General features: G+C 45.7%; 1 protein-coding gene, 2 long non-coding RNA genes and 2 pseudogenes across 4 annotated transcripts in view; 4 read left to right on the plus strand and 1 right to left on the minus strand.

Annotated features, from left to right (window-relative positions):
- Nucleotides 1-19,113: 19,113 nt before the first annotated feature.
- On the plus strand, nucleotides 19,114-22,264 carry LOC146188965 (uncharacterized; annotated as a pseudogene).
- A 7,442-nt stretch (nucleotides 22,265-29,706) lies between these two features.
- On the minus strand, nucleotides 29,707-105,732 carry LOC146188966 (uncharacterized). 2 transcript variants are annotated; one of them, XM_084603935.1, is made up of 4 exons: nucleotides 105,519-105,732; nucleotides 101,512-101,687; nucleotides 34,952-40,352; nucleotides 29,707-33,926 (listed from the first exon to the last, which is right to left on the minus strand). In XM_084603935.1, the coding sequence occupies exons 3-4, from the start codon at nucleotides 35,145-35,147 to the stop codon at nucleotides 32,755-32,757; spliced, it is 1,368 nt and encodes a 455-aa protein (XP_084460061.1). In that variant the 5' UTR covers nucleotides 35,148-40,352; nucleotides 101,512-101,687; nucleotides 105,519-105,732; the 3' UTR covers nucleotides 29,707-32,754. The 2 variants fall into 2 exon arrangements, with proteins under 2 accessions (XP_084460061.1, XP_084460062.1); XM_084603936.1 differs by lacking the exon at nucleotides 34,952-40,352.
- Nucleotides 44,798-46,864, plus strand: LOC146188967 (uncharacterized). The gene is made up of 3 exons (XR_014707613.1): nucleotides 44,798-46,071; nucleotides 46,278-46,334; nucleotides 46,730-46,864. It is a non-coding gene; the product is annotated as an uncharacterized LOC146188967 (long non-coding RNA).
- On the plus strand, nucleotides 94,230-97,924 carry LOC146188968 (uncharacterized; annotated as a pseudogene).
- A 20,259-nt stretch (nucleotides 105,733-125,991) lies between the features above and the next one.
- LOC146188969 (uncharacterized) overlaps nucleotides 125,992-144,179 on the plus strand; it is a 22,181-nt gene continuing 3,993 nt past the window's right edge. The window contains exons 1-4 of the long non-coding RNA XR_014707614.1: nucleotides 125,992-126,166; nucleotides 126,460-126,634; nucleotides 141,409-141,568; nucleotides 141,957-142,056. This is a non-coding gene — a long non-coding RNA (uncharacterized LOC146188969). The remainder of the gene's footprint in view (nucleotides 126,167-126,459; nucleotides 126,635-141,408; nucleotides 141,569-141,956; nucleotides 142,057-144,179) is intronic.

Raw genomic sequence — 144,179 nt, forward strand, 5'->3', positions numbered from 1 at the left:
AAGCCAGCGGTGCGAGGTAACAGTGCTGCGGTGCGGTCCCACAGCTTTCAGCTGTAATCCATTTACTTTTCCGTACATTGTTTCACTAATAGGCTTTCTTATTTGGATCAGGTGCTGCTCTTCTGGACAGTCAAGCTACAACAAAAAAATATTTAGCAAAATAAATGAAGCTTTAAAGAGATATGCACGAAATTACTCTGTAGCCCTCCACTGCGACTCCCCTTTCTCTCTTTGACTTGCACTCCCACCTTCCTCTCTTCCCTTATGGGGGGGGGTGCAAGTGTCCACAGAGCAAGTGTGGCAGATACTGTGCCTTTCTCTTCCTGTGGACCAATTAAAAAATACATTTGTTATTAAGCATGGCTAGTTTTTATTGTGAAACTATTTCTTACATTGTATCATCCTTATTAGCATGACAGGCCGTGAATATTTTCTTTCAAGTTGGTACCAGCGATGTGAGCTGTTCTCTCACTGCCAAAATTCTCATTTTACTTTTGCAAAAAGAAAACGTTTTGTGTAGGAGTGCTGTGCTCTGTTCCACATTCGAAAATTATTTTTGTGGGTAAAATGTTTTGCCGCAACAGGCTAATTTTCATTTTATTCCATTACAGGTGACCGTGAGTGCCAGGCCCCTTTGGGTGACACCTCCATCCCACAACAGGGAGAACAGCGGTCAAAAGGTGCGTTTTTACTCCTCATACTGTGCTGAAAAAAAAAAAAGCTTGAAGAGGATTTCTAAATGCGCTTATAAGCTAATCTTGTATAGCTGTCAACACTTTTCGTCATCAGTACAGTCGAGCGCCTTTATAACAAAGTGCTAATTGGGACCTAAACCTTATCAATGCAGTGATCTTTCGCATTACACCGGTGATGACGCCAACATGGCCAACGGTGGCCTATCACCATAGTATGAGGTTTTCGGCACTGCGACGTCGACGAAACTGATCAGCAGACGGTCGTCGGAATTGTTTTGGTCGGATTGGAGGTCGAGCAAGAACTTAACACCCGATGAGTGAACGGCCTGAACAGCTGCGCTTGTCTGTAGCTTAACCATGCTAGAAAAAGGAAAACAAGAAGCTACTCTTTATATGTTCTCCCTTGCCATCAGCAATGACCTTGGCCAGAAATGTTAGTCGGCGCTGAACTGTCGGCTCGTTCAGTAACCAGTAGGCCTAGTGCCAGTATGCGGGGTTTGGGTTTAGAGTTTCGGCGATAACGGAGTGCACATTCACAAGCTTTAGCAGTTGAATGTGACCGCCGAGTGTAGTTCAGGCAGTAGCGACCCCAAATCGACGACTGCTTACATCACAAAGCAAGTGCACAGCGTCGATATGTGACCCTGTCTAGCGAGCGCAGCCGGCAGCTGTCGGTGCCGCTAATTGTGTGTATACCCGGCGCAGGCAGGGGACGTAGCATCCACGGCGCTTCATGCAGCGCAGTTGTAGTTTATGAACAACTAAAGGTGCAACCGGTGCGAAAAGAAGCGGGTAATTTTAGTATTGCTAGCTCAGCTTGCATTTTATGCCGTGCGAATGAGCAGCATACATCAGTCATTGCAAAAGCTGTGTAAACAAACACACTGGGGGCGCAGTCGTAATCCATGTAGAACTGCAATGTGCTGCCATGTTGAACTGCAAGAAATCTGTTTTGTAGTGGAAACAAATGCCTGCAGCCTGCAAAAGATGAAATAAGATAGCACTCTTAACATTGATGCCTTTCCAGCCCATCGTAAAACCATATTTCTTGGATGTTAATTTTGTGGCTGTTTTTGTGCAACCGGCTGCACAAGAAGTTGATGTCACGGTTGGGACCATCAATGACGCAGGAGAGGTCAGTAGTATTTTGCCAGTTTCATTGTATTTTATTTTGCAGTGAAGCAAAAGAATATTTCGTTGCGGCTTGGCAGATGCCATGCACAGATGTTTCCTGTCATAATCAGTGTTCAAGGCTTATGATCTAAAGAAATTGTTGTTTCTTTCTGGGTGCGCCCGCTCATTAGGCACCCTCAAATGACACTAGTGGGATGGGGCGTGATCGTGTTGTGCTGTTGAGAGGGAATAAAAGGAGCATCCTTTTCGATCACCGATATCCTTGATGTTAGTGAAGCTAGCTTAAAAAGTTTTGTAGAGATGTCTGATAGAATACTGACTGTTCCTGCATGTTTTCTAGTCTTAGTAAATAGCTTTTCATGGTCCCTTTAGGGGTATGCCGCAACAGTGTTAATGGCTCCCACCTGTTCGCTCCCTTTGCAGATAGCTGTTCATGTACATGCACTTTACTATTCGCCTAATCCACTAAGCCCTTTTGTGCCTCTGCTATCTCCACCACCATACACAGATATAAAGCCCATTTTAACCAATGCCCTATGTTGCGTAGGGTTAGCAGTTCTTATTCAAGATTCAAGGGTCAACATTGTAGGTTGATTCCCATATCTCACCTTCCCAAATGAACTACTCGCAGCTCCTGCTCAGTGTTGTGGTCAGGTGACGTCACACAACCCGCTGACGAACCAGTGCCAGGTCACCTGCAAACTACAGCTGTCGAAAGATATGCTTCTAATTTTTGCTCCCAAAGCCGACCAGGCTGAATGTTCCAGTGAAGAGGGCCTTTAATGCTCCCGTGTTCTAGTTTGCTGGTCTTACAAGGGACATTTAATGTCACATGGTTACTTTTAGCTAGACAAATAAGGCTTGAGGGTGTATTTTGCTTATCCTTTGTCTAATACCACTGCCACATGGGCATTTCGAAGGTCCTCGATCCAACTGTCTATCGACTCGAAGGCCTTCGAAAGCTGCCACACGGGTGTTTTCAATGGCTATCTAGAGTCAACGGAACAGCTCAGAACACTATCGAGATCTCAAAGGCCTTCGAACGTCGCGCAAGGTTGCTAGCGTTGACCCGAGAAGCGTCACGCACACATGCACAGCGCATTTACGATACAAAAACGTGAAACATTACATTTTATACCTTTAATTTACGAGGTAAAAATATTAATGTCCATGATGATTTTAAAATAGCATCGCTCTTCTTTAAGGCGCATGTATGTATTCTCTACCACTGTAACATGCGCCGCCGAGAAAAGCAAACAATCAAAAGCACAGCCATATGAGCCTCAACGCGTTAAGAAAAAAAAGTCCTTGAATAACAACTGAACACTGAAATTATTTTGCATTTATAGAGAGATTTTAGTTCTTTAAGCAAAACCGTAAGCAACGATAGTGGCGGCACAAAAGTTTGGCTCCAAACACCAGAACTATTTTAATAGCCTTCGAGTTTTGCCGTTGTTGTGCCGGTGGGGTTATCACACAGTAGCCCACCGTCAACAGGGTTGTGCCAAGGAGTTGGTAACGCAGCGCTCGTCACTCGTTTCGTGAACGAGGGCTGTCAGCTCCCTGGGCGGTAGCGATGAATCCGAGTCGGCGTTGGTGAGATGAAGAAAAGGCTTTATACACTATTTACAAGCATTTACACAACAAGATCGGCTCTGGGGCCGAAAGCTAACATCGCCATACGCGACTGTTCTCGCGCAGCGACGGCCGGGGAGATTCCGCCGCGTCCGCACTGTCAGGGGGCGAACTGCTCCCGATGGACGCTCGTGACGAACTCACACTCGAGTCTCGAACGAAAGCACTTGAGACTCCGTCGCCGAAAACCGTTGACGCTCAAAATGGTCCAATCCGACGGCAGCACTTCCGCAGGGCCAATGGGAGAGCTCGCTGCGCTCTCGCTTGAAATATGCCGCGGGGCGAGAAGGGGTTCACCGTCAGGGCCACGGCGCGCCGTGCTGTCTGGACGTTCAGCTCATGTTGAAACACGTCGCTTCTCTCCCTTTGGTACGGCTCGCCTCGAGTGCAATGGTGCTTTGCAGAGAAGTATCCAGAGTTTGTGAAGGAGGCGTTCGCCGAAGAAGTTTGGCGTCCGGCTGAATTTCTAGGCGGCTTTGGCCAGGCACAACAGCACCCCCGCCATCAGACAATGCGCCGGGAAGACGAGCTGCTCGCATGTGGCTCGGATGCCGGGCGCGCTCGTTCGCCAGGTTCCTCCAAGCTCACGTCCAGTGTCCGGGCGCCAGGTAACCTCACGTTCCTCGGGTTCCACTCGCCAGGTCAGGATCTCTGCCGACAGCCTTGTTGCCGGGGCACGCCGATCAACTTCACTCGGGTCGTTCCGATGCCCTTGCAACTCGCCACTGGTAACGGTAGACTGTTCTGCTGCTTGCAAAACCGACCGACAACAGGCAACACCCAACACAAGCAAGTACCCTCGGTCACCCGTCACACACCAGACAGAGGCAAATTTCAAATTCAATTAGCTAAATTGTTGTCCCCTTTTTGCTCCCACTACAACAAGAGACAAGTGTATAGGATGCAGTACACAAGGTTCAAACAACAATTTTGAGCCTTAAGGATACATTAAATAGCAAATATTAATAATCAGTAATAGAAATGAGTCTCCTTGAAATCACTTGGACCGTAGACCACAACTGAGGAAGTAAGGAGGTCCTTTAATTTTTCCCAGTCTGCCTACAACATTACCATTAGCGACGAAATGGTCGTCGAAGGTAGCTATGTCTCGAATGCACGACTGAAAGCATCAGAGTTCGCATTGTGCTGCTCTTTTCCGCAAGCGGCAGAATGCGTAGCAGTATTCGGGCGGTTTGGCTCTCCTCCCTCCGCAACAGCCTCGGCTGTCCATTTCTCTACGAGACCTTTCTTTCCACTTTGGGTGTGAAAGAACAGACGTGCACAATTTGCTCGCTTTGTTGAACGATCTGTCTCGTTCCTTACGCTTTGCGCACCAATCGCGCATTTTCTCAGCACGGGTGCATTTGTGCCACTGGGATCGCCGCTTCTTTTCCTTTCGCGATCGTTTGCGTTTTCTCACCTTTCGGTGACAGCATTCTTTCACGCACCTGCCTTTCCGCTCTTTTCGGCGGCAGCACTTGAATTTTTTCTTTCTTTCTTTTGGTGCCAGCTCTTTCAAGCTGCTGGTAACCGGAGCTAATATGACGCCGACATCGTCGAAGTGCGGCGCCGCGCCTGCATCGCGGCCAGCAGCGCATGACTCACTGCCAGTCGAGTCCGAACCAGGGCAAGGCTCTCTCACGCCAGCCCCCGAGCTAGGCATATCCTATGCAGGCTCGCCACTCAAGTTACTTTGATCCGCCGGTGTGCCGCATCGCTCAGCGCTAACCGGCGCACGATCAAGTTCGTCCGACAGCTGCGGCGCTTCGGATCGCGTGAGGTCCATGTTCGCACCAAGGTTGTTTTCGCCAATACAATTGAGCGCGTCAGGACAGGAAGATTCATGGCTCCTGTCTAGCCGCTCGCTGTGGACTTCACAAATGTGATTCTCGACAGCGTCCGCGTCATGGGCCTGCCTTAGCTCGCTGTGGACTTCACAAGTGTGATTCTCGACAGCGTCCGCGTCATGGGCCTGCCTTAGCTGTTCAACACTTGTGAGCTGCGCAATTTCCATGAGCGCAACTTCGTTTTCCTGTGTGTCATGATCTACGTCGACTCTGACTACATTTCCGTCACGCTTGACAAATGCTGCTTCTGATGAAATCGCCAATGTGTCGTCTACTAGCCTGACTACATCTCCGCCATGCTGTACAACTGCTGCTTCTGAGTTGTCAGGCGGTTGATTTACTGCCAGGTCGCCACTCTGAATTGGTGGAATCGGATTGCTTACAGCAACGTGGGGCGGCGTGCAGGACGGTGTCACTGCGGATTTCTCGCCTATGGAGTCGGCTCCAACCGTCTCAGCTGACAGTGGCTCGACCAAGGTAACCCCAGATACTTCTGTTCGAGGCTCGATCGGCTCACTGCTGCGGTCGCGTTGCTCGGCCGCTTCCCCAAGCTTTGTCTCATTCTCTGGTGCAAGTGCAATTTGCTCCGAGACTTCCTGACTGTCTAGCCATTCGGTTATATCGGCTTTCAACTGATACGCCAAATCAAAGTACGACTTGTAACAATGTTTCTCGCTCTCATATCTTTTCCGAAGATCATGAGGCGTTATCTGATATCGTATCAGCAATGACTCTTTTAGTTCATCGTAATTTTTCAAGCGGTCGCCAACCAATCGCTTGATTTCTTCCGACGCTTCAGCGGAGAGAAGAGCTACCAATTTTTGTGCCCAAGTATTTCGCTCGAAGCGCTTACTTTTGCAGACACGCTCAAAATCTTCCAAGTACTCTGCCATATCCTCGGCGATGAGGAACGGTTGCAGACCCTCCCGCGACTTCGAACTGTTACCTTGAATGGCAATTGAAGCTTTATGCCTTTTAACACTTTTTCCGTGTGCCGAAAGCTCGAGCTGCATAAGCTTCTTTAAGCGTGAAAACCGCTTTTCGCGTTCTAGCCTTTTGGCTTCCTCCTCCCCTTTTCTTTCTTGAATATCATCCCAGGCCTCTGCGGCCTCCTCAACCGTCACTTCTTCTGCCTGCATGATCTCAAGAATATCCTTTTTTCTTTTCGCTGAGCCCAAATCGATTCCCAACTCATCACAAATTTGGAGAAGTTCTTTGACCTTGTAACTCTCCATCTTTTACCGGCCTCTTGTTTGCCTTTTTAGAATAGTGTACTACACGTTCGCTATCTCGCTCCTAGCAAGAGATGCGCAAGCCTTTCTCACACTGATTCCCCTCTCAGCATCCCCTAGTTTTCAAAACACTTCCTGTGGGCTTGAAACACGCAAGGTTAACACAATGCTAGGCTCAGCCTTTCTCTAAGCTACCCTGTGTGTTAAAGAAGTCTGGCGTTTGAGGGAAACTTCAGGTACTCACCGCGCCGAGGTGCCTGACGCCGGTCGATCCCGCAGCTGCCATCCAATGTTGTGCCAGTGGATCCCACCGCTGCCACCAATGTTGTGCCGGTGGGGTTATCACACAGTAGCCCACCGTCAACAGGGTTGTGCCAGTGGATACCGCAACTGCCACCAATGTTGTGCCGGTGGGGTTATCACACAGTAGCCCACCGTCAACAGGGTTGTGCCAAGGAGTTGGTAACGCAGCGCTCGTCACCCGTTTCGTGAACGAGGGCTGTCAGCTCCCTGGGCGGTAGCGATGAATCCGAGTCGGCGTTGGTGAGATGAAGAAAAGGCTTTATACACTATTTACATGCATTTACACAACAAGATCGGCTCTGGGGCCAAAAGCTAACATAGCCATACGCGACTGTTCTCGCGCAGCGACGGCCGGGGAGATTCCGCCGCGTCCGCACTGTCAGGGGGCGAACTGCTCCCGATGGACGCTCGTGACGAACTCACACTCGAGTCTCGAACGAAAGCACTTGAGACTCTGTCGCCGAGAACCGTTGACGCTCAAAATGGTCCAATCCGACGGCAGCACTTTCGCAGGGCCAATGGGAGAGCTCGCTGCGCTCTCGCTTGAAATATGCCGCGGGGCGAGAAGGGGTTCACCGTCAGGGCCACGGCGCGCCGTGCTGTCTGGACGTTCAGCTCATGTTGAAACACGTCGCTTCTCTCCCTTTGGTACGGCTCGCCTCCAGTGCACTGGTGCTTTGCAGAGAAGTATCCAGAGTTTGTGAAGGAGGCGTTCGTTGAAGAAGTTTGGCGTCCGGCTGAATTTCTAGGCGGCTTTGGCCAGGCACAACACCGTGTAGCAGTGGCACAACTCCTTCGAGTTCGATTACGATTGAAAACCTTGAAGGCTATCGACTAAATCGCATTTGAATATGACGTGTGACGGGGGTATAAAATTGTGCTTTCTATCTTTATGATCTTTTTGTGTGCACTTTTGTGTGCAAAACAAATTCAGCAGGTGTGCTCATTTTTCAAATTTAAGCTCAATTGAGCTGTGCTTTTAAAACAGCATTATAAACCACTTTTAATTCTGCGCATATAATTTTTCTTCGGGTCCATGTTGGCCATGGCAATTACATAAGCAGCACTTCTTGGGAGCGGCTGCTGGCTACCAACATCGAATCAACATTTTGCAAGCAGCTGGCAGTGTGCCTGTGGGGCAATGAGGTCCTGGCACAGAGGAGCCTCACAGGCACCCTGTCCAACAACGCAATATCAAAAGGCCTGACAAAGACATACCCCCACTTTCCCCCGAGAAAGTGGCGTCGGTGTCAGGTACGCCAAAAACCATTCATCTAACCTGCGATGCATCTTGCATTTAGCTGCATGCATTTAGCCATCGGTTCTCACGAAGTTTCTTTGTTTTTTTTTTGTTTACAATGTAGCCTATTCCGCAGATTTCCGAACAGTTTTCGAACTATTTTGTACTGTGTCAACATTTTCACTACAGTGATCAAGACCAATCAATAAGATGAAGGGGAGCATCGGTAAAAAAGTTGTGTGATGGATGGTTCCCTGATAATCTGGTGGCAGCTAGCATACAGACAGGAGACCATGAATGCAGCAGTGACGTAGGAGGGCAGGTCTTACAACCACTGCCCTCTGTCTTAAAAGAAGTTGGTTTGTGAGTGGCCAAAACTAACTGTGAGGAAATTATGGCTCACTGCTGCGGTATTAGCATTGGTTTACAATGAGACGTGGTGATCTGGTAGGGCTAGTAGATGGGATCCAACATTCCAGAGAGACGTGCTATGAGAGAGACCATCGATGGCTCTGGAGCATTATTGTATGTGAGTGTCTTGCGTTTTGCCTCTACCAAAATGCTGCTGCCGTTACCAGGATCAAACCTGCATGTAACTATGGTAGCCCAACTACACCAACTGCAGGGCGTTTCTTATATGCATCGTCCACGTTGTAATGTGATGATGATGATGATGGATTTTAATGGCGCAAAGGCGACTCACGTTGTAATGTCATTCGCACAAAAGGATAACATGGAGTCACAATGTGCAGCCTGCTTCAGAAAGTGATTTTATCTGCCATGTGTATCTGCCTTAAAAATGAGCTAGAACTGAACAGAAGCCTCTTACTGACCTGCAATTACCCGCGTCCTTTGCCAGCTGATGTCACTCCGCAAATAATCTAATCTTACCTAACTACCATTCTGATATATTCATGTACTCTTGCAATCCACTCAGGTTTTGCAGTGGAGTATTGCACTTGCCTGCTCTGCTCTCTTGCGCCAGTTAAAGAGGTACAGTCGTAAAATTTTGAAGGCTAACAGTCTTGTTTATTTCATGCGCATAAGCAGATGCACTCTAGCAAGTTTCAGTTAGAGGTGTTAGGTGTATCATGGGTTTGCAGTAAACATGAGTGAATGTGTTGCCTGAAATCAAGAGAAATGGGCATGGCCACAACATGCCGTCGTAATACCCTAGTTACATGGCCGGCTTAACCGAGGTTACCGAACTTAACCTTGGTAGGGTGGCTATAATGGGGAGGTGTGAAGACCGCGGCGCTTTCCTTCGGTCACGCGTGACCCCCTTGCGAACTGATGCCGCCAGGGGAAATGTGGCCGCGGTAAGCTTCAGCCGCATCGACCCATGCGTCGGGCCTCAGCTGCGCCATAGTAGTTGTCAGTAGCCCCGTAGCTGCATTTCATTTCGTTGGTTTTCTTGCTTGTTTCGAGGTGTTTATCGCAGTGTTTTTTTTCTTGTGAGAACAATATGCACTCCTTGGATGCCTTCAGCAGGCATCCAGTGCGATTTTGGGGGCCTTTTATATCAGTCGGTATTGTTTTACATGGTCAAGGCCCTTGAAAACACTCATGCAGTCAGTCTGCTGCGCTTGCATGCAAAAGTTGTGGCAGAGATTCTGCAGTCAATTGGCGATGTGCCACAGATTAGTTTATCACCATAGCGCAAAGGGAAAAGAAGTTTTAGCTTACTAACCGTTCGTGCTTAGATAACTTGTATGTACTTCATTGTGCAGGATAAGACAAATTGCGGGTTGTTCACGACATTGTTGTAAAAATGTGAGCGTTTTATAAAGGAACATTTTTTTCTGTTGTCACTGCATGTCGCGTACTTAATTTTTAGAGGCGCTGGCAGCACATAACGATGGCAGCACATAATCGACCACCGTAAACACCGCCACGTTGGCCCCTCTTCCTGCAAACCCTATGCTGATGACACGGCGGCTCGCTAGCGCCGACGTCAGAAATAAAGCGTGCTAAATTTATTTGCGTCTGAAATATTGAGCCGAATATCGGGATCGAATTACTCTTGAGGATCGCTGACCAGCGGAAAATTGCTGGTAAGACCGACCGATAACTGCGATACAAGCAAGTTTCTGCTCAAGCCAGCTGCTGCGCTGGTGCATTGTGGCTCACCGCTCTGCTTATACTAGCTCTGCGATTTATGCGTCGCAAAGTTAATCATATCATTATTGTACGATGGCAGAATAGCATTCACAATAAGGAAGTTTCATGAGTACACCATTTACGACAGCGTTGATTAGTTCCAAAGCGCCGACCGCTGCGGCTTCGAAGAGATAATTTAGGCCTATCGACGACTAGGGGGTTACACACCCTGCTGTTGTTCACCGCGCTTGCGCGCTTCACTGCCGTGGTAAGTGTGACGTATCTCAGCCTGCTCGCAGTATCCTGTGCTGCAAGCGTTGCGAACTTGTGTACTTTCATGATAAAGCTAAGACTGCGCATTTTTTGACGTTCCGCTCAGCAACAAGCCACGCAAACGATGTTGCAGACACAGGACGGGGTTTCAGTATGCAGACGCTTGGCTGCAGGCCATAACCAAAGACGTCGGGCGGCACAGTAGACACCGCCTATTCAATACGGGCAAACGAGTACACTGTTGAAGCAGACACGCTCATACGCTTTTGCGCACTCGGATGCCGACAAGCAGCCTCCGTCAACAGATGCCGCCATAACCTCGGTTAAAGACACAAACCGAGGTCACCAACCTTGTAAGGAAATACAAAACTGCGCAAAAAAAGACGGGACAAGAACAGAGAGGCACACACGAAGCGCAGAACTTCCAACTGAATTTATTTTTAAGAATCAAGGCACTTATAAAGGCGCTAAACAAGATAATACAAGGATCAAGACACAAAAAACTACGTAGGTCAGGAACACCGCGTACACGAGTGGTTTAGGGCTGATGAGAAGGAATGATATGGCCATCTAAGAACTGTATCTCCTTGTTTGAAAGTGATAAAGAAGGTGAGCTGACGCAACTCCCGCCCTTTTTGGAAATTAAAAAGGCCTCGATAACTTCTCTTTCTGTTTTTGTTCTAGCTTTTGATAGGAATTTTGTCCGCTCGAGGTAAGGCACACAGCTTTTGCTGTCGCAGCTCTTGCAATGTATGGGTAGGTTACTGCCCGTGCCTGTACGCAGGGATCGTCTGTGCTCCAGGGCGCGCTCATTGAAACAACGTCCAGTTTGTCCTATGTAGGACCGCCCGCACGATAGTGGTATCTCATAGGTGACACCTGAGATGCATTTGGTGAACTTGTACTGGTGGTTGATCTTGCATGTGTTCGGATCCCTTTTTTCTTTTTGTTTTGTCAACAGTGGACAGACTTTTTTCAGTTTGCAGGGCGCCGAAAAAATAACACGGATCCCATACCTTTGTGCTATCTTCTTGATGTTATGAGAAAGGCAATGAATATATGGCATAACAAAAGGCGGTTTGTCAACGGAGCGTTGCTCTTTTTTCCCCGAAGTTTTTAGCCTTTGCAGCAGGCTTTCGCAAGTGCTGAGAATAAAATGATGAGGGTAGCCAGCAGACAAAAGTCGCTCAATCTGACATTGAAAACTAGATGACATGGAATGTTCACAAGACTTCTGCAGAGCAGCAAGACAACTAGACATAATGATGCCACGTTTCACTAGTTTTGAGTGTGCACTCTTGTAAGGCAATAAACTTTTGTTAGATCTTGGGTTATACGCCCAACAAACGTGGTTATCAGAGAACTGTAAGTTTAGGTCTAAAAACTGGATGTGGTTGTCCGTTTTCAATTCGTGAGTGAAATTCAAACCTTGCCCCTCAGAGGAAAAGGTGTTAAGAATATTAGTGACGACACTGTCAGGGTCATTATTTAAAGACTTATCTAAAATCAATAAAAAGTCGTCGACATAGCGGAACACATGTAAAACAGGTTGATTTGAAAGCTGTTTCTGCAAGCGTCTGTCTAAAAAAGCCATAAAAATGTCACACAACACAGGCGCAACAGAGGAGCCGATGCAAATCCCAGATTTCTGAACGCAAAAGCGCCCATCGTGAAAGGTGGCTGTTTATCCTAAATAAAACATCAAAAGTTCCAAAAAAATGCTCTGTGCTAATGCCAGCTGTATTAATAAAAGCAATTTCGCCGTGCTCCTCAACACTTTCTCTTACAGCCCTAAACAACCCTTCATGTGGAATCGAATAGAAAAGGTCCACTATGTCCACAGAAAAAGCCGTAGAAGCAGAGGGCATTCCTTTCTCCAGAGCCCGCACCAGGTCCTTAGAGCTGCGGATAAGGTACGGATCGTGTCCCAAAACATGGTTTAGGTGGTTCTTCAGGAAAGAACCTATGGCATGCTGCCAGGTGTTTCGCTCTGAAATAATGGCACGAAGCGGGCAATCCAGCTTGTGTGTTTTGCCAGTAAAGAAAATTTGCAAGGAATCTCTATCGGCTTTGGAGACCGAATTTGCAACCGCGTCTAGATTCATCTTCTTCAGCAGCTTGACAGCTTTTTTCCTTTGGACTTTGGCGCGGAAATCAACCGGTTTGAAGTTCTTGGCAACAGCTTCTCGGGCCTTTTCTTCAAACATGCCTTGCGGCATGACAACGAAGCCGCCCTCTTTGTCCGCCTCTATAATGGAGAGTCCGTTTTTCTTAAGATAGGAAGCTGTTTCCTTGACCGGGGCCTTCACAGAAGAAAGGTGACTTACATTCCGTAGAAGGCAGTCCACACTGTCACTCACGGCGCGTTCCCTGGACTGATCAGAGGCGAGCGACCCAACGCGTCGCACAGTAGCAAGAAGCTCCGAACGGCCAGTCGGGGGTTCGAAGCAGAACTTCGGCCCCTTTTGCAGCGTCTCTTTAACAGCCCGCGGGAGGTTCACATCTCCAAGGACTGTTACAGCACTCCCCGACGTGGACGTTCGTTGTGTGGCCGGAAGGGTGAGCAGCGTTCTTCGCCAAAGAAACTCCGTGGTTTGCGCTGAAAGCCGTTGGAAGTCTTGCAGACGCCTCGCCGCGAGCCATTCATCGGCGCCTTCAGAGACGACAACCTTCAGCCAGTCCGTGTAGTGTCTCACTCTCCTCCAAGCTTCCGATTTCATTATTTTACAAATTCTGCGAGCATGCCCCCAAGAGGGGCCCGGGACGCCAAAAAGCCTCTGGATGTCAGGAGGTACAAGCTTTCGCTTGAGGCAGTAGCTCAAGAATCTTGACTGGCACGTTGACAGGGCGATCTGGTTCACGTAGGCGATTGCAGCTTGTTCCTTGTTCTTGATACATAAAGTAGGGCCCAGGGTAGAAGAGATGTACTGAAGTAAAATGTGATGTTGGGCTAGTCGGTTCATGTCGAAAAGGGATCCGAACACATGCAAGATCAACCACCAGTACAAGTTCACCAAATGCATCTCAGGTGTCATCTATGAGATACCACTATCGTGCGGGCGGTCCTACATAGGACAAACTGGACGTTGTTTCAATGAGCGCGCCCTGGAGCACAGACGATCCCTGCGTACAGGCACGGGCAGTAACCTACCCATACATTGCAAGAGCTGCGACAGCAAAAGCTGTGTGCCTTACCTCGAGCGGACAAAATTCCTATCAAAAGCTAGAACAAAAACAGAAAGAGAAGTTATCGAGACCTTTTTAATTTCCAAAAAGGGCGGGAGTTGCGTCAGCTCACCTTCTTTATCACTTTCAAACAAGGAGATACAGTTCTTAGATGGCCATATCATTCCTTCTCATCAGCCCTAAACCTATCGTGTACGCGGTGTTCCTGACCTACGCAGTTTTTTGCGTCTTGATCCTTGTATTATCTTGTTTAGCGCCTTTATAAGTGCCTTGATTCTTAAAAATAAATTCAGTTGGAAGTTCTGCGCTTCGTGTGTGCCTCTCTGTTCTTCTTGTCCCGTCTTTTTTGCGCAGTTTTGTATTTCCTTACGACATGAACCGACTAGCCCAACATTACATTTTACTTCAGCACCAACCTTGGTTTGCGATAACGGCGTTTAGGTGTGTAACTATGATTTGGTCTGCCGTGTAATCTGGGCTAACCACAGTTTCACGTTACTGCAGTTACACTAACCGTGGTTAACTCTGCCCGTGTAAAGAGGGTATATACCTCTGTTACACGGGCATTGGATGCAAATCAAGCTTAGCGACCTCGGTTTGCATCGTTAACGGAGATTTTGATGTCGTCTGTTGACGGAGGCAGCTTGTCGCCGCCCAATTGCGTGAAGCGTACGAGCAGGTCTGCTTCAACAATGTACTCATTTGCCTACTATAGTTTAAAGACCGACGTATGGAGTAGCCGTTGCTTACTGTGCCACCCGACGTCTTCAGTTACGGCCGACAGCGTAACAAGTGCCTGCCGAAGCTCCGTCCTGTCTTCGCAGAAATGTTTGCGGGGCTTGTCGCTGAGTGGAACATAAAACAAAATGCGGGGTCTTAGCTGTATTCTATAAGTACAGAACTTCGCAACGCTTGCAGCGCTGGATGCTGCAAGCAGCCCGAGCTTCATATTACCGCGGCGATGGAGCGCGATAGCGCGGCGAACGACGACGCCATGCATATCCCCGTGGTCATCACTTGGCCTAAATTGTTTTGCTTTGAAGCCGCGGCAGTCGGTGCTTTGGAACTGAGCGACGCTTTCGTAATTGGTCTACTCTTGAAACTACCTTTGTGAACTCTAATCTGCCGTAGTAAAAGAATATGGTTAACTTTGGCGAAGCATTAATCGCAGAGCTAGTTCAAGCAGGGCGTTGAGCCCAATTTGCACCGGCGGCAGCTGGCTTCGCTTGAGCAGAAACTTGCTTGTGTCGCGGTTATCGCCCTTACCAGCAATTCGCCACTGGTCAGCGATTCTCAAGAGTAATTCATTTTTCTTAATCTGCTCAGTATTTTAGACACCAACAAATTTTGCTCGCTTTATTTCTGACATTGGCACTAGTGATATGCCGTGTTGTTCGCGTACGGTTTGCGGGAGGAGGGGCCACCGCGGTGATGTTTACGGCGATCGAGGTGCTGCCATTGTGCGGAGCTTGACCATGCTGTTGACGCCTCGTCGGACGACACTCCCATTTATAAATGAGATATTTGTAAATGCAGCTTCATTCCGCCGATCACTGCTTCGCTTCGGCTGTTGTACTTAATGGGCAATGGCCACCGTAACCGAGAACGGCGGTGAGCTGTGTAACAACAGCAAACCGCGATTGGCGGTTAACCATGGTTAAGTTCGGTAACCGTGGCTGAGTCGGCTGTGTAACTAGGGTATAAGAGAAGCTAATGGTCAGTTTAAGAAGCAGAGCAGTTTCAGAGAAGAGGACATTGCAAGCTGTGGATAGAAAAGAATTTGGTAGGGAGATATGGTTAGTGATGGCTGCAGGTAGAGCAAAACAGTGATAACTGAAAATCAGTGGGGCAGTACTTTGTCCTACAGTGGAAGTAACCAGCCTTATGATGTTGATAATTGATGCAAACTTACCTTGCAACCCATATTGTACTAGGCTCTGTAGTATATAGTGCAAACAGTGCCACAATTTCTAATTACATTAAATTTTTTGTTGTCCACATGGTTATATTTCCCATCCCCTTAAAGTAATTGTGCAAATAGTCGTATCGGTCATTGATGCTGCATGCATTGTTCTTGCTTTCGTTTTGTTCCTATATTGCTTTATCTGCACTGTAGTATTATGCATGAGTGTTTGTAGCTTTGTACCAAGTCAGTTTGTAATATTTATATTTAACTGCACTGATATTACCTACAATTAAACCTCTATGTAATGAACCTCCATGTAGTGATTTCCTCGATATTACGGAGTTTTTCAATTCCCCAACTCCACCCCCATTGAGGTGAATGTATTTGAAAACTCCATGTAGCAAACATGTCGCGGCGGTTGACCTTGACATAGCGAACTCGAGGCGCCGATCGTCTCTTAGCTAGTGCCAAATTAGGGGAAATTTGCCAGAACCCCGCAAGTTTCAGGATGATAGATACAATGCGCCGTGTTTCAGCGCCGATGCCGCATCTCCGCGGCAGACGCAGCAGTCTCTGCTGCTTTCGCTGTTGGAACATGGCACTACAATAGTTCATGCATAAAAGCTGCCAAAAATAACAGAAAAAAGACACAGGGTGAGCAGCGTGCGTCCATCGCTGACACGCGGCTGCTCGCGGGCTCCTGCGCATCGGCAGCGGGGGCACTGAAGCGCGCTTTCAAGGCGAGGCAAACGCGGGGAAGGGAGGGAGGGGGGCCAACGCACGCGTTCTCGCCCACACTGATTCCTCCTCCACTCTCTTTCCCTGCTCCCTCGTGGACACGTTGCGCGAGACTCGGAGGCGGAGGCTGCTGCCACAGTCGTGCCACGGTATCAGCGCAATCGCGAAACATCCTCTTCTATGACTTCAAATAATTCTAATTTACTGTAAACACTTTCAAGGTGCTTTCTCTTACATCAATTCTTCATCTGGTTTTCGTTCTACATTGTCCTGTTGGGCCTTCATGCGAAAACTGCATGTAGCGAAAACCTGTGTGTAACTAAAAATCGCTGACATTTTACAATTTCGTTATACCCAGGTTTAACTGTATTACCTAATTTTGCAGATTCCTTGTGGCATTATCTAAAGGTGAAAGGCTGCCCTGCCGATGAGCTGCCGAAGCGCCACAAAAAGGTGTCAAGGTACCTGGCGCGGAAGTGCTGTGACCTGCGGCGGTACATATCTTCACAGATTCACGTTTGATTATTTTGTTCAGTTTAGGCAGAATTAAGTGGTTGGCTGTTATAATTTGTTCAGTGTCATAGTAGCAGCTAATGATTGTCATCATGGGTGTGGTGTTTGTCGTCTCTGTCGAGCTCTTCTGATATGTTGCCAGTGAGAGGCGAGCAAAAAGAACATCGCCTGTTGCAATGCAGTCAGCAAACTGTAAGCCAGTAGGCAGGAAAAAACTAACACCTCTCATCCATCTCGTGCACCACTGATCTGCCAAGCATTGCATAGCTCAAAGCTAGGAGTTGCGAATGCCTCAGGTCTATTAATTGGTGCACAAATAAGTGCCTCCGACCAACAAGCATTGGAACTATGCATGCTTTTGCTAGGCCCGTACAGAGTCCAAGTTAACCAAATTGCCCAGTTAACAAGATCAAGATAGGTGCGAGTTCACTACCTGTTATCAAGGATGGATATTGTGCTAATAAATATAGTGGTTTTCTTCATAATTGGTCATTCGAGCTATGCAGTGCATGCGAAAAATGTTCTCACAGTCCAAAGATGTCTCCCAAATTCTGGAGTGGTCTGCACAGCTAGGTGACATTTTGGTTGACACATTGCATACTTATTAGTTCTTCCAAGTTAACGTGTATTTCTTATGGGCATGCAGTCTCACAGTCCTTTTTTTTTAGCTAGGGCATGCTGAACTCACAAGCAGAAAAGGAACGTCATCAGCCAGGAGTACTGTGTTAATTGTTTTGCCCCAAGTAAGGTGTTTTTGATGTGCATGGCCATACTTAAGAATGCATGGAATGCACAGAGCTGGATTGCTGCTCTGCAGCTGCATGTTAATTTAACAATAGCAAATACTTGACGAGGCAGACTACAGAAATGCGCCACACTACACAAATACTACAAGCCAGGAGACAGACTACAGAAGGACAACACTACAAAAGACAGACTGACTACAGAACTGCTACACAATGCAGACTACAGAAATACTACACAAGACAGACAACATAATTACTGCATGCCGAAAATATGACAAACTACAGACTACAGGTTGTTTTTTTTGTAGTATTTCTGTAGTACTTTTTGACTGGGCAATAATAACATCAATAAAGCCCAGACCATTTTGCCCATTGTCTCGTACGTCGTTTATGCGGGCCTTTCGTGGTCCCAGGTTGAGGGTCTTCTCAAGTTGATTAATAATCTTTGTGGAGCCTATGTTGTGCCAGACACGAAGTATCTTCATGAATTCTCAAGTCCGCTATTTCTGTGAAATTTGCTTTAAATATTTCGGTTCCAAGGACAGGAAGGAAATGTCACACACCTCCATGTGCGACAACTGCCAAGTTACACCAACCGTGCGATCTTTAATGACGAAAGGGTGCTTTTTCCTGATTTTCAATTTGAAGGATCAACTGCACAGCATCATTTCAGGCTGCTCGCAAGCATTGTATGCAAGGCTGAAGGAAGCTACTGCTGCTGTACATGGTGCATACTATATTGCCTATACCGAAGTATCAGACGTCGCACACTATAAACAACGACAGCTCACCGGTATTCAGATGTAGCAAATCGAGTGTGTGGCCAATTCAACTCCTTATTAATGAACTGCCCTTCAATGTCCGTTTTCAAAATGTGATCATAGGAGTTCTGTGGTTCGCAAAGAAGCATCCGCCTCAGCACTTGATGAAAACATTTGTGCATGCCTTCAACAACATCGTGTCGATAGCGTGGTGGCATGCCGAAGAAACTGTGCTTTCAAAGGTGTTTTTGATGTGCTGCTCAGTGGACTAACCAGCAAGAGCTGCATTCCTGAACATGAAACAGTTTAATGGCTATTTCGGTCGCTCCTGGTGCCTCGAGGAAGGAACTGTTGTCGAACGTAAGTTAGCTATATTATATCTTTGGAATGGAAAACAAATTTCAATGTTGAGCATTTTTCCAAAAAAAAGATTCAAATAATCCTATGGAAAACCAGATTTATTTGTGAGAAGCTTGGTAAATTTCTAACCATGCCACAATGAGCAGTTATTGTCTTATAAAGTACAGAGAGAGCAGCATATATTATTTTCTAGACACTTTGTCAATATTTCATGAAATTGCAGCTTTGTGTCGCTGCTGTAGGTGCCCCCTTGCAAGCAAACATTGCAATTATTGAAATTTTTCAACACTGTTTTAAACAGGCATATACTGCCTTAGCCTTTTGTGTTAAATATCTTTGGAATGCAGTATTAGTCATTGTTTTGCAGTGCCTGTTGATGCAGTAAGCTCACTTTGTGTATTAAAAATAGGGGGCATAATAACTATATTTAAATGCCCTCAGGTATATAAAAAGTTTATTTGTAATCCCTGAATTGGTTGTTGCACTAATTGCTCATATTCAGTATCTACACATTTTATTTGAACAGATCTCAGCTGCTGCAAGCATATAAAGCATGGTATTGCAGACTGCCAGCAGCCAATTTTACTCTTCCTAATGCCCCTCTGTATGCCTACACATCACTGTTTAACTGCTCTAAATGCATCTCTTGAATTTATTTGTGCACTGGTATTGTGAAATATAGAATAGGGCTTGGGCTAGCTAGAACGGGGTGTGGTTCTGGCTAGAAGTGAACTAGGGGCTTTCCTAAAATCTATAGCTCGCTTTTGATGTATCGCGTCTGCTGTAGTTTGAGCATCTTCTAGTGCTGAACGTTGGTATTTTTCATTTTTATCTCAGAAACCCTGCAGTACATTATTGGAGAAAGGCCAGCAGCTCTGCGCATACACAGCAGTATGCTGCAGAATATGCGGGCTGCCTACGAGCAAGACTTGCCAGTTTATGGGGTCAAAGGGCCTTCGTCACTGAATCAGTTGCAAGGCTTCAATCTTTTCTGGTGCTTGCCACCAGACCTTATGCATTGTGTGCTTGAGGGCGTTACGCAGCAGATAACTGAGTTATGGCTCAGTGCTGTAGGGAAGGCTTTCTACACAGGGTGGAATTTCCATGAACTGGAAAGGCACATTAGGTTATTGAGGCCACCAATATAATTTTGTCGCCTGCCACAGCCAGCCTCGGGGCGCAAGAACTGAAAAGCCACTAAATGGCTACTCTGGCTTCTGTACTATTCTCTACCATGTTTATTGGGTTTGATTCCTTCAAGATATGTCACCCATTTTTCTTTACTTTGTCAAGGCATTTTTTTTATTCTTCAGACATCTGTAAGCCTTGCTGACCTTCAGGAAGCGGACCAGCTTCTGTCATGATTTGTAAACAGAATTTGTTCACTGTATGGAGAAAGCAGTGCTACATTTAATGTGCACCAGCATTTACATCTGGCAAAGAGTGTGGAGATGGGCCCTTTGTGGGGCACATCTAAATTCTCATTTGAAAATGGAAATGATCAACCTATGAAACTTGTGTCAGCTGCGCCGGATGTCGTGCTACAAACTGCAGAACGCTGTGTAATGAAACCTTGGCTCAAACCTTCCACCAGGTTGGTTGAGCTTTCATCATCTTTAGCTCAAAGACAGAACCAAATTATCAACTTGCATGCCAGAGAAATAACTGATACGCATGTATCGGGAGCCCCTCTGAGACCTGCTCATTTGGAATAAGCTGTAGCAGGAATGTTTTTAAGAATATAGAGTGGTGCCAAGCATTACACATTATGGTCGAGCCGAAGATAAAGATTTTCATACTTACAGCACTCGGTATAGTCGGGCACTGAAAACTTGTTCGTACTGTTTGAAAATGGTTGATGGAGAGTACTGCATAGTAAATCTGTACATTCATTATGAATGTCCAAAAAGTTTCTCTGGTGTGCCACAAATTGGTAATTTCTGGGCCTCCATTCAGAAATATCACATACATAGCAGCAAACTTCCACCTCCATGTCGCAACATGTCCCTTTACTAGCTTGAAGATGTTGCTTTACAGTGCATTTCGCTTGACATTGGAGAGGCGTCATATGTCTGTGACATACCAAATAATTATATGATTGAAGGCTTGCAGAAACTTCATTCACATCTGATTGTCTGTTGTAAAAGGCTTGTTTGTTCTTGAAGTTTACATCCTGAAGTGACTCAGAGGTTCTCCTTGAGAGGTATGAAATAATTTTAATAGTTTACTTTTACGTCATCTTGAAAATGCTCGTGTCTCAGTGCCATATAGCAGCATATATTACTATCATATTCATTTATAGAAGCTGCAGAGCACTCGTTATGAAATTTGAACACTTCCTCAGAACTTCAGCTTGGAAAGTACTAGTGAGCTCTAGACACGTGGACAGCTGTTCCAGGCTTGAGGAAAAACTTGAAGTAAACTATTTTGCTGTCTTTTGTTATGACATACTAGGTGGGTGAAGTATTTGAGAAAATGATGCTCTCCACGTAAAGAAGTGCTCATCCTGTCCCTGTGTACATCCGAGTAGTTTTTTGCGCTTCTGTCTTCCTGGAAAGAACTATCCCAGGCAAAAATTTATGTATTTTCATCAAATTTTGGGAACTGCATCTGTTAATATTTATCTTAGGAGTTTTTCATTGAAATTGCTCTGTGTGTAAACAAATTTATTAGTCTCAAAAACTTGCATTATTGGATTAAGTTGTGTTTAGATATGTGGTTATTGATGCAGCAGTGCCAACCTTCAGTGAGGCGTTTGTTATGTGTCTGTTGGTATGTGTCAGTGACGCAGCATACATAGCAGCCCCACTGGTTTATATCTACAGAGCTAGGAAGCCAAATGTTCAGACTGACATGGGGCATACACAAGTAGCGAGTGTGCCGTGCACTGCTGGTAGACGCAGGCATCGTGGGTAGGAGCCGAACCTGGTTGAAAGACGAGTTCTTCCTTTCAACACACCCTATATAAAGGCTCCATGACTACAGTGCCAAGCACCTCGACATATACAGCCAAACTATTTCACAGTTCTTCAATAAAGCTAACATTATAACATATGACAGATATTTTATGTGCATCAAAGTAGGCACCTCACCAAGGCCTTTGTAATGCTACCTGTTCTTACTCTGGTTAGCTTTTTGGCCCAGGTTAAGCAACTTTTTTATCTAAAAAAGCATTTCATGCTCCTCTGGGTTCAACTTTTTTTTTATTACGCAAGCTTGCCATAAGGAACATTATAAAAACTCGTGCAAATTATTTTCCGTAAGGAACCGGAGAAGGCTCCTGCTCTTATTGTTGTTGGTGATCCATTGCTCAGTTAGGTCTTTTATCAAAGCACATGGTTTCATTGAGTGATAATGGAAATGAATCGCCCCTCTCATACCACATGAATATTACCTCAAGTCATACACTGCAAGCTGGCAGTTGACTCAGCAACATGGAAGTCCTTTACAATGACCCTCATTAGCTTTCCTCAGTTATAACCTTCGATGGCGTGCATTTGCCAAGAACGTCGAGAGTTCTCATGGTCAAAGTGACAGGTTGGATACGTTCTGACATCTGACTGTACTTTATTCTCTTATCCAGATTCCATGTCTCTTGCCACGGCCGGTTTCGAGGGAGAGAGCACTTCTCTTCTCTTACAGCCTCTCCAATGGGTTATTAATATAAACAGCGGGAACACGAAGACAAAGGACAAGATAAAAGAAAACCACAGTACAAGTGCTGACTCACAACTAAGCCTAAGCCCTTTACTCCAAGGCCCAGAAAAAACAAACATGAAGAAAACGAAAGTCACGTGAAACAACCCCTGGGTTCACCTGCTGCATAAAAAATTACTTTAAAAAATCACTTAAAAAAAAGACACCTCTTTGCTTGAAAGAGCAAGAGAAGTCTTGCTGACACACTTATTGTCCGTTGAAATAAAATATGATTCCACTATCTCTCTCGTTATCTTCTCTTTGTGGCAATATAAAATCCTAACACTGTCAAACTTAGGAGTGCACTTCTCCTTCTTCATTATTTCCCATGAATGGCAATGTGATACCAGAAAAGTTTTGTCCTTTCCACTTTCCAAGTTGTTCCGGTGTTCCTGTAGTCTCTTATTAATACATCGTCCTGTTTGTCCTATATAACTGGCTCCACAAGAGAGTGGAAGCCTATACACAACACCTGTCTTGCATCCAACATATGTGTTTCTATGTTTCATCCCACATTCTTGCTTCTTCGCTTCTCTTGCCCTTTGAATAGCCGGGCAGATCCTCTTCATCTTGAGCGGGGCGGTCAATGCGACGTTAACATTATACCCCTTGCCAACATTTTTGAGGCCATGCGAAATTCTGTGCACATACGGTACCACTGCAACCTTCCTCTTCCTCTCACCCATGCTGGGCAGGGATTTCAGTCTGTGCGTTCTTTTAAAGCTCTTCAGTACCCGGCAACTGGCCTCAATAATAACTGACTTCCGATAACCGGCCTTTGCAATTCTTGTCACTTGTCTTTCAAAACTCTTGCCCATGCCGTGGTAACAAGATTTCTTCAACGCATTTAATAAGCATGTGTTGATCATCCCATTCTTCACTAATTTGGAATGTCCCGAATTGGAGCTCAGCAACGGCTTCATCGATCTCGGGTTGTATTCCCAACAAACATGATCATCACCGAATTGAATCAATAGATCTAAATACTGTAACCGATCGTCCACTGGTTCTTCAACAGTAAATTCCAGCCTGGATCCACACTCAGTAAAAACATCCATAATGTCCTTCATACGTTGATTGAATCCTTCATGGTCTGCGAATACTAAAACGTCGTCCACGTACCTGAAGGTGGAATAATGTAAGCCCTCCAAGTTATCCTTCAGGTGTCTGTCCACGTACATTAAGAAAATGTCACTCAATACCGGTGCAACACTCGACCCAATGCATACTCCAGCCTTCTGCATATACAGCTTGTTCTTCCAGCCTATGAAGGTGGACTCCAGGTAGAACCTCAAAAGTTCAAGGAAACTTTCAACACTTACACCTGAGGCGTCAATGAAGTCACATTCATTATTGTCTTCTGTAATGCACATTTGTACACGCTTAAGGAGGCAGTCATGGGGGAGGCTATAATACAAATCCTTGACATCCATGCTGAAGCCAACACATTTTCTTGGGTTGTGTTCTTTGTGGAATGCAACAAGGGCTTCAGAGTTAGGTAGCCTTAGGGGGTCTGATAAAGTCAACGAGGAAAGATGTTTCTGCATATATTTGGACACCAGGTGCTGCCACGTGCTCTTCTCAGATACGATGGCTCTGAACGGAGTGGAGTGCCCTGAGTGAAAGACTGACGGAATTCCTTTGGAAGGTGGTTCTACCGCGGCTTCCACGGAAAAAGAAGATGAACAAAGATCAGCAAGGCAAGGTATTGTTTAGGCGATCAGTTTTTACAGTAGAAGAAGCCATGTAATATGTGTGTTGTTCGGCCAAGGTGCCAGCCGCCCACCATGGAGCCCAACAAGGGGGCAGGACAGGAACTTGCAACCAAGTCCAGTCCATGCCAGCTGTACACCCCAGCTATAACCAAATATGGCGGTACTCAGGGTGGTACGCCACACAAGGTTAACCCTAGCCGCCTGGAAAAAGAAAAACCAAGAAGAGAGGAGAGGACAGGACAGTCGTAGGAAAGGAGATAGGAAAGTGAAAGATGGAGGGGAGGACAGGAAAAGACGACTGCCGATTTCCCCCGGGTGGGTCAGCCCGGAGGTGCCGTCTACGTGAAGCTGGGGCCAAAGTGGTGTGTTGCCTCCGCCGAGGGGCCTTAAAAGTCCGAACACTCGGCGTCAGCTCAACCACCAGGATCCCCTTTTCCCCGGACACGGCGATGCCACGCACGGCTAAGCGTGGGTGCTGGGGTCCGCGGTGTCGCACAGTACACGCAAGCACCTGCTTTAACAGGTGCCCCCTGCGGGGCTCTTGTCAATTCCTTTCAGGCAACTCAGTGTTGAATTCTGAAATGCTGACTGAATCAGGATTTTAAGTACTTCAAGAACATTTGCGTGTAGTAGGTGCACGGCTGCTTTTTCTAAAAAAAAAAAGCTTGTCCAATAGGGCAACAAGCTCTGGTTTTGGAGCATGCAGCCCACTAGAATATTGTCCTCGTAGAAGAGCGTACTACATGGGGCTGATTCTTTCGCTAGTTTCAAGAAGAATAGCGCAAGCGTCACACCCGAAGTTGCTTAACTAAATGGTATATCCAGCGACGTAAGGTAAACCAGAATACGTATGTGACAGAAGGAAATGGGATGGTAGGAGATGCCATCAGTTCCTTCAGCGCCTTGATTTTGCTCTCGGATGAAACGTCCGTCTTGACAATGTAGTCCGCTAGCTGTTATGGCCCTCGCATCTAGCATGTCATTCCCTTCCACACATTAACCTTACTTTCCCGAAGGGAGCCTCAATGGGTCTCTATATAAGGCTTGAAATGAGCCTTCAGTGAGAGTGTCCTTTAACGCTTTAGAAGTTTCTTGCATACTTTCGATATAGCAGGTGAACTCATTTGTAAGTCACTGCATCAAGTATCACCTTCATCATTTATTGGCCTCTTTTTACCACTTCGAGCACAAGTGGTGTCATGAATATCAAACCATTTTTTATTGTTTTCATAAGCTTAATATCATGTAAAAATTTCATTAAAACAAGTTTTATTTTCAAACTTAAAATAATGTTTACAATACCACACATTGGCTAATATATGAATTGTAATAACATTTAAAACTCAACCCTAGAACATTTATTTTGACTGTTATATTAATACTTTATATCATGCAAGCAGTTTGCAATTTACATTACATTTTTATGAAATTATTTTCATCTTCAGTGCTACATGAATGGTTTCGCACTTAGCGCTGAAAGACGGTTTTACTGTTGCCGACGAGTTGCTGTCATGTTAGCCTTCAAGAAGCTTCGATGTGATCACTGGTCATTGTTTTTTTTTGTTCCTATTCTTGTACAGGCTTGGGGAAAATTCAGACTAAAATGGACAAAAGTGGCTACCATATGCTGCAATGCATGTCATATAATTGTCGAACGTTTGCTGAGCAACAGTGTAAATATAATAGACTCCGTTCACTTGTGTAGTAAATGACGACATGCCGCTGCAGCATCTACCTTCTGTGTCCTTTCATTTCGGGGCTGTACTCACCACGAAACCCGCGAGCGACAGCGCGAAACCAGGCAAAAGCCACCCGCCGCCGCTGAAGCAGACGCGGAGCGAACAGTGAGCAGGTCGCGCCCCTTGCGGCGGCGGAGAGCGCAACTCAAGGAGAAACTTTCCCATTGTTCCCGCGGCAATTGAGAAGGCCGTAAGAAAGGGCGCGCGCTCTCCCTCGAGACCGGCCGTGCTCTTGCATAGGGCATGCATTGTTACCCATCCTTCCTAACTCAGCTAGGGCTGTGCTATGCTCAGGAATGTGGCAATTTCAGTGCGTGACATTTTCCTTTTCTTGGGCCAAACTGTACACTGCCACCTCGAAAATGTACTAGGCCCGATCGAAACGCGATAGATTCATGATAGTTTTCTGTCGTTTTTGTGTCGCGCAAGACATTTGTTTGTCGTGCGACAAAAGTTGTAGTGCGTTGTGTCGCGCGACAGAAGGTTCTATCGCGAGCTCTGTCGCGCGACAATGACACTTCTGGAGGGTTGTGTCGCACAACAGATATATAAACTCTCCTTTGTCGTGTTGCTAAGGCGCCTGTCGCAGGCTTTGTCGCGCGACCGACTTTTGTCGGAAGTACTGTCGTGCGACAGAGAGCACATGCCTCGACAAGTTGTCTGTCGTGGGTTCAGTCACGCGACAGAGGTACCTGTCGTCGTTTTGTCGCGCGAGATTTCTGTCGAAGGTACTGTCCTGCGCCAGTCGTGCCGCTCAGCTGCCTGTCGCGAAGTTCAGTCATGCGCCTGCACAACAGAAGCTTTTCGTGGGTGCTGTCATGCGACAGATTTCTCGTGTGCGTTCTGTCGCGGTGCGGCAGATTCCTTTCACCTCAACACGACTGCGCGATATAGCTGAAATTCATCAATAAATTGTCGCAGTTTAAAAACTATATGAAAAAATGGTCCTAAAGTTTGTGCACAAAGCTAACAATCAACAATTAAGAGCCAATCGATGACATACTGTTTACAATTGGTAGTGAGATCAGTGAAAGTCATAAAGAAAGGCAGGGGAGGTAATGACTGAAGATCTGGGCCATAACTAGAATAAGAAGGCGGCATTTGACAGGTTTTCTGAGATCATATATGAATATCACAATATATACGTACCCCTCTATACCAGTGTTCCCCGGCGGCAGCTTTTCGATGGAGGCGAAAAGCAAGGCGCCCGTGTGCTGTGCGATGTCAGTGCACGTTAAAGAACCCCAGGTGGTCGAAATTTCCGGAGTCCTCCACTACGGCGTCTCTCATAGCCTGAGTTGCTTTGGGACGTTAAACCCCACAAACCAAACCAAACCAGAAACCCATGGAGGTGGTTAATGAAGAGAGTTACTGAGAAGTGCAAAATTATTCCACAGGAAGAGAGCAGGGAGTTTTTGAGAACAAATGGTAATTATTGACACAATATTTTGACACAATTAATAGTCAAACTGATGAATAATCAGGCCTGTGGTTTGTAATGCAAAAGCAAGATAACAGATGCCATAAGTATAATGGACAGTTGCAATAAGAGAAGGCAAGTGTTACAGGGTGCAGAAGAAATGTGTTGTGTTTAATGGCGCATAAGCAGGTCAGGCTATCATGTGCCAAGCACAAGGTTGTAAGTGGCATACACTATTTATTCTAGTTTCCGTAAAACATTTGCTTCCTTTAAAAAGCTAAAAACACGATAGATCGACAAGTCCGCTTTCACCTAAAATCAAAGCTGGATGGAATGTGTTCATCGTAAAATCAAGTAAAATACTTTTTCCTTAGCATTTCAAATCTTGTACATGAAAGTAAAACGTGGTTTATGGTGAGTTCCTGTCCGCATTCTTCACACAGAGGTTTTTCTTTTCTCAACAAAAAATTGTGTCATGTGTGTGGCCAATGCGGAGACGGCATAAAATCACTTCTATAAAACGTTCTTGATTGCGACATGATTTCCATTCCCCTAAAGTGGGCTTCACCAACTGCAGTTTATTTACCTCCCTACTCCATGATGACTGTCAGTCGTCCTACAGTTTGTTGTGCACCAGCATCATACAGTCTCTGTATGGCATGTCTAAGTTCTTTATTCGTTTTCCATGGGCCTGGGCAGTGCAAAAGTCTGCTCTCTCATTGCCTCCAACGCCGACATGACTCGGGACCCAACAAAACGTTATTTTATGTCCTCGAGCAGAGGTTGTTGATATGTTGTGTATGATTTCCCCGAGTAGTGGTACAACTGCATTTTTGTGGTGAAGGGCTGTGAGAACACTTAAGGAGTCTGTGTATATAATACTGTTTGTAATGTTCTCGTTGACTATTTTGCTCACAGCCACTGCCAGAGCATAACATTCAGCTGTAAAAATACTTGCACACTGAGGTAATCTCACAGTTTTTTCCCATTTTCCATGCACTATTGCACTTCCTACATGTTTTGTTGTCTTGGATCCATCCGTGTAAAATTGTGTGCAATTGTCATACTTTCCTTTAAGAGCTACAAATTCTTGCAAGATGTGTTCAGGTGGTGTTTTATGTTTAGAAAACTTAATTAGTGTGAAATCGCACACAACAGGAAGGCTGTACCATGGTGGCAGTGAATTTTGTCGATGCAATATTGGGGATAGCGTTTAGTATTCCTAATTCTTTGCATTTATCCTCAAATCGCAGTAACAAGGGTTTGATAGAATGCGGCCTATTTTTGGACAATATTCTGGAGGCACATTTAGTGACAATGGGGTAGCATATATGTTTTGGTAGGGAGCGTATTTTCAGGATATATGAAAATGTGAGCATGGTCCTTCTAAGTTCTAGGGATGGTTCATCGGTGTCTACATAAAGGATTGCGATAGGTGATGTCCTATAAGCGCCAGTAGAAAGATGCAAACTTGAATTATGTACAGGGTCCAAGTGCTTCAAATATGAAGGTCTTGCTGATCCGTATACAATGCAGCTAGTCTAGGCAAGAGCGAATGACTGTGCGGTAGATGTGCAAAAGGCACGTGCGGTCAGACCCCCAGTGTTTGCGTGAGAAGACTGAGTATATTCAGAGATTTGGAAGCTTTCTTTTTCAGGACGTTTATGTGAGGAAGAAAAGAGAGCTTCCTATCAAATGTTAAACCTAGAAATTTGTGTTCGTGTTTTACTGGTTGTGTGATTTCATTTAGGTAGATGGTGGGGTCAGTGTGCAGTCCTCGTCTAAGAGAAAAGAGAACAGCCACAGACTTTTGCGTGGAAAACGTGAAACCATTTTTATCTGCCCATAATGCCAGCTTATTTACAGTTAGCTGAATCTGCCTCTCACATGTTGCTACGTTGCAAGTCGTCTACATAAACTGAGTACATAATGGATTTCGGTATTACTTTAGCTATAGAGTTCATTTTTACTATGAAAAGCGTGGTACTTAAAATGCACCCTTGGGGCACACCAGTTTCTTGTGTGAAGCTTTTAGAAAGCACGGAACCAAGACGTACTTGAAAGGATCGATTATGTAGAAAGTCAGCTAGACATTTTAGCATCCTGCTGCGAATTCCAAGCTCTCCCGAGGGTGCAGAAGAAATATCGAGGGCCAGATGCAATAAGTGTGTAGGGACAAGGTGGCTGTGCCTAGCACCTGATGGCGTTACATTCAGGATAACATGCAATAACAAAGGTTGTACGTTGGCATATATATTTCTGTCAGATTTCTTTTTGCTTACTTAATTTGTGAGCTTCTAGATAGCTAGCTAAAGAAAATTAAAGCAGCCTACATGCTTTATGTGCAGTCTTGAGCAAAAGTGGTATACACTCAGCCGGTGGGGGAGCTCGATAAATCTATAAATCTACCTTGCAATGCCATATTACAATAGCCATCTGGGATAGAGACAATCGTGGCACTGCCCCATTTCATCGACATGCATGTGTCATTTTCTCTGTGCCTGTCGGTGTCGCTAGGTGGCTTTTCGATGGAGGTTTCCAGAGCTCCGCCACTGGAAGTCAAGAGAAAGCAGGTCAGTTTGCATGAACTAGCCTCCCCATTATCAGACCCATGTCACCATGGCATTCTATGCTTTTCAATGAGAAGCTTAACTGTGAAGTAATGAGAAGCATAGAAGTAGGCACAGAAATTATTTATTGGGGCTATTCAGTAAGACGCTAAAATGAAAGCATGCACTGCAGCCCAATTGAGTAGTACAAAATTGAGTAATACAGTAATACAAACTACAGCCCAAGTGCAAAAAAAAAAGGAATAGTGTTGAGCATGTAATAAAAGCGCTGGGTGATTATAATTCGAGGCAATTGAAGTAACATGTACAGTAAGGCAAGGTTACATGCCATGATCTAGCAGTGTATCCCTGTACTGGGATACACTGCTAGATCACAGCATTGTAGACATGTTGATCAGCAAATAACTCTAGTTAACAACAGATGACAAGCTCACATAATTAAAACTGCAAAACCAAAGTCATACATACTCAACAAAAGCACAAACAAAAGGCACAAGAGGTTAGCAATAAGTAAACATTGTAAAGCACTCATATTTCAAAATAAACTATAAAGAAGCAGTACAAAATGTCAGTTACATATGAAGATAAATGAGATAAGAATTTACTGCAGTCAACAATTTGCAAGTCTGGAGAAAAGCTAGGAAGTCAACCGACATACACAAGGAAACAAAAAAGAGGATAGGTCCTTTAACATGGACACTTGATGTGGTACTGCTGGGCATAAATGAACAGGTGAGCTGCTCATACCCCTCTGCATGCTTCCAAGTTCAGAGAAAAGTATGCATGATTTTGCATTTCAGAATCTTCAGCAACACCGAACATTGGACAGTCAATAATCCATTGCTAAACAGCAAACAGGACCAAACAACAGCACATTTGCATGAAGCAGTTTATCTGTAAACCGGAATATAGTTTGATGCAGCAGAAGTTATAAAGAGCTCTAAAAAAAGTTAATCATTCAGGTTAAAGTACTTGTTTACTGATGTATTAGCCTTTAACCTAAGGTAATGTTTAACAGCCTCGGGAAGGAACAGCAGTTTACGTTAGGTAGCGAAGCAACACTAATCCAGAGGAACTTTAAACTGCAACGATGTGCTCATGAAACGACCAAAGGCCAACACTGAATGCCAGCATTCTTTTGTAACTAAATACTTCAATGCCCTTCCAAACAAACAATATTCTGTGGAAATACCATCCCACATACTAATGTGTAATGAACGCCTGAAGAAAATATTTCCAGAGGCACCAATGGTAACATACAAACATAACGCAAACCTCAGAGATATTCTAGTACATTCCAAACTCGACAACAAGCATTCAACACAACCACACCCTTGCTCTCGACCTAGATGTAAGACGTGCAGTCACATACAAAAAGACACATGGTTAAAAGTAATGCAAGTGATTTCACTCCACATAAAATCAGGCTTTAACTGCGCATCTTCAAACGTTAGCTACCTTCTAGTATGCTCCTTCTGTCATAAACAGTACATCGGAGAGACAGGGCAACCAATGAACATAAGGCTTAATGAACATTGAGCAGACACAGGCAAAAACCTCCCGAAAGCAGTTTTCAAGCATTTCAATCAAAAAGACCATCAGTTCGAAGAAATTACATTTAATATTCTCCAGTCAGGCTTTAAATCTGCAAGGGACATAAAATATAGAGAGGCCTATCAAATTGATTAATTCAGAACACTGAAACCAGCAGGAATAAATATATCTAAGGGAACGTTAGATTCTCTTAGGTATATTCCCTCTGCATCCTAACTATTCGGGAAAACAATCACATATAGTGTTATTTGTAGTTCATTCACAAAACATGTACACTCTATCCCCTTCCACTATAGCATAAGCTGTACATGTTTCTCCTAACACATTTCCTCATCACTTGTTGCTTGAGTTTGTCCTCGAACTTTTTTTTTCATGTCAGGTGTATCTGCACCAAACCAACTTAAGTGATGACTAGTCATCTACCCGGTATTGTAGTTTTTCCTGGTACTACCGCTTTTAATTTGTTTGCAGGCCACAGGATCCCTGGTTCCAGGCTGAGAAATACATACTGAAGAATTTGTTTTTGTTCACTCCATGGCCTACTTTCTTCTTACCCATCATCCCCTCCCCACTCCTTCACCAACTTTCTTCTCACCCACTTTTTCCCCTCCCTAGCTTTTCTTCTTTGGAAGAAAAAGCATATTTAAACCCCTGCCAGTGATGATCGCTTTGTCCAGACGAAGACAAGTCCACTTGTCAAGACGTTGACTTGATCTGAGAACTGAGGCATACACCCTTTACCCTTGTTCAGTGCTCCTTCTTACCGTGTAAACCATCCTCTTCCTCTCGTTCTACCTGAATTGAAGTAGTAGGCGAACATGTCCACTTAGGATAGGTAGTAACAATTATGTGGATGCAGCTAGCACAGGACCGAGTGAATTGGAGGAGTGTGGGAGAGGCCTTCACCCTACAGTGGGTATAGTTTGGCTGATGATAACAGGAATTTAAGTAGTCAAGGGTTTGATGAAGGTTCGTCTGGTCAGGCATGGTAGTAGAGTAAAAGGAACTGCAGTCACTGACCAAGTCAGCATGAAAAAAGACGTTTTGGAGCCCCTACGGGTTCCTTAATCACAATGAGGCGGACAAGGCGAGGGAATGAAAAAAAAATTTCCATTCCCTCACCTTTCCGCCTCATTGAGATCAAAGAACCCGCACAGGTTTCCGAAACATCTTTTTTTTTCATGTTCGCTAGGTCAGTGACTGCAACTCCTTTTACTCTAGAAATTTTTAAGTTCTACTTTCCCCTTTAGGCTGTCATTAATTACCACGGCACTGAAATCCATCTGGCATCCAATCTATTTTATAATTATTTGCAATATCACAAACATGAAACATTCTCTATCTGAAGGAACACACTGGGTGATGACATCATCAGGTGAGAATAGATGATTTCAATTTGGAGGATGCTTACAAAGGTGAATGTACTTGACATTTTGGAACACTGGCTCACAGATCAATAATTCTTGGCAAACAAGTAAAACCTTTCGGACATCTACAGTGAAGGAACATATGTCTATTACAAGGCAATAAACACCATTCTGCATCTTCAGACAATGAGAGGAAGTTTTCTGTGCTCTACTGTATTGAGCGCTGTGAATTGTAATGCCATTAATTTCCACTTGTGCATAATGTATCATAGCAGGTACTTGTTCATATTCAGAGACAAACATCTTAGCCACAGTCTCTTCTAGAGGAACTGACCTCAATGGAGCTCCGAACACATGGGTACCAGTCCCTCTTATGGCACGGGTCTTTATCATTCTATTTTTTCTTTCTAAAAGATGTAATGAGAGCTCCACAAATCTGTTTGTATTCCTCAGCCAAGTCTTCATTATACAACGCTCTGCAACCTGCAGAGGCACACCTTGTGCAGCAGTCACATGCTTCAATAGCTGCCCATTTCCATTCTCAAATGAAAATGTGGAGATCCCCCATAAAGGCCCCAACGTTTCAACACTTTTTGAAAGATGTAACAGCTGATGCATATTGAATGTTGCACTGCTTTGTCCATACAGTACCACTACTCTATTAACAAACAATGAAAGAAGCTGGTCTGCTTCAATTAAATCTACATTGCTGACACATGTCTGAATCAGAAGGAAAATGCCTTGGCACAATAAACAAAAATGATGCAGATACTTGTCAGGAATCAAATCCTTTAAACAAGGAAGAGTATAATACAGCATCCAATAAAGCCATTCGGTCGCCTTCCAATCCTTGCGTTCACCAATTAGCCTAAGCAAGCGGCAGAACATAATTGGAGGCTTAAGTTCCTGAATTCGGCTCTCAAGCACCTGAATACGTCTACCAATGTAAAAAAGTTTGCCAACAGCAGTTAGCCACACCTCAGTCAGCTGCTGTACAACTCCCTCTAGCACACAATGCATATAGTCAGGTGGCAAACTCCACATAAGGTTAAATCCTTGGAAGCCCATGAGAGGAGAAGGCCCTTTAACCCCATGCACAGGCTGGCGCTCACTGTGGGCATCCTGCAGGTCTTGAACCATGTTGGTGTGGGTGCGTGGCGATGCCGACTGGCTGCCTGGAAGGTACCGAATAGTTCCTGCGAAAGATAAAGCATGAGTATTTTACAAGTTATATTATGCTGAAAAAATAGTGAAGATAACCACAAAGAAATAAAGGCAAATTAGCTTTCATTTTTATATGTCCATGTTCACTCCGTGCTACACTTAAATGCACAGCAACCAGTCCAACCTTAGCCAGGTTATATTTAGGTATAAAAGTTGCTAAAGTGAAATATGCACATTCAAACATCCAAATAAATGCACTAACAGCGATTAATAGATGATTTTCTATATGAAGCAACCTTAAAGTCCTGTAGTGCCCTACACGTGTTTTGTAAAGTACACACAGTGGGATATCAGAACACGAACTCCGAGCAGCCACTGTCTGTGAGGGTTTAATGTAATGAAGCTGTACCATATGTAGCACATGAGACTTCGGTAATCTTCGACATGAAAACAAAAACACTATGGGCAAAACTGATATTGCAGTAACAGCAATGTCGTACAGCACTGTATCGGGATTCAAAATGCTATACTTGTACAATTTCGATGTCAACTGTGAACATTAAGGTGCCAGGATGAGATAAATGTAGTTACTGTTGACAGAGGCTTAGCTACTTCATCCCACTCCTGGATTGCCATGCTGGTCAGTGCCAGCATTTTTTTGCATGACGAAATAAGGTAGGATATCCAAAAGCCATGACATGAATAATGGTGTGCTTCTTAGAGCAGCCATTCACACTTCCAGGCTACTAAGAAAGTTTATCAGATGACACATTCCATACAGCCAAATGCAGGCTCATGACACTACCAATATAGGTGGTGAAAATAACAGTACAAAATCAGGTGCCACGGTCTCAAACAGTGTATCCGTAGTAACAGAAATGGCTGCCAATGATATTATTGCAGATGTCCGACTTCCATGCATTATACCTGTCACATTTATACACTGTATTAATAAAAAATGTTATCCATATGTGCACCGAACAAAACAATTAGGTTGTGTAGAGGATTTTGCAAATAAATCACAATGCAAAGTGAACATCATGCAAAAATGGCTTACCATCAACAGCTCTTCCCTTGTGAATGCACCAGGAGCACCTGAAATATCCATTAAACTGCTTCATGTTCAGCAGTGTTGCTTTGGCAGGCGAGTCGACGCAGCAGCATGCCACAGCCACCCTAGACTGCACAGTTTTGTTGGCATGCCTCCACACTATGGTGCCAATTTCGTTGAATGCCTTCAAAAATGCCTTCATAAATAAATATTGAGGAGGATGAGTTTTGGCAACCACAGTGCTCCTACAATTACATTCTGAAAGCGAATGTTATATGGCAGTTCATTAATAAGCAGCTGAACTGGTCACATGTTTGCTTTACTTGATTTGAACACTGGTGATCCATCGGTATTTATGGTGACTGTCAAGTCACTCCACTTCGCTTTTAATCTGTTTCTTATGCTCCGGTAAAGCCGCCCATCTGTAATGTCTGCAAACATTCCAGGTACAGTTGAGGCCATCCCTTTCAAGCGTTCGAATAGTGACATGGAGCAGTTTGACACAGCATTGTAGATTTGCTCCTTCAGGTCGAAAATAAGAAACTGCCTTTCGCTATCAGCCACCGCACCGTTCTTGTGACACTGCAGCGCTTGCATGTGAATGTGTCAGTTCTTTCTTTTCTACTTTTTCTGCCAAAGTACTCGAAGCAACCCTGGCAAAAGAAGTGCACCTGAAGTGAGTCCAGTTCGGTCTCCCACAGCTTCCGAACATGTGCGTGGAGTCGGGCACATCACACCCACACAGTGTGTTGATCAGCTTCAATAGCCCTTCGACCTGTGCCCAGGAAATCTGCATGCAGGACGTAGTTCAAAACCAGAATGGCCTGTGCTTTATTGATGGTGAGGTTCAACAAGGATTCTCTTGAATATTTTTCGAAGTACTCTTTCAATTCCTTATCACGCTTGCTGAATAATGCTGACGCGTCTTCGCAGGGACGGTTGTCTTTGTTCCCGTGTCATGCTTAACGAATGACGATTCGTATCGGTTTGGATGCCCGTCTTCGTCTTCGCCTACCTCAGAAAACGACCTCGACTCATGTTTGTTCGTCTTGCCTTGGCAGTCGAAATAATCTTCGTCGTGCTCACTGAAAGGTGCTGACTTGCTGCCGTTCGGAGGGCCATCGTCGCCACACTCGTTGTGTGGCGCAGACTCGTCTCCGCTCGAAAGGCCGTCGTCGCCATCCTCGCCGTCTGGCGCAGACTCGTCTCCGCTCGAAGGGCCGTCGTCGCCATCCTTGCCGGGTGGAGCAGACTCGTCTCCGCTCGGAGGACCGTGTTCACCGCCCTCACTCAGCGAGGTTAACTTGTGAACATTTGCTGGGCTGTTCGAACTTCTGCTAGCATGAGCAACGTCCGGCTCGTCGTCTCCTGACACACTACCACTCAGATCGCTAGCTTCAGCTCGCTTTAGCGCTTGGTACCGCAGCGTCTGCCTGGGTACATCTTCCAGCTGCCCAGGCTCCAGGTAGCGGCGGCAACGTTTAGCTCGAGGACTCATCACTGCACTTCATCAATGAAGCCGATGACTTCAGAAAACACGTTAAAATATATTGTACACTAAATTCCCAGCACCTCAGGCTCCGCTCGGAACAAGGAAAAAAACTGGGAAGTTAGAAGTCAGTAGAGGCTCGAGCAGAGAAAGGAAGGTAAAAAAAGTGTTCGTTATGCATAGCGGATAGAAGGAGCCAAAAGCATTTTTGCAAATGGCCTCAACTTGCTAGGTTGGAACATATTTTGGACAAATTTGTTTTGCTGGAATAGAACATTTTCAGTGTTTAACTTTTTGCACTGTTTGGATATTTGGGGCATTTCGTGAACTGCTTGAGTGCACACTGCTGATTATCTGCAGCATGTTTTTTGTATTGTTTGCAAGGCAGCAAACTAAAATGCCAAACAAAAACATGTCAAATGTCCAACGCATTACTTGAGAGTGCTTGAGAAGCATGGAATAAGTTTGTCTCCATAGTGTTTTGTTTTCCCTCCAGGTAGGGAGGTTTTCCTTGTTTTGGCTTTCTGCCATAACCAAGCCGTAACTAGCCACAGATATATCCGTAGCTGAATCCGTCTTTGTGTTTTACATTTTTACCGCCTCGGGGTGCTTCTGGCACTGCCATAGTCTCGCTGCTGTTTCATTGTCGCGCTAGACCAGTTTTGCCAAGGAAATGCTAGTGTTAATCCAGTACGATGGAGAAGATAAAAAGTATGTCGTCTCAGACGACAATGTCAGAGGCTTTAAACCTCACGATATTGATGATTTCGAGCGTGGAAAGCTCTATGACGTATTTTGGGATGGCGATCAACACACTCGAGGAGGATTCTACAAAGTGCGGATCATTCACATGATGGGTAAGTGTACGATGCTTTGAAGTGTTCCTGAACATTGTCTTGGCATCCCTTAGTTGTTATCGTATGTTGAAAATCGCAGACACGGAGGAAGAAATGAAAACATGGCGCGCTAACCACCACATGGCAGCGCGGAAGAGTTCAGGAAGCGTGGGCCCACTACAAAAGGTCTGATATTTTTTTTGTGTGGAGCTTCATGCCTTTAGCTTGCAGGAGTCAATTAAATCAATTATCACCGAACCTGTGGAATTTTAAAGTTATAGTGGGGTCATATTTCACAGGTCATAATTAAATTTTGAGGTGTGCATCCTGTTGCAAGGAAATATGCCTGCGCGTAGTCCACGCCTTGTCCGTTGATACTTTACATGTAATATTGGCCGTAGTGAATAAAACTGTTCTACTAGCAAGCATATATCGAACCGGGCAAAAAGCACGGGTTAACCATCCTTTGAAAACACGGCTAACACCCTTCCTATGAAAATTTATGCGATAAGAAAATTCAAGCAGCGCAGTTCAATGCAGTGTGCAGCTGAGTAATTGTGAGACTCCTTTTGTTCTTAGCATTGAAGGCACAGTATTGTATTTCCAACTGTAGCACATGACAAAACAAATGCTAGGAGGAACATATTAAGCTTTTTAAGCACATGAAGTGAACCAGTACGAGCGTTGTACCTCACTAGCCAGTACAACATCATGCTGTTAAGTATGGAAGCAAGGGAAGGAAATTGTGGTCATATTTTGACTATGAATGATAGAAACATATAGAGCAGCAGTGGGACTGCCACATGAAGACGTGAGGTGGAAAAACTACTAATTTTGCTCCCATGCTGCCAAGCATTTTAAATTGCAGAAAGGTCGACCTATAGCAATTACTTGGTGTTATCGTCTTCCCATTATTTCACTTTTTCACCTCTGGGTACCTTCACTCACACTGGTTAAACTAAACAGGTGAGTTGATGATACATTTTAGAGGCAACAGCATGAGATGTGAACAGAAAAAGAGGAAACGCAGGATAAGGGCTCATCCTGTGTTTCTTCTTTCATCAATGTCTTTCACACTGTTGCCCTTAAAATTTCATAACAGCATCATGTGGATGCCGAGCAACTGGCGATACAGCACTCTGTGGCAAAGCAGAGTATGGAAAGAGGCAGCAATCACTTTGCATGCATATGCAGTCATGAACGAAAATTTACGGGATGCAGATTTACAGAAACAAAATTAATTCGCTTCTATGTTGCTTCACCAGCCGGTCAGATCGCATTACTCAAGAAGACGTAAAATGCATGTCTGTGCATCTCATTCATATGCTGTGCCTGACAGCACTGCTATAACTTTTTCTCCACACGTCATCTCACAAACTTCTGTCCATCACTGCGCAATGTCAAAAGCAGGTGAGATAGGTATCTTATTTAATGGCTAAAGAACATCATTGCTTAGCCAACAGACAGGCAGCCACCTACCCTTCTCATTTTGCATCGCCTTGAGAATAACTTTGTTTCGAGAAGCATACTACTGAAACAGCGGGACAAATCCAACAGACCCCATTTCAGGGGACCACTGACATCTGATTTGCAAGCTTCTTTCTATTTCAGCCGAAACTAAATTCCAAACATAAAGTTTCTGCAAAAAGAGCAGCCGAGGACGATGTGCTCCAAGGAGCAATGTCGGAGAGAAGTGTGGGTGGCGGCGAGGCCAGCACGGTCACCAGGCATCAAGTGGAGATGCAGAAACTTCAGACTGAAGTTGAATCACTTCAGCAGGAGAACAAGCGTCTCTCAAGCCTGAACGAAGACTTGCAAAGAAAATTTTTGACAAAGGTATAACAATAATTTAGGCTGCAAATGCTTGCATGTTGTAGCGTCCTATCAGTCTTTGATTACTTTTCCTCTAGTTCCTATGTCTGCTGCTTCACGTGTGCTATCATTAGGGTCACTAAGTGCTCTGTAGAAGCAAAAGAGGGGAAATTAAAAGGGAAATGGAATTGATTTTCTGCCTCAACTGCTTATCATTGCTAGGATCTGCACAATGCAAGAACTGCATTCAAAAGCTGCTTGCAAGGTGTATCTAGGTCACATGAAAATTTGCTGTGCTACATTAGATTGTGCTATCATAGCCATTTATTCTGTTCAGTACTGCAAAACTGAGAAAAGCAAGAATTGTTTCATAGTTTTGGAGGTCAACAGATAGCATCTCTTGCTTGATAGGCCTAGTATGTTCTGTAAACGTGCTTCCCTTTGAGTTACCCGTGTCTGTGATGTCAGTGCACTTTAATCTTCTTTTGCTAGCTCCCTCCTTCCTCCTCCATAGCATGATCAATGTATTGGCCAAAGAGTAAAACATTTGCTGCACCTTTCATTTTCTGAAAACCACTATTCTTTTTTCCTCCGTTTTAACTTCTTGTTGAGTGCCTTCATATCAGAACGTTGCCGAGAAAGTGTTCTCAGCACTCATCTGCAGTCTAAGGATGCACCACCATGTAGCATACATGGAGCCATCAGAGCAAGTGAGCAGATGCATCTGAGCAATTGTTGGTAATACAGATATGGCATAACTGTTACGTACAATGCATTGGCTTGTCCCTTGAGCTGAGCTTGGTTACACATTGCTGTCATTGGCCGGGTGAGGCCAAAGCTATACTGCCAAAACTGTGCAACAGTGGTGTCATATAGTGCATGTTTTGGATGAAAGTAGCCAGTTGTTGATCATGTTCACAGTAATTCGATCAGGCTTTTTTAATTTCAATGCAAGGCACCCACATTGACCAAAAGTGTTTAAAAAAATCCTGGCAGTAATGAAAATTTCTCATGCTGTAAAAAATAAACACTACAGTGTCAACAAAACAAACATTTATAATTTTAATTTGTTATAGAAAGCATAAAATAAACAGAGGTGCTATGTATTCATGAAGCCTTAGCATTATTGTATGAAGAAGTGAACAAGGGTAAATGGGGTATGCCTCAGTTCGCAGATGAACCAACGCTTCGACAAGTGGACTTGTCTTCATCCGGGCAAATCCATCATCATTGGCAGGGGTTTAAATATGGTTTTGCTTCCGAAGAAAAGCTGGGGAGGGGAAAGTAGGTGGGAAGAGGACGGGATGGGTGAGAAAAAAAGTGGGTCATGAAGTGAAAGAAAAAAGAAAAAAATCTTCAGTATGTATTTATCAGCCTGGAACCAGTGATTACGTGGCCTGCAAAAGTAAAAGCAGCAGTAACAGGAAACACTACAATACCAAGTAGATGATTAGTCACCACTTAAGCAGGTTTGGTGCAGATATACCTCACAAAGGGACAGGCTATGCAAAGGGCCCTGATAAGGCATATATATAGGGGGACAATTATTAAAGCGCGCATTTCACCAGAGTTACCAGCGCCGGGTGTAGATGACGCTTTCGTGGCCAGGACAGGACGTGGGCTCTGGCGGTGAGGGCGATGAAATACTTGGGCCTTTCAGTCGGTGTTGTCAGTAAGCCTATTGTCGGTGCGGTGGAGGCCAAGGATAATAGATACTTTTCCAGTTCTCAAACTCTGGCGCACCGCTTGACGCTTCTTCGCTGTGCTCCGCACGGGGGCACGCGCGACGCAGTTTGCCTAAAGTGCCTAAAGCCCCTCAATAAGTTTGCCCGGACACGGCTGGATGAATGCAGCGGCGCGCGCTTTTCAAAGCGTGCGTGTGTGCATCCAGACGGGCCTTGGCCCGGCGAATAGCAGCACAACGTTCTTTTTGACACTAACGTGTTACTAGGTGCAGCGAACATAGCGAACAGCAGGCTGTGGTGGGTGCCGGGCTTGTCCTGCGGCAGCGTGCACGTCTGGAAACGTTTGCTGTTGTATGCGTGGTTGTCACACAGTGTGACAGTGAATCTGCCACGCTGTTTCGTGCCAGGTTGTAAAAACGGCTACGGCTCTGTGCAATCTGTTGGAGAGAAGAGAAATTTTTTCAGGCTGCCCTGTAACGCTGAACGCCTGCAGCTATAGGAGCGTGCAGTACCAAGGCAGGACAAAAAGATTTTGAGCTCGTGTTCAATTTGCGACCTCCATTTCCACGATGAAGATATTTCGAAAGTTTTCGAGCACAAAATTTGTGGGAATTTGGTGACGATACCACGTGAAAAATGGACACTGAAAGACGATGCCATACCTAGCCTCTTCCCAAATTGTTCGAAGTACCTTTCGAAACCTTTCGAACACGACTGAGAAAAACTCAGTCGAAAAGGGCACGAAGCTGCTTGCCTCGCAAATGACAACGGAGTCCATACGTGTCACGTTGTCATCGACGCTAGACATTATCAGTTACCTATTCGACAAGGGTGCAATTTACATATTGACCGTCAAGCTTAATCACGACCCACTGGGGTAACAGAATGGCTTTGTTTCAGTTTGCCTTTAAACTTACAGATGCGCACGTTACTATATAATGCTTGTTTTCGTTTTTAGCAGCACTTTGGCCTGGCACGTTCACTTGAGGTGATGAATCCCATCTTACTGTCGTGATGAACACAGCTACTACTGAGGTTCTGTAGAGGACAGTGTTGTATACTGCTTAGCTCGATATGTAGTATATAAAGTCGGCAAGCGTGCAGACTGCCAGTTTTGGCAGCAGGACAGAAGTGCAGAAGCTCCAGTAGTAGGTACCGATGCATATATTTCCCCACATATCGGCGCTTCAAAAAAGGAAGCCTGAGGCAACCCAGCAGGAAGATGCTGCACTTTATAATAGTTGCAAATGAGTCAATTTCGCTTTCACTTGATGAGGAAGGTCTCTGTGGCGACCTATTTTGGAAGGTCCTGGATGACTGTCGTCTAACGCGGCTGGGTTGAGATCAGCACAAGTACACGTTCACGTGCTAACTCTTGTACTTTTGTTATCGTAACGCGCATTCACTTTTATGCTAGGGATAGAGCATCATGGCAAGGAAGGGCAAAGGCTCCGCCGGCAGCACTGCAGAGGGAGGTCCAAACATACACTGCGATGCCTGTGGAAGGTGAGTCTACTAGGATGAAACACCGTTCGATGACCTGGAATCTGCAGCTGAGGGAGAGGCCTTCACGTGCAGGCTCTGCAAGCGATTGGACACCCTTGAGGCTCGCCTGATGGATCATTCATGCCCGCTATGCACAGACCTAGATACCAGAGTGGTGTTGCTGGAGAAATTGGTGCAGGCTTGCAGAGCAAGTACGACTCCTCGACTAAAGATACGGACGAAGCGAACAGTCGAGGGATGAACCATATCTACCAATCGTCGGAGGGAGCTCCAGAACAGTGCCTCTAGGCATTAGAGTCGGTGACAGAAGCGATTCAAACTGTCGGGGAGGTACCACCGGAGGTTACAACTGAGGGTTCGCAAGTACAGCCCCTTCAAACGTCGGTGTAGGTGCCCACACACAGGCCTGAGGAGGTCTAATCAGAATAGAGCCTGCACCAAAAGGGAAATGCAGCCGATGCAGTCGATATGTCCCAAAGCTTCTTTGATGGCCCGGGAAATGCAGAGGAAAACAACCCCAGCGAAAGGCCCCCAGAACAGTTGGCCGCCGGAACGCAACAGAGCTCCCGCAAGAAGCGTCCCAAGAGGGATAAGCGGGTACTCAGTGGAGGGGCTCCTCAAGTACGGGCTTCTGAGTGCGGCGCCCAAACGCAGAATGCCAAGAAGACAGAAGGCAACGGTGGGCGGCGTGAGACCAGCAGCCCTCATTCGTATCGAAACGCACAAATCCCCCCCCCCCATGGGAACACAGTGGGAAGTAGTGGTAGTCAGCGACAGGAATGTGGGTCTTGTGGCGGATTCTGTGGTGGCCGAGCTGGCAGCTCTGGAATTGCTTGAATTCATACACGGAGCCCGAGTGACAATGGCCGACACAATCACCTACGTAATGAAGTACAAGCAGGGTGCTCGCCTGGTCCCGCGAAAATACATCCTGCATGCAGGGATTCGTGACGTACTGAATGCTAACCCGGAGGCAGCAGTCGATGCACATGAGTAGCGGTGGATGGGGCAGCCTGGGAGCCTAATCGTCTGCTCCATTCCGGAGATACAGAGGAGAGGCGGAGAAACAAGGGCTGCAGTTGTCCTCACGAATTCCAAGGTCAAGAAGTGGTGCCGTAAGACAAGCAACCGTTTTCTGGATTTGAACAAAGTGGATCTCCGACTGGAGATGGCTACTAGATCCAACAAAGACGGCCTACATTATAATGCAGCGGCGGCGCAGAGTCAGCCGCAGCATTGGCACGGCAGCAGCGGTTTTTTTAGGCTTGGGCAAACCACGAGCACACGCCCAGCGGGCGACATGGAAGTTCAGCACGAGACCAGTCCCATTTGGGCTCTACAGCACGCGAACCCAGGGCACATCTGAATGGCCAAGAAGTCCACCGACGGGAGACCCAGCCTACTCACACCCAGAGGGATCTGGTTCAGCTTATTCAGGAAGCTCTGGAGAACGTCCTGGCCAAGAAGTGGCCAGCATTGTGAAGAACGGGTGCAGCCCCAGCGGGGAATCGCGCCGGCACCGTAACATCAAGATGCGGGAGGCACATGCCACACACGACCCAGAGGCCCTCGTCGCAAATGGCAAAGCAGCGACTTGAGGATCGGTTTTTTTAATATGGAAGGGGCAAGAAGGTAGCAGAAGTGGGCAGAGTTGGCGAAGGAAATGCAGGACGAGTTCACGTTTTTCGCTGTGGGAGAAACCTACCTTAGGGATGCGGAAACACCTCCCACGGAGCCAGGTTTGCGATGGGAAGGCTGCAACCGAGAAGCAAACGAAAGGCGAGGGGTGCCTGTGGATGGATTCCCAAAAGTGGACTCAGGAAAGACCGTCGTGCCGAGAGCATACAGTAGAATCTCGATGATACGATTACGGTATCCGAATTTTGCGATGATACGAATTTCAAAAGTGTTTTGGATGGTCTATGTTATATAGAACACGCTATGATTTGGGATTATACGAAGTTTCTGAAGCCTTCGCGGATGATACGAACGCGCCAATAGCCGGCGCACGCGAGCGGGGCGACGCGGCTGGTCTCGGAGGGGGAGAGTAGCCACCATGGCTAATGCGCGGTAGCTGGCCCTTTTTACGCCCGCTTCCCTTGACCTCCAGTCTCCGCTTTATAAGCGGCCACTGGCCCTCCTCTCCACACCGGTCTCCCTTCGCCTCCACGTCTTTTCAAGCCCGCTTCCCTTCACCCTCTGCCGGCCGAGCAGCAGCGGCCACAGGCCCTCTTCTCCACATGCCTCCCTTCACCTCCACGTCGCTGCCGCCGCCCATGCCGCCGCGCTCGGCACATGGCTCGGCACGAAACCTGCCTAGCCAGGGCGAGCCACGTGCCTGACAGCTCTGCGTCGCGCATTTCCTGGCAGCCATCGGCGTACGCTAGTTTTTTTTTCTTTCTTTTTTCGCTACACCGCGCTTTCGCGCAAGGGCGACCCGATCTGAAAGGAAAAGCCGAATCGCCATCGCCATCACAGGAAGCTGCGCGCTGCTGCTAGCTCAGTCATACTGGTGCAAGCATGTCCAGCCACCACCACAAATGCTTCGTCCGTGGCTGCCCCAACACCGGCCGAAACAGCACCTTGAGGTTCTTCAGAGTGCCCAAAGACGACAGGTAAGCGTTATATTCATTTACTGGTTCTTATTCCATTTATCAAACAATTAGCGCACCGTATCGATATGCAGACAGCCAGGCATTCAATTTTAAACACTAGAAAGTAGCATATATCTGTTTTGAAAGGTGTAAGATTGCCGTGAAAGCTGCAAAGTTCGTCTGCACCTGTGCCTACGATGATTACATGTAATCTTGTGTCCTGCAGGCCCTCGTTTCATACGTGCAGTGACGCAAAGCCATAAATATAGTGCGGAGTTTTTTTTTTTACCTAAATAAAGAAGTATTCTTTTTTATAGGCGATTGTAGGAAAGTACTGTACGTATTTTTGTATCTGCAGTTCGTGATGAAGCAGCTTTTAAGCGGCAGAATAGGGAGCCGTTAATGCTAAAAACTCATCGCAAGTCGTTCTGTAGTCTTCAGTCAGTCGCGAAAAATCGTAGAAACTTCAAATGTAGTTATTTCATCGAAGCAAACTTGTATATAGCAAAGTATAGTATATAGGGTGCAGAGGGATTTTTTTTTTTAAATAATGTTATTGCCTCGAGGCGTAAAGGAATGTGCAAAAAGAAAATTAAAATGGGTAGAAAAAATGCATTGTTCTGCATAAAATTCATTTTCATGTCTGGCTTTATTCGGGAAGACAAAAATGGTATTGTAAGTAATGCCAGCATTAATCTTTGGAGTCGTTAATGCTAAAAGCTGTGTCGCAAGTTGTCCTGTTGTCTTCAGTCCGTCGCAAAAAATCGCAAATATTTAAAATGTAGTTATTTCACCAAAGTAAACTTGTATATACCAAAATATAGTATATAAGGTGCAGAGGGAATTTTTTTTTAATGATGCTTTTGCTGGGGTAAAGGAATGTGTAATAAGAAAATACAAAGGGGTGTAAAAAATGCATTCTGTTGTGTAAAATGAAGGATGTCTGGCTTCATTCAAGGAGATAAAAATGGTATTGTTAGTAATGCCAGTATTTTTCTTTCCACAGGTTCGAAGCATACATCGACTTTGCTGACTGGCATGAGTTGGCGGGCATGCCAAAGCAGAAGATCAACGAGTCTCGCCGCATTTGCGCGGCGCATTTTAGGGCGGCAGACTACGCAGACCCCGGTCAAACCAAGCTGACCATCTGCAGTGCCATCTGTGGGAGTTGAAGCTGCCCATGCAGAGAGCCCGGCAGAGCAAAGTAAGTGTGCGAATGTAGGATATGCATACGCAATTCAGGTTTTGAGAGCAGAAACCTAGAATATTTGGGATTTGTTTCATTGCTGCAAATTACATTGCACAACCTGTGAGGGAACTTGGTGCATCTTTGCCGCTTTATGTTGCCCATAGAATATGAGCAAAGGGCACCCCTGTTATGATTTATATCTTATGCAATGAATTTTGCAGGTGCTCCTGTCAGCCCTCAGCAGGCCTCAGGACAAGGATCACCTGGAGCACTTGCAAGTATGTTTGCCTTTCCTTTTCCCACTAGACATGTTTATGGAGCTCTAGTGTTACTACAGTTAGTATAGGCCTTTATTGTGCTCTGGAAAGGCAATTTTGTTTTCAGCAAACTGTGTCCATTAGTAATAACCTTGAGCAGATATTTGAATTCATCACTCAGTATTTTATGCAATGGCTATGTTTAGGTTGTTGAAACTTTTCATGGAAGTCTAATGCAGTGGTGGGAATTTTTGATTTCCTACCCTTAGTTTAGTTCCAGTTTAACAAACATTCTCTGGAGTGTGATAAACCAGTGGTCCACTCATACACACCCTTTACCTTCTGCTATGCCTAAGTGAACAGTACTAAGGCATATTTTAACATGATGGGAACTAATGTTACCCTCCCATGTCCAGGTACACCCCCACATCCAGAGGTGCCAGCTGATGGGGGCCCAACATCTCTTCCAGGACCCTCTGGACTGTGCCAAAGTAAGGAATGCCTAATAGCAATTGTGCCCTGATGCTTTCTGTTTGTGGAACTTGATATACTTAACAGTTACTCTGAGAAACTCAAAAACAATTTGTTGATTGTCTGTTGTTCACTTACAAGAATTGTTATCTGCTGGGACTTTCACAATAAACTATGAAGACCAATTTTCAGTTACGCTGATTGTTATCTCATTTTGCTGAGGCCCAAAAACATTCTCTGCTGCACTATGCTTAATTCCTAGAGGTTTTTATGTCTGTTAATTGCACTTGCTTGAATTGCTGCACTTGAACGTAGCAGTAACTTGGAATGCACAACATAGATGTAAGCGCAGTTTTCCAAAAGAAAAAGGGTTAATCTCACTTTTGCTGCCTAGGCTGGATTTGGCATGCATTATCGTATGATACACCTAAAATAAAAAGTGTTTTGAGACAGCTGTTCGAAGTGTACTTTTTTTTCTCACAGGGACGCCTACCTCGACCAAAATCGGTGGCCGACAGCTTCAGTGCAAGTTCACTTTCTTCCTCATTTCAATGACAACGAATAACTGCACATACACAGCACACGAACGGCATGGGTGCTCGTTTGTTGTTTTTTTTGTCTGGTGTATGGATGGGCTGTTATTGGCTGCCTTGTTTGACAACTTGCCTATATTACTACCTTTTAGAAAATGATCAGTGTAACAATTTTATATGACCTAGACACACAGGATTCAGTATAATTGACAACTTTTACAATGACGTGACCTGTATAGCAAAGAATTGTGGAGGTGCTAGGTGGTTCACTATAAAGGCACTAGACTGTCTAATATTTTGACTGCATGACCTCTGTGTTATACAATAGGAAAGATGTTATGATCAGTGATGCAGTTGCAAAATAATTGAAGCCTTTGGCATATAAATGCCATACTTTATCATCACACAGTGAATGGCAATTCGTGCAGTTCTAATTTCGCACTTACTCCACTTGTAACTGAGTGCAAATTGTTTCTTTTTCCAGCTACCACACCTCTTCGCCGCGGAAAGAAGCGAAAGGTGTTCACATCATCGACAGCGCGGGTCATGTCGAAGCTGCGGTCAGACACAGTCAGGTAGCGGAAGGCTTTGTTGAGATCGCGAATGCAAAAGAGTCTTCCAAAGAAGGTTAACAAGAGGGACGCCCTGGAAACATTAAGGTCATACCTGACTCCAGAGTTCTACCAGCTCTTGGACAGTCAGGTTCTGCTCCAAGGTCGCAAAAGGAAAGGGAGGAGGTGGCCACAGCTTATGAAAGAATTTGCTTTAAGCACTTTCTTTCATAGCCCAGCGGCCTATCGACGCTTTTCAAAAGTGCTTGCTTTGCCATCCTCGAAGTCCCTTCGCATTTGGTTGTCTGAGGTGCCAATGACACCCGGAATTATTCCAAAAGTTATTGAGGAACTCAAAGACGCAACTTCACATTGGCTTTTGAAGGATCGGGCTTGTGTAATCATGTTTGATGAAATGTGTGTTCGGCAAAATTTACTGACCAAAACAAGGACGCAGTCATTGACTTTTCAGACAACAGCACAGAGAGGGCACCGAGTGTTGCAAACACAGCATTTGTCGCCCTCCTTTCTGGAATTTCAAAACCATGGGTGCAGCCCTTGGCGTTTGCAGTGGCTAAAACAAAGCTGCATGCTGTCGAGATCAAACAGATGCTGTTTGCATTGATTGTAGCTCCATGATGCTGAGCTGTATGTCAAGGCAATAATCTGTGATCAGGGGACAAGTAATGTCACACTGTCAGAGTTATTAAATGTGTCTCCAGAAAGGCCATTATTTTTGTGCAGGGACGCAAGGTTTATTTCTTGTTTGACACACCGCATTTAATCAAGTGCACAAGAAATAACCTTCGTGCCCCTCATAATCTTCACATTGGAAGTGATGTTGTACAATGGAGACACATTGTGGACTTGTATCAAAGCTCTGACGCGATTGGAATGAGATTGGCACGGAAACTTACTGACAACCACATTTATAAGAGGCCTTTAACAGCATGAAGGTTAAGCTCGCTACACAAGTTCTGAGCGAATCTGTGGCAGTGGCACTGCTAACCATGATTGCTTTGGGTAAACTGCCTGGGACCGCCAAATCTACAGCAGAATTCATTGATCGCATTGACAAGCTATTTGACTGTCTCAACAGCAAGAGCACCACCGCCAGACCTGGCAAGATGGACTTTGCCATCAGTGCTGGCTCTGGGCATGTGGAGTTCTTGCGTGAGGCAATCCAATGGCTTCAGAGCTGGAGATTTGACAGCCCCAGACAGCCTCACACAATCCGTGGCTGGCTTCTCACAGTGCAGGCTGTCCTCATGCTGTGGGAAGACCTCTCTCAAAATTTTGACTTTACTTGCCTCCTGACTTGTCGCCTGCAGCAGGACCCACTTGAGAACCTTTTTGGCTCTGTGAGAAGGAGGCATGGCTGTAATGAACATCCTAATGAGTTTCAGTTCATTGCTGCTCTGAAACACATTGCCCTTGGGAAATTGATTAATCTGGCTTCTCGTGGGAACTGCGAGGTCCGGGGCACATACATGCTAGTACGCCTATCATGTGCTGGTACTGGCCCAGATTTGAGCCCTGCTGATGAAGCAGAGGTGCCCAGTTCCTGTGAGACGTCAAGTGGCGACCTCCTAGACGCTGCGGAGCAGAATGCTCTTTACTGCTTCGCAGCCCCTCTTCTGCAGCAATTCCTCAAGAACCGGCCTTCGGACTGCGTCTGTAACCGGTTCCTGAGGAGTTAGGATGAGGCGCTAACAGGTTCCCATAAGTAGCTAGCAATGCTCCAAGCTCATAGTGAGCAAGGAAGGCTCTTTGGTGACTTGCCAGTGCCTTCCGAGTCATTTTTTGAAGCCGTGAAGGGAATGGAGGAAGATTTCATAGAGAATATAGGTGTTTTAGCACATCTGCGTGGTGTGACACACACACTTGGTGAGGTGCTTGGCAACAGGCTTCCTGCACAAATGTTCTGTTCAGAATCCTGCCATAGTGCTCTACTGCAGCAGTTCTGTCGTTCGAGACTGCTGCTGCACATACGGCAGGTAAATCAAGTGCTGCGAAAGCAGCGTGACAGGAAGTCTGCAGCAAAAAAAATATATAGAAGGTGGCACCTTGAGGAATTTTCCTCACCATCTCATCTGACAGTAATGAAATGCATGTAATTTTGTCTCAAAATATTAGGCATAGAGGTCATAATAGGGATGGTCTGGAATGTGGCTTATGGGATGCAGTACCACAGAAATTCATCAAATAAATTTAGGTAACTTGTAGATGAAGTGCTGCGCACTCATGTCACAAAGGAAAAACTGTCATTTCTTCACTATTAAAATGTTGCAATCCTGACAAAATTTTGAGCAGGCATTTTTGTGCTCAGCCACTTGGTAACAAAGCCACTAAGCTGAAAGAAGGGCTCCAGATGATTTCAACCCCCTGAGGTTCTTTAACGCACACTGACATCGCATAACGCACGGGCCTCTAGCATTTTGCCAAAATGCAACAACCACTTCAGCAGGGCTGAAACTCTTTTTTCGAGCCAGCAGCTGACAACCATAGCTACTAAATCACCACAGCAGCTTGGGTGTATTGTGACATATTTGGTGCAACATACATATGAAATTTTTCTCTATGCCCTTCATGTCGTGCCGGCAGCATTTTGCCTACTCAGTCGTGAGCGCTGTTATTTGTCATCTTCTGACCCGTGCTGCCAGGTTTTTTATGCTTTGTGGTGTGCATTGCACCAGTTACTTTCAGTGCTGGCACAGCAAGCTTTGGTAGATGCTGAAGCATGTCCGTTCCTGCACTTTTGATCCAAGTGAGTCCTTCACAGTTCGTTTTCTTCATTGACGTTTCATTTTCTGTGATGTGATGGCTACTGAAGTTACAGGTGCCAGTAGCTTGATCTATGTAATCTTTCTTACTAGCCTTGTGAGAACCACCGAGCTGTTGTTCTGTACGTAACTCGTTTTATGTGAGGTGCCTTTTTTTAAGGTTCCTTATGTGAGGAAATATCATTTGGAGCATTTTTGTGCTTGGTCACTGCTAATACTTCCGCTGACGAGTATTATCTGTTGCCTTGAAATGCTGTTTATCACATTTTTGCCTTGCGCTGTTTATTAGAACATCCGATTTGTAGTGGTTGTGCTACAATGTGCTGCTTGGTCAGAGGTTGAGCTGTCTGTCTTGTAATGAGGCTTTGATGATTTCTGCAGCTGAAAAGGCAGTCTGCAGAAAATATTTTCTTGCATAACAGCTTCCACTTGGGGCTGGGGAGGGGAAACTAGGGGGAAACACTGGAAAATTCCAAACCTTTTGATCTCCCCTCCCCCTGAGTTGAATAAAATGGAGAAATCTTCCTCATTCTTCACTTTTCGTAAGCTGGCAAAAAATTACTTTCGAGAAAATGCATAAGTGTTCCTTTTTTTTTTCGTTCAAGCAATTGAATGTTCATTTTTTTTCCTCTTTATTTACTGTTAATTTCTGTACATATAGTTCATAAGCCTTTTCTATTGCACTCCATTGTTGTGTGATCACTTTCGGCCTGTTTACCGCGAAATTATTGCCCAAATTGGAAACTTTTGTACCAGAAACATTTGCATTGTTTTTTATATTGTTTCTGTTCTTTAGTGTAACGATTCCCTGCTGTTGTGTACGAGTGGTGCTTAGGGCCTATTCAGGCGGATTTTTTTTTCACCTTTTTCCCTCTGCACCAAGGCACTCGGTTGTCTTAATTTTCATGAATAAAAAAAAATGAAAGTGCATTGAATTTTATTTATTTTATGTGAACGAAACTGCTGTGACAATGTGACAGTCCTGCCTTATCCTGTAAGAGATTTCAAGTGCTTTCTGTGCCTTTAGAACACAAGGTCAAGGTTGCATTGTAAGCCAGGAAGGGTATTGTAAATCTTTATGCATGTATTTTGGTCATAAATATCACTGTCCTTACCTGCTTCAATTGCCAAGCGTCAGATAATGAGAACACATGCATTTACTCTGCTTTCCTGCATGTTTTGCAGACATGAAATGTTGGGGTATGCGTGTCATTCATTAAATTTCATGTCAACCGTGGAAATATGGACCCCACCAGAGCTGTACGATTTGCCGCAAAACAGTCAGCAAAGCTTGAATGCTGAATAGAGGGAATGAAAGTGGATATTTTTGCATATGAGGAACATAAAATTGTATCAAAAGTGTTTCAACCTAGGGCTCCAGAACTTCATTTCAATGCTCCAAACGTTTTACAGTATGGGTTTATTACTGCTCTCTGAGCTGTTCCAAAATGCAGCCTGCTTCTACCCTTTTTTTATTTACACCAGTGGTGTCTGTCATTTCTGCAGGCTGTGATTGCATTTTTGGTGCTGATTACGCTTTTTCAATATCAGTCTGCTTTAACGCCATGTATTTGGGTATATAGATGACTCTTGTAGGGCAGAAGTGTTTATCCTTAATTTATAGAAAATCGATAACTGCACAGGCATATTAAATCCTGCAAATATCGATGAAAAACATATACCCTGCTGCCTGAGAACTGATCAAACGAACCTGCACATAATTAAAACATTTTTCTGTTATAGTTTTGAATAGTCCTTCGTTAACAGGGGAAGTCTGCATGCACCTAATGGTACCTTGTTTTAACAAAGCAGAAGTACTTGTCCCATAAAAACAGATTTGCTTCACAAACATATGACAATTTTTCATAGCTAAACATGTGGAGGTCTGCATACACATTACGGTATCTATGTTCTAACAAAGCGGAGCCACCTGTCTCTGCAAAACAAGTTCACCTAATAAAAACAGTAGGATGTAAATTTTATTTCAATCACACTGCAAACTGATTACAGTATTTCAATTATAAATTATTTGTCCCCTAAAAACAAACTTATTTTAATAAATTATAAGACGGAACTTCTCATTACCAAGGAAACAAAGATTGTCATACGGAGTCTCCGATGGTTACATTTGGTCGTAATGTATGGCACGGAAAAGTCTTCGGCAACCCAGCGGGTTTTTATGTAAAGTAGAGCTTTTTTTTTACAGAGCACATCGGCGCTCGATACGTTTTTACAGCCAAGAAACACCTCGCATCATATTTCTCTACCACGGGAGAAATTTCAGAGTTGAGCTAGTATAGTTGAACGCCCTTTTTTCCTTCCTCCATGACGAGGCAAGAAGGGCGTGAATAATTCAGCGTGTCTGCTTTGTGGCGTGGAAACAGTCCAAAAATTTTTGTTGGGGCACTGGTCATCCTGCAGATTGTAGCTGGTACGGGAAACACTAACATGGCAAGCACTCAAAAGAAATGACCTTTTGCAGGCGTGAAAAGAAGGCCAATTTGCCAACAGCGCAAACTATGCAACAAGGTCAGAGCCCGCTGTGGCCCTCTACATTGCCTGGACCTTGTAGCGCTCCATCGGTTACGAACAGTTATGCCCCATCTGACTGCCTGACTCAGTAGGTGATGAAGAAGCACCTCTATTTTCGGACGGCGTAGCAGACAGCACCGCATATGAACAGCTTCAGCGAAGAATTGCTGGGAGCAGCGTTCGCTGCATTTAGCTCCGAAAAGGTGCCTACCCTCAGCACATTGAAGGCAGGGGCAATTGCAATGGCCATGTCATTTGCAGTGCATTGGGGACCTCTGCGTGCTTATTAACAATATCACAGGAACCGACGTTTTGCCCCGCAACAAATACGAATTCAGGAAGCTGTGGTCCGCGGAAAAAAAGGACCTTGTTCAGACGTGGTATCTTTGCAGTGTATGCAAAGTGGTTGTGACTACATGTGGTGGCGAAACAATATGTTCTCATTGTGGAATGAGAGAACTGGTGTCAAAAACACAGGCCCAAGGTTCGTACTTTGTTACATTGAACCCAGGAAAACAGTTAACTTCACTTATTGAAAGAACTAAACAAAGCCTTAAAGAAGGATTGCACATGAAGAGCAAAAGGTCAGATGCAGTAACTGACATCACAACTGGATTGTGTTTTGAAGAATTGTGCAATGACGATGTGCTACATGATGACTTGACACTGACAATGAACACAGATGGGAAGTCCAGTGTTCAAATCATCCATTGCAGTGGCCATTGCAGTTTGTGCTGAATGAACTGTCGCCGGCAGTTCATTTCAGAATCCTGTTTTAGCTGGACAGTGGTTCGGCAACGCACACCCTGACATGCAGAAGTTCTTGAACAAATTAGTCAGTGGGCTCAATTCAATGAAACCAATCATTTGGAAAAATGGAACTTCGGTGCACCGCTCCAAAGCTTTCGTGTTGTGATGCGCAGTTGATGTACCAGCCAGCGCGTGCTGCTGTTTTGAACATGGTGCTGTTCAATAGCATTTAAAGCTGTCCCTGGTGCCTTACCACAGCAACAAATCACGAAGATAGGCGTGAACTGTTTTGCTGCACTAATATGATGGAAATGCCAGCACGTATCTGTGATTGAATTTTTATAGAAACAATAATTATAAGCAAGTCACTTTTAGTTCGTGCTATGGAATAGCCCTGGAGGGCTGAAAAAATTTCACTGTGACCAATTTCAAGCACCTCAAAACAGTCTTTCTCATTGTGTAGTGCTGAGGTCTGGAAAAAAGACAAGTTCATCTTTTTTTTTTTTTTAATGTGAAGAGCGAGCACCTGCTGTGTTACTGGACGCATTGGGTGCCTTCTTTTTATGGAAGTTGGGCTTGACTTCAATCTCCTTAGTGCAGTGCTTGATCTGGAGCTCTCATGTTATCAGGCCAGGTAAAATGAGACCCTACAATTGCGATTCACAGGAGCCGACCCTGACATCTGCCAAAAAAAGTGCCCGCCATGTAACTCAATCCCAACTTTTGCATAAAGTAGGCACCCAATGAGCCAGTTGCCACAATCCTTCCATCCTGATAGAAATATACTGCTGTAAAATTAGCTGAACTTATCTTGTGCTTCCTTTTTGGTCACATCTGGCTTTTTTTACAAAGTATGAGAAGTTCATTCATATTTAACTTCTTTTTAGGTCACATCTGGCTGTTACTCTCTTCAATGAAAATTCTGCGAGGCTCCAGGCCCAGAAAAAAAGGAGAGGACCGCTGGCAAGTGAAAATGGCAAAATCAAGAAAAGGACATTTCAGTGCTGCTCCAGTGAAAATGGAGCCTACTTTTTGTAAGTTAAAACTTTGTTCTACTTATAATATTACACGAAAAACTAAGTGAACTGTTGTAATCTCGATGACTGTTTCACGCAGCATATGTCCACAGGCTCCTCCAAGATGCGGAGAAATGGTCTGAGGGCTCTTCACACGCAGAGCAAGCATAGCTTTAGAGCGCCACTTCATGACTGATGCCTATGAAAGACCGTCAAAAGAACTAATTACTGCACACAGGCACAGATTTGCGCTTCATCACGACTATTCAATTGCACAGTACAACTGTCAGTATACTTGACCCAAATGCTCAACAAACGTATTTGATGGAAGACTCAGTTGCCCAAAATTGCAGCTGGGTGGGCAATAAAGGGAAGTCAAAATTTCGAGACCTGAATGTGACAGCTGTCATAAAGGGTATGTTGTTCATCAAAGTTGTTTTGACAGTGCAGCCGAAAATTAGCATTAAACTTTGGTAGGCAAAGTGAGTGTATTCAACAATTGATAACTCACTGTAGCTTTGCATATAATCTTGAAATTAAAGGGAACAAATTAATTGTATACTGCAGAAGCAATGTGCAAGTTCACTCTACGTGCAAGTTTTCATTAACCATTTTTAATACAGGAGAAAGTTTTGTAGCAAGCAAGGTGCGTTCTTTCCTTGGTGTAAGTGGATATACTGTCCACCAGATTAAGTTGGCGTACAGCATGAGGACACAGGCGAGAAAAGAATGATATAGACTGGCACTGCTTTATTTATAAGATTTAGTAATTAGTTGGAGGGTGGGCTTTAAAAAGGCCTCTCCGCGCCCATCCCTTACCATCTGTGTTTCTTTACACTCCACCTGTCTATTACATCAACTGACGCAACAAGCTATAATGCAGTATCAATCGTTCTGTGCCCTTTTTTTACAAGTGTTCCATCATGCTAAATTTGTTCTTTCATTCTGCACAGATGCTGTTCGCTCAAACAAAATATTTTCAGCGACCCAAGATGAAATAGAGGATGTGATCAAAAAGTGGCTGCAACATGCGCCTTGCAGGCTGAAGCAGCTGCAGGAGAGGATTACGAAGAAAGCTGAGGCAAGCCGATTCTTTTATTTTTGTCAGAATGGGAGCATTTTTCGTGTATGGTTATGGTAGTAGAACTGATGTCAACTTTTTCTCACAATTTCTTGTTTAACAAGTATCTGAAATGTTTTTTCGCTCCCGCAGGCAGTCTGTGACCGAGAAGCTTGTTAGTATAAATAATGTATTGCGTCGTATTCACAAGCTGCTCGCCTGTCTGGCTTGCGTCTACCTTTCGACGAAGTACTTCCAACCCAGTTACAGGGTAAAAAAAAAAGAAAAAAAGGCGCCAAGAAAATAGATAAAAAGGCAGACAGGAAAGTAAATGGTATCTCACCCATTACTTTCTACCTGGCCAGGTTTCAAGGGAGCATGGCACCGCTGTTGTAGGATGGGTGGCAAGAGAGTTCTTTATATTTATTTTTCATTTTTTTGGCACCAGCTTCAGAGTTTGAAACTTTCTGGTTACATGATATATATCCTGTTCTCTAGAGACTGCAAAGTACCACTAGGAAGATATTTCAGATCAAGAAATCCTGTTAGAGAAAGAATATGCTTCTGCATATTTTCAGGGCTAATAACTCGAGCATGGTACAAGAAGAGGCACTTGCCCTTTCTTTAGGGTCGTTGACCTTCTTTACTAGACTGGAACAGCATGATTATTATTTTTATCGTGTTGTTTTAAACACGTTTTTTAAGATGTTACATCTTTGGTAACAGAACTGCATCATTTTGTTTCTTAAATTTCAGTTGCTAACTTCTTTTTGAATTATTCTATTTGTACGCTGTTTGCAGACTTTCTTCCCCATAATTTTATTTTTATACAATTTCTATGAACCACAGTACTCTTTTATTTACTGCTAGTATTTTTCATTCTTCTGATTGTGTTTTTTAACAATGCAGCTGAAAAGGCCTGAAGACCACATCAACTTACTTCACTGAAGTTTCCAAGGCTAAAGATCTTCAGCAGAAAGCTGTGAGAGGACCGGCGGAGGCGTGTGTGTGGAACATGCGGCACTCAGGCCGACAGGAAAAGTCGAGTATATGGCACTGAACATTCTCTTCAGTACTCAGATATAAAAAGGATTGCTTCACTGCAATTATTGCACATACCATCATTACCAGAAACAAGGCTTGCTTCTCAGCCTCCTAGTGTATCCAAATAACACCCCTAAAGACTAGAGCATCTTATAATTTGAGGAAAAAGGCGCTCTTTACTTTGTAGAAGTTTAGAGCTTGGAGCTAGCATGGTGCTGTATTGCACGACTATTTTACAAACTATGCACCTGCAGTCTGTGCAAACACAATTCATGCAAAATTCTCATCAGACATTCATTGCTTACTCGAATCTTAAAAGTAAACCTATCTGTAATCTAGCCAGGATTGCTTGAACACCAAGGGAAAATTTTGTATTATTTTCATGCAAAAATGGCTAGATAAGAACACTGCGTTGAAATCAGGTTACTCCAGTTTCCTATCTCTGGGTGCTGTGCCCATGAACTGGTAAATTGATTTCAATTATGGATCACTTGAATGGTAGGTAGGTGACACAACTCGCCTGAACGCCATTTAAAAGTCAGCTTTGTCTTTCGCAGTGATGATTATTGTATCTTGTGTCAATATATTCTATGACAGTGCTGCATTCTAGGCACCTAAAGATGCGTTTGTAAAAGTGTACTGAGCACAAATTATCAGAGTTCTTTACAAAAGCTGTCAGGCATTTATTCGGGCATCTAACTGTTAGACTGCCAAACTAGCTTCTCTAAAGCTCAGTATTGTGCTTATCTGTGTTTGTAAATACTTCATAATTTTGTACATTAAAGCCCCACTCCACATAAGGTTTAAATCTGTGGGTCATGCAGTGACAATTTTTCAGTTAAACACTTTCTAGTACCTCATGTACCCCACACATTGTAGCTGATGGTTTTAAGCTTGGTTTCTTGACTTAAAGATGATTTATGGTGACCAGCAGGCTTCATGCGTCTTCATACAAGCCCATCAGTTTTTGCCACCCTCTTCCACATTTCATATATCGTTCAGATAACTGGGCAACCAGACTTAAACACAGTAAAATTAGACCCACTGGAAAACAATTGCTCGGCATCTTCTCTCCCCCATTCCGATGCACGCCATTCATTTCTTTGCGAGACAACTCCAACACAGAAAAAAAGGCAGGCGGTAGCGAGGCTGAAAGAAAAAAGCAAGGTGTTGCCTCAATAGTGGGAAAAGTCCTGGTTCCAAGGCGGGCATGCATCTACGAAGTATGGTACCTAAAAAGGTACCAATGCGACAGCCGAAAGCAGTCGGGCGCATCGGGCGTGCTCTGCAGCTGAGCCGCGATGTCTGGACTCCGGCGTCGGCTTCTGCTACCTGCAATGGTAGGCTTTCAGCTCTGCGATATGAACGCGGCCGCCGGTGCACCCCGTTTTGAGGCTCCACCAGCTAGTACACAAGGGGAGAAAAACTGTTTCCCAACTCGGTAAAGCCACAGCCACTTGGGAGCCAAAGCAGCAGAAAATCCTTTGCTAGGATCACTGAGGGCATGGTTGCATTTGAGCACTAAGTCACCCGTCTGAAAGAGGACGCTTCAGTGGCTTTTATCATACTGAGCCTTCTGCTGGGCTCTCCATCCCCCAGGCTTTTCCATGCCCTACTCAGAGCTTGCATAAACCTGGTGCGAAGTTGCGCCGCATATAAAGACCACTCTCTCAACGTATCCTCAGCCCCTTCCTGGCGCCGCACAAGAATAGTCAGTGGGTTAGCCAACTCTCTCCCAAACGTGAGAAAAACGGAGGAGTAACAAGTAGAACGGTTCTCAGAAGTTCGAATCACGAACGCAAGCTCGTTCAGGTTAATCTACCCAGTCTTTCTGGCTCCTGCCGAAGGTCGTGAGCATCGTCTTTACGGTGCGATTGCAGTGTTCTGTCGGATTAGACTGAGGGTGGTAGGGTGAAGTGGGATGGTGCTCGATCTGAAGGGAGGAACATGTTTCTCGAAACATCCGGGCCAAGAAATATGATGTGTTATCCGCAATCAGGCACTCCGAGAAGCCAAAACGCATAAATTTCAATCAGCTTGTCTAACACAGCCCGAGCTGTCACCCTGCAAAGTGGAGAAAGCTCCACCTACTTGGTAAAGTGGTCAACCACTACCAAGAGGTGCTGAAACCCCTGCTTACTTCTCGGGAAAGATCCCATTAAGTCACGGGCAGCGTATTGCCATGGCCACTCAATGTCAATCGGTTCCATCTATTCCGGCGGTCGGCCACCGCGAGATTTCACCGTCTGACAAATATGGCAGGTTCTACAATAGTGGAAAATATTCCGCTTCATGCCGGGCCAGGTGACCGTGCAGCTAAGTTTTGCAAAGACCTTTGAGCTGCTCAAATGTCCGGCCTGTGGCTCGTTGTGAGTGTACCGCAAATGCCCACCTCACTCTTGGGTACAACCAACTTAAACGGATCAATGGACTCGTCATCAGTAGCAATATACCTCAGCATGAGCCCGTCGGCGTCCAGCAGGAATGAATCTTCAGGGCTACCGGCAATGCAAGCTGGCTCCGGCTCATCGGCGGCCGTTGCACTATCGGCAGTAGTACGACGATCTATCTCCTGCAAACGACTTACGATCGCCCTACAGAATGAATCGGCCTGCTGGGCCCTAAGGAGCTCTTCACGGCTGAATATGATTGCGGCATCTCCGACGGGGAGCCGCTTGACTCCTTCAGGCTGGCTGGAGACGCAGCAAAGGCATATTTCCCCTCCGTCGCGGTGCGGGGCTGGCCTGCAGTGGGAGACTCCTGTGGCACTCGCAAGACCCGGCACATGTTATTAAAAATCTTAGGGCTCAGCTTTTGTGGGTAAGCTGTTTCTACTTGAGCGATGAGACTGAACCGGCAGGGCAAGGTCAACACCAAAGACGTCGAGGCAGTACTTGAACATGACTCCGTAAATGACCTTAAGATAGCAAACGGCTTGTCCGCTGTCCACGTGAGCACTGGACATTTTAGAAAAATGAAAATCAGTGTTGCTGTCTAGCTTTTTCGTGAAGCCCCTGCTGAAATTCGCTACCTAATCCAGAAAGGAAAACATCCAGCAGAGGCTGAGGCAATGGCTTGGTTTTTCGAGCTGCTTTGGAGATGGTATAGTCTTATATCATCCCGTGCTTGCTCTGAGCAAGATAGACATTGCCAAGTAACAAAAGCTATGCTAGCATACGCTACGACATGTGAAGATTGGAACTACGCACTGGAAGCCATCACAGGCAGGCCTTGATTTCCACAGCTGTTGTGTTTAGGTTTCCTCCAGCAAGACGTGTGCTGAAGTAAACCTTCCTTAGCTCAAGCAAAACATCAATAAAATGCCTCCTTGTAGCCTGCTGTTCTTAGTTCTAAACGAAGTGGCTAAAAAAACAGTGGTGTATAGACCTTTTCAAAATTGGCCAAAGGGCGCTGCCATACTGGAGACTGGGCTGTGCTCATAGCACAGGAAAATGCTGCGGATTCTCCGCCCACGTCTGCTTCACAGCCCAGTCAAACCGGTTTCTCCCGGGATCGTGAAAAGGTCTATAGGAGCTAAAATTTAATTCACTCAGTAAAATCACTAAAAACAGTGGTGTATAGGGCCTATAATTCATTCGAGATGTATGATGAGCTGTGAAAAAAAAAAGGATATGTACAGTAGAATCTCGATAAACGGAAATCGGTTAAACGGAACTACCGCTTAAACGAAACAAACGCCTCGCGATTGGTTGGTTTTGTATTAAACCAATGTAAAAAAAAATCTCGTTAATTGGAACTCAAATTTTGCGACCACCGCGTTAACGGAACCGAAAAACTCGAAACCGCAACTAGTCGGACAAGCACAGTGCCATCGCGGTACGCATCAATGCTCCCCTCCTTCTCCTCCCCGCGTCACCACTCCGGTTTCCGTCTCCGGCGGTTTCCGGTTTGCTCGTACACTGCCCTCCGCATCGCTTGCTCGCGTTCACGGCGGTTGTGTTCAGTTAGGCCTAAGCCCTAGAGCCCTAGAGCTTTTGTTCGGTCCGATGGCAGCGCAAAAACGACCGCACAATGCACTTGCGTTGGAAAGGAAGATGGAGATCATCAACGACTTCGAGAGTGGTGGCTTCACGAAAACGGCGCTAGTGACGAAGTACGCCGTCCCCAAAAGCAGCCTAACAAGAATTCTTCAAGACAAGGACAAGCTTCGGGAGGCGTTTCTTCCAACGAGAAGAAGGTTCGGAAGTGTTTCTGCACAGCCTGTCAAGTATGGGTGATGCCATTAACAAAAAACAGCTGCGAGAGCTCAAACAAGCAAATATAAAATCCTTTTTCACTAGCCAATAAGTGATAATTCCCACTCTTGACATTTTTTTTTAAATTTCAGTACTGGTACTACTGGAACAAAAATTCGCTGCTTATTTTTCTCTAATAAAGTTTGTTCTCATAGTGTACCGTTCTTATTACCTAGATTTCGCAAATTGAGATCCGCTGAGACTGCCAACGGTTCACGTGGAAGCGGATTGCGCAATGCTGAACCTATTCTCTCTTTAAACGAAACTCCTGATAAACGGAACATATTTTCCTGGTCCCTTGAGGTTCCGTTTATCGAGATTCTACTGTAGATGCTTTAAAAGACGTCATCCGTCCTCTCAAGGAGGATCGGGCTGAGACCCGCGTCGATAAGAAATTTCATGTAAAAAGCCTACTTTCGATAAGAATATGAGCACATGGTTTAAAGGAAACATTGGGTTGTCAAAAATAAAAAAGGATGGGTGGGCAGGTATTTAATATGTATACAAGGAGGGAAAATGATGTCTCCTTTCTGGTTCCAGTTGTGCACATATAATTAAAACATGAATTACAGTAAGCCGATAAGCACATCTCAAACAGTGTGGTGAAGGAGAGTTTGTTAAAAGATTTGTATGTGTTGTGTATGTGTGAACAATTCTCAGCCTACTCAAAGCTACTTCTTTAAATCTGTCTCGTTTTTCCGTGGTATACCTGCCTATCGTTGGCTTTATTGTGTGCAGTTTATTTCTGTTAATGTATTCCATTCCTCTTACCAATGCTGCGTAATTATGTTTTTTATGTGCGGCTTGAGGTCGTGATAAGTTATCTTGTCAATGTCTGTGTCATTTTGAAAGGCAGCCGACGCAGCAAGCCTATCAGCAACCTCGTTGCCTGGTATACAACGGTGGTAGCGGCCGCTTTTAGCTGACGGCGGCTTTCCGCCAGATTTAGCTGCAGCCTGCGACACTATCGTCAGAGATGTCACCATCCTAAAAAAAAACGGTTATGTAGGCTCCCTACCGTGGACACTTGTACAGCGCCATAAAGCAACGGAGCAAGATAGGAGTGAAAAAAGAGATAGAGGTGCCGTTGTGGAGGGCCCCGATTCACCGCGCTACAATGGCTTTCGCCTCACTGCACTTTAGTGGTCCAAAGTGCCCTTTACATTTATTATTATACCAATTTATTAGATGGCACCCAGTAAGGACGCATGTGCGCTGTGCTGTCGCCCATTCTTTGGCAAGCAGCAGTTTTTACGCTGTGCTGTGAGAAACGTGTACACTCTAAGTGCGTCACTTGGGCGGATGATGAGCTGCAACTCTTGAAGTCCGGCTCACGGCCATTCATGTGCAATTTGTGTGCGTCGTCTGACGGTGCTAGGCTTAGCGACGGTGGTGCGCCGGCAGCTACGTTCCTTTCTCCCGTCACCCTGTTCCTGTACAACCACCCGACCGGTTTTCCTCTTTCAACCCTGACCGGCGAACATGGCAGTGAATTTGCCTCGTTACGGGCTCTCCTCCTCGACGCGCTTGAGGGAATCTTTTCTGAGCGATGAGATTGCCCAGCTGCGGGAGAACGAGCGCCTTCGTGGGGAGACCTCACGGGCCTTCGCACAACAAACCGAGGTCATTGCCTCTCTACGTGCCGAAGTTCGCGGCCTATGCCAGGAGCTTGTGCGACGCACTGCTTCAGTGTGAGCGTCCTCTCGTCGAGTCCGTTTTCTTGGGAAATCCTACCCATGATGAGTGGCAGCCTATGGACTACTCTGCCGCTCTTCATCGAGGGATGACTCCCGGAAATGTTGCCTGTCCATCTTCAGCCACTGCACCTCCCCATGCGGTTAACCCACCTAGTGTAATAAAGAAGCACCGAAGTCCAGCCATCACTGGTGCATCGAGCTCATCCGTACTGAATGTCGCTAACCAAAAGAAGCGTCCGAAGTCTATTTTCGCCTCTAAGCTCAGTCCCGAAACAACATCACCAGACCTTTTTAACCATCTGAAGTCAATGAATGTTGCCCCATTTCCTGCCGGCAGCTGAAAACAAGGTACGACTCCTACTAGTCCTTCCACATGGCAGTTAATGAAGAATCGTACAGTAAGCTTATCGAGCCTCCGATGTGGCAGATGGGCTGCATTTACAAGGGCTTTTGTGGGAAGCTCACGACATGCTGCACTCCTCAGAACTGACGCTAAATTGCAGTGGCCCCAAACATTTGTTATCAAAATGCCCAAAATGTTCGGACTAAGGGATTTGAATTTTTTTCTGGCCTGTTGTTACAATGCTGTCGTAGTTACTCGAAACCTGGTTGTCAATCGATATCCCTTCCAGTGATTTCTTTCCTAATAATTACTCTGTTCTTCGAGGTGAGCACCCTGAAACAGGACCCAAAAATGAGGGGGAGTGCTCATTGCTATTGACAGTTCTCTGTAGTATTCGATGCTCCGATCTGGAAACTGTTGAAGAATGCGTGTGGCTTGAGCTCTCTTTAAATCGACATGAAAATCTTAACAGCTTTCTACATTCCTCCTAACCTTACTCCTCCAGCCTATGATGATGTTTTGCTCTCAATCGAACGTTATAACTTCTCATAGCAAGCACAGACTAGTCATTTCAGGCGACTTTAATACTCCAGGTATTAAGAACACATAATGGACTCCAGGTATACACTGGAACCCAATTAATTCTCACAATCATTATATATTAAAGGGAAGCTGCACCGGTTTTAGAATTTGATGCGCTTCAGAGGGTCGAATCTGCAGGGTTTGTATGTTAAGTATACGAAATATTTTGGCTTTAGCTTTTGAAATAGTGACGTAATCATCGATTATAGTTGCTACCGCGTTCAGGCTTCTCCGCAGTGCACAGCGCTGGAGGGGGGGATGTCAGTAGCAGACGACAGGAGTACGAAAGGCGGTAGTGACGTCAAGGACGGCGTCTACCTCTCTTCCGCTTCTATTGCCCGAGCAGGCCGTGCACCACCTGTCGCTTGCAGGCTACGCAGTGCAACCTTTTTCTTGTCTCGCACTTGTTTTCTTCTTGCGAACGTTACCGCAAGCTTTTTCAGTGCATCTTGCACCGTTCTTCACGAAAAGAACATGCATGCCGTGGTTCTGCGCAGCCTATGGCTGCAACACTGGCGGCCGAGAGGATGTCGCGTTTCATAAATTCCCAAAGGAGCGCAAGCTATCGGCGTAATGGGTTGCCGCGGTCAAGAGGAAGGATTTCACGCCTACAAAATCGTCGGTGATCTGCTCAGATCATTTTCGCGACAGTGACTATCACCAAAACTTGTCGTTGATGCGATCTTTTGGGATACCGATCAAATCTGCGCGATTGAAAACCGGTGCTGTGCCTTCTGTCTTCGCACACAAGAGCACCTCTCCGCCGCCAAGAGCTGCTTTCGCAAAAAGAAGAAAACTCGAAGTAAGAGGTCCAATACATAATATTGCTCTTCTGTTCTGTTTACGTTTTTGTTCTGTGGGGCAGATGGGTGGCCGGGCAGATGAAGGCACAGGTGAAAGTAAAACTATTCAGCATTGGCACCCGCTGACGCGGCTGGAAAACTGTGAGAAGTAATGTCAGAGAGTAGGACTTCTTTTATTTTGGAGAGAGTGGGATGTGAAGAGCGCAATACCTTCTCCACACGCTCATGCATAGCCAGGAACCCCAACGCCGCACCCAGTGCACGAAGTGCGCGCCGTGGTTCGTAACTTGAACCAGGAGAACTCGAACGACCGCGCTGGACTGGGGCGCGTTATATATCTCTGTCAGTGGAACAAGGACACACGCTAGACTTTCAAATGAATTTTACTCCGAAGAGGATGCGTTTATGCATTTTTTTTTATCTTCCTTGGTTGCACCTGGATAAAGATAAAAAAATGCGTATAAACTCGTTCTTTCCGGAGTAAAATTCAGTCGCAAGTCTATAGTGTGTGTCTTGTCTGTGGTCATCTTTTGAACTACCCACTGTCAGGTGCATTTCAACAACTATCGCAATTAAGAAAAGAAATCGGGGCAGCTTGATGTCTGTGGTCGAAGTCGCGATGTTAGGCGCAGCTAAATGAAGTGCGCTAAACTCGCGACATGGCAGAGCGTGGCTGCCGATAGCTGTCCTAGCGTTTCGGTATTTTTACCGGTGTTCTAATTGGGATTACGCGCGCGCAGCAAGGCAGTGGCCTGGCTTCTCGTCGATACCGCACTCCCGCGTTAATTTGCTAAATCCCGCCAGAATAAAATGTATACGTACTCGAGGTTGCGGGAGCTGAGAGCATGACTTTTGCTGCTCTTGCTGACATATAAATGACTAAATTCACGCAACAAAACTGGGGCGACAGCTCGTCTGGATGAATTCATTTGTTTACAATCGGCACATCAATCGCATGACGTGACACTGCTTCGTTCGAGTCAGGCAGGAGATTTAGGGCACGAGTAACGCAGATATGTTCAATTGAGAGCGGATCACAGGCGCATACAGCAGTGCGGCGCAGCGGTACGTACCGGTGTGAATTTCCCATGCGGGAAAAGGTTAGCGCTGTCTCCTCGCTCGTCATGTCGCCGCTGCCCCCAGTGTCACCTTGTTCCGAAGCCACCGCTGGTTCTAACAAGTACGGCTCAATATCATATTGCCCTGAGCAGCGTGATCGTTGCATGTTCAGCGGCATACATCCACAGAAAAGCACGTGCGTGCATGTACAATCGCTTGGACCGCCGCTACCACTGAATGGCACGCCGTCATTGACGTCATGGCGCGCTTGACCAATCAGAGGCAAGAGTGCCACTTTCAAAACGCTCCACGGCGTTGGTGCACGTTTTTCTGATTAAAAAGTAGTTTGCGGTCACTTATGACTACATTTAACATTGTATTCGTGTTCAGGGGGTCGTAAACTATATATCTGTATTCCGAACTCTTTTTTTAAAAAAAGTGATGCAGCTGCCCTTTAAGTGTAACATGCTACTTGATTTTATAGCCTTTACCTCTACAGCAATACAATTTCATTGAAAACTGCTGTGGTAATATTCTTGATATCTATCGAATTTTGAGTGATCGAGTCTCTAGTTCCGACATACCACTGACTCGCTGTGACAAATTTCACCCTCCACTTCTAGCTACTATTTCTGTCTCTACCTCACCTTCTACTAATTCAGATCGGGCGAGGAATTCGCCCCGTTTCGCGTATGCACGTGGTGATTATGTTGGTCGCAGCAGTCCTTCAGGGGTCAGGTTGACACTGTGTACTGTGAGTTGAGCAAAGCTTTCGACGTTGTTACTCATTACTTCTTGAAAAGCTTCTACTCTCTGGCATCGAAGTCTCAATAGTAGCCCTCCTACGTAGCTATCTTCTTGATCGCTCCTGCTTTGTCAGTGTCAATAGACAGACCTTCGTTTGCCCTGCAACCAGTGGAGTTGCTCAAAGTTCTGTATTAGGCTCGCTTCTCTTCTCCGTTTTTATTATTGACGTCTCCGTGACCAAGAACTTGTTTCTTCTTTATGCTGATGGTATAAAATATTTAAGGCCATACATTCTTTTCAAGATTGCTTGTTGTTGCAATCGTACATATCTGCTTTCTCTGATTCGTTTGTGAAGAACTTACCCTCAATTCGTCTAAAACTAGGGTTGTCTCATTCGCAAAACGCACAGCTTTGTCTACCATTATTCTGTGAATTCTGTGCTGTTGGACAGGGTTGATGAAATTAATGACCTTTGTGTACTTTTTGACCGCACCTTCAGCCTCTCCTCTTACTAAACACATTGCTCAGCGGGCTATGCGCATGCTCGAATTTGCAGACTTCGAAGAGTTCTGTATTCCACTTCCATTCCTAAAGCTGTACCTGTATACGCTTGCTGCTTTTGGAGTACCCGTCGGTTGTTTGGAATGACAGAGTACAGCAAAATTTTCCGGATATTTCGATATTGCTTCCTTGCACAACTTCCTCCTCTCCCTCCGCCAAGAGTACCCCACTGAATCTTCCTTCTCTTAACTGCTGTCGTGTCAGGGTAGACATAATTTTTCTGTACAAACTCCTCCATGGCCACATTGTGTGCCCTCAGCTCTTAAGAGCTTCCAGCTTTTTAGAGTTCCTTCTCCACGTTCAGTAAAATAGCATGAAGGGAATTCAGACCATTTCAAGTTTCTCAGTTTCTTCATTCCCATTCCCCTCTGGACAGAATGCAGAGGTTGTTTAACTCTTTTCATCTGCACTTTGACATCTTCCGAAACTCGCTCTTATATATATTGGATGTCATTTATATTGGATTCGTTGGATGTTCTAGATACAACACACTTGTTGCGCCTCGAGTGGTTGTTTATTTTATGTATATTTCTATATTACTATAGTTAATGAGTTACTTTTTTTCTCTACCTTTTTTTCTGTGACGTGCTCTACAATTCTCTCACCGTGTATACAAGACATGCTACTACTCACCAATTTCTTTGTGTGTTGTGGCCCAAGGTTTCTTTTTTGAAGGCAAAGAAAGAGCTGTTGGTTCCACTGTTTGGAGATTTGTGATATCTGCATAATTTCTATGTAAACGAAGCGTTGGCATTGAAAACAGCATCTGAGGTTAGGGATTTAAGGATGGACTTTTCAATTCAGGTAGGCAGCGTGGATGGGTTTCAGGCAGAATTGTACTGTTGAAAGTTAGAACTATATGTTTGGTTTTGATTTCGGTATTGTTTCTTCAGATGGTTGTTCGGCGGGCTGCAATGATTCCTTGTTCGGCTAGCTCTTGTTCAAATTCTCCGTCAGTCCTCTGCAGCAGTTCATACTTGGATATCACTCCCTTTGTTTGGTTAAGAGTGTGAGTGACTTGGAGGCTCATCTCACCAAGCTTTTTCATGCCCAATAGCTTCTCACATTGCTCTTCAGTGTCAATTTCGACTAGGAGGTCACCATTTCTTTCTTTCTTGGACTTGTAAGTTGGCAACTAATTTATCTCAAAAAACTTGGGAAATGCTTCACTCTTCCGTGGCACAATCTTTTTCACTTCGGTGCAACCCCTTTTCAGGCAGCCGATCATGTACTTTTGAAGTATATTTACCCATATGGCATGTATGGAATAAGGGTTCCCAATATTCTGTCGCCTCTGGTTCACCCTCATAAACAGAGGAAGGCCCCAGAGCCCCTTGCCTGGTAGACAGGCGAAGAGCCCGTCGGCCGAGACTTGACCACGACCTCGACCGCCACCGTTTGATTTCTACTCTCCACCTCTCAACTTATAGCCACGGTACGAATGGCAGCTTCAGTGTGGAGCCAGGGGTCTGTGGTGGCGCCAAGCACCAACACCTATTTACACAAGATGCCCCTGCGGGGAACCTTCCAGTGTGACATCCCTTATAGCACGAGATTTTGGGATATTAACACCATAAACCATACAGCATGCAAAGCCAGTATCATAGCTCAAAAGACTGCAACTTGAAACTAGTTAATCTTTTGTGTATGTGATATTGTGACTTGAATTTATCAGATTTATGTGGCTCTTGGATACCAGCAACTTATCTTTTTCTCATGCACTGTTCTGCATTTTACTTTCAGGTGAATCTTGGAAATCGATTCAAGATTCCAGAAAAAAAGTTTTCTTTCATAATGAAAACAAAAAATGAAGCGAAAGTGGCACGAGAAATGGCACGGTATTTGTAGACAGCAAAAGAAATCAAAGAGCGGTGCCTAACTGGGCAGCGCTGCTACCGTATGCCAGATAATGCTGCAAAGCTTCGGGCAACGCCTGAGAAAGTGGCGCTCGAATGCACCAGTCACATGATATTTGGTATTTCATAGGCTTTCTTTAGAGCTTGAAAAAAAGATACACATGAGGCTTTCTTTATCGAAAATAAATGAAATGAGGGTTTCAGAAGGTGCTTTCCATCTTTGCAAATGACATTTGTTGTCTACATGCAATAGTTACTAATTTACAGTTAGTTACTTGCAAAATTAAAAAAAATTGCCCATCGTGATATGCAAGGTGGATAGCACCTGTCTGCAACTGGTTTTCCTGAATACCTCAAATATTCTATTTTTAACCCTTGACAGAAGTTAGCTTGGACACCCTGCATATTAAAGCAGGCAGTTAAAAAAATGCAGCAATTATAGAAATTGTCTGCATTGCTGTCTTCAGAAGTTTTAACGGGCATATGCTTTTTATTTCAGGTGTTGTTGACAAAGCCATCGAAGATTTCGAGTGAGAAGCTGCCAGCAAAACGAAAGTATTGTGCACGCAAAGCTGTCCACGACCTTTTAGCGAAGGTAGTAAGACAAGGAAAGAGGAATAAAGTTGCCGAGTGAATAAACTGGTGCAACAAATCAGAAATTGCCATCTTTTGAGCACCCAGTCCTGCCATATGCATGTCCTCCATAATCACATTCTAGCTTGGATTGCTCATCCCAGCATGCCAGTGCCAGTGTCCAGTATTTGTCACTGGGCCCATAATCAGGTAAGCACCTGGGCACTGGGTCCAGTGGCACTGGTTTTCACAATAGGGCGTGGATGTTACATATAGAAAACAAGACATAGCTTAGGAAGCACTCAATGTCTATATCTCTTTTTACTTCGTGGCTGCACACCAAGTTGCAAAAAGAAAATTGAAAAAGCCATGCTTATGACAGATTCTAGAAGCAGGCCAGTAATTTTGCATGAAAACATGTCTGGCACGAGTTTTTTTATTGGACATGACTCCAGACAAGTATTTCACAGCCAAAGGTAATTGCCTCCTGTCTGTACGCTGTTTAGATATGCCAAATTTATACTTTTCTTCTGAGTGTCTTGTTTTCAACACACTTATAAAACATTGTGGCTGGTCAACATCTTCTGAATGTGTTTCCTTGCTTTAAGCATTGCCCCTAAGCGGTGGTCCTTTGCACTGTTATCATATCTTACATATGACTGCATTTCACAAGTCAAGCCTACGCTGTCGCCGTGCCACACGTGGAGTCCTTCAGATGAAGACTGATTGATGTGCAACAAACTATAAGCCAGCTTAAACCCCTAAGGGTACTGGGCGAGTTCTTGCCTATTAGTAGCAGTGAGCAAAAGGAGATGTATAATTATGGCATTTTTTGTGCTTGTTTCTTTTTTATGTAGAATGACATTGAAGGTTGAAAAGACAAGCTTTTTTTTCTTGCAGGCTACATCTGCAGCCGATTCCCTACTGCAACAATGATCTCAACGACAGCCTCTCTTCAATGCTGAGTTGGGAGATTAAACAGGTGGCAACTGAGTATGTGAGTGCCCATGTCTCCCAGCCAGTTTTTGTTTCAAAGGGCTTGGACTGGCTTTACCAGCCCCATGGCTGGTAATTCTCCCCTGCTGTGCCAGAAGTACTGGCTGCACTAGCCGTCAGACAAGGCCAATAAATCCTCTTTTCACTATAATTTTCAGAGCATATTCATAAGGAGGCTATCAGTAGCTCGAAAAGTGGAGATGCACAGGAGGATGAAATGCAGCACTTGCAACTTTTCTATGTCTGCTCCAGCAGTCACACAAGAGAATACTGTTGCTGAGCTAGAGGTTAGTTCTAATACACAATTCTGATGCCATATAATTAGGCACATTATACTTCATATTCGCTTCTTATCGCAACTTGTTTCAGGCCTTGAAATTATCTGTTGACCTGACTAAAGTGGCACTCGACGCACAAAGAAAACGAGGCCTGCTTGATATCACATACGAGGACCATTGTAAATGTCATGATGAACCCTGCCCCAGTATTTCTTGCTAGAAAATATTGCAAGTGAACATTGCAAGAATACAAGAATTGAGCATTGCCATATACCCTGCTGCACAAAATAGCAGACAGCTGAGTTTTAAAAAATTAGGGTTTGTGAAGAATTGAGGTCTTATGATGCGTTAAAACATTATTGAATTTACTGAATTTGTGCCGGGCGGTCTCCTTGCCATTGCAAACGGTTGGACAAAGACGACGACTATCAAGCTCCCTAACAAAGTGCATCTGATTGCGTATACCGAAGGAACAAAATCCGAATGCTTTGGCGAGCAAGAAGGTGAGCCTATAAGATAAAAAAAAAATACTATGCGTTGTGCAAGAGTGTCAAGTGCGTCATATGCTCCGAGCGGCAAAAACACAGATACTACACATACGTATGCATCTAAAGGAAATATGAATGATAAAAAGTACCTACTGGAGTTTGCACCCAGCCTGTAACCGCTGCGATGAGGGTTTCTTCTGTGCGTGTTTGCTTTAGTTGCGCCGGGGCCTGATGACGATGTATTTTGTCGTTTTTCTTTATGTGCGAAAGGGCTAGGTAGCTTAGATATCACAGGCGGCTGTGTGCGCTAGGCCGTAATATTTAGCATGTTTTATCGTGACTGCCACCTGACTAACAAGAAAAAGATAATATGTTTGTGTAATTCACTGCCATTCGCGAGCCTCATGACCAGATCAACCACTCGGCTCGCGAACGGCGGTGCATCACAACAAACACCCAATTTTTTTTTTACCCAGGCGGCAGTCGCGATAAAACATGCTAAATATTACGGTCAAGTACCGGCCCCTTTGCACATAAAGAAAACAAACGACAAAATAGATTGCCATCAAGCTCTGTCGTACATGAAGCAAACACGCACCGAACAATGCTCATTGCGGCTATCACTGGTGGGTTACAGGCTTGGTGCAAACTCCAGTAGATACTTTTCATCATTTCCTTTAGATGCATACATACCTGTAACGAAGTGTTTTTCACACAGTCGAGAGTAAGCAGTCGGTTGCTAAGGTCGGCCATTCACATCTTGATGATTGGTGGCCCTAATTCAAGCTTCAGGTCGTTGCTGGTCGCGACTCGCCAAAGAAAACCTGAAAAACCGCGTCTTGCATCCCGGCACGAGTGACAACTGTACACGGAAGATGTGGTTGGCATCGCTTTGCCAAGCCTGTGACGGTCACCGTGCCGCCAGGTGCCGCCAGCCCCCATGCACTGGCGGCGCCGAGAAACGCCATCGACGCCCTCCAATGTGTTTTCATTGGTCGCTGCTATGACTTCGCGCATGTGCAGAAAACTCGTGCAAAAAGGCGGAGTAGCAGCTTCCTTCTCGCTATGGAGCTCTCCCGATCCCAGGACAAGATGGAGGCCATGCTCCTTAACACCAGGTTGGGAGCCTGCCCCATTACCACCTTCCTGTACATCGGCGGCCGCCAACTCCCCTGGAGCAGGAAGGTGAAGTACCTCGGCCTCCACATCCTCCAATTAGAGCAGCAAGACAGTACAAGATATCAGTCAAATGATGAGCAAAACTATGTTACTTTGATGGTGGATGAAATTTACCTAAAGCCCTTTTTCGACCACAAGGAAGGCATCGTTGGAATCTCATTGAACGCAGAAGCAGCAAATAATGCACTTGTATTTATGGTGCATAGCTTCACTGTAAGTTTAAGCTGGGAGCACACATTGTACCTGTACATAAGGCTAATGGGAATTTTCGCACAAGGTTTTTGAAGACGTCATTCGTGGCTTAGAAAAAATTGGGTACAAAGCCATGTGCATTGTGACTGACAATGCCATAAATCAAAGCACAACGCCTTTTAAGTAGTCTGTGACCAAGGCTCCCAAAGCCACCCAAAATGAACGATTCCACGTTTTCGCACCCAACTGATCTCCCTCAGCCATAGTTCTTGGTCATTAAACAATTGTTGCTGGCTCACTTCAGTAAGGGCACTGGGTCAAAGCAACACAGCACAGGCAGCGAAGAATTCTTAGCAAGATTTTGGTGTTTCCATATGTTCCATCCCCCTATGATGGGTTTCACCATGTGTAGCTTATTTTTTCCTCAATTATTCCATTTACTCTGCCATTTATATCTCAGCTGTCTTTGTGCAAAGCCCCCTAAGGACTGGAAGTTTAATGCACCAGAGACAGAAGACACTGAAGTGGACTCCATCGAGAACATCCACACAGCGGACACCTAAGAGGATACATAACATCTGGAGATGCAGTGCCATCACCCGAGTGTGCTGCACACACCCTTCAGTTCGCCGTTAATACGAACGTGTGAATGTGAGGCACCAGACAGGTTGGCACTATGGTATGTGATAATGATAAGAAAGTTCTATTAAGACGAAGTCGAATACACGAGATGATGCTTCACCTCTCATGAGCGTCATGGTGAATAGAACGAAAATTTGACATCAAATTTGTCAGTTTGCCACCACAAGAAATCTATCAAGTTATTGGTGAGATGGCAGAGACTCTTCTTCAAAAAAATGAAAGGCAAAAGAAGGGTTGCAGCAAAGTTGGGAAATAAATGTCCACAAGTAGTTCCTTACATTCATAGAGTGGCGCATGACCTGAACAAGGTGGCAAGTAGGTATGATGTTCGGGTTGTGTTTTCTGCGCCAAAGAAACTGGGTGGTTTGTCTGCGAGAATAGGGAAGAGTAAGAAAGCACAATGTGATAAGAGGCATGTTAAGCATTTTGTAGGCTGCGTGGTGAGAGTGGTTTATGAGATTCTACTAATGTATATAGGCCAGACTGGGAGGTGTATTAATGATAGAACAAGGGAGCATGAGAAATCTCTAGAGAATGGGAAGGGGTCAAATTTACCCTTTCATTGTCAAAAGTGCAAGTGTGAGCCATTGCTGGGTAGGCTCAAAATTTTTGGTAAGAGTCGGGACGATTGCCCGGGAAATTTTAGAGGCATTTTGGAGGAGGAGCAACAAGGATGGCACATGTGTTAGTGAAGCCTCACTGCCATTACGCAGAAAGGAAATTTCCTTTCTTGAGGAATGCTCCTGAGTTGTTGCGAGGGATTTGTGTTCATTAGAGGTGCTTTTCGGGTGGATTTGATATCTTACCAAGGATGTTTCGAAGATAGGCCTATATGAAGAGAAGGCGACCCAGGTATTTAAGAAAGGTTTTGTGTCTGTGAAGAAGAAAGCCATCGTGGCATGTAATGAAGAGATGCTGGCCAGATTGGCCAAGGTTTCCAGTGTTTGAATGAAGGGTTCCCTTGATGTGTTTGGCCATTAAAATCTCAAGAACTGAACTCATTTAGATGTTCTAGGAGTGAATGTGAACGTTATACGTGGCAGCTGCAGATGTCTACCGCACCATAATAATTGGCAGGGGAAAGACTAAGCAGGAACGTGAGCTTCTCGAGGCATATCTAATCAAAAAGAATGACCTGACATGCATTAATGATCCATTTGTAGTTATTACCAAGAGTGCCGGTTTTTATCAAGCATTTGAATTATGTCAACTTATATTTCTTGTGGTTTTAATTTTGCCCGTGCACTTGCACAGGAAGTTGATAAGTATGTGGTTGTGGCAATAGCAAACCAGTTGTAAGTCCGGCGACTGAATGTGTGTTTCCTCTTGTCCTGCGCCTTTATTTTCGTTGGTTTTTTTCTAGTAGACATGAAACAACTGGCCCAGCAATTCACTCTTCTGAACTATGTATGTGCCCTTCCACGGACGTTCTATCTTGCGTCAGCGCAATTGCCTTCACCACGTGTAGGGCATACGTTTCCCATTGCATAAAAAGTGGCAATCCGCCGTTGGAAATATACCAGCTGTTTGGCTCTTTGACACCTTTTACCGGACACTGGAAACGCACCTGCAAGCTTCTGAAGTCGGAGCTGTATCGTCAAGTCAGACACCTGCAGGAATGGCTATGGCATCTTTGCCTCTAGGTGAATCACCCCCGAGCGGCTTCAAGCAACCTACGATGGCATCGGCGCCTGGCTGCTACTTTGACTGAGGTGTACTGGAACCGTCTTCGGCACAACCTACCCAAGAAATCCAGAAAAGATGAAGCAAGCACTCCGGTCGCATACTTGGACGAAGCCACCCTTCCGTCAGCCTTGGCCCTCGGACACAGAAGCATGAGCTTCTGGCAGCCATGCACAGAGTGGCCAGGAAGGCACCTTCATAAGAAAGGTCCCACTGTGTCTCGGAAGGTGTTGACTGCCTAATGAGGACCTGGGGGAGCAACATCAGGAAAAGTAGACCCAAGACTTTTGGTAGCCCCCTTTGAACAAAATAACCTCAAGCTTTTTCACGCTGATAAGCAAGGTGGGTTCGTCGTGCTTCCGTCTTACTTTTGGGGCAAAGACAGCCGAGGCAATCCAGAAGAATTTTAAGCCGTCGGATTTAAAACCTCCCAAAGCGAAGGCGCATGGCCCTTTGTCTAAACCACCAGCTGAATTTGTATAGACTGAAGGAGGAGATCCGCAAGTGTGAGCAAAATGTGTTGCGAGTCTTCTTCACTGCAAAGACGTACAAGCCCGGCAGCCCATTTAGGGCCATAGTCACCGAGCACGGCTCATGGCAGAAATTGGTGTCCAGTAATTTGCAACGTGCATTTAATGGCCTTGTGCTATCGAATCCTTGTGAAGTACAGAGCTTTGGCAGTGGTTTTCCAACAGCGAATGCCGCTTTTTCGATTGATATTAAGGACTTGTTTTATTTTATATCCCAGGATGGAGCTCTTAGAAGCAGAGCATGAATTAATTGAAAATCATGGGACTATTGTTTCCATAACAAGTGTGGAGTTGTTCTTGAATCCTTCCTAGAACATCTAAGTGTTTATCTTAGGTCCATCATTATAAAGCATGGTCACAATTATGTGGTACAAAAACAAGACATTTGTATTGGTTCGGGTGTTGCACCCTTCTTATGTAATGTGTTTTTAGTTGTTTGATTCTATGCTTTGGGACGCGCTTCATGACATGTGTTACCAGAATTTTTAAATATGTTGACTTTTTGATCATTTTAAACTTATCAAATGACCAGCTCAACCGTGTGGCGGACCAGATTTTAACAGTTTTTAGCACCTGTTCCAAAACATAATTTTCACAGAGGATCTGCCATCTGACAAGACCATTAGGTTTCTTGATTTAGAACTAAGTTTTCATGTGGCAGGCACGTGTGTTGAAAGTATACTCCCAAGTCTTAAAAGGCACTTTTACCTTACGAATCCACCCATTTAAATATGTTGACTTTTTGATCATTTTAAACTTATCAAATGACCAGCTCAACCGTGTGGCGGACCAGATTTTAACAGTTTTTAGCACCTGTTCCAAAACAAAATTTTCACAGAGGATCTGCCATCTGACAAGACCATTATGTTTCTTGATTTAGAACTAAGTTTTCATGTGGCAGGCACGTGTGTTGAAAGTATACTCCCAAGTCTTAAAAGGCACTTTTACCTTACGAATCCACCCATTCGAAATTGGTAAAGCGCAGCATTGCAAACCTTTGCTCTACAAATGCTCTTAAAAAGAGTTGTCCGCACATTATGCACGAAAGCCTTTCTGAGCAGGTGAACCGACTAACAGCTTCTGGCTTTCCATCCTCCCTGCTGGTAGCGGTAGGTGAAAGCTTGAAAAGAAAATTGAAGGTGTCGGCCAAAAGTCCTATAGAAGTAAAGAATGTTGAGGTGATTCATTACCTTCACAAAATTTCCCATGGGCTGAAAAGAGTGTTGAAAAAATTTGGAGTAAATATGGTGTTCTCAGCCCCCTACAAGCTTTCTGGCCTTTGCGCCCGAATTTGTGACCGGGAAAAACCTCAAGCCTGCAAAACCAAGCTCCGAAAGAGGTTCACGAAGTGTGCTGTTGGCGTGGTGCACTCTATCTCATCCTGTGGAAAAGTTTACATCGGGCAAACTGGCCAATGCTTGAATGAACGACTCAAGGAGCACAGCAACTGCTATCGATCAGGTACAGGAAGCAACCTCGCCTTGCATGTAAAAAAATGCAAAAACTGTTCACCTTTGTTTCACCGCACCATAATAATTGGCAGGGGAAAGACTATGCACGAATGTGAGCTTCTCAGGGCATTTGTAATCGAAAAGAATGAGCTGACTTGCACTAGCGATCCATCTGTAGTTATCCCCGAGAAAGAGTACCAATTTTTATCAGGTATTTAAATTATGTCAACTTATATTTCTTGTGGTTTTATTTTTGCATGTGTGCTTGCGCAGGTAGTTGATTATAAGTAAACCAGTTGTAAGTTCGGCAATTGTGTGTGAGTTTGTTTTCTCTTGTCCTGCGTGTTTTTTTTTTTTTTTGCTGTTTTTTTCCCTAGCAGGCATGAACCAACTGGACCAGCAATTCACTCTTCTGAGCTGTAGATGTGTAGTCGTTTTTCTAGTTTGTATCTATGTGGTGGAAGTTGTGGCTGTTATGCTTGGACAATGTGAGTGATAGACTGAGATGATTGTACTGCTAACATTTACTGTTGGCTAGACAATCTGCTTGGGAAAAAAAGAGGTGTGTGAGTGTGATGTACTTGGGAGTAGAAGAGGAAGTTGTGGCTGAATGTTGAAGAGCAAGTTCAAGTTCTGTTCCATATTACAGTTGGTACTGTGTGCCTGTGTTGTGCATCTTTCCACGTGTTCGTGTACATTGAGCTACGGTTCTGGGACTACAGTTTAATTTAGCCAAGAAGTGATAAACCCAGGCCTGACCTGGAGTTCGAACCCCCCATGGATATTTACACAAGTGGCGCCACTTATGGCCTGATGCAGAAATGGCACCATACAAAGCGCGTTTCGGCTTCAGCACGGGTAGTATGGTTTGCTGGCTGGCAGCTCGTTCTGTGGGCAGTGTCTATAAATACCTCTTAAATCATGCAGCACATTTGAGCCACGTGCAACGACACAACATGCACGTGGCACCCAATGCTCCAAAGAAGGACAGGCAGCAGCAGGAAAAACAAAACTGAGTGCCTTACTTTACAGTGGCCACCACTCTTGCCAGGCAGCGCGCAGGAACCGGGGAAAATTAGTCGGTCCGATTTTGCAATTGTAATTGTCCTACCCTAAAAAAGGAGTCACTGTGCTGGTCTCAGAGGTAGTGCAGTAACCAGGCCGAGCCAATCGAAAAGCAAGGAAAAGTTCTGCTCACATCATCTGGTCTGAGTCAACGAGTCAGTGCCTGGCATCCACTGAAGAACGTGACACATTTGCCATCACGACTGTACATGCAGCTCGCCAAATACTATCAGGGCCAAAGCGTGAATAAGGCCATGCTAAATACCCATCAGGCTTTGCAAACGTCAACTTGCTACGGCATGGTACCACAGCTGAATTGGATGTCACAGACATGCAGGAATGAATGCAGCTTTCCACTTCATCTGGACACAAGCCTCTACCGCTAGTTCACTCCGCCTGAATTTTCAAAATTTATTTTACCCTCAGAACAGGAAGGAAGGGGGGGGGGGGGTTACAAGCCTGCAGAAGTCACTAGTGAAGGAAGATTTGCAGCCATGAGCAGGTAATGCTCTGCTTTTCAGGAACCTGGTGAGTTCTGTACATCAATGCTGTGCTAGAGTAATATATAACTGCTATCATGACGACCTCAAATAAAACCCATTTGTTGGTCGTTAGAGATGTATGCCGGCTTCACACAAACACTGGAACGGATGCACAACACAGCAAGAAAGAACTGTGCTTATTGGTCATTATAAAGGAAGTTACAGCTCAGATTACCAAATTAACAAGTAGCAGTGCCATATATGGCATTGTCATGCATGATGCAAGTCACGTCAGGCGGTCATAATGCATAGCTGTGTGCGAAGTTCAAGCCCAAATCATGTGATGCACCCAGACCCAGGTGCGGCGGCTCTCATTGCATTTTCAACTAGACCATATGGACGTACCCTCATGGCCACACAATGTATCACTGTGGTGGTCACGGCAGCTGCTCGAACTTCATGCCTTAAGTGCCCGTGCATGCACATAAGCTAGGTGCTATTTCTGAAGACGTTGTGTAGGACTTACCATCAGTTGACCTAGACTAATTGAATGTTCATCGAGATGAAAAATGTGTAAGGCCAAGTATCATACAGTAGCAGAGCCAATGAATCAGCATCAAAAGTGTAGAGGTTCGAAAGGAAGAATGCCTAAAGGAAAATATGCCTGAGGTCAGTTTAAATTGTTACACGGTCTGGTCATGTTCACTTTTGCATATATGTCTGAATCCACTGCCGCGCGCATCTTTGACAAGCGACTTCATGTAGCTACTGCCACTTGAAGTCCCAAGTTCTGTGGCCCGAACAAAGTGCACTGCAGCGCAACATGCCGCAAACATTCTGATTCCTTCGGCAGTGATGTGGTCGCCACCATATATTGTTTTGAGATCAAGATTGAGAGGCCATCGTCATGCTTGCCGAGGAGTGAAACATGGTTGGCTTATAAGGGCAGCGACACTGCAAAGTTCTTGATAGAGATTGCCCCACAGTGTATTGTCACATTCATCTCGGAGGGCTGGGGAGGCCGAGCAAGTGACGAACATATTACGGAACACTTCGGGCTCCTAGCCAACTTACTTCCTGGAGATGTTATAGCACATTGCGAATTCAATATCACAGACAGTGTTGGTTTCTACTGTGCCCGCCTACATCTGCCAGGATACACAAAAAGCAAGAAACAGCTGTCAGCTGCAGAAGTGGAAAGCACAAGGAAGCTTTCTGATGTACGGATTCATGTGCATGTGGAAAGAGTAATTGGACTCATCACGAACAAACCCCCCCCCCCCTCCAGAAAGAAAAGCCAGGCCCAGGGATGGCTGACGCCTAACCCCTCCAGCAAAGACCAGTCCTCGGATTCCCCTCTCACCTCTCCCCTCCCCTTCCTACCTGTGACCTTCACCTTTCCAAGTCCACTAGAAGACCCCCTACACCTCCTTCTAAGCGAGGACCCCCCCACACACCAAATGGCCTCTGGCCACATCTTTTCCACTGGGCTCTCGGCAGCCTGGCTGACAAGGCAGCTCCTGTCTCCCATTGTGACCCCACTCAGGGAGATTCCCCTGCCCAGGACCGGCTCTGATGCCCGATTTGGCTGCCCCCAACTCGTCCCCTTCTGAACAGCAGGTGCTGGCCTCACCTAGCGATGCCACCCGGGAGCTTCTCGTGGTTTTTGGAGGTGCGACTCCTGACCAGGGAGCAATGACCCCTCCTGACGACTTGGTGGCCTCGACCTCTGGCCCTCCTGACCGTGTTCTGGACAGTCAGGGGACCCTGCCCCCTGCTGTTGGACTGTCCCAGGGGTCCCTGTCCGGACAGTATGCCCGAGCTGATGGGGGCTCGTCCCACCTGCCGGAGGAGGCTATATGGCGGGTCCAGGGCCCCCAAGATGGCGCCGAGGGCCTCGCCAGCACCTCCGGAGCAGCCTCCTGGTCGGGTGGGCAAGGCCCTGTCCAGGCCAACGCAGAAAAGGGCCACCTTCCTCAGCCGCTCAAGGGTGGATATTGCTATGGGCCTGGCCACTACACCTAGGGTCCTGGCTGTGAGGGTCAACCCTTCACACAGCCACTGAGGAACCCTTAGGACGCTGCTGGAGATTCAGACCCTGGCCGGGGTGGTCACAAAACGGGGCCCACCCCACCTCTGAAATGGGCACCTCCATGGACTATGTTTATGGAGTCTTGGCAAACATCACGGCCGAGAACCTGCCAGCAGCCTTGGAGTCCACTGTCCCTGTCTTGGAGATCCATCGGGCACGAGGCACTGCGCTCCGCGTGCTGTTTGGGGCCCCGGTTCCTCCTGCATGGGTGGCAGTCTACCAGCTGCAACTCCCAGTCTGGCCAACTCTGCCGCGACCAATGAGACCACCACCTGCGATGCTGCGGTGCCTCGCTGCTCAAATTGCGGGGGACTGCACCCGGCTGATACCCCCCCTGCCACTGCTGGCATGTGGTGACGGCAATGACATCCCTGGAGCCCGTCTCCTAGAGGGACGTGAGGGCATCTCTGTGGGGGGGGGGCACTTGTACACCCAAGCACTGACGTCCGTTCCTGAGTCCCCAATGGCCGAGATCCATCACCCAGCTTCGCCCTCAACACTAGCAAGCGGGACCTCGGCCATGCCGCTGTCCTCAGCAGCCGAGCGGGAGGTTAGAGTTGTCCCGAACCATGGACAACACACTCCGAGCCATCTCTTCCCTCCTACCTGCAGCCATTCTCCAGCAGTTCGGTCTGCCAAGTGGGGCTTACCATCAAGAACGGCGTGGCTAGGGCCCCATCGGAGACCCCCCCGTCCACGGATCCTCCAGTGGAACTGCCGGGCCCTCTGTCCTTGTAAAGCGGAAGCCATAAGCCAGCTCCAGGAGGAAACTCGTCCCCCAGGTATCCTGTCTCTCCAGGAAGCAAACATCCACCCTGGGGATGTTGGGGAAGCTGGTCAAGAATGCGTAAGAACGACTACAGGCAACGAAGAGAGATTGCATTTCGTCAGTAACTGTGACGACTGCCCACTTCAAAACACCGAGAGCAGTATGGACAATACTGTGTTCACTGTTGTGAATTTAGAATCTTTCAACGAGTTGTTGGGTGCCGTCAAATGCAAGGTGTGTGATGAGAATGTGAGTTTCTAAAGGAGATCGTGAATATGGTTTAGCCACAAAGCTCGCTTTCTAGTGCACAAACAGTGCTGACATTTCATTGGCATGGAGTTCGTAATGCGCTAAATACAGGAATGCAGTACCTACAAAGGCAACGCAGGACAGGACCAAAAAGGGAATTACACAGTGTTAAAAATCCACAGAAATGGTTTATTATCTCACACCTGCATTCATTCACACTCTGGTCACGGCAATCACCTGTCTGTTTCTTTTTTCTCTCTCCCTCTAAGCAGCTGCTTCTCTGTTCAAAATTCCTGGGATTCAGGTTTCAGGCAGCGCTGCTCAGCGCAATATCTAGGTCCAACTCCGCAGAGTTGTGGAGCCTTCCATTACTGACACAAAACACTAGAAAATGTAAGGTTGTTCTTTTCTTTTTCTTTCTGATTGCATATCTGCAAACCTGTCAAAACCTGCGATCGTTTGCGGTCGTCCGCACTTTGATGCACGGCTAAAGCAATGGTATACAAGCACTATTCATCAAATAAAGGCTGTTGAGTTAGTGCTTGTCCAGTTCCCCTACCATGCCCATGTACCTTTCTAGCGCTCCCGTGTCTTTCCTGAATATGCACCAATAGAGTGGACAATGCCTATCCACTTTGAATATTTTGCATAGTCCTATGGAGGTGCACACCTTATAAATGCTCAGCAAAAGCTTCCATAAAATGATGCTGTAAATATATAAGGACCATGCCTGTGCACTATCGCCACTTTTCATAAAGCCATATAAGAGTGCACAACATGTAACTGCTGAGCAAAAACTTCAATGCAGTTATGAGCAGTTCTGTATTTGCTGCGTCCTTTACCACTGCTTCTTTGTGAAATACCATGAAACAATTAACTTAACTGTATGTTCTATTTCAGAGGGCTGACTGACATGAACTGCTAGGCTGCATTCTGCTTTCACAGCTGTGGCAATGTTAACCCTTTAACCAGCAGATCAACAATATTGTTGACCCACTATAAGCAGCCACAAAATGCCTCTCCCTAAAATTTAGAACGTGTTCGTCTAAATTTAGCCTTTTTATGAAGTAGGCTCTGAAATGAAGTTGTGTGAGTCGTCAATAGATGGCGCGTAATGACAGTGTTGACCCCCCAAGTGCAGTCGTCGTCTTCTTCCCGCGCGCGCCACGTTGGCAGAGTTCTGGCCTCAACAGGAGCCGATATTCGAAGGTAAGGGTGGCGACAATTTTATTTCCTTGTAGAGGCGTCTCTAAACGTGGCCCTTGCAGAATAGTATAACCTATTTGGCAACAGAAGCGGCAGTGCAGGACAAAATACATTGTCTACAAAATTGTTGAGCTGCCAGAATAAGGTAGAAAATTGCCGTCAATGATGTGCAGTCGGCTGTTTGTTTTCATATCCACAATTGGTTTGAACGTGATGCCGGACACGTAAAGGTAAACAGAAAACACTGTTTAGAACTAGCTCTGCGTTACTACTTGTATCTGAGCTGCTCAAGGTCACTTTTTTTTTTCTTTTTGTAGGGAAGGGTTTATGGCAGGAATCCGAGTGCTCGTGTTTATATAAAGGTGAAATGAGCACCGCGGAACGTTAGCTTTTCATCACTCCATATTTTTGTTTCCTGTTGCCTACATGTAACATACTTATCTTGCAGCCATGGAAACAACGCTGTTTTATGGAGCACGGAGGAAGGATAAAGGCGTCGCGCTTGTGCCGCTACATCCGAGCGATTCGGAGCTGGACTCCAGCGATGACGACGCTTCTGATGAATACGGACGAGGTGAACCACGGCAGCAAAGTCTGAACGTGCAATGCAGTCCTTCAGATGACCTTGAGAGTACTCCAAGTTGTAATACAGACCGGAGGCGCCACTCAGTTACCTGCTCTGGCCTTCCTACAAAGAAAGCAAAGAAAGGTACACGTGTCCTCGTCCCTGTACACGACGAAGAAGACGATACAGAGGTTCGCAAACCAAAGAGAAGCCGCGAGAAGCCAAGAGCTTGGAAAAAAGTGGACATCCCCAGCCTACAGGTTCCTGAAAGACTTCATGTATCGCCGCAAAATGTGTGCACTCCGTACACATACTTCAAGTCGTTATTCACGGATGAGCTGGTGGAGTACATAACTTACCAAACAAATCTGTACTCCACTCAACAGCAAGGAAAGAGCCTGAACACATCACCAGAAGAGATTCGGCGCTTCCTTGGCATTCTTGTGCTCATGGGAGTATATAAATTTCCATCGCTTGAAGATTACTGGTCGTTGGAGGGGCGATTTCCGCCTGTCGCTGATGTCATGCCATTGAAGAGGTTCCAAGCGCTCAGGCGGTATGTCCACTTCGTGGATAACCTCAGTTATGTTCCGGATGGCGATCGGTTCTTCAAAGTCAGACCGCTCTTCGAAAAGCTTAGAGAGCAGTTCTTAAAAATTCCAGCAGATAGCAAGCAAAGCATCGACGAGGTCATGGTTGCTTATAAGGGGACACGTGCCGGGAGCCTGCGGCAGTATGTCGCGAACAAGCCTGATAAGTGGGGCTTCAAGCTGTTCTGTCGGTCAAGCTCAAATGGAATCATTCACGACCTCATCATGTATCAAGGATCAAGCACATTCTACAACACACCAGCAGGCTCGGCTGATGAAGGACTCCTTTTGGGTGCAAAAGTCGTCGTGACTCTCTCCAAGACCATTGAGGAGCCTCACACCAAAGTAGTGTTTTTTGACAATTTTTTCACTAACTACGATCTAATACACCTAATGAAGACCAAATTTGGGATTCACTGCATCGGCACAGTTCACGGAAATAGAACAGGTGGAGCGAACGGTGTCCTAAAAAGTGACAAGGAACTTTCAAAGGAAGAACGTGGGTCTGTTGACTTCTGCTCATCGGACGGGATAATAGCTGTGAAATGGCACAACAAATGCGTGACCCTTCTAAGCAACGCCCATGGTGTGGAACCAGTGTGCACAGTACAGAGATACAGTAGCGCACACAAGTCAAAAGTGCCTGTGAGTTGCACAGCAGTAGTGAAAGAATACAACCAGCACATGGGTGGCATTGACCTTTCTGATATGCTGGTTCACCTATACAAAACCCCGGCCAAATCTCACAGATGGCATCTTCCGCTTTTTGGATATGCCATTGACGTTTGCATCGCTAATGCTTGGCTCGTCTACAAGATTGACTGCGAAGCATTAGGAGAAAAAGCGATGCCATTGAAGACTTTCCGTGTGTCTGTGGGAAATGCACTGAAGTCGGCTCTGCAGCTGGTGAGCCCTCGACTTGTTGGAAGACCCCCTTTGCGCAGCCTCCAGACAGGGACTACGGTGCGAAAGCATGCCCTTCCCACAGATGACGCCAGGTACGACAATATAAGTCACTGGCCAGTGGCCGCTAGCGAGCACCACCCGAAGTCGCAGTCAACACAGCAGGTCAGGGGTCGCTGTGCTTTATGCCATAAAGGTGTGTCAGGCTTCAAGTGCGCCAAATGTGACGTCTTTTTGTGCCTGAAAAGCGGCAACAACTGTTTCCTTCAATTCCACCTCAAGTAGAACATGACTGACGCATGTCAGTTTGCCAGCTTTGTGCTCCCTATCTTGGCAGATCAACAAAATTGTTGACGTTCTGTATTTTTCGAAATCGTTGTTCAAACGCATTCCCATTTTTTTTCATGCACATTTAGACTAATAAAAACGAATACAAACCAAGGAAAAAATTATAGCATCATTCTATCTGGTCTTGCCAGTTAAAGGGTTAAGCCAGCCACTGAGATGCAATCCCAGAACCTGAGCGTGCCTGAACCTGCCTTTTTTCAGCACTGCCAGATATTAACCAACGACAATGCCCTTATTAACTGTCACAACAAATCCATTTGCAGTTGCATCTTTTGAACAGGAAGTCAGTATGCTGACTGGCTCACTGCTCAGAGCGAACAAGTGCAATGATTAATCTGAACTGACGAGAAGGGCCGTAAATTTCTCTTATCCACTCAAGAACATTGAGAAGACTAGGCCTAATCACCACCACAGCTGCCATTCAGTGCGCCGAGGCTCTGAGGCACTCTGTGAGTGCACCCGTTGTTGGGCGACCGGTCCAGAAGCCTTGTGCCCGGATGGAGCATGGATAAGCACTGATCAACACCCAATGAAGCAATGACCAAATATGGTGTGTGACCTATCTGTGCACACCAGTGCAGACTCGGGCAACGAGGGCAATTTATTCTTAGCTAGAAAAGGTGTCGACGTCGTAAGCAGCGTGCATAGAGGCTACACCGCACATGTAAAAAGGAAGATGCCTGTGCTAGCAAGCTATGCTGTTCACTTCATCTGTAACACCATCCCATAGTCATGTAGATGTATTTATTATTTTGCTCAGTTCTAGTACCCAACTCAGAGGCAGACAGCCTGAGCGCCATGCATCTGAGGTTCAGGAAACACTTGCCGGGGGCGGAACCAGCGCTGACTGGTGGTCCTGCCCATATTCACCAACTCTGGAAGCCCCAGAAAGCTCTATCAGGCAGGACTAGGCTTGTCCGATTATCTAACATTGGGCAGCCCGCTGGCTGCCAAAAAGTTCACTTCCGACAGCAAGTGGCCGCCACCGGAACCCAACATACAGCAGAGACAATGGCCTCGGGGTCAGCGTGCACTCAGTAACCTTCGTATGGCCCTGGCGGTAGCCGACAATCAAGCAAAACTTCTAACCTCCAGCTCAATCATCACCAATTCGGCCATAGAGGCAGAAGAGGCAGCCATCGCGCTTGTTCTGACCTCTCCATCTGCCAACATAATTATCTCTGACTCCAAATCTGCCATTCAAAACTATGCCAATGGCTACATATCTCGCACCGCTGCTCACTTACTACGCTTCTGGCAGCCCCGGCACCCTGTAACCCTTATCTGGACGCCAGCACATGCCGGCCTCCCTGGCAACGAAGAGGCTCATTCTCTAGCCCGAGGTCTCACATTCCGGGCAGGAGGAGATGAGCCCCTTCTACAGGCCGAGGAGCGTCTGCTCTCCTTCCGTGATATTCTCTCATATTACCGGGACAAACGAAGAGAATACGCACCCCCAGCCCCGGCCCTTACCATAGCGCAGGCCGCACACTGGCGACGACTACAAACTCGCACTGCTCCATACCCCATACTACTACATGCCAGATACCCAGACCAATTTCCCTCCTCATGCAAACTTTGTGGCAAACCAGGAGATTTCCTACACACCCTCCTCACATGCCCCACCTTCCCTCATCGCCCATCACCGACCATGGCGGAGTCTTACTAGGAAACTCTACTGACCGGTACTTCTGCTCAAGACCAGCGCCGGATCATCTCCAGTGCTATGAGAAGGATAGCGCTCCAAGGGCTATCCTTCGCTTTGTAAGGGTGCCCTCCTCCCAGTGAGGGAGCACCCACGTGCCACTAGGGGGCTTCTCCCTCACTATTCATATCATTGGCATTAAATGTTTTTTACCACCACCAGTAACCTTCGTGGCAAAAAACTTTTTTCGAAAACTGACAAGTGTGTGCAGTTCAATTCCTTATCACCCAGACCGTGATGCCGATGCCAGGATCTACAAGAGCACGCCCAGAGGTCACGCTCTGCTGCCAGCCTGAGCCTTAAAGGGCAACTACAGTGATTTTTCAACCGTGCTGAGTTAAGTGAAGGCTTGGTCCATCACAGTACGTGATTACACTTTTTACAATATGCAAGCAATAATTTTAAATGAGCAAAAAACTTTAATCAAAATTTAAACACTCACGCGAGGCTTAGAGAGCCCTGCCTTGTGTAATGTCACGTGGTGACGACACAGGCGTGCAGCCACAGCGCACGTACCCGCTGCCGTTCTGCCGAGGTGCGCGAACGTCAATCGCTGTCACGTACAGAACCATGTGAAACATTATGTGATGCCGGTGAGTCACCCTTGATGTCATCGAACAGGGACAGCCAGGACTATAGTCATCCAAATGCAATTAAACAAGCAATATTTGGCATCCATGGCCAATGAGGACAGAACAAGTAAATGGCTCTCAGTAAAGGAAATATGGGTGAAGATATATAGACTCGACCTCCCTTTCGGCACGAGCAACGGAATGGAATCAAAAAACAGGGAGCTCAAGGGCCTACTTAGCTGGAAATAGTGGTCGTCATAGCCTGCAGGGGCTTTTGAGAGTTCTGGTTGAAAATTTTTTTCCAGAGAAAGAGATGCAATTCCTGCAGGCAAATCTGAGTTTTTCACCTTCTTACCGCCAGTATCATCATGCTATGCCCGAGTTCCTCCACGGCCTCCTGTTGTAGCAAAACACATTATGGAACGGCTCGAACGAGCATCTGATTAAAGATCGCAGGGCGTGCAAGTTGGCAGTGAAGAAGGAACTTTTCTCATTCGTTCCGTCAGCCAGAGTAGAGGCTTTCATGAAGTTAACTTCAGCACCCCAAGCTGTACATGCTTCGACTTCAATAAGTCGAAATTACCGTGCAAGCACTTTGCCGCTGTTTTTTTGCCTGTTGATGAGTGGGGCTTCTCACGTCTGCCTGAGGGATATAGGGAAGGGCCGAACTTGGCTGCCCATGCTGTCTGCACATCTGTTGATACAGAAGACACTGAAGTCCCAGCTGATGTAGACACTGAACAGCGTCAATGTGGTTTGCAGAAAGCATCTGAACAGAGCAGGCACCATTTCAAATCGAGCAATTATCTGGTAAGTTACACGAAGCAAAAGTCTTTGAAGAAAATGTGAGCACGAGCAATGGAATTGCTGTCAGAGGCTCACTAACAAAAGGATGCTCTGGAGTTAAAGCAAAAAAAGGAACATCGGGATCACTAGCAACTGGAATTGCAGTGAAAAAACTGCGGTTGCGCAAGGATTATCTGCCGCAAAAGGAACACTGGGTCTCGCGAGGAAGGGTGGGCAGAAAGGCCGAAATTATGAGGGAAAGTTACAAATCCCCGCTATTGTGATTTGCAAGCCGAAAAAAAATGTTTGGTGCTCTTCGTTCTTTGTATGGCAAAGTTTATTTCTTTGCTACACCTTTTGTCTAATATTCTTTGCTGTAATTAAGTTCATGTGATATTCTTTATTGGTTCGCACTGTTAGAGTTAGTAGAAGTCGTTATACTGGCAGACAGCAAGCCTTGGCATGTGTATGTTTATTCTCTCTCATGCTCCATTCACAATGTTCACCTGCATCTGTCACACCATTTGATTTCTTGTTTTTGTTTTTCTTGACCTTCTGTGCAATATTTTTTGTGACAAATAACTTGTGTAATAACATTCTTTGTTGGCTATACAGCTAGAGTTTCTGAAAGACTGCGTGCTGGCAGGACTCCTTGACATGACAGAGACACGCCTTTGTTTCTTTCCTTCGCACTTCATTAACAGTGTTTCATGATGTTGCTCTTCTGCACTGTCTTCACTAGCATCTCTCACACATACCAGTGTTTTTTACTTGTTCTTTTGTGTTATGAGTTGCTGTAATTTTGTTTGTGTAATATTATTCCATGACTCATAATATATTTCTGTGCTTCCAATACATATGCATATTATTCATTGCTTTTGAATTTATTTTTGAGGCTGATTTAAGAATTCGGGACACCAATTTGTAACACTGAAAAAAAAATGTAAACTGCCTCTAATGTAGTTTTCTTGTGCAACATTCTTCTTCCTAGTTGATAATTCCTACAATAAGCCCTTAAAATAAATGACCTTTTTCTGTGCTCTGTATAATTACCAAGTATCAGTAAAAAAAAACTATATCTCATTTTGATACCCCATGTTCAGCAGTCTGCACTCTGATTCTTGCAAACATTACTGCGATAAAAAACAATGCACACAGCCAAAGCATACGTGCGCATAGACTTGGCAGGGAAACGGGCTAAATTGCGTTGTATCCGCCAGCCTTCATAATTTACCAGCGCGGCTGCAAGTGTTGTCTTTCTTTTTTGAAGGGGGGAGGGCGGGGGGGGCGACGTGCCTTGCTTGTTCATGCATGTCTGTCTTGCATGGTTAGCATTTAAGGCTCATACACATGCCGCGCAATACATCCGTCTACAGCCGTTGTGGTAGCCCACAATAGCTCGGCTGCTGACCCAAAAGACGAGGTTCGATCCTGGCCGTAGTGGTCGAATTTTGATGGAGGCGAAATGCCAGGGACCCGTGTACTGTGTGTTGACATGCAGTACACGTTAACTCTTTCGGGACCGCGCCATAGGCCATCGTGTAAAAATGCACGATCAAATCGCGCGCGCTCTCAAGCTCAAATATCCGCTCATTGGAACACATGTCGCCATCTAGTGAGTAGTCTAGTATCTAAACTTTCGGTTTTGGTGTAGTTTGCCTTTTTCACGGCAGGCGGCGACGCGGGAGAGATTTTAATCTTTGGCGCGGCGGCGGCGCAGATTGAGAACCATGGCGTCAACCTCGCGTCAGGCCGCGCAAAGAAAAAAGCGTCAGTCGCGCGATTCAGCCGCTTCTACTGCGGATTTCTTTGAGGAATCAAGCAGCGAAGAGTCAGAAGATGACTTTTCAAGCTGTGATTTCAGCTCGGAGAGCGACTCTGGACAACCTGGACCGTCAACTAGTAGCCGAAGGTGAGCATAGTTTTGCTTTCCACTTGCTGTTGAGTAGGTATGCGTGATCGCTGCATGTTCTATTTTATCTCTGTTTTGTAGGGTTTCCACAACTTACGGGAATGATCTCCTGCCGCCGGCGCAGAAACGTATAGAGTTTTCGCCCAGGAGAGAACCTGGTGTGTACTTGACTGAAGATGTCGGCATGGCACTGAGAAGCGCACAAAAGAAATTTCTGACTGCCTTGGTCTTTTTTTTTCTTTTTTTCTCGGCTGAGGTCATTCAGACTATTTGTGACAATAGTAATAAATATGCCTGGACAAAGATTTTGGAGAAGCCGACGCATGCCCGTCCCGACTCTTGGGAAGAAGTCGCTCCAAGTGAGATGCTCAAGTTTATTGGCCTCGTTATCTACACGGGGATCGTGAAAGCGCCGCGACTGAAGCTTTACTGGAACGTGGGAAACATGTACAGCGGTCTTCTTCCGCCATGGATTATGCCACGGCGCCGCTTTATCGCACTGCTTGCGATGCTGCATGTCGCAGACTTGGACGACGTCAGTCAGCTCTCAAAAGGAAAGCTTCGGTTCGTCTATTGGCTGATTCAACACGTAAACGAAGTGTCGGCGAAGCTTTTCCAGCCGCATCGAGACCTCTCTGTGGATGACCGCATGGTAAAATCAAAAGGACGCTTGGGAATACGGCAATATATAAAAGATAAAGTGACCAAGTGGGGCTACAAGCTGTGGGTCCTCGCTGACCCCGACACCGGGTATACTGTGCAGTTTGCAGTTTACACAGGCAAACGTGAGCAGCCAGGGCCCCACGGGTTAGCTTTCGACGTAGTTTGTCAGCTATGTGCCAAATATTTGGATCAGGGCTACAAAATTTTTATGGATAATTTCTATACTTCTACACACCTGTTCGCTCACCTCCTCGACCGACGAACATTGGCTTGTGGGACAACAAGAAAAGATCGCCGAGGATTCCCTGCCGAGCTAAAAGACGCACGATGGGAAAAAAAAGCTTGTCGTGGCGATATTCGATGGATGCGTGACCAAAGCATTTTATACCTTCAGTGGAAAGACCGGCGTGTTGTCAATATGATGAGTACCATTCACACTGCCAACAAAAGCGTCACCGCAAAAAAGGAGGGAGAGAAGCGGAAGTACGTGGACCCAGATATCTGTACCAAAACCAATGCTTATTCATGATTACAATGCCGGAATGCTAGGAGTGGACAAATCGGATCAGATGATCGGATATTATAATGTTCTGATGCGTAGCGTCCGCTGGTGGAAAACCCTGTTCTTCCACTGCATTGACATCGCATGTGTCAACAGTTTTATTTTGTTCCAAGCATACTGCAAACTTCATCCAGAAATCCCTGAGCTGAGAAGAAACGCCTCATTTGACCATTTAGCTTTTAGGGAAGAGCTGGTGCAGCAGCTTCTCCATCTTGAAGGTGCCAAGACAGCTTGCGCTCCTCCACCGCCTTCTGCAGAACACCCGCTCCATGAGCCGCAAAAAGTGGAGAAGAGAAAAAATTGCAAACTATGCTATGAACAGACCAAAACCGAGGTCAAAACTACTGTTTTCTGCAGTAAATGCAGCGTACATCTGTGCTTCAATGCGGCCCGCAACTGTTTTCTTGAGTGGCACAGGGACCGTGCTCAGAATTGAGCGGTGAGAAGTGGTGCAAGAAAGCACACACAAAAAAAATGTTGTACATAAGCCTTCCACTTTTTTTTGTCTTGAAGTTAGAAAAGAGGCATTGTATCACATTTTGTATATTCTGAAATATTTTTATTACTCTTTTTTATTTCCGTATTCAAGAATTTCCTTCTTTTTTTATGTGTCTTTAAGAAGAAAAGTTATATTTTGAGATTTTTTTGTGATATCATGTATATTTTTAAGACATCTCAATTTTTTTCTCGTGAAAGTGCGTTCATTTAGCTGCATAACAATATATGTTACAACAAGCTAGCAGAAAATGTCATTGAATAAAAAAATATTTTCCAAGTTGTATCACAATTGCCTTCTTTTCGGGCGGTCCCGAAAGAGTTAAAGAACCCCAGGTGGTCTAAATAATCCGGAGCTGCACTATGGCATCCCTACGGGCATTATTTAGATAACCCCCAGCCGCTCCAGAAGTGCACCGAACTGAGATTACCTGTACTGCAGCAACTTTGCAAGCGGTACAGGACGACGCGAAAGGCAAAACTTCGCATTGCGCCAGGAGGAAAAGTGGCGGGGAAGAATGAGTAAGTAAGTGGTTTTATTAAAATAATAATTAAAAGGAAGGAAAAAGATTATTACTGGCTGCAGCATCTGCCAATGTATCTAGAGACACCTGAGCCACAGCCAGCGGAAAGTAAAACGGACAGGGAGAAGAAGGGTAGGAGAGATGTAAATATAGGGGAGTGGATAGTGAGAAAAGACATGAAGTAGAGGATATTGGTCAAAAGCCTGCCGCTCATTGACTCGTCCCCCCTGACGGCGAGCACGCAGCTGTTGCATTGCTCCACGCAGGCGGACGCATCGTTTGGTGCGTCTGGCTGCCTCTTGATGCACTGTATGAGGAGCGCTGTCGCACACACAGCGAAACTTTCCACAGCAGTCATATCCAGCACGAAGAAAGAAAGCGCCATCGGTACAACGTAGCGTTGCAGGAGGCGGGTACGCACAGGTCGTGCGAGTAGCGTGCCCAGGCGCGAGAAACAATAAAAATAAAAGCGCGGCGAGAAAAAGCGCGCGTCTCCGTCGCTAGGCGACGGCCGCGCATGCGCAGAGCAGACCCATGTGGCACGTACTGCAGATAACCTCTCCTAAGATAATGAGAGACCGGAAAGCGTGGCGTGATATGGTCCATAGGGTCACGAAGAATCGGACACGACTGAATGACTGAACTGAACGGACCTCTCCATTATTTATACATTTTCTTTTTACCACTGAACCTAAACTTTCTTATTTAACAAAACCTTTGGTAATGATCACATCACAGCAGAAACGGCTGTAAGGCACGCAATATTGAAAATATTGCAAAGTTCTACTGCTTATCACACAACTGTGGTGTGTACGGGCAAATCAAAAGTATCTTCCACTCAGCAACCTTCATCAGTCTACCTGAGCCTGATCTTAGGTAACCTTGATGTAGTTTTGTATGCAGAGAAATGTTTAAATAATTAGTGATAGCTGTAACCCTGCATTCACAGGAGTGCAGAATTAGCACTGTATGCAGCTTAAAGCAAGATTTAGCACTGAATAAAGTAGCACTAGATTACAAGATGCACTTCTGTGATTACTAGTCAAAACGGTCAACTACTAGCTTCCATTACTTAGTTTTAAATGTAAATCATGTGCCTATGCAGCCTAGGTTTTGCTGACTTGTTTTTTTTTCTTGTCTGATCTAGCCATGATTACAACGGCACTGGAAAGAGGAGAAGACGAAGACATGGGTTTCTGACATGTTTTTAAGTGGAAAGTTCAAAATTCACATGAGCAATTTCAAGCTTTGAGAAATGCTTCTCAACAACTAGAAAAATACTGCGAGCAGCTTTTGCCACACTTTGGCTGTTTTTTCCCAGGGCATTTGCACTTGATGTCCCCTTGTAAACATGACATTTCTCCTTTGTGGATAGCCTCCAAAGGGACAAAACACACAGCTTAGGTTGTATTTGCCTTGGTCGACCTTGCACAAGGCTGCTGCACACATTCACTGCAATTCTCAACTGGGCCAGTTCTGGGCCAGTCAGAGAAAAAGATGCAGTGTAGTTCAACTAACATTTGCAGCATTATATGTTAGGTTTACACTTTTCGTGCAAAAGCAGATTTTTCAGCCCTGCAGCTCTTCATGTCGGTATTTCTTTTCAGACTACAGATCTACCCCTAGATGAGGCAGCTAAACATGACGAGTTGACTCCGAATTGACACGTGGAATTTATGACAAAGGAGATCAAGCGGCCCTCTCCTGATAAGGAAAATCTTTCCTATTCAACGAAGCCAACTAGACCATCCAGGAGGAAATGGATGAAAGACATGCAGCCACCGGCAGCAGAAGTTTTGGCAAAGTACTCAGCTCTAGCAAATGCAGACATAGTGAGCAGGACAACAGGATGCTGCATCTGTTCCTTCTTAATGCCTGTATGCAGGAATATGAGACTGCATTCTTTCCGCACATAATGCACACTGAGTCTCGATTTATGCTGCAACATAATCGATAAAAAATTGAGTTGAGCAGTAATTGAGTGGAAATTATATTTCTCTCATTCAAGCTTCATGAGGAGTTCACCGCCATGACAGGCATAAATTGGGAGGCAGTTGCTCACATTCATAAACCAGTACGGAGAGCGATGTTTTGAGCTCGCCAAGGCTCGACGCTGTGCCAAAGAAAATTTTTGAGATTGAACCACATCTCAAAAAATTGAAAGGAGGCACAGAAAAGTGTGTGTATAATGTTTCCATGCCTTGCACAGTGCTATAACCGAAATTTAACTGATCAATGTTGGTAGAACACTCAAATCCTTGAGCCCCGAAAAGGTTCAGACACTGTCGCGTGATTGAGAGCCAACCCAGTTACGTGATAACAGTTTTCACTGCGCTCGAAGTCATCATCACCTAATCTTGGCCGGCTAACTTTGTTTAGCCACCCTTTCCCTCTTCAATATTCATCTTCCGTCCCTACGTCTACTCCTTCAAGTTCACACATCTTCAGACAACCAGCTGGGACGCGCGCTGCCCACAAGGTCGCGCTCGGGATGTGCAGCCAGTCAGCACTCTCGCTGCCATCAAGGACATCATGTCCTCCGCCCACCGGAGAAAATGACCTCCACGGCGAATATGATATCGCCACGATGTCTGGCTAGAATGAATCTTGGTTGGTGGCCGAGCAGTCACCAACAGAGCAATGGCCTTGTGGTAGAGCATCCGCCTCGCATTCGGAAGGTACCGGGTTCGATGCCTGGTACCGCCGGATACCCACCGGTTTTCAATGGGTATAAGCTTTCCTCCAGCTGGTGCTCGGCTCTTGGGGTGAAATGCTTGGGAAAGGTGTCATAGGTCCCAAATAGTTGCGCTGATGGGTCAGTGATTCATTCTGCCATCAAACAACATTAAGTCCGCCTAGTGTGGCAAAAGCCCATTAAGTGGCCCTTTCTCTTTTGTAATGATATTGTCATTACTGCTGATGCCGAGGCTCAGAGGGAGAGCCAAGATGAACATGAGCCACCTTTGCAGGTTGCGAGGTTGTTCGAAACTAGGTTTGGCCGACCAGGAGCGCAGCAGAGCTTCTCCCAAGCGCACACTCCTAGGAAAGCCGAGCGCAAGGCCGAGGGACACTTGTACCCATTTTTACAGGTAGGTTTCTGGCGGTGGTTTTCGCACTGACCCCCTCCTGCAGCAGAGATGGGCGCTCTAACCACTAGGCCACGGCTGCGGCCATCTTGACCCAAAGCCATACTTGGGCTGTTCGTTTGAGAAGCACATGCAGGAAATTGAAGAGAGCGGGACTGAATCCAGAAGATAAGGATATACTAAGAAAGTGATGGATCAAGTTCCTGGTTTCCCTCATCGAACAGAAGTGCAAGATGCCGGGCTAATTGGTACTGCATAATGAAATAAAACAGTGCAAGGAACGGCACGAAACACGAAAGAAAGGCAAATAAGACACAGGCACTGACTTAGAACTGAAATTTTATTCCGAAGCAGGACGCATATATAAGGTACAAAGAGGGGGGGGTGTGGCCAAATGCGATCCTGCGCAATCACCGAAACAGTGTAGTCACATCCAAGAGTAAAAACAATAAAAACGTGAAAGGCCGAAAAGACTAAAAGTGATAAAAACCACGGTGTAAGAGGCCGGAACGGAAAGTAAAACCGGTAAAAACAGATATATACATAGCCAAAAAGGCAAGTAAAAGCATTAAAATATAACGGTAAAAAAACACTGGACTAAAATCGTAGCACAAAGTGATTAACAAAAGTAGCGGAGAGGGGCATTCATGAAGAAGATAAACATTTACCCTGCCTCTGGGAAATTCCAATTCTTTTTGCGACAAGCACAGGGAGGGTGCATTCACACATTGCTCCTCTGCGCTGTGTGCCTCAACATTAGGCTTCAAGAGCACAGGAACAACGTAAACAGCATTGCAATTTCCGGGCACCTCACCATGAACTGCAAAAAGTGTAAACATAACGATGATGATCCGGATGAAACCTGTTTGTTACTCACATTTCAATCGCTGCACAATTCTTGCTAGAGGACGGGATAGGATATCCAGGGAAATCGCAGAAGCATTTGAAATCCACTGCGCAACAGAGCAATGTGTGAGTGCACCCTTCCTGTGCTTGTCGCAAAAAGAATTGGAATTTCTCAGAGGCAGGGTAAATGTTTATCTTTTTCATGAATGCCCTTCTCCGCTACTTTTGTTAATTATTGTGCCACGATTTTCGTCCCGTACTTTTTTTACCGTTATATTTTAAATGACATTTTTTCTTCGCTGAACGTCTCACGACGTGGTTTGCACCCGAAAACCTTCCAGAAGTACGTGAAGAAAAAACTTAACCCTGCCGCGCATGTGATGAGTGAGTGCGCCGATGCCGTGAAATCGGTGTACAGCGAGTTAACTTCGGAAACCCCGGCAATATTACGGTTTCATATGATGGAACGTGGCTGACAAGGGGCCACTCCTCGCACATCTGCGTAGGCACAGTAATAGAGCTGTTTACCGGGTATGTGCTCGATTTTGTGGTGCTTTCAAACTTTTGTTTGGGATGCCAGCTGGGCCCGAAAGAAGATGACCCTCACTATGAGCAGTGGCGAGCTGACCACCAGTGCCAAAAAAATAGTTTGAGCAAGCCTGGGCAAATGGAAGTGGAGGCTGTACGAATACTGTTTGAGCGATCACTGCAAAAGCATGGCCTGCGCTATACAAAGATGTTGTGCAACGGCGATAGCCGAGCTTTTAACAGCCTGCACGAAGAAAAGGTATATGGTTTTGTGGAAATCGAAAAAGAAGACTGCATTAACCATATTCACAAACGCATGGGTGCTGCTCTGAGAAATCTCATGCAAAAGCATAAGGGAGATAGCCAGAAAAGTCTCGGTGGAAAGGGCAAGCTCACAGGGGATCTTATTGCAAAATTATCCACCTACTATGGGCGGGCTCTGAAGGCGAACCAGGGCAACATTGATGACATGAAGAATGCTGTTCTTGCAACGTATCATCATGTGACCTCGACAGATGCAAGATCGAATCATTCGCTCTGTCCAAAAGGGGAAGACAGCTGGTGCATCCACAACAAGGCCAAAGCATCGATACAACCTCCCAGACTATGTCGCTGAGGCATTGCTACCTATATACACACGCCTCTCCGACAAGAAACTACTTGAGCGTTGCCAGAGAGGCAAAACGCAAAATGCAAATGAGTGCCTACACTCTGTGATATGGTCACTCGTACCCAAAACCAAGCATGCCTCTCTCTACACTGTTGAGAGTGCAGTAGGGGAAGCTGTCGCCAGATTCAATGCTGGGAAAGAGCATGCCACTGAGGCTATCCTTAAAGAATTGCACGTGCATCGAAGCAGCATATTGGTACGAAGATGTGCCGAGAAGGACCAGCGCCGGCTGGCTGCATCGGATAGGAAGCATGCAGGTGCTGAAAACTTCCGGAGTGTCATGAAAAGGAAGCAAGGGAAAACTGTTGATAGTGATTATGTTCCTGGAGGCTTCTAACACAGTTTGCAATGAAGTACAAGCCTTGATTTGCAGCAAATAAACTCCGGTCTTGTTTTCAAACTTCTTTTCTTGTTTTCTCAAAATGGATTTTTTAACCACTCCACATACTGTTGCCCAAGATATCTCCAGATGTGGTGGTCAGATTGGAACAATTCTTGTTGTACTTTGAAGCTTATGAATTGTTCTCTGCAATAAGATCTAAAAAGCATAACAATTCCTCTTTGAAATTTAATTAAATTAGTAAGTTATTTGTTGAAATTTTCCCAATTTTTGATGGATGTATTTGGCAAGTCTATAACTTCTATGCCAGGGAGGCCAAAATTATAAGAATGGTATGGTTGCACACTCTGGCTCTTGCAGAACACACAGATATCAAATTTGAATCATTTTTTGATCAGGAACTTATTAAAAACTTGGGCATAATGATTAGTCATTAATTAACCAATATTTCAAAATTGACGCAAGATAGATAAAAACAGATTGCATATTTGTGTTCAGCATACAAAAATACATCAGGTATACATTTTTCATCTATGTGCGACAAAAACTAACAAAATTAGTTTAAAGAGCAGTGTCTCCCCTTAATGCTTTTACTTGCCTTTTTGGCTATGTATATATCTGTTTTTACCGGTTTTACTTTCCGTCCCAGCCTCTTACACAGTGGTTTTTATCGCTTTTAGTCTTCTCGGCCTTTCACCTTTTTATCGTTTTTACTCTTGGACGTGACTACACTGTTTCGGTGATTGTGCAGGATCGCATTTAGCCCGCCCTCTTTGTACCTTATATATGTGTCCTGCTTCGGAATAAAATTTCAGTTGTTAGTCAGCGCCTGTGTCTTTGTTGCCTTTCCTTCGTGTTTCGTCCCGTTCCTTGCGCTGTTTTATTTCATTATCCTCATCGAACAGACAGGCCATAGGCTTGCTAAGGACAATGAAACGTTAAAAAACGTGAGACAGTTGTCGGTTGAAAAAGCCTTGCTTGTGTTGAAGCTTTCACTAGAACCATTGATGGAGGCAATAAGTGTACTGCCAGTCACGACAGATGTGGCAGAAAATCAATGGAAGAGCATCACAACTGCCCCGTGCACAAATTACATCATTGGCTGAGAATTTCTGGTGTGAAGCAAAAAAATTATAGAGACTATTCTGGCAAAAACACGTTCAGTCAACCTTCGCTATGTCAATGTTGGTCTGGGTAAGACTGCAACACTGAAGTTGAAAATCATTGTCAACTGAACTTGCTGAAGACAAAACTACGAAACAGGCTCGCGCCAACTGCAGTGAACGCCATTATGGTGATCTAAGTGGGACTGAAGAGGAAAAACAAGGAATGTTTTGGTTATCAACTGCAAAAAAGGGTAACCCTACTTATTGGCACTGATACCCTTGCAACGGTCTGAGCGATCCGTCTACTTCAGGAAGTGCAGTGTTTCAGCACATTTTACAGGCGGATGACGACGATTCCGATGAAGATGCTGATTTGTTTGTTTTGACTCAACGCTTGCATAGCATTGTTTTTGGCTGATCTAGTCTGCTCACATCCTCTCATGTTCTAACCGCAATTATGAGCAGTATGAAATTGCACATCTCCTTTTCAAACAATTTACAGTGCAATATGCTTAAGAACAGCAGAATTGCCAACCTAATTATGTCAGTTTTTCTTGCATGAGAACTAAACTACAAGGAAGGACACGTGCTGAGAGGCATAAACACTACTGTGTAGTGCGAGCTGCCTTGGGTGCTGGCCGTGAACGGAGCGATAAATGCCGTGCAAATGAACATTCGAAGAAACCGTTCTTTATCAGCCCCCGCTATGCGATACAGTTTGCTAGCTTTTCATCTCGGCGCTGCTTGTAAATCATGCACAAGCAGACACTGCTTCCGACGGTGCTGCGTATTCTAGTTTTGTTTTTGCTTAACCTGTTCTGCTCAAGGCTGTGATACCGAATCATTACATTTCCTTCCATTTGTAAGCCATGCACAAGGTCCAGGGCAAGTTTTTTTACATCCAGCCCAGTAGTACATATTAGCGGTTATTTTGGGCGGTTTCCGAAAATATTTGCATATTTTAGCGGTTTTCTGAGCCTGCTTTGGCGAATGCTAGAAAACAGGGGTGGCAACACTGGTAGCGAGCCAGTATCCCCAGTCTCTCCTCAAGCAGCGGTAGAAATTGCAACAAACAGGAAGGCCATCTCGCTCGAGACAAAGCTGCAGATATCGAGAGCTGTGGATAGTGGCCGCAAAAAAAAGCATGTTGCATAGGGATTCGACGTACCCCCAGGTACCTTATCCACCATTTTGGCCGCATGGAAGAAGTCTGGGGGCAATACCCAGGACGCCATAAAAGCTGCTTCCGGATGTGGAAGCAGCTTTGTTTTCATGGTTTAAAGACGTAAGGACACGAAACGTGCCAGTGGCAGGAGCATTTCTTCAAATGAAGGCCAGCAGCCTGGCCTGCGTACTGGGCCAGACGATTTCGTGCAAGCCGCAGTTGGCTGTAACGTTTTAAAGACAGGCACGAGATCATGAGCCATATGTCTGGCAAAGGTTCTGCTGTCAACGTGGAGTCATGTTACAAGTGGCTAAAGAACTTTCGGCCTCTGCTCCAGGAATACAAGTGCAAAGTGTACAACGTTGACGAAGCCAGCATGTTTTTCAACTTGATGCCAGAGCAGTACACTTGCAGAACATATAATGAAAAACCTATTTTTCCATAGGCTGTGAAATAGAATTTTCCCAACTTTTAAGAGTGTCATGTAATTAACAATGTGAAATTGGCAGCTTTTCCATTCAGTGAGGAAAGAAGCAGCAAAAAGTGCAAAAGTCCTCCACCAAGGTATCTAACTAAAGGCCACATTATGACGTGTTTCAAATAGGCCTTTTTTACTTAATGTTTGCTAATAAACCTCTTCCATTGTAATATCATCAGAACTATATTGTTAATGAAAAACTGCTTCATTGAAAAGTCATTTTGTAGTTATATATGATCATATGAACACTTGCTTCAGTGATAGACTTCTATGGCAGTTGCCCATGTCAAGACCACTACTGCACTGTAAACATTCAGTTAAAACCAGTGAAATCCTATGCAGCACCTTATTGCATTGGTAGCTTGAATCTATGTTTTCTCCAACTATACACTTGATTGAACTGCCTTTCTTCCATTCATATTTTTGTCGGCACGGTAGAAGACTACAGCTCACAAGAACTGTGGAGGTGATCACATATGCTCCAGGATGGTGGCAAAGACCAGCCAATCTACAATAGGGCCATGGATATAATTGTTTTTACAAATTTCTTGCATTTTTTATGCAGCTGGACTGCATAGAAGCTCCTCAGAATGTACTCACATCAATAATTCCCCTCTTTGAGGCTTTCTTAAAGATGTTCGGAAGCCGAGGACCTTTTGAATACCTATTAAAAATGATATGAGAACGTCCTGATGATAAAGAATGTCCTAAATAAAACATAGTAAGTACGTCCTAGGGATATTTCAGTCTTATCTGGAGATCATTGCTGTCATTATGCCTGAGAGAGAGAGTTGGTGGACCTCCTTTTTGTTGTAAGAATAAAATGTGCACTCACCAAAGGTGTCACTCAAAAGGCAGCTCTCAGTACACCTACTAGTTGCAACAGCTCACGCAGTTATACTAACGACGCTCTGCTTGAAGTGGCTGATGCACGAGGCTCCGGCACGCATACCACTCCTTACACAGCAGTAGCCATGACAGTGACACCATGGTTGGGCAGGCACTCTCAACCTGCAAGGTAAGGAACACATTAAAAAAAATAAACAATACAATTTGCACACAGTGGTACCCTGCAACTATTATACTATGGCAAAAATGTCACCAGAGTAATAACTTTTCTGTTATTAATGTATTTACTTTTCGTGGTAAATTCATGTCCTCACACAAACTACTACTCCTTTCACCGCCATCTCTTATGACAAAACGCCAGAAGCCACACAAGAACACAGAAGAAATGAAAAGCAAGAGTTGAGGAAAAACAAAACAAAGTAAGAATAAATTAAGAATGAGGAAGGAAAACTTTATAAAAAATAAATGAATTCTGAAATCAAAAACATCACAAAAATCTGAGGATGTAATGTAGTAGAGCCTCATCTAAGTATACCGAACATTTAGTTAAACACAAATATCACATGGAAAACAAGTAAGCCAAAGTTTCTGTCACCAGCCATTTTAGTTTTAGATACCAAACCTGAAATAACAAAATATTGCATGCCAATTAATGTCAGTGCGATATAATGCCATCTACGAAATGATGCTCTGTGACAAATAACTTTCTCTGTCTTGCACGTAACCACGATGCTTGCTGCTGTTCTATCCCAAGTGGGAAAGAGAGTGTCATGTGACACTTGCACCAAAGAGTGACGTTCGCTGGGGCAAATTGCTTTCTGACATGCTTAACAAAAGCTCATGTCTCCTGGCATGAAGCAGCCAGAATTTGTTCCTTCAGACTGGCGAGGGTAATTGCGCAATAAACATTCCGAAAACTGATTTGACGATTACTAACAGCTGGCTACAAAGTGACTGAAACCAGGCGCCCAACTGCAAAAGTAGTATCACGTTTGATAGAAAACAACTTAAAAGTTAACATCACTGGCCCTTTTTATGATGTTTGCCAACATTAGTATTATGCTGCTGCAGAAAGCTTCAAAAAGTGTTTTTAAATATTAGCAGTAGGCTTCATTGAAACATCTGTTATGTTACATATCACAATTGATAAGACAGCCTATCAAAAACAAGACAGTTTAGTAGAGCATTTATCACACTATATGTGAACTAAGCTGAAGACAGGAAACGAGCTGCTCTGTAACTTAAAATGGCCTGGGATTAGTTTCTTTCACTGCCTTTTTCTTTACTCCATACTGTACCCCACAGTGGCTGGCATTAGTGTTCCTATGATTTTCCCTTTCCATCATGCTCCAATCATTCAAACGTGCTCTGCAGGGCAGCCATGGATTGATCTTGTCTCGCTCCCGTGGAACACTTGCTATGGGATGTTAAATCACATAAATTAAAACTAAGCCAACCAATCCTATGAGCAGGCATGTCATGCACCTTTCTATACGACACACACGTCGGCAGCACTGACCTTGATTACCTCAGCATTAAAACAATGCATGATGTGACTCCATAACAGTTTAAAAAGCAGCACTCAAATCAGTTTTTAAGGCCTCAATGAATGAGTGATGCACTCTAAACACTTGTGCCTTACAGCTGGCAAAAGGCAATATGTGCATTGCACGAATAAGCACAGGCACAATCATACCCCATCTTTTACGCACTGTCAAGAAAGCATACTCAAACAAGACATCATCGCAGTTTTTGCACGAAGGTGAGTTGTTTTGCTTGGAAGCATTTCATTTTTGTTTCTTTCCCTGACAGTGCTGAATGGATGCCCTGTGAGTACCACTGCACGGGTTTGCCGTAGTTTGAAGTCACTGCGAAAGTTCAGCAAAAAGGTTATTCTGCAGATATTTTTACACCAAGTCAAATTGGAAACCAACCAAATGGCCTCATACTACGTCTTATTTGCGAATTCGTCTTCTGAGATCACCAGTACACTGTATGATTGGTTAGACGCTTGGGATCATTCATAAAACGGCAAAGACAGCAATCGGCAGCGAGCACTAGTTCAACATTTCGTGCAGTAGCGGCCTGCTGGCGGAGTACTTCAGGCATGGGCATATGGCGCGCAAAATTTACAAGTGGTTTGGGCACCACTTGTGACATCTGTGGAGTGTCAGAAGAGACGATAAATCACGTGGTCCTTGAGTGTCCTGGAATAACTCCCAACTCAGAGGCATAAACACTTCCAGCTGCCCTGGGTTTCGGTGAAACAGAGCGGAATGTGGTAGAGAACACCAAGTGATGCCTGGAATACTGATGGCAAATGGGGGCGGTGCGACAAAGGAGCATTCGAGCAGACTGCAGCATGGAGGACCTAAGAGGTGTGAGCACACCAGAATGACCTAAGTGGTTGCGTTGAACTGCGTGCAGTGATGAAACAATTTATGCGAGTGTTCTTGATTAAAACCTTTTTATTCTTTTTTTTTTGCCATGGCACTGCTACACCGCAAGGCGAACCGCCTCCCCTATTGCCCTATTGTCCCCATGCATGTCCTTTTTTCACATTCAGGCATATCTGATCTCTCACTTCCCTGTGAAAAGCCTTTGACACTAGCGGCTGCTGCTGACGTGTTGTGTCACCATTGATGCGTGTCTGCTTAGACTGGTGCACTGAATGACGAAGCTCGCAGGAGCGTTTTGTGAGATATGCAACAGCGCCAGAATATATGTTATGTTCTAAGAGACATGCTGTTCGAGCATGAAATTTATTTTTCTTTGAATTTTATTTTCAACTAAGTGTCATGCCATTTACAATGAGCACTTTCCCATAGTTACGACAAAACCCTAATATGAACGGAGATAATATTTACTATGAATGAACAGTTCAGAGTTTCACTATAGTTATGAAAAGGCCCGTGGAAGTGATCTGCAGTGATGCGTGTCACTTATTCATTTGTTGTCATTTTACATCGCCACAAAGCTTGTTTTTGCACTCTGAATCTTGATACACTGCAACCGCCACTGTAGTTTACTGTGGCATCATGCTTGCAGCAGAATGAATGCGTCATCAAGCTTCCGTGGCGGTCCTTGACGTGAAATGCTGCACATTTTGCGCGCAATTTCGAATTTGAAGACGATGCTATATTAAGGCATTCGAAAATGTAAAAAAAAAAAAAAGAGAGAGAGAGAAAGAAAACTACCATGGATGATAAGAGAAAAGGTTACGCATTCATATTCAACCAGCAAAGCCTCTTGAAAGCAATAGAAACCCCTACATTTGTGAGCCGCGTAAAAGATTGGCTTGGTTTACGAACGTTCCAAAGCAACTCAGGCTATGAGAGACGCCGTTGTGAACGGCTCCGGCAATTTCGACCCCCTGGGGTTCTTTAACATGCACTAACATCGCACAGCCCACGGACGCTTTGCTACTCCGATTAAAAAGCAGCCTCCACGGCAAGGACTCGATCCCGCATCCTTGATTACAGCAGTCGGGCTCCCTAACCACCGCACCACCACGGCAGGCCGCGCAAAACACGCTCGGGAACTCCGAGGCCCATCGCAACAAGCGATGACGTATAGGCAATTGTCACTCGGCTCTCCAGTGGCTGCCGCGAGAGTTAAAAGCGCATCACGGTGACGCGAGCGAAGAGATACGCCTGATAGCGAAGAAAAAACACGCAGGCGTGAAACGCGCAAGTGCTGTCAGCCTCCACACCACGCTGTGTGGCGGCAGATGGCAAAGAACACTCCGCCACGCACTGCAGATAGATACCGCAAACGATTGACAGTATCACGTCACCTAGACAATGAAAAGGGCCATTGTTTAATGCAGTGAGGCCCTCCTGACTGACTCGCACACAGCTGATGCTGGATACGACGGCCGAGGTCTATGCCTGATTCTCCTGAAATAAGCGTTTTTACTACTTCTATCCATCAATGTTAATTACGCGCTGCGACAAGAGCGATAACCAAAGCAATAAGAAACGCTGTGCTCACCTTTGCATTTCTTCTGAAAATTGTCCCCGAACAGCTATACTGGAAGGTGTTGGCAATGTTGGCCTTATGACAACATTCATTTCTAGATGGAAAGCCACACAGCTTACGCAAGAGGTACCGAATTTCAATCCACTAGAATTAAACTGTGCACATCCACATTACCGTTTTTGAACTATTTTGAACCCACGTGGAAAGCAGGCCGGTAGGCGTCGAACTTGACTTAACGGTAGCCTCCTCCAATGCTCCAAGCGCGCCTAACCCTACAGAAAGTCCAACAAGCAGCTTTGTAAAGATGGCGCGAGCGAAGAGACATGATATGGTGGCTAGCCACTATAGACATAAAGAACTCAGAAAGGAGCCTTTAAGTATTTTTATTTTAGTCGAAAAAAAGCTCCTAATCCAGTGTATTTAAATTTATGTGAAAAAAAAGTTAACTATTGGCAGATCCGAGCAACAATTTTTCTTGTGCCTGCCGACCAAATTGTGACGTCATTGGTACGTTGTTGGACGCGGGTAATTCAAAGTGCTTAAACATGGTATCATAGGGATGTGCTCAGATAAGAACAGTAATCGAGGTCCCATCACCACTTTTTTGTTTTCAATTAAATTTTTATATGTGATGGGAAAATGTCTCGAAACAAAAAAATGAGGCTTTAGTTTTGCAAGATACGTCGTAATTTTCTCGGGAAAAAAAAAATCATATAAAACGCTGTTTTTGCCATTTCAAGAAGTTGCAAGTTTGAAGACCTGCTGCTCGCGTGCAAAGATTTTGTCATCTAGTCTTTTACCCACTAAATCTATGCAACGTTTACTTTTATGAACATGTTTTGCTGTTGCAGCTGATTTAGCAAAAAGGTCGCAAATAGTGCCCAAAAGCAACACGCGACGAAAAAGTTCATTCTAACGCTACTGTGCTAAAAGTAGAAAGCGCGCACATAGGTCGCACAAGGATTTGGTTCGCTCGAATGAAGAAAGATGCCTCGGAATTATAGTGAACTATACTCGGAATGCCCGCTCGCGGATACCAACGGCACGGTCCTTCTTCTTTTTTTTTTTTTTTTTTACACATTTCGCTTCAGGGAGAAAATAAATACATTACGATCCGAGAGTAGGTCACATACGCACAAAAAAGAGACATACCGTGCTTGATTAAGCGTTTATTTTTACGATTATCATATTTCTGCGGCCAAACTGCCGCACACCGGCTCTTCAGCCATGGCGGGCATATGTTGACAGCGGGCGCTCAAACCGGAAATGTCAGCTTTCCGCGCTCCTTTTGGCTCGCGTCCGCAGTAGCTTCCGGTTCGAGAAGATGCCACTATGACCCTATTCACTATCAGTACAGTGGCTATTCTAGCCACTGTACTATCAGGTTTAGCAGGCGGCAGTTGTGGCAACCCTGTATTGTGGATACGCCATAACGTTGGGTGGTTCGAAACTAAAAGCACACAAAAAAATTGGCAGTGGAATTAGCTTGGTTAAGCCTGGTAATTGCGAAAGCAATAGCTATGGCTACGCCTAGGTTCATCTGGTGGTGTAGCTGGTTGTGGTGCTTGTGGTTATGCAGTGATTCACTCTGGTCACGGCATATGGTACAACTATTGTTTATTGCGGGGTGCTACCTGGTTATTCGGTGTATAACTAGTAGCGATCGAGGTGGCTGCAACGATATACTTGGTTGTGGGTGAGGTTAAGGCAGAATGTACAACTGCCGCTCCGGCACCGGCTGCAACGGCATTCTTTACGCTAGCAGAAATGAAAGCATCCCTGGAGACTGCGTTGGTTCTACCTGCCGCTAGGCCACCTCCTATAACATCCAACATTGCACTCCCGGCGGTAGCTGCGGTAGGAGCGGGAGTTAGGCCGCGAATACCGCCTCGCGAATTGACGGCGCGAGTTGGGGGCCCTGTTTTTGCGGCAGATGGAATGACGTCACTCCGGCTGTAGCGCTCCCTCACGGAGGGAGCGGGAGTTAGGCCACGTTTGGTAGCTACCGCCTCGCGAGTGACGGCGCGAGTAAGGGCCCCTGTATGTATGTATGTATGTATGTATGTAAAACTTTTTTAGGGAGCCGGCAAACGATGGGTTAAAGCGTCGTGATGCTGGCCAAGCGTCTACCCGGAGTTAAGCCCTACTCTGCACTACCTCATTTGGCCCGTTTGTGGTGGGTTGCGAGGCTGTGCTTTTCGAGCGCACCCCGGGCTTGCTGGACGGCCCATAGTTGCATGTCCTTGCATGTCCTTGTCTGTATTCTGCACAGCACTTTGATGTTCCGGCGGGTATGTCCTGGATGCAGCTTCGGTCGGGAACCTGGCACAGTCCCACATGATGTGCCATTGGTCCGCCGGACCCACTTGACATACACTGCACATATCACTCGTGTAGATGTCTGGGTGGAGGACGTGTAGCACTGCCGGGGTTTAGGAGTGACCCGGTTTGCATTTGCCTTAGGATGACCGCCTCCTCCCGACTAAGTGCCGGGTGAGGCGGCGGCATTGTCCATCGAGCTAGGTGGTAAAATTTTGTCAGTTCCTCGTAAGGAGGAGGAGGAGGTAAACTTTATTAAAGAAGAGGTCATAGGCGCGGGGTGGGTTGACGTTCCCGTCCCCGCGGTGGCCTCCTCTTCTAGGACGGACGCCAGGTGGCCGACCGACGATGTCGTTCGGCGACCTCTTCGGCCCGCTCCGTGACTCGGAGTTGAACCTCCGGGTCGGAGCTGAGCAGCGCGGCCTCCCACTGAGATTGGGTGGAGAGCTGCAGACTGATAGCTTGTCTTGGTTACATGAGTATAGGATGTGTGGTGTGTCTGCCTTTTGATGTCCACAGAGAGAACAGACAGGGCTGAACTGCTCTGGGAACCATATGGAGTACATATACGGATAAAGAAAGTGTCCTTGAAGCTGCCGCCAAGGGACTTGTTTTGTTTTACTTAGAGATCTATGTGGTTCTGGGAAGATTTGTCTTTCTTTCTTGAAGTGGATATATAATTTCTTTGTAGGTTGTCATCCGCTCCTTGGCCGACCTGAGCTCAGGGCAGCGCACCTCCCGGTTAACTACGAATCCTCGGGCAAATTGGTGCGCTGCCTCGTTCCCAGGATGGTCCGAATGGGCAGGGACCCAGATGAATGTGATAAGGCGGGTATGGGAGATTTTTTGTAAGATTTTGATGGCTGCGGAGTGGGCCCTTCCTTTTGCAAAATTTCGAATTGCGGTTTTAGAGTCGCTAAGGATGTATTTGGCAGTGGTGGAAGTAATGGCTAAAGCTATGGCAGCCTCTTCTGCCTCCTCCGGAAATTTTGTTTTATTGATTGTCGCCGATGCGAGGGGAGAACCTCAATGATCGACAATTGCCAGGGAAAAGGCATCTCTGTCCGCATGTTCTGCCGCGTCCACGTGCGCAGTGTCTTTCTGTACTGAAAATCTTTCGTGTAATTTTTGTGCCCTAGCCCTTCTTCTGTCCGTATCGTATTCTGGATGCATGTCTTTAGGCAGAGGACGGACTATTAATTGCTCGCGCACGTGTCTTGGAATCGGCAAAGTGTGGGCACGGGTCCCTTAATTGTATTCCTGCTTTTTGTAAAATGAAACGTCCCGTTTCAGTGCTTGATAGTCGTTCGTATTGTGCGGTGAGGTGTGTTTCCATCATTTCCGCTAAGGCTTCAGACATCTTATAGTAGCGCGAAAAAACACACACAAGACAGGGTACAGGACGAGCGCTAACTGCCAACTGTTTATTGGAAGGAAAGAGGAACGTATATTTAAACCCTCGGCCACTCAGGTGTTCATAGCCCCAATCCGTGAAAGTGAAAGTAGTATTGCTTTCGCAATAAAGTTTCCGACGCGTTACGGCAACGCGGTCTACCGGCTTAACGCCGGCTTGACGCGAAAAAAAAGCTCCTTGTATTCCGTCCTCACTGAGGGGGCAGAGCGGCTGCATAGATGTATCTAGTGAGAGAGGGGCGTGTCTATTGCGGGCGTGGCGGCCGTCACTGGGCAGCGTTGCAGAAGCATGTGTCAACTCCGGAGTGAGCAGTCGTGTGTCACTCGCGCGTCCTCAACCTCGGCATCTCTCCCCTCGCATCAGTCAATACACATCCTTCACGGACAGCAGATGTTCACACGCGGCCGGTTCTTCCTGGATCCCGGATCCGAGCTGCTTAATTATCGCGTCGTGAGCAGCTCGTGCTCACCTCCGCGCCTTTCAAACGCGTTTCCCTAGCTGTCTTCTCTCTTTCTCTCCCTCCATGATTCCACCCCATACCTTTTGGCCGCAAAGCAGTTCATTGTAAAGGGGTACATTATGCCTGTTTACAAGATGGTGTTTTGAAGATTTCTAAAGATGGTGTAAGGAAAGCTGAGGGCACGGCTGCGCCACGCGTGCCGCAGGTTCGACGCGTGCTCGGCGTGCTGAAGTACAACGGTTACGAAGGTAGCGGGATCGAGTGTCTACTGATTCTGATATTGCAGCTAAACGGTGCAAGAATCTCGGAGCTCAAAGAATGAGGAAACGCGTCGAGCGGGCTCAGCTAGGAACGGCTCAAGACACTGAGCGTTATCGTGAAACGGATGCCGAAGCGAACAAACGTGCGGTAGAAACTCCAGGACAACGGGCTGTGCGACTGCAAGCGATGGGAAAGTATAGCAGGGATAAGCAGTGCTTCGCACCTACTTCGCATTTGATCAACTATGCAAATCGGCCGTAATTTATTTTTTAGTGTGTGTGTGTGTGTGGGGGGGGGGGGGGGCAAATTTTGCCAGGTCCTAATTGTTATTTTTGCATTATTTATATTTTATTTATATTTATCCTATATTTTGTATATTTGTTTTAGTCCCAAATTTACACATCGTAAATTTATTTTTACGCAATATAGAAAGCCTATTTTAACCCTAAAGAAGAATGAGGCCATGACTAATGAATGGGGCCTAGCTTCTAGTAGCGTTGGGAGATAAGGTGCGCCGGGAGCGGTACTGAGAGAAAAAAAAAACTTACGCTGGTAGTAGATTTACTGAAAATTTACTGACATTACAAAACTGAAACAAATAAAATTTTTAAACAGACAAAAATTAAGAGGTGCATACTAAAGATCTAGCCTATAGTTTTGCACTGAAAACATAAGGTGTATCCAGTACGTGTGACGTTAAATGCGGAGTAAATTTAATAGCTTGACCAGCCATCCTCTGGATAGTGTATACAGTGCAAGTCCTCATTACCATTTCTCATCTTATCGCAGAATGTAAATGAAAGAAAAAAAAATATTTCATCCCGAGCAGTGTTGTTTTTCATCACTGCTCAAATACGACTTATTTCACTTACAAATCTATGTCTCCTTCGGCGCATGCGTTTATTGTGCTCCCAAGCATTAGCAGGCAAGCCAATTTGAATGAACACTTGTCGGCTGTTAAAACACTGCCATGCGCTGTTCTAATTGTAACCTTGCACTGAAACCGTGGAGCGGCACCCACCTGTACACAAGCTTACGCAGAAGCAATGCTCGGCATCGCAGCTTACACCCCCGGGTACCTATAAGCGAGCAGTCGTGGTCTTAGCCGCCAATGTGGGAACAAGCTGCGTAAAAATGCCCATGATTACGTTACGTCCTAATGCGAAATTTGAGCGCCGCTCATCAGCTGTTTCACCTTTTCGATAGATTGAGGCAAAGATTTCGAGCAAAGCACATAAGTACAACTACAGACAACTTTGCTTTTTTTTTAATTTTTCACACGTATTCTTTCAAGAAACATCCACTAACAGTTCTTGGCTGTCATGATTCATGAAAGAAGCTTTGTGGTCGGAGAAATGAGAGCAATTTAGTTACCTATAGGGAGGTTGCGGGAGGCAGCGAGTGCGCCCAAGGCAACGTTGCGTGACGAACAGATAGTAGCGATTGACTGATGCCTCTGACGCCTCTAACGAGTGAAGCGAGGGAGAACGGGATGCACGCACCGTGTTCCGCAGGAGAGCACTCTCGCCCCACGTAGGAAGAGGGGGGGGGACCCCTCCTTTCCTTTCTGCATGGCGGCGTCGGTGTGTACGCAGTCACGTTGTCTTGACTCGCTAGCGGCGGCATCAGTCAGTCACTGCTAGCGCTGCATTGGCTATTCTCTGCAATTCATGTGCGGCACTCACACAGCTCCAACATCCTAAGTGCACCCCCTGCGTCAAATTGCGCCTTCCAGAAGGTGTGCATTCACGTGCCTGTGACTATGGTGCCGACATTGTAGTGCATTGGCAATTCCATCACACATGGGTGCCTGAGTCTGCTGACCGCCTATAGCTATGGCGGCGTACTGTGACTGCTCGGCGTCCTTGTAATCAACTCGTGGCGACGACAGCATTCGACGTGGCTCAACACACATAACGCCGAACAGCCACCGAGAACCCAGAGTAGCAGCGGGCAACCCGCCACTAATATATCTGCTTGCAATATTTGTGTCCCTCAGCAAGGAATTTATTAAACTCCTTCTTCGCTTTAGAACCGGGTGCGTTTGAACATACGCTGCCAGCACAAATCTACGGTGTGTCGGTAAAATGCCGATTAGAATCGCAAGCAGACATCGGACCAACCACATGCCCGAAGTGTTCCACACCAGCAGCAGAAGTGCATGTTCGCCACCTGCTATGGACTTGTGCAGGGACAAGGACACTAAGGACACAGATTCTGCGCGAAGTGGGACTAACCCCAACAAGGGAAGAGGACTTTTCTAAATGGCTCACCGAAAGCTCTAAGAGCGGGAGCCTGCTCCGGTTCCTCACGGAAAACCATTTTCATGAGTTTCTATAATATGCCTTACGACAAGCTTGCGTACAAAAAAAAAAGCTAGGTGACGGATTGTGCAGCGACCGCAATGCACTGGAACCCAGTAAAGAAAGCAATTGGAACCAACTGGAATCTCAATGGGTACCATTAATCGGACTCAATGGGTTCCTGTTGGAATGTTCTTACCAAATTGGCAGTCCATTGGAATTTCCAATGGGTTCCAACTGGAACCCATTGGAAAGTCCATTTGTCACTTCCAAATTAATGGATAGTTCATTTGGTTCCATTTGAAATTCTAGCATTACAATTGGTTCCAGTTGGACAGGCCAATTGGATCTGTTACTTGTGAAAATTCTATAGAGCGCCAATTTGTACTAACTATAGTACTAATAATTTCATGTTCCAAATGAAAACTCTGTTCGACGAATCTTTGCCAACTGCATAGCCCAATTGGTCAAACCAATTGCATCCAATGGGTCTTACCAATTGAGTGCAATTGTTCTCTCCAACTGCACTAAGTGCATCCACGGGAACATTCGCATATTTCATAAAGAAAGCAAACACAATGTTCTGTTCATAATATCCATTCTATGAACACCTTAACCTGCTAAATTCATCTTCTGCACTATCGCTGCAAACAAAATTAAATAAAACAACTGCACTCAAACGGCAAGGTTCGCTGGCCCCAGCATGATAGTAGGATGAGTGGTGTATATAAGCAGGAGCAGAAGTGTGTTTGCTGTGTGTATGTAGTGATCTCGTGGTATATATGTTACTGTAGAACTGTATATTGTTCTAGTGTGAGATGTACTTGCGTGCACTCCTTCATTTCTATCAAGCATTAATCATCGGTTTCCACATGCCTGTAGTAAACATGCAAATTGTCAGTCTCCTTTGTGTCCCATTCGGTGTGTCCAATTGAACCCATTGTAATTGCAATGGGTGTGGCCCATTGGATCTCATTGGTATATATATATCCTGTTGAACCCATTGCACACAGTTGGTGTGACCCATTGGATCCAATTATGTGCAGTTGGCCTCGTACGCATTGGCTGCAATGGGTTAATTGCCCGAAAGCACAATTGGTTCCAATTGGAAATTTCCAATTGGTTCCAATGGCCTTTTTGACTGGGAAACCGTTGAGTACCTATGCTCTCTGTTTGTCCTGCATATGTAAGTGCTCCTGACTAGCTTCATGCATCATACGCGCGGAAGTCGGCCTTCCCTGCACCACTGCAGGGGAGCTATTGCTAGCGACCCCGCTCACAAAACGGGAAGCACGCATTGAGCGCATTCATGCATTTAAAAAGTAGTGTGCAACTTCCAACTTTAATAACAAAAAAGGGTAGATACATCACAGGCGCGTTTATATATCCGCGGTTATAAACGCGCGAAAAGGGTATGCAGGCGCGCTTATATATCCGCGGATATATAAAGTTGCGCTTTCGTCCTTTACCCTATAGTTTTCTGGGCTAGTGAAGTGTTCTATTGTCGGAATCTGAGGCAAAACTGTTTATTCCAGCGAAAGCGTACAAGCAGGGTAGACAGTCCAGACAGAGAGAGAGAGAGGGAGTAAAGAAAGTTCAGTGTCCTCGCGTAGCTTCGTACATGCTAGGACCGAAGAGCCACGGGGACGCCGGGATGAGGTGTTAATAGGGGAGAAAACCTAGGCCAGGGGGCGCTGCGCCATTCTGTGCGTCAGCGCCCTCCATGGAGACCCCGTCAAAACCTCCGCGCAGTGCGGCCGCAACGTGCTGTCGTCTGCTCCGCGCTGCTTTCCAGCACGTGTTTGCGCGCGCGCGCTCGGTTGTTTCTCTCCTCCTCCGGTCGGATTCTGGCCGCCGTCGTGCTCCAACAAAGGGGCAAGAAAAAAAAAAAAATCTGGAATGAAAAAGTGACGGCGCGCTTTTTCGCAAAACGTGTGAAAGTGTTGTTCTCTCTTCTCTTTTTCGTGTTGAAACGATGGTTGTCGGTTTTTTTTTTTTGGTATCCCGCACCGCTCGTATCTCGCACCTCTGTTTGTAACTGGCGGTGCCGCAGCAGCCATCGCGGAACTAAGTCGGCCTCAAGAAACAGATATATGTCATTAATGCCATCACCCGGCGCTTATAAAGAGAAAACACATACGTTAATCGTTCTATCCTCATATGCGATCCTGCTTCGGGAGCTCAAAACTGCGCATTCGCTTGAGGAGATAACTGAACTAGGGATTGCACAGCGTAGCTGTGGAATTAAAAAGATAGGTTTACTTGGAGATATGTCCCCGCCTGCATGAAAAGTCGTCAGGCATTTCCTCTCTCTTCGTCTCGCGGAGAGAGGAAACTGCCGAAAAAATGGCATGCCTCGGCTTCTCGTCAGTGATCCAGGTCGTTAAGAAACCTCTCATCGTTAAAGGTAGATAAGTCATTGATTTCGGATGGCAGCGCCACAGCAGCGAACTCCCCCTGACCGCTGTCAGCAGGAACCAAAGGGTAAGGCGGCATGCTTTGTGCCTTTGTAGGGAATGCGTCCTAAACGCGCTGAAAGCAAGCACCACGACGCCAGCAGCATCGCCTAAAACGTCTGTCCCCCCCAAAAGTTGAATAGGCCCTTTTCAAGTGAGCAGTCACAAATGGAAAGGAAGCTCCCCAACCAGCGCCCGGAGCACTCGTCGCTGTGTACACGCGTATCAATTCTCAATGAGAAGGCTGGACCCTTCATTCTCTGAACAACATGGAAGAGACATCAAGAGGTGCCGCCTCAAGTCCTTCAAAATACCTGTCGCTTGCCTCTGCCTTCAAATACCGAATTCGCGTTCATGTTTTTTTTAGAGCGCAGCTCTTTGGCGTCCGTTCCTGGGTTTCGCGTCGGCGTCGGCCTAGTAACCAGCTCCGCCCCCCTTTCATCCCCCCAGCGCTAGCTGCGACCGACTGATACCGCTGGATGCCGCTGACGCCGCTAGAGAGTCAAGATAACGTGACTGCATAGAACACCGTCGCCGCCATGCAGAAAGAGGAGGGGAGGGTCCCTACACCCCCCGTTCCTGTGTGGCGGATAGGGTGCTCTTCAGTTGCCGACGCGCCGGTTATTTAACGTAGGCCCCGGCACGTCGACGAATACGTGACCACCTTCCCACCGCTAGACCTGGTTCTTGGCGCTGCGGAAGCGAGGGTATCATATTGTTTGCATCGGCATCGGCGGCGTTGTCCCTGAAACCAACTCCGCAGCTGGGGTTGACTCACTATCGGCGTCAGCAGCATCAGTCAGTCGCTGCTATCTCTTCCCTCCTCCCTTTATCGCATTGTCCGCTTGCTGCGCGCGCTTCTGCCTCCAATCGTTTGCCGCTGGGTGTACACGCCGCCCCCTCCCCCCTCTTCCTGCGAGTCTCCGGTTGTCAAAGCACCGGCTCGAACTTAATTCCTTTCTTCGCTCCTCCTCCAATGCAACCCCTGTGCGGTGGCAATCAGAGAGCCAGATCGGTGGCGGCGGATCTGTATGTGTGCACCGCCCGAGCCGAAATTGCCGCTGCCGTTCGCACTGCGAAATTATCTGCCAGTTCTTTCTGAGCCATGAGCGAGACGAATGTTGACATAAAGACAAACAGGAATTTCTTCACACTTATGCGGGAGAACATCCCGTTCCTCTCGCTCGTAACGCGTCCCACGGCTGTGACAACCTCGCGAGGCACTTGTATAGATCTCGTCTTTGAGAATCAAGCATTGGTGTACCAAGTCGAACATATATCAGTCTATTTCTCCGACCACAAAGCTTCCTTCATGACTGTCAAGAACTGTTAGTGTAGTCTTTGTTAAAGGAATACCTGTGAAAAATAAAAAAAAAAAAATCTGTGATAGCGCATACATGTGTTGCTCGATTTCTTTGCCTCAATCTATAGAAAAGGTGAAACAGCTTATTTGCTGCGCTCAAATTTCGCATTAGGAAGTAACGTAATCGTCGGTAATTTTTTTTGTTTGTCTGAGCCTGCCAACAAGCGCTCTTTGAAAACAATGTCCGCGGCGATCAATTAATCATAATTTCTCACTTTCGAAAGCACCGATAAAGAGCGTGCCTCCAGCCAGCCTCTATGTCAGCCGGGGCACAGAAAAAAGCAAAAATAAGAAACACCACTGGCAAAGAGTGCCGGCTTTGCGCGCGCAGACGCACGACCATCTCCCCTCGTCCTCACTCTCCTTCTCCCGCTCCGCGTGCACGTGCGGCTGCCTGTAGCACGCGCTCCCAAGCGAGCGGGCTGCGCAGACTCCGCAGACAGCCGCGTGCAGCGCGGGCGCGAATGCGCTTAGGTTTTGTAGTTCCTCTCCGCTCCGCTGGAAACCGAGCGCTGGCGTCGCGGAGCAAACTCCAGCTTTCAGGCCAGACAAAGTACAGCCACGGCCGGTCTCGAGGGAGAGAGCGCAGCGCGCGCTCTCCCTCGAGACCGGCCGTGGTACAGCACGGGAAGCGGCGCGCCGCAGCAGTGCGATACACAGTTGGAGCGGCAGTACCACGATACACAACACTCCTCCCCCCCTTGCTATAACCACGGCCCTTATAGACCCCCCATATAGACCATGGCCGGTCTCGAGGGAGAGCACGTTTCTCTCGCGCGCTCTCTCCCTCGAGACCGGCCGTGGCTAGACGTAGTAGTCTCGCAGGTGAGAAGGAAACCTTCTTTCACGGGCAAAGCATCGAAGAACGGTGCCGGACCGGTTGCCGGAGGAATTCCGTCGGAGGCATCAACGTTCTCTGAGTCGGAGCGGCTGTGCTCGGGTTCTGGTGAGTCGGCGTCTGGCTCGGGCAGGAAAGTGCGAGGTTGTTCGTTCTGCTCTTCCGACTCGGAGTGCGGCTCAGGCATTTCGAGTTCAGGTGCACGGCGAGGAATATCGGGTAGGTTGTAGTTCCTCTTCCTAAGGTGGTCGACGTGCCTGCGCCATAACGTACCGCAGAGAAGTCTGACTTCATAGGACACAGGCCCTTTGCAGGAGCAGATGATAGCGGGAATCCACCGAGACCCATATGGCGAAAAATTCCTAGCGAAAACTGAGTCACCGGGAACAAACTTGCGGGTCGGTGTAGCGCGGAACTTCTGTGACAGCTGGTCACGTCGCGGGTAGCCCTCCTGGGAATCAGGGTGCAAGTAGTCTAGGGCAGACTTTAGCTGACGTGAGAACAGTAGATCCGCCGGGCTTCTTCCTGTAGTCGTGCAGGGCAGCAAGTGCTGCTGGAACAGGAAACGACTCAGCTGAAGTTCGATGTCGCCTCCTTTCAGTCGTTTAAGGGCTTTCTTTGTTTCCTGAACGAAGCGCTCGGCCTGTCCGTTAGATGGATGGTATGGCGCGACTAAAGCTTGACGAACATTGTTCCTGGCGAGGAACTGTCGGAATTCAGCTGAGGTGAATGCAGAACCGTTGTCGGACACAACGACGTCAGGAAGTCCGTGTGTGGCGAACAGCCTTCTGAGTTCTCGTATAACGACTGTAGCTGAAGTAGTGTTCACCACAACGACCTCTAGCCATTTCGAGAACGAGTCCACGACAATAAGAAATATCTTGCCCTGGACTGGTCCAGCGAACTCCACGTGCAGCCTAGACCACGGTCTCGTAGTCTGCTCCCAGGGATGGACTGCAGCGAGTGGTGGAGCGTTCCTGGATTCTTGGCAGGTCTCACACGCTCGTACGGTGCTCTCCACATCGCTGTCGAGTTTCGGCCACCACACGTAACCTCGCGCGAGTCCCTTCATGCGAACGATTCCTGGATGTGATGAGTGAAGTAGCTGAAGCACTTCCATACGGAGTTGCGGTGGAATCACGACCCGGGAGCCCCACAGAATGCAATCACGATAAGCGGAAAGTTTGTCGCGGTGCACGAAGTAAGGTTGGAACGGGTCCTCTATTTTTGTTGGCCATCCAGTACGAATCCACTTGAGTACTCGACACAACACACGATCCTTTTTTGTCAGCTGAGCAATCTTGGATGTATCCGCGAAGGTTTCTGGTGGGTTTTCGAGCAGCAGGACGTCTGTCATAGTGGGACAGCATTTGTCAAGGGCAGCGGAAGACGGCTGAGTGAATCAGCATTGCCCATTTGACGCCCTGGTCGATAGATCAGCTCATAGTCGTACTGTGCAAGGAGCAAATTCCATCGAAGCATCCTCGGTGAAACCACGCTAGGTATTTGACGACTGTGATGCAGCAGACCCAGCAGAGGCTTGTGGTCCGTGTAGACCTTGAAATGCCTTCCATAAAGGTATTGATGGAACTTCTTGACGCCGGAAACGACAGCCAGAGCTTCTCGATCTGTCTGAGAATAGTTCTTTTCGGTAGAGCTGAGAGTACGGGGACCGAAGGCAATAGGAGATTCGTGTCCGGTAGTGTCCTCGTGACTAAGGACAAATCCTATGCCGTAAGCAGATGCATCGCAGGCAAGCGTGAACGGCTTCTGTACGTCGTAATGGACTAAGACATCGGATGTCTGTATGAGCTCCTTGGCGCGCTTGAAAGCGTCGGCTTCTTCTTGGCGCCATCTCCACGACTGATCCTTTGCAAGCAGGCGGTATAGAGGCTCGAGGGTGTGAGCTGCACCGTGCTGTTATAGAAATTTAGCAGTCCGAGAAAAGACTGAAGTTGCTGCTTGTTCTTTGGACGGGGAGCTTCTTTAAGTGCTTCGACCTTTTCTTCGGTCGGATGAATACCGGCGGCGTCAATGCGGTATCCAAGGAAGGTGACTTCCGTCGTGCCGAAGGTGCATTTGTCGTCCCTTATGCGTTTCAGCACAGCTCGCAGGCGATTGTTATGCTCGTAAGCATCTTGACCTCCCACTATAATATCGTCCAAGTATACGTGAACTCCAGGTAGTCCCAAGAGGAGCTCTTCCATGTAGCGCTGAAATATGGCTACGGCGGACGACACTCCGAACGGCAGGCGAGTAACTTTGAACAGTCCCCGGTGCGTATTGACTGTCAGGAGATCGGCTGCTTCATTGTCCACGGCAAGCTGCTGATAGGCTTGATTGAGGTCTAGTTGTGAAAACACAGTGCATCCAGCAAGGTTCGAAAAAAGCTGATCGATGATTGGAAGAGGATAAGTTTCCATCTTGATTGCTTGGTCAACGGTGCTTTTGTAATCACCACAAAGCTTGATCTTGCCGTTACTACCGGTGTCGCCCATCTGGAGGATCGCACGGGCTGGTAGACGCCTTCCTGTACGAGAACGTCGATGGCTTCGTCCACTCTGGGCAGTAGAGCCACCGGAACTTGACGTGCTTTCATGAAGATGGGACTGATTTCAGCCTTGAGCTCGATGCGAAAGGATGGTCCCTTGCTCTTCCTTAGTCCTTCAGCGAAGACTTCTGGGTATTCTGAGACAGCATTCAATAAGGTTAGCGGAACTTCGATTTGAGACGCGTAGTTTATCCCGCAGAGTGATATGCCCGACGCCGAAAACCATGTCTCTCCCTAACAGGCTGGTGCCATTTCATCGGACAACGAGGTGTAGGCGAGAGCTGTTCGTTCTGTATGAGACAGTGACTTCCAATGATCCCGCAATCTCTAAGCATAAGAGCGCAGCTGTAGAGAAGATTGCTTTAGGTCTTGCCTTGACAGCCGAAGTTTCTGCATGGTGTTCTCGCTGATGATGCTGCAGGCGGCTCCGGAGTCAACTTCCATAGTCAGAGACCTACTGTTTATCAAGACGTTCACGCAGACTGCCGGAGAAGTGACGTTGTTGGCACTACCCGTAGACCTGTGGTCTTGAATTTCGCGATGAAAACTGACCGAAGTCGTAGAATTTACGTCTTGAGCCGGATCAGCTGATTGCAAGATTTGGTGGTTGCGTCCACGAGAGTGCTTGTTTTTGCGGGAAAACTCCTTTCGATGCTGAGCAGGCTTGAAAGTTTTTTCTTTTGCTGCCTTTTTCCTGCAGGCCTTCTCGAGGTGTCCTTTGTTTCCGCAGTAGTGACAGATGGCGGAATGATAGGAGCAAGTACGAGCGTCATGCTCGCCGGTGCAACGCCAACATTGCTGACTCGGAGGATGGTTGGCTGGCTTGACGTCCGTGCGCTTGGGGTTCCTTTGCAATTGATGCGTTTCCAAGGGGACCCTCGAGCGGCGAACCTCTTCTGTCTTGACGGCCGCTTCCTCTGCAGCACGTGCCAGTAGGATGGCCTTATAGAGCTTTAAATCTGGTTCAGCCAGGAGACGTCTTTGAATAGGCTATTCACCCAGGCCACAGACTAGGCGGTCGCAAAGAAGTCGATCCAGTCAATCCCCGAACTCACAGTGGCGGGCCAAGAGTCGAAGAGCGGCGAGATAATCCGGTACCGATTCGCCAGGGTGCTGGTCTCGCTTGTTGAAGCGGAAGCGTTCCATAGTGACGGAAGTTTTTCCGATGAAGTGGTTGTCGAGCTTGGAAACGATTTCTGAGAAGGGAACCTCCGAAGGTGCCTTGGGTGCGCAGAGCGAGCGAAGCAGGGTATACGCGTCGACACCGCATACACTGCAGAGGAAAGCCCGTTTCTTCTCATCGGGCTGGATATCGTGGGCTTGAAAGTAGAACTCGATAGGTAAACTGGCCAGGAGGAAGGCTCGGCGGGCGAGAATTCTCCGATCTGACTGAAGATAAAGCGCACGGGAAGACGCACACAAGAGAAGAAGACACAGGACACGCGCTATCCTGTGTCCTGTGTCTTCTTCTCTTGCGTGCGTCTTCCCGTGCGCTTTATCTTCAGTCAAATTACAATGCACCATCTAGCCCAACTTCAAGTTTTGTTAAATTCTCCGATCGTGGCCGAACGCAGAAGCGCTGCCATGTCGACGGCTGTGCAGGGCTGGAGCGGATCCAGGAGCTTTGCTAAGGCGGTCAGTATTTACTGAACTTGCGCACTCGGGATCGCGGCGATCCCATCCTCGTCGCCAGTGAAGTGTTCTCTCGTCGGAGTCTGAGGCAAAACTGTTTATTCCAGCGAAAGCGTACAAGCAGGGTAGACAGTCCAGACAGAGAGAGAGAGGGAGTAAAGAGAGTTCTGTGTCCTCGCGTACGCTTCGTACATGCTAGGACCGAAGAGCCGCGGGGACGAGGTGTTGAGCGAAATACGACGCTCAGGCCAGACAAAGTACAGCATGGGAAGCGGCGCTTGGAGCGGCAGCATGTGCGATACACAGTTGGAGCGGCAGTACCACGATACACAACAGCTAGTCTTTTAAGCGCACACTACTTTTTAGGCATCATACCAATTCCAGCTCGTCAGAAAGTTTTAAATCGTGCACTTGGACGACGCGGGCCTCGCGGCTCACTTTTTAAAGCACGACAACTGAAGAATGTGCAGTGTCAGTGTGCCGTGTTATTTAGAACATTCTTTCACCCTCCTTGATTGATGTACTGTAGCTGTTTGGTGCTGTGCATTTTGTTATTTTGTCTCACTGCATCATGTATCTTGCTGTGTTATTCGAAATTAATGCATAGATTGTATAACATGCTTGCTCTTGCTGGCCTTTTTGCGCTTGCTGATGTCTGATATACTGTCACTTATGTACCCTCCCTCTCCTGCTTGGACATGCGACATGTCCGCAGTATTTCATGAATAAATAAATAAATAAATAAATAAATAAATAAATAAATAAATAAATAAATAAATACTCTTCGCGGCAAGCCCACTGCGATCCTCAATCCCTAGGATCGACCCTGCTCCTTTTATCTATATATTCCATTTTCCTCTCTCTATGACGTGACCCAATCCGCCTTTTTCCCAAAATGTGGCGCCCTCGGTGAGTGGTTGAAAAGTCACCTGCTGCTGGTTGAAAACGTCCTTGGCGCAAGCGAAATGACGGTGTGTGTTCTGGACAGCTATAATAACTACACATGGCCTCCGAGATCAGTTATGGCTGCGTCGATCACGGAGGCTAGGAACTGCTCATGTGCAGCCACGACCGGTCTCGAGGGAGAGCGCGTTTCTCTCTTCCCTTACGGCCTCTCCAATGGGGTCTGTTTCCACCGCCCGCCACGCCTCGGTGGGGTCGCCACCGCCCCACTGTTGCTAAAGCCCCTCTACTGCTGCTCCTCCGCTACAGCCGTTCACGCGCAAGGGAAATGCGCGCTCGCTCTTCGTGGTACGCAACAGTACACCATCGGCGCGTCGAAGAGTCGGCGGTGAGCAGTCCACACCGCCACACAACACGCAATCAGAGCAAGCTTGGAACGGGTCGAAATCCACACCAAAATTCACGGCACAAAGCACAACGCTGGCTGCAGCGGCATAGCGCGATGAGAGCACGCGGCGTGTGCACCAAGTCCAAGGGAACAAAACGCGAGTCTTGAGAAAAAGCCGGCAAAGCACGGGCTGCCGATCGCTTTGCGCTCACGCGAATGGAAGGAAATGGAAGTTAGGTTGGCGCGCTTTAGCGCACGCGTTCATGACTTTAAAGCAGCGTCCCAGATGGTTCCGGTGAGTGCTTTCTTGATGGCCCCTGAGTCCATCTGTATGCACGGGCAAGAAGCGGGGGAAAAAAGAAAAAAAAAAGAAAAGACCCAATCTGTCTACCACGTGTGCGGTACGCTTTCTGGACGCCGCTGCCCGTGCCCTCAGGTGCGCCCCAGGGCACGGGTGGCCGCCACAACCCTCTAACAATCGTGTAGCAGCCTACCCGGCGCCACTCAAGTGGGTTTGTTAAAAAAAAAAAAGAAAAGAGGCAGACATCAATATTCCGCAAGACCGTGTACATATAGGTCGGACCGAAAATTTATCTACCAGCTAAAGTTCCTCGCTCGTTAACATATAAGCCGCGTTGATATGGACAACTCGAATTTTGGGCAGTTTCTGGGGACCAAGCTATTCAATCGCATCAACAGCCGGGGTAACAGTAAGTCATCTAGACATAAGATATGCCATCAAGCGTATAAATATCCAGGCGAGTGAAGCGGAACTATGTTATTTCAGGCATAATTACAACGAGGATAATGAGATTGCAGCGGAAAAAATATTGTCTAATTCCAACTTCAATGAACCCCACTATGCGCAGAAGCAGATCCTATAATATTTGAAAAAAAAAAAAAAAATTATTCGCGATTCGTTATTACGGACAACTCGTTTTAAGGACAAATTTGCTCGGGAACAAAACTGTCCATATTAATGAGGCACGACTGTAATTGTTTTTTTTTGTTCTCCTTCATTTCGGCCCAGCTATCGCTCAAAATATTACAGTAGTGTTCAATTTCCGTTTTGATCAAATGTTATTTCGGTGTTCCTAACGTTCTTTTTTTTTAACGCCTAATAGAGTTATAAATAAATGTTAGCATAACCTTTCTATAAACATTTTAAAAACATATATCTAATATATATGAAGCATTATACTAGCGTTCTTGAAAATGATAAAACAACCCTGCACGAGCATGTAGCCTACCATGGTGACGGTACACAACTACGCAATACAGCGCCACATACAACTCCTAAAGTCCCTAGATCCGTTTTTTATCAGATGTTAAAAAACGGATCTAGGGACGTTAACAACTCCTATAGTCACCTCTGAATAAATAGCACAGAGAAAAGTTTTTATATCCATCATTGAGGAGTGTCGGAGTGTCCCTTGAATAACAGTGGCGAATGTGTAATAAGCAAAGCATTCTACCAAAATATAGGGGCAGCGATTGCTCATTAGGCAGGTATTACTGCACAGATAGTTACAAAAACTATTAGTTCAAAAACATAGTAGAAAAAGAAAGAAAATATTGCTAGGAATTAGTGCTTGAAATAGATTTCCTGTTTTTTTTTTTTCATGAAATAATCATAATATCATGTAAACATTTCATTAAACCAACGTTTATTTACAAAATTAAAATAATGTTTATAATACAACATAAAACATTTGCTGGTCTATAAATTATAGCAAAATTAATAACAAAACTTTTACTCTGACTTTATGCTAAAACTTTATGTCATGTAAGCATTGTGCAACTTATATTACATTTTTATAAAATTATTTTCATCTTTGGTGTTACCTCGATGGTGTCTTATCTCGCGCTGAAAGACGGTTTTGCTATTGTTGCTGTTATGTTTGCCTTGAAGAAGCTTCGATGTGATCACTGCTCATTCATTTTTTTTTTTTTCATCTTCTTGTACAGGCTTGGGAAAAAATTCAGATTTAAATGAACAAAAGTAGATACCATGCCGCAATACATGTCATAAGCTTGTCGAACGTTTGCTGAGCGACAGTGTTTTTTTAATATAAAGACTCCATTCACGTGTGTAGCACGTTGACAGGATGCTGCTGCAGCATCTACCTTCTGTAATCTTTCATTTAGGGGCTGCACTCACCACGAAACCCGCGGCCGACAGCGCGAAACCAGGCAAAAGCCACCCGCCGCCACTGAAGCAGATGCGGAGCGAACAGTGAGCAGGTTGCGCCCCTTGCGGCGGCGGAGAGCGTGACTCAAGGAGAAAAATTCCCATTGCTCACGCGGCGATTGAGAAGGCCGTAAGAAAGAGCGCGCGCTCTCTCCCTGGAGACCGGCCGTGGTGCAGCTTGGGCAAGGTCTACCATGGCTTGGGCTGGTGGCATGGCTGGGGGTTTGTGAAAAAGGCGGCATGCGATGTTCCACTTAAATTAGAAGGTGGTTCACTCACTCACCACCAGGCTATGCACTCACACACATACAGCACGCCCTTCCTAATAGATAATTTCTTTCTTGTCGTTAGCATTTTCTGTCGTCTGAAAAAATAAAAATCGAAATCCACTCCAAAAACGTCAATATGACGTGAAAAAGAGTTTTTGTTATTTTCACTAGTGCTAAGAACGTCACCCAGGGCAACGCTGCGGTGCCAGGAGGCTCTTGCGTCGCTTCGTCAATCTAGCTGCCTCCTAGTCTGACCTCGTGCAGCAACAGCAACCTGTAACGGGCGGTGCGTCTAAACTCGTCTAAACCAAACCAAGTTTAAACGCGCTTGTCATGGGCTGAAAGAGCACTTCGTGGTTAGGCTTGCGAGTTTCTTCAACGTTTAGTGGTGAATGTTGTCGTGCGCTGACGTCCTATGGGGACAGTATCGGAAGTTGTCGAAGTAGCTGAAAGCTAAGTTTGTAATGGTAAGCCTTGTCAGACGCAGGATCGTTGCTGTCGACAGGATTCTTGATGTCGCTATGGTGGCTAATGAAAAATGTCGCTTCGAGCGTGTTGCTGCAAATTGCACCTGCCACATTCAGCGGCTGATGAACTTCGTGGCCCGAAGAGAGAAGCTTACAGCACTGCAATCGGACCGGTGAGGAATGCGTTTGTTATGGCCTTCGTCTCGCGCGGTGCGTAAGGGACAGCTTCCGCGCTTCAGAGGTTGCATCAGAAAAAAAAAAAAAAAATAGTTTTGAGGAAATTGAAGAAGGACGCAAATATGTCTCACTACTTGCCTTTTTTTTTTTTTTTTTTTTTTTTTGCCCTTTACTACCTGCTTTAACACAAAGTAAGCACAACTAGGAAAGAAGCCATATTATCAAACAGGCTCAGTTATTCGGGCGGCAGAGTTTGAGCTCTGAAAACGTCCAGCACATGAAGGCTGAATCACATGTACGCGAAAACTCACGCGACGGCGACACGCGTCGCGCGAAGACTTCGCGCGAACAGATATGTGTCGCTTGGCTCGTCGCTCGGATCTCCGAAGTAGAAAATTTCACTCGTTTGCCCGAAAATGCATGCGCGATCAGCGTACCACTGCCGGTCATTTCACGCGTTTTTTTTTTTTTTTGCTCTGTAGTATAGCATTGCGATCGCCGCGTATTCGCGCTTCGTACAACGATGGCTTAACAAAACTTAAATGAGCGCCTTGTTGACGCCGTAGAGTGCGAGCCGATACTTTGGGACCTGCACCACACATACTACAAACATCTTGGCCATTCTGATGCGGCTTGGCGCCGAGTAGCAGACGCCGTAGGTGCACCAGGTGAGAAGTTTTGTAGACAATTTCATTGAGTTGGTTTCATTGACTGCTAACTGCTTCCGTACGCAGACTGGATGTTTACGAAGTGAAAGAGCTCATTTATGTTTCATGCATGTGGTCTTAGCTGTCCTCGAGCGATGTTATTGTTTGCTAGAGGATGCGCGCTGCCGCGTAGCAGATATGCCTGACAAGGAAAGCATTCATGTAGAACTAGAATTATACTGTTCACAGAAATACGGTACAGGCTTTTTTCTTGTGGCGGATTTAAACTGCATGTGCTCTTTATGCCTTCGCAGTTCCAGAAGTAAAGGGAAGATGGAAAAACCTGCGGGACGCGTTCCGGCGTGTTTTTAAAGCACGCATCCCAGCAAGAAAGAGTGGAACTGGGGTGGACGATGTCCAAGAAGACGATACTACCTGGCCATACTTTGAGCAGTTGCGTTTCCTGCGGGACACAAGGCTCAGCAGGCCGTAAGTCAATTTCTCATGATTACAGCAGATTTATTTCACTTTAACAGCACAAATATATACCAATGGTATTTGCAGTCTGCCAATGCTCAAACGAATTCTATTTGTGTTTACTGCCTGAATTAAATCAAACAGACTGTCCATGGTATTGAAGTGCATTTAAACTTGCTAAGGCATTATTTACCTGTTTGCAAGTAGAGTTTACACTCACCTTTTACATCACAGCAGAACCTCGAGTAACTTGGACCCCCTACCCCTCAATGTAGAGGCCGAGGATATGGCAGAGAATGACCCTGAACCATCACAAAATTTTCGGCAGATTTTTGCTGATATGTATAGCGGGGGAATTTTTGTGTCTATTTTAAGGCCTGGACCAAGCTCAACTCCAGCAATGAGTGCAGGAGTTGAGCTTCTACCTGAAGCACCCAGCTGCATTGAGCCCCACAAAAAAACAAACAAAAAGGATAGATATGACGATCAAATCGACAAACTTGGTTATATTCTAAGAAATAATCCTGATGAATTAGACCATTTCGGCTCTTGTCTTTTGGCAAAAATGAGAACAGTTCCTAAAAGGTTGTGGAGCGAGATGCAGTTGGCGGTCTTTCAGACGGTAGCTGGCTAAATCCAAGATAAATGAGTCAGTCATTTATCCTGTGCTCCACCAGGATGACTAATTAGCTCATTCATCCTGTGCATGACTAGCTGGTGCAGGGACTTCTCACTTTTTTGTGTAGGGGAGGGGGGGGGGGGGGGGGGGGGGCGCAAGACTTCCTGTATTTTAAAAATTTATTTTGGTGGGTATGAAATAGTATTGCCCGTATTTTTTCTTGATTTTAAGTTTTCATTATATATGAGTGGTATCACTCGAATCTTTGTGCAATAATTATGACATTATTTTTATTATTATTATTTTTTTTAAAAATGTGTTAGCCAACTATACCACTACTATATACATACACCTGTCACACGAACACTTTCAATCCTCATTGAGCTCGATCTGCATTCAACTCAATGCAGATCGAAGTTGTCACACGGCAACTTTCAAATGGAATCGAGCTCGAGCCTACTTGACTTCAAGCTGCTTCCTCAATCGCTCTTGAGATTTCAAGCACACTCGAAAGGGGTCTTTGGTTCATCTACTCTGTGAAGGAAATTTCTCAGTGCTCATTGAAAATGCCCGTGTAGTACTGGGTGTGTCAATCCTTCTTGAAAGCCTCAATGCAGATCGAGTTCAATGAGGATCGGAAGTGTTCGTGTGACAGAGGTATAACTCCTGTAATATATTTGTACTCAAACATTTATACTTCTGCACAATACTCAGTGTTTCATACTTTGCATTTGGAGGTCATTATTTAAATGTTTACATTTCTGTGCATGATCAAACCACCAGTGCTTTAACTCTCCACAGAAGCAGCCATACTTGTGAGCAATAGTCAGTGTTTCATGTTATCCACTTTAAAATGGCCATTTGTGCCGCTGTGATAACTGCATGCTGGCGTCATCTTTGCAATTTTTTTGCCAATAATCAAAGTTCCTATCATTATACATTTTAATTTAGTCAACATTGTCACTTGGAGTCACAGTGATGATTTAGAACTCGTGCATCTGTATTTCTGGGCAATAAGGGTCTAAAATTGTCATCCCGTTTAACATCTGTGCTGCTGTGATAGCTGCGTGCTGCTGCCATATTTGCAATTTTTTTGCCAATAATCAAAGTTCCTATTATTATACATTTTAATTTAGTCAGTATTGTCACTTGGAGTCAAAGTGATGATTTTGAGCTCTGACATCTCTTGTGCAATAAAAGATGTACTTACAGTTTCCTTATTTTAGTAATGTAGATATAGTGACTGGTGTTGTAGTAACAAGCACAAGCAACAGTCTGCTTAAAAATTCATTCAATTCTTTTAATTATAGGGAACACGTGGTACAGAAAGCTGCAGCAGCAGCAGTTTGGCTAGTCCTCACCTCCTACAAAGTGCCGACAGGGGATATTTTAGAATTTGAATACATGGCATAGCAGTGCTAAAAAAAAAGAAAACAAGAGAGCTTGTACAACACAAAAAGGACACACACTGATAAGCATGTACACTGCATACCCGGGCTCACATGCAAAATAAAAATAAATTCCAGGAAAAAAAAAAAAGAATCCTCTTTAAGCTTCATGTGCTCAAGCTGTTCAATGTTCAATTATTGATACCTATTCAGGTGCCAGGTACACATTCCTGTAGGTTTTCACGAACCTCGTAATGGACTCTCGGAAGTAATGGTGTGCCGGCCGTACATCAACATCGCGTGTCATGCAGCCATGCAGGCCTTCCTTATGCAGTGCAATTTCATCAGCATCACCGCGTCGAAAGGTTAAAACTTGACTGGAGGAAAAGGGACGTTACGTTCCCTGTGGTGTTCATTGCTTTTTATGCAGGAAGCCCAAAACCATCAAGCACGTCTTCTTGGGGCGTTTAGGCGTAGTATGGGTACATACAGCGGAGAACACTGAAAAAAAAAGACCTGCCACTAGATCTCCAAAGATCTTGTTTCCTACCCATAAAGAATGAGGTCATCATTGTCAGTATCCCTAATTGTAGCTTCGTTGTCATCACTACTATCATCCTCAAGGTAGACAAGGAGAATTATGACATGCATTTCACGATACTGGGTGTGGCGCGGTTTGTTAAAGTGCTCAGCTGGGAATCTAAGGGATGGAGGTTCGATTCCTTGTAGACAAGAATTATGTGCGTTTCAGTTAATGACATCACTTGATTGAAAGCTGTAGTGGGACAGGACGCCGCCATCACTATAGGCGATTAAAAGCTTTCTCCTTAAAAATTTCTTGTGTCCTGCCATGGTGGTGCAGTGGTTAAGGCACTCGACTGATGTGGCCAAGGATGTGGGATCGAATCCTGGCCATGGTGGCAGTTTTTCTATGGAGGCAATAAGAAGGCACCTGTGTGCTGTGTGATGGCAGTGCACGTTAAAGAATCCCGGGTGGTCGAAATTTCCGGAGTCCTCTACTACAGCGTCTCTCATAGCCTGAGTCGCTTTGTGGCGTTAAACCCCACAAACCAAATTTGTTGTCATGATGGAACAATAACGCAGTAAACACAGGCAGAGAAAAGACTGAGACAAGACAAGCACTGACTGAAACTCAGCTGTAGGCAATGCTTGTCTTATCTCAGTCTTCCCCCTTTCTGTGTTTCAGGAAGCCACAAGTGCGAACACTTATGGCTTCCTCACACACCAGGCAGAAGCAACTGCCATTGCGTTTGACCCTCATTACAAAAAAAATAGCTGAATTTGTTGCGCACAACAGTGGCACTTTGTACACAGTTTCGTGCCCTCGCACGCTGCAGCTCCAACATCGCTGACCTTGCTTCTTCCCTCCAGGGACGTTCGTGGATGTTCCCGAAGGGGTCAGAGCTGTCAGCGTAGCCAGGAGGGCAGTAATGGCTGCTGGCAATGTTCTCCAAACAGAGAAAATTGTGCAGTGCGCATGTGGCTTTCACTATGTTGTCCACATTTTCGGGCTCCAAGTTTATCCGCCTTTCAAATATGCGCCACCAGGAAGCCAGGATCCCGAAGGCATTTTCTGCACACCTTCTGTGAAAAACAAAAACAAAAAAAAACACCCTTTTGCTTGCAAATGTAAACCTTTTAACAATAACAGGCAAAACCATTCTGTGTCTCAATACAGTTGTTCTAACAATTTGAAAATATCTTAAGCCAGCATGTCTGTAATAACCAGCAATAAAATGAAGCCAAAACAGCACCAGCTGAATTTCCTATTATGTTCTCGCTTGACCAAGGTTAAGAAAAAATGCCACCACATTGCATGAAAAGCCCGTTAAAAGGAGTGAAATTGTATTGTTATACATACCTTGCACGGCTGAGGCGATAGTTGTACACCACTTCTTCAGTATCTGTGTGGCTCCCTGGCAGTGGCCGCATAAAATCTGGGCGCGACTGGAAGGCCTCATCGTCAACGAATACATGAGGGCAGACCTTTTCTGACTCTGGCAGCTGGGCTGCATGAGGCAGATCAAGCTTGCCCTCATGTAGCCGTTGGCCAATGGGGGAGTCTTTAAAAATGCCCCCATCACTGAACCTCCCAGGTGCACCCACATCAACAAGCTGGAATAGGTATTGGCTGTCCACAATCACCATGAGAACAATGGAATGGGCGCCCGGAAACAAGTAGAAATATGAACACTGAAGGCTTGGATGCAGAGCACAGGAGTGAGCAGTTGGCATAGGATGACCTTTGTGCGATATCTTCCTCAGGATAAATGAACATTCTCCTGTAAACCTTTTCACAACCCTGAGAAATCGGTCCGACTGGGTGGTTTAGGTGAGCAATTGTCACTCTTTCCTATGCTACGAGCATAGCCCACTGCCCAATATGGCAGCACCGTTTACTGCTTTGTGAAATTTTGTGGAGACTACATGGCTTTATTTCATTTCATTTCATTTCATTTCGCTTATTTCACGTACTTGAAAGCACATGAGGGGGCGAGAGAAAAAAGCTGCCTTGTCGACAGCTTGACAAGCTCGCGCCCCCTAATACATAAGGGCAAGGGCAGACAGTAAAAGCATTCCGTGAAACAAAATAGAAAATAAAAACACAGATGTGAAAAACACAGCTACAAATAGAAATAATACAGATTAATAGCAATTACATGCAAATTTTACACTGCGAAGAAGCAGCTACATCCTGTACTGAAGTGTTGCAAAGAAAAAAAAAAATACAGAGCATATAGAAAAAAAATTTACATATAGCAGGATGAAAACACGACAATTCAAATCAACTATACAACACGTTAATATTTCTAATATAATCGTGCATTGTTACATTTGAAGCAAGGCTGTTTAACAATCTGGGAATAATGTTTGACAGCATTTGCATTCCCTAGTTTGTCCTTGATGAAGGCACTTCCCATTCTTCTTTGTGTTGCGTATGGTATGGTTGACAGTTTTTGCTTATGTTAGCCAACTGTGATAAGAAGTTATTTTGCTTTTTGTCTTTAATAAGTGCTTTACACAAACAGAAATCATAATAGTGTTCCATATTTACCACGTTCATTTGTTGTAACAGTGTATCGGTTGAAGATTGTGAGGGTGAGTTTGAGACAACTTTAAAATCTTATTCTGAACACGAATAATTTTTGCTGCGTTAGTGCGTGTACTATTTCCCCACACGAGGAAACAGTAGCGCGCAGCAGACAAAAAAAGTGTATGATAAAGCAGAAGCCTTACATTAAACGGAAGCACTTCACGGTGGCGATAAAGCAAACCTGTCGTACGAGCTAACTTAGTTGTTGCGGAGTCAAACTGTAAATCCCACATCATATGTTCTGAAAAAATTATTCCTAATGTTTTGATGCTACTTACAATATCTAATGGTTCTCCGCTTAGGAAGATAGTGTGGCCTTGTTCTAAATGCTTGCCTTTTGTTCGAAAGGCTACTGCTTTTGTTTTCTTAGTGTTTATAGTTAATCCATTACTGAGTGACCAGTCGGTTAGCTTAGATAAAACTTGATTCCCACGGCGGAAAAGGGCTTCACTGTCACTATCTGCAATAAACAAGCTGGTATCATCAGCATAGATTACGTATTTTACGGACTGATCGATTTGTATTATATCATTTATGAAAATGTTAGAGAAAAGGCCCTAAAATACTTCCTTGTGGGACACCAAATGATGTTGGTTTAGTCAGTGAAGAACAGTTATTCAAAGATACGTATTGTTTACGGTTTTCAAAGTAAGACTTCATCATATTAAGAACGAGGCCACGTACACCATATAATTTTAACTTCTTCAGCAATAAGTTTCGATTTAGGGAATCAAAAGCCTTACTAAAATCTACAAATATTCCTAAGACACTTGTTTTGTTCAAAGTTCTGAAGGATGTATTCCTTTTGGTTTAGCAGAGCAAGTTCTGTAGAGCGATTTTTTCGGAATCCAAATTGCGAGTCATGTATTATATTGTGCTTATCTGTAAATGACACCAACACTCTCTAAAACTTTTGAGAAAATGGGCAATTTGGAAATTGGCCGGTAATTATTTAGATTATTTCTATCTCCTTTTTTGTAAAGTATGTGGACTTTGGAAACTTGCATCTCACGAGGAAAGATGCCGACATTGAAACAAAGATTAAATATGTACGTTAACGGACCGGCAATAATGTCCGCCACAAATTATTGCCGGTCCGTTAACATACATATTTAATCTTTGTTTCAATGTCTGCATAATTAGACTTGCCATAACAAGCCCCTTATTTTTATCTGCTCAAGCACTTTGTATTCATTCCACATATATATAAAAATTTTTCATAGCTGTTAGAGTCTTGCACTTTCTTGCAGTAGTTCTGTATGAGATTGTTTTGCAGACAAATGACCCTTTCTACAATGCTCATCAATTTGGGCCTTGACAGCACTGTAGCAAATAGGCTATAACCTTTAAATGCTACATCTCATCTAAATATTTTTGCTTTCATACCTTGGAGCTGAAATAAAGGTTGCCAGCATTCTTGGGGCATTTAATTTCAACATGCTTCCCATCCACTGCTCCCAGGCAGTTGGGGAATTGCCGCAGACTCCAATAGCCTGAAGAGAATTGGAGCCACTTCGTTTGCGTTGGAGGCTGCAATATTAAAGACCAGTGCTTAATCAAAAATGAAACGCATGTATCATAGCTGACCTATGGACGAGGGTAGAGTTTGCATACTTTTATATATATAGGGGTCAGCATCCGCTAGAGCACCTTGCATGTCAGGTGTATAGCCTCTCTGGCCGTGGTGATCCCCACCCTGAACGTCATTGTGACATCTTTTATTAGCATTCCTGATGACAGGTATCTGAAAATATGAACAGTCACAAGCATTTCAGCAAGTTACAACACATGTACACTCACACTTTTTGTTCTGATTGCTGGGCGTCATCCAACCAGTCTGTGAAGCCACAAACTTTCTTTGTAATGAAACATGGGGCTTCAAAATAACCACTTTAGGCAGCAAGCTGCATGATGAGACTTCTATCCTAATTCACAGGCAGCTCGCTGCCATTAAAAATCTGCTGTGCAGCAGCTAGACTATACATACAAGATGTTTTTCTGAAGGCCCAAAATTTTTATAAAATGGGAACTTGGCTGAGATTTATTTTAGCCCTGAGGCTATATATATTGTGGGCTAAAGCGAAATCAAGATAAGAGGCACAATACTTTTGTTACCTTGCTAGCCAAGAAAATGTACAACATGCTCCCAAAACAATTATTGGTAAAAACGCATTTTGTAAATCAGATAACTAATTAGAGCATTCTGCCTCTAACTTGGCGTCCACTGTAGTCCTCGATACAACTTTAGGTCTAAAGTATTAATTTAAGCATGCCTTCTTTATATAAAAATATGGGAAATTAAGCCACAGTGGAAGATCCTAAACAAAGTTCCTGCACAATATCCGCTCGTCGGGCACTGAATTCTTAAAAGCAGTTCGCAGAGTACCTTTTGAAACCACGTGCTCTTACCGCAGCGTCGGGGCGAGGCGCTTGCCAGACGATATGGACTCTCTGCAGAGCCAGTCTTTTGTCAAGCGACTCTTTACTAACTCGTGGATAAAGTCGAATGCCTCTGGTGACATCTGGTTGAACTTTTGGAACAGCGACGGATCTCCGTTTTTCATCACCTTCATCTGCAAGGACGTATTGCAGTATTTAAGTTGCGCTGCACTCACCTCTTTGCCAGAAACAACTTACCGCTGTGAAAAACTCGCTTTCTTCGGCGTGCCGCTGCCAGACTGGCCGCACCCAGCATGTCCAGGCAAAAGCCTTCTTTCTTTTCATGATCAAGAGCAACCGCAGTGCTGCGAGCTTCCTGCGTCTGTCCATTTTGCGCGGGCAAAAGATTGCGAATGCGCGCACGCTTCTTCAAGGCAAAAACGAAAACTCTACCAAAAAAAAACAAAAGGTAACATGACTACTTGTTATTGTAAAGTTAACGCATGTCAAAAATATCAAAGCCAATGCAGTGTGCTGTAAATGCATTTTATTTTGTATTTCGTCGCAAAATACTTAAATTCTTGCAATTTTTTTTTTTACTGTTGTTACGTTTGTGAATACATTTGCGATGTGCTATGCCAGCAACACTGAGCGCTGTTGTCGTTTCGCGTTGCCGTCGGTTTCGCGTGCATGCGTCTTCCCCAGTAGGCGACGGAAAGAACCATGATCGCTTTCGCTGCGCCGCCTTGTCGCATCGCTCACTTTTTCGCTCACATGTGATTTCCGCTTGACTCACACTGTCAATTTTACGCTTAGAGTGAACATTTTCATCTGTGCATGTGACCTGCATTCTCGTCCTCCAAAGACTGTGGAAACTCAGTGCTGTTATCACGCGGTAGGTACCCCACCGTCATTTTAAAGCGCAGCTCATGTGCTCTTTAGGTGGTAGAGCCGCGTCGCCATTGCTGCCGTTGGCGTGTCCGAGCGAGAGAGTCACGAACGAGCTAAAGAGAATTCCTCTGAGGAGAGAGAAGAAGGCCGCTTTCTCGCGGCATCTCTTTTTTCTCTTTGCCTCGTGAGAATATTGAAGTGCTTTGTAACTGCACATGCATATCTCTGAAATCCTTTGTATAAATATATCACAAAAGGGCTTAAATAGCTGTCCTCAAATTTCACACAGGAAGTATCGTAATCGTCCTGGAATTGTTGTGCTCAAAATACAATGACGTATCCGTACTGTTATATTTGACTCCTTTCTAAACCTCTTAGCACCTTTTTTTGACCTGCAGAGAGCAAACACCATTAGGCGTGATTGGTAAGTCTTCCTTTAAAGGTCCATGGTCCACCTTCCAGTAGAAAATATTTTCTTCTCCGGTGACTTCGCACCCAATAACGCAAGGCCACAAACATTTTTTCAAAAGATTAGTTAATAGCGCAATTACAGTGGCCACAATCAACCAGTTTTGCCTTGTCCCTTTCCTTCTGTTTCCTGTCTGAAGTTTTTCACTCTTGCCTGGCCGTCTAGCCTCCGCAAGATAAATTCTTCCTCTTCAGTAAGAACTGGTGGGCGAGTTGGTCTGACATATCTAGTGAAGCAGCGCAACGGCATAAGGCCAGAGGAAGAAAGGGACAAACACAGCAAATTTTTCTTGTGAAATGAGTGTGCTTGGAATGGTGAAATACGGTACATCATCCACGTACGACAAAACTTTCACTTCACATGATTGAAGCTGAAAACCTGCTATTTTCCTATTAGGCAGCACGGATAAACTGAGCCACTGCTGCAGGCATGCTTCAGGAGGAGACGTGTAAAGTGCATATTTGCCTCACAGTCACCTACACAATGTTTATGCGACAGAGCAGTCGAAAGGTTTTAGACAAAGAATTTGTCATAACATCATAACCTCTGTGTGCATTGTAACGAACTGAGCTTGTGCCGAAGGCTGTGCACAGCCTAGTTTCATTTTACCAGTGAAATGATTACAGGAGGTAATTGGGCCAAAGACGGCAACCGGGCCACCTCGAACCAAAATGGGATTAAGAATATGAATATGAAATATGAATATGAGAATATGAAAAATAAAAATATGGCTCTTATTCCTCGCAAAGAAGCGTGGAGATGTGCCGTCTTGCAGCACGTGGCATGCTGTGGTCTTCTGTTGACGCGTATGAGGTCATGAACGACTTCGGAGAAGCGTAAAACAATGACAGTGCAGTCTTGGAGGGGGCAGCTTGCCACTACGAAACCGCAAAAAAATTGTAGGAAGCAGGGGGCAGTAAGAGAAGAAATGCACACGTGCCACAAGTTCGCTGCCTGCTGATTTAGCGTTTTGTTGAAGCAGCAGCATTCTTTTTGTGTATTTCGTAAAAGATATTGAGTTTTGATAAACTGTTGCTCTTAAGCGGACATTTGATTCCTGCAGCATTATTTTTGTACTGTTGCTATCTGCGATGAATCAACCAGCATTTGCTTAGGGGCTACCGTATTTACTCGCATAATGATCGCACTCGCGTAATGATCGCACCCCTGAATTTTGAGGTCAAAATTCCATTTTTTAAATACCCCGCGTAATGATCGCACCCCGAACATGGAGCCGCCTGGTGGTTGATCTGCAGTCATCCCGCAGCGAATGCATTCCGACGAGTTCCCAACCTAGTCTAGTAACGTTGGAGTTCCCATGATTCCATGCTTTGCGGCGTTCACCATTTTGCAATTCGGCAGCATCGTAGCGTGCTTTGTGTTTTTGTGCGAGTTTACGCCATTTCACCATGGGGCGGTATGCCAGTTACACCGCCGTGTTCAAGCTCAAGGCTGTCGACTATGCACTGGAGCATGGCAACTGCACTGCTGGTAGGCATTTCGGCGTGGACGAAATGAGGATGCGCTATTGGAAGAAGCAGCGCGAGAAGCTGATGGCTACGAACAAGACACGGCAGGCTTTCCGTGGACTCAAAACGGGCAAGTTCCCTCGTGTTGAGGAGGCGGTCCTAGAATGCGTGAGGGACCTGTGCAAGGATGGTTGTGCAGTGTCATTAGAAATGATACAGACACAGGCGCGCACAACTGCCAGGAAGCTGGGAATCGCCGCAAAGGATTTCCGCGCTAGCTCCGGTTGGACGACTCGCTTTATGCGACAGAATGGACTTTCCCTGAGGCGGTGGACGTCGTTGTGCCAGTGGCTCCCAGCCGCGTATGAAAGCAAAGTGATAGACTTCCATCACTTCGTCACTAGGCTTCGCGAAAAATGCGGTTACCTCATGTCGCAAATTGGAAACGCCGATCAAACTCCACTGACGTTCGACATGCCCCGGAATACAACTGTGAACGAGAAGGGTGCTCGGAGCGTCCTCGTGAAGATGTCTGGCGCAGAAAAACAGCGATGCACAGTCATGCTTGCTGTGACGGCCGACGGGCGGAAGCTGCCACCATACGTGATCTTCAAACGGACGACTATTCTGAAGGGAAACTTTCCCCGTGGCATCCATATATGTGCACAGATGAAAGGGTGGATGACTGCAGACCTGATGGTCGACTGGATCAAGACTGTTTGGGGAAGAAGACCAGGAGCATTTCTGCTTCCCTCGCTTCTGGTTTTGGACAGTTTTAGGGGTCACCTTGTGGACAGCGTGCGTGCCAAGCTGAAAGAGCTGCGCACGGACATTGCAGTCATTCCTGGCGGCCTGACTTCGCTGCTGCAGCCTCTCGACGTGTCTTTGAACAAACCGTTCAAGGACAACGTTGGACGACTTTATGCTGTGTGGATGGCGATGGGCCAGCATGATTTGACGCCGAGCGGAAAGATTAGAAGGCCATCCGTGGAGATGCTGTGCTCGTGGATCACATAAGCGTGGAGCAGTATCCCCGACAAGGTAGTGGCTAAGAGTTTTAAGAAGACAGGCATATCTAACGCTTTGGATGGAACGGAAGATGACTTCCTGTGGGATTGTGAAGATGCTCCCAGCGACGACACTGCCGTTTCCGATGAGTCGTGCAGCAGTGAAAGCGAGGATGGCGAGGATTCAGACTTTGATTAGAGTACTGACGAAAAAAAATAAATGGGCATTGTGCACTCCATGTGATGCTTAATGTGCGTGTTTATTGCGAAGGTAAGCCTTACTCAGCTTTTATTTTTGGTTGTAATCGAGATATATGTTCTAAGACGTCTGACCTGCAACTTGTTTGCGTTTTCGGTGCTCAAAAATTTTTTGTAGAAAATTTACCCCGCGTAATGATCGCACCCCGAAATTTGTCAGTATTTAAAAAAAAAAGTGCGATCATTATGCGAGTAAATACAGTAGTTGGCTCATGAGAAGACAGATTACTTCACATTGTGATGCACATCGCATAGCGCATTGCGAAGCAACGACTTCATATTATAGATGGCCAGCTTGACCTACAGGTCCGTGTAGACAAATGCATCATCTGAAGTCTGAAATGTATCATCTGAAACGCAAGCGCGTGCACCCTTGCGTGAGGAGAGCAAGAAGCACGCTGAGGTAGTCAGTTGCTGGGAATGGACATAAAAGAGTAGTTACTCATTAACATCCACTTGAGCAGAGCCATTGGGCTACAAAGGAATGCTGTAGAGTTAACATTAGACCGGCAAATGCCCCACTTTGGCTAAGTTTTTGATCATTTCACTGTCCCCGCCATCTGAATGTTGGCCATCCTGGTTTGCTCAGTTGGTACAGCAACTGCCCCGGACATGCATTGGTCCTGGAATCGAACCTTGGACAAGGATGAATTTTTCTTTGACTATGAAGTTTCTGAAAAACTTGTATACCGTTCCTGCAGGGGGAGCCACATCGCTGCACTAGGGTGGATGTTGATGAGTAATTACTTCATTATTACAAATCTACTCCAACTTGGGGGGATCTCCTGAAACAATGGGTTTGACCTTGATGTGTAAAATTAAGGGTGCTTATGGTGTAGAAGGACGTCTGCATGAAGCATTACAATAACAGCGATGGTAAATAAAACGGAGTAATGGAGAAACCAACAGGTTTAAACAGGAAGCTCATGCTGGGAGTGTGGAAATCATGCGTACTTCAACAGCCTTTTATTGAAGCAGTTTATTGCTGCCCAGCTGCTCATGTATTGGACGCACAAGTTTACACGTGAAAAAAGAGAATGGCATATGTGGTCATTGTGGAGCCGTCACAGTGGCAAGCAATATTCTGATATTATGGGGAGTGCTTGAGCTCGTTACAAAAAGGTAGTTCTCTGCACTTTCGCAAATAAAATATCTTATTTTGTCTCTCTTGGCGATGTGTCGAAAATGCATGTGTAAGGCCACGTGTTGTTTCTAGCCTTTAAGGGCAGAACCACTTTGTACATTCTGCACCTGTACAGAAGCTGGTATGAAACAAGTTTTAAGCTAATGGAATGAGAAGAAGCACTGTCTCTCTAGGAACACTTTCTTTCAGTGTAGTGTTATAATGAGAAGAAAGAAAAGCCTGGCCCTTGTGTTTGGTGCATGGAACGTTCAGTTGTTTTTGTGCTAGTAAACCAAAGCTTACTTCCTTTAGCTCTAAAGCTTCTGGTGAATGTTGTACTGCATCCCGTTGTTCTCTTCGTGCTTGCTCTTTTCTCTTCTGTCACCGCTGAACACTTGCTTGCTGTGCATGTAGATCTGCTGTCTACTGCTATGCCTTGCATGGGCTGTATTTTACACCAGCCAATTCTCTAACAGTACTGCGCAACCATCGATTGCCCAATGCAGCAGCGCCGAGCTGAAGCAAACGAAAATTGGGAAAGGGAACGAGCGTGAGGGCGGAATCATGCTGCTCAAGCGATGTGTAGTCTGCTTGGCTGTTCTGCTCCGTTGGAAGCAACCTCTTGAATGAAGTCATGTGTCCCAGTTCTGATGACGCTTGTTCTATCTGCTGTGTGCTTGTGGATTTGGGTGACGAAGATTTGTAACTTTCCAAGTATTACAATTGTCCCCGTTTCCATTTTCAGGTACTGTCTCAAGGAGGGCTCTTTTGAAATTAATTGATGTGCCATTATTTAATGTCCTCAACAGTTATTTGTTCTGAAAGTAACGAGTACAATTAATTATTGTGCATATTGAGTTGCTTATTAAGTAATAAGTGCTATTACAGATATTATGCAAAAAATATGCAGCGGATAAGAACACGTAGTGGCGAGTTGTTGGGGTGGCAATGAATGCCAGCTGATTCTGGCAGGGGTTGCTTCTTACTAATCAGAACAGCCTAGTAGAAGAGGCTCACTGCGGCAGCAGGAATTGTGGGCATGCCCTTGCCCTTCCTTGCTTTGCCATTTTATGTGTCTTCCGGCACTACGGCTCCAAGCAGATGATGGTTGCGGGGTACATGGTTGTAAGAAAAAGCGGTGTCATCATATATGGCAGGTGGTACCCGAAGAGTGCTAAGCATTGTGATATTTTATAGACTATTCCATGACCCTCGGAGAAACCGGTTTGACCGGGCTGTGGGGGGGCAGTCATCAATTCTTTCCTGTGTCAAGAGCAGCCCAGTGCCCCAATATGACACTGCTCTTCACTAGCATAGGAAGCACAGGTAGCTAGTGGAGGTTGAAACCTCTGGAGAATAAGGTTAGGCGGGTGGATGGCACTCCTAGAGGTTGACAGTATGGGGGGAGGGGGGGGGGGGGCGGACGGGGAATAATATGCAGGGCAGCAGTGGCTGGGGGGGGCAGTCAACACACTAGATGTGGCATAGGAGGATGGCAGCTGCTAGTTGTAGCTTCTGAACATGGAGTCTGCTCACTTGGGCTGGAGGCTTTTTGAACAGACAGTAATTTTCTGGGGTGGGGCCAAGTGTACTAAAGCACTGTTTTTGCAGTAAAGAAAAGAAAGCCTTGTGAACTAAGACTTATGGAAAGGGTGATTACGACACAGGCCAGATCGCTTCCTGTTAAGCTTTGAACACAGAAGGTTCTTTTTTTACAAACAGTGGACAGTATGCACAGGCAGTTTCTTTGCGTAGGGTATATGACCCGGCACAGGTTGTCATATTTGTAATTCCCTAAATTCAGTTCACCTTTTAGTCACTGCACTCATTGTTTGTGTGTCTAATAGAAGGCTGGGAATGGTGATTTTCGTACACTGTTTCCCTTATAGATTTGTTGCCGCATGCACAAGTTCAGTAACATGAGAGTAGCACTGTGGTGTGGCTGGCTAATCTGCTAATATTTTGTCCTCTTTCCATTTCTTTGTTATGGCCCTACAGCTGACACGTCGATGCCACCAAACAGTGTGTCCTAACCAGTGACCTCGTTTCACCTGCTATTTCTGGGCAGGTTCCTTGTGGCTTTCTTGGCGATGGCAGCTGTGTGCGGCCATCCACTGTTCTACCAGCGTTGGAGGTCCAGGATGTGAACAAGAGCCAAGCACTCTCCCTTTAGGCCATGACAGCGCTTCCAGGTGGAATTAGTCGCCATTCCCACTCTTTCTGGTCAGGTAAATAGCACCAACCTTCTCTGCTCAGACAAAAGCATTGCACTGCTCTGTGTGATTTACCAGTTGACATATGGAGCCTTCACCTGTGGCCAGCATACAGCAGTAGGTAGCAGATGTGGTAGTGGTGTTCTTTTTGACCATAGCATGCAATATGCCTCTGAGGAGAGGCTAAAAGAGGCAGACAAAGCATGTCCCTCCTGATGATGCCTATGCCGTTTATTACATATCGTAACACTGGCAGCTGAGCCATGCATGCCAAACTTTTCTATTTGCCCAGGAGGCTCTCGATTTTCTTATGAAGGGTCTGATTTTAGGACCACTGCCTTATATCACCTGATAAGTTTCCTCCACCCTTGCATGAAAGCGTTAATCGCCACTGAATCTGCAGGTGCGTTATAATTGCCCATGTCATCAATAGTGGCCACACTAGCACCGTGGGCATCGTCTGCGAAGCAGCTGATCAAATCCAGATCCAACCCAAATCCAAAGTAGGTGTGGCTGAATTGCATGTCATGCTTGGCGTTGCAGCTTCTTGTGTGTATGCTTAGTAACCCTAAACCGCTTGTATGCTGCACACATTGTAAAGTTACATTTTGATGTTCTTTAAGTCACAGGGCTATCAAAGCCCAAGAATTGATATTTGCAGAAGTTTTTGCGTCCTTAAACTTCTGTATATCTGTGATTCGTGGCATCAAGAAAAGGTGAACATTTTGCATTGTGTGCAATGTGTGGATGCGACGTTAGCGTGTCTCATGGCAGCAAAGGTGATTTGAAGCTGAAACTAGAACTGAATTCCGCTTATCAGCGTGTAGCATGATCGTCCAATATCTGCTGCTGGTGAAGGCCCATTAATCCGGAAGTGTTTTGAGCAAAGCTATGGCAGGTGTTTGAAGCTAGTAATGGCTGCTACTGCAAGGTTCGTGCAAAAGGACGAGTTGGAGACTTCTTGAACAGTTAGGTAGCTGTTGTCTGCATGATTACAATGTTCATGCAATTTGGCACCAGTGGGGCAACTTCTGTGCCTCCTAGCTTGATGGTTCGGGGGTACGAATAGTGCGAGCGCTGCCATACCACGGCATTTGATGCTGCCTCCCAGCTTGTACACGGCATGTTTTACGGCTGGTTATGATCAAAAACATCACAAAATGCAGCCTAAATGGGAACACACCCCCGAGATACGTTAGTAATTTGTTTTTGGACGTGAAACGTAAAAAGAAAGAGCAGAAAAAAAAAAATTATTTCAGGGAGTGGAATCGAACCACAGCTTCGTCGTTTCAAAACGTAACATTAATCTATTGGGCCACAGAAGTGATGAGAAGAGCAATCTTCAGTTGCGCTTTTCTTTTTTTTAACAATATATTTTTTATTGCCTGGTGACATCAGGAGATCCTACCGTTGGGAGAATGGAATCGTGCCTTGAGGGCGTTTCCACTTGCCTTATGTGTTCTCATTTCCCTGGAGGCAGCCCTAAGGATCTGTTTATTAAGGCAAAGGCCTTTATAGGCTCATGAGTGTGGACAGGATTTGTGCGTCCACGGAGGTGTCACGCCGTCATTGTGGAGAAATGAATTGACGAGTAAAAGAATGGTTCATGAGGTAAGGGCAAAAAAAAAAAATGCTTATGTGCAGAATTTTGTTGATGTGGAGTAATTAATTAATTGGAGCCAAAAAAGTCAATTCAACATCACAATAGCCTAGGATGTCAATATAGTGTGCAGAGGTCGAAACTCTGCAAAAAAGGTGTAAAAATGTTGCAAAGCTTTAACGTCTGGCCTCGTCACTGCGTTACAAATCTAAAAACAGTCAGTCAAGACTAAAATAAGATAAAGTTACTAAAGGAGAAAAAAAAAGTGAAAAAACAAAAAAAAAGATACCAAAGAAAGTGTAAGGAGTAAGAGAAAAAAATATAAAAGGAGCAAAAAGAAAAAAGACTCAAATGACTGCAAAGAGTCACAGGAAAGGCTTTCACCTTACCGCACTTAAGAGAGATCCGAGTGCCTCCAACAAATTGTTTTTCAGTGAGGTTTACCTTTCATAACCCTTAGATTCTTTGAATTAGCTTGAAATAGCTATCTTCCTGCAATTTTTGCACTTGATATCTTCCATGATGCCGCATGATCTACAGTCAAATCACGATATAACGAATGCTGCGGGACCGCAAAAAATCATTCGTTATTTTGAAATATTGTTGTAATGAAAAATTTGTGATTATAAGCCAGTAGGCGAACCTAGGTATGAAAATGACGTACCTTGGCAGTAGACACGTGTAGACAAGCAAAACCTCAAGTGAAAAGGTTGTACTAACTCCAAAGATGATTTATTTGAAGAAATCAATTATTTTCTTCTGCCGCGTGCAGCAAACACGACCGCGCACTACATTACACCACTACAGCACATAACCTTCCATTTTCTGGAACACCTCATTGCATGCGTGATTCCACTGAGCGATGGAAGTACGGACTTTGTCCATGTGCAAAAACAAAAAACAAAAAAAAAACATCGGAATTTTTTATGACCCCATCTTCAATGCTCCCTGAGGTTTGAAAATCTTGTCTCAGTCTTTCATAATGATCGCGGCAGTCGGTGAGGCAATACTAGCTGTCTGTAGAGG

Source organism: Amblyomma maculatum, chromosome 5 (assembly GCF_055883805.1).
Source record: "Amblyomma maculatum isolate TAMU_Amacu chromosome 5, ASM5588380v1, whole genome shotgun sequence".
NCBI lineage: Eukaryota > Metazoa > Arthropoda > Arachnida > Ixodida > Ixodidae > Amblyomma > Amblyomma maculatum.

Excerpts from the sequence above, each read along its gene's own strand:
- LOC146188966 (XM_084603935.1), bottom strand. The coding sequence starts at position 35,147 with ATGAAGGCATTTTTGAAGGCATTCAACGAAATTGGCACCATAGTGTGG. Across the intron at positions 33,927-34,951 it reads CAAGGGAAGAGCTGTTGATG|GAACTATTCGGTACCTTCCA; the intron begins GTAAGCCATTTT and ends TATCTTTCGCAG.